This window comes from Gorilla gorilla, chromosome 1 (genome assembly GCF_029281585.2).
Source record: "Gorilla gorilla gorilla isolate KB3781 chromosome 1, NHGRI_mGorGor1-v2.1_pri, whole genome shotgun sequence".
NCBI lineage: Eukaryota > Metazoa > Chordata > Mammalia > Primates > Hominidae > Gorilla > Gorilla gorilla.
The window spans coordinates 8,315,777-8,458,773 of NC_073224.2; the positions used below are offsets into that span (position 1 = coordinate 8,315,777).

Sequence of the window (142,997 nt, forward strand, 5' to 3'; positions counted from 1 at the left end):
GGACTACAGGTGCATGCCGCCGCCACACCCAGCTCATTTTTCTTTTTTTTTTGAGACGGAGTCTCGCTCTGTCGCCCAGGCTGGAGTGCAGTGGCGCGATCTTGGCTCACTGCAAGCTCCGCCTCCTGGGTTCATACCATTCTCCTGCCTCAGCCTCCCGAGTAGCTGGGACTACAGCTGCCCGCCACCACGCCCGGCTAATTTTTTTTTTTTTTTTTAGTAGAGATGGGGTTTCACCATGTTAGCCAGGATGATCTCAATCTCCTGACCTCTTGATCCGCCCGCCTCGGCCTCCCAAAGTGCTGGGATTGTTGTATTTTTTGTAGAGATGGGGTTTCACTGCGTTTCCCAGGCTGGTCTCAAAGTCCTGGACTCAAATGATCCTCCCGCTTCGGCCTTCCAACATAATTTTGTCTTTCATAGGTTACTCCAAAAATTCTATAATGCTAGTAGATTTCAATGAAATCTACCCGTGAAGTGAAGACTTCAGTGAAGCGAGGCCTCCAGCCTGCCCATTCCCCTGTACCCAGCCAATGGTGGTGCCCACCTTGAGAACAGTGAGGTAGGGCGTGCTGTCCACCCTGTACCCAGCCAGGGTTGGTGCCCACCTTGAGAACAGTGAGGTAGGGTGTGCTGTCCAGGCCCGCCTTGCTGACATTCACCTCCGTGTGCTAAGGTGCTGTACACCTGCCATGGAGCTGCACCTCGCTGCCTAGCAGAAGGCGCTGGTGAGGAGAACACATTGAGAGGGCCCAGCTGGGCTTAGGGCTACCTCACTTCATGCTCCCTGCCTGAAGGCCACAGCCCACACAGCCTGTCCAGCATGTAAGTTTGCTGGATGCTGCTGAGCTTGTTCTTCATGACATGGGTGGAAAACAGCAGTCTGAACGCACCGCCCTCTTCATAACCAGACTCTACTGCCGGTGCCTCGGCTCCAAGTGGAAGGGCGAGAGAGGATGGCAGCCATGCCCCCACCACCCTCCAGGCCCACCTCGATGCTCGCGTGCGATGCTTTCCACAGAACTTCTTCTGGCTCTTCAGCCAGATGGAGGGAGTAGAGTTGCCCATGGTCAGGCATCAGAAGCAAATGGTGTTGGTGTCTGGCACCACAAGCTGGTTCCTGTCCACCCGCTGGAGCTGAGTCCAGTGGGGTCCCTGCTGGCAGAGTGCACGGGAAGGCCATAGCCAAGGTGGGGAGCAGAGGCCCGTCTGACCCGACGCCCTTCCAACCTTGCCCTCGCCTGCAATCTCGGTTTTTCCTCCTGTGTAGGGAGTGTTGGCCTTTCAAAGACCCCTGCTGAAGTAGACGAGGCTCCCAGGAGCCCCGACGTCATGTTCCCCCATCTCAGGCTTTCTCAGAGCTGGGCCATGTGTCCCCTCCCTGTCTGCTTCCTCCAACTGGCAGCTCCTGCTGAGAGGTCCAGCGTGCTCCACCTTGGCCTTGAGGCCTTCAGGTCATAAGGGCATCTGCCAGCGGAGTACCCACCTGCCTAAGGAAGCACACTGAGGCAGGCCCACCAGGAGAAGGCCCAGGACCCAGCTGGGTGCATGAACCGGCACAGGCCTTGGGAACAGTTTACCAGAAGGGGAAATCCGGCTGCCTGGAGAACTGGGAGCCTCAGAGATGGCTGGGCAGCGATGGCCCACTAGAATCTGCGCCCCTAGGCCTCCCTCTGTAGAGCTCCAGGGCTTGGTGGGTACCGGTTGAGGATGGCATCCAGGAGGCCCCGCCTCTGCCCCCTTCTGGTGTCCAGGGCTGCTGCAGCCTCTACCCTCAGCCCAACGGTTTTCTCCTTCCTAAGGACTGGTTTGGGGGCGGCCTTCCTGCCAAGACTCTTGGAAATGCTGAACTGTCATCCCCCAGGAGGAGGCACCAGGGGCCCAGGAGGAAGATAACCCCTCCCCATGATGACCTTGCTGTCACCCACCCACAGGCACACGCCCCCTCCCCGTGATGACCTTGCTGTCACCCACCCACAGGGACATATGCCCACCTCTCAGGGGATGACGCCAAAGCACTGGTGAGCACAGTGTGGACAGATGCTGGGAAGAGGCACCTCCCAGAGCTCTGAGCTGCCCTCCCAGGCTTCCCGGGATAGGGGGCAGAGACCCCAGGAGACAGTCAGAGCCTAGAAAACTGCACCAGGGACTCTTTCTCAGGACCGGGCACCCACAGTGACTCAACAATGCTGTCCACGGCCAGACAGTGCCTTCTGAAATGCTGCTGTCCCGGGACCCTCACAGCCCAAGCTCACATGGGATGAAAATGCCTAACCTAACTCCTACCTGGGATGGTCAGGTAGGCGGGGGCAAGCAGGGACTCAGGGCAAGAGTACCGGAGTATGTGGTCAGGAGTAGGGGCCATGGGGACAGCACAGCCAAAAGAATTCTCATCCTATCCCAGGATCCACTGCTGTCCTGGCCTCTGGCCCCCTGGGGTGCCTGCATCACAGTTGACCATCTCACTGACAGAGATCCCAGCGACAGAGATCCCTGGGCTTCCCCCGACTTCCTTCTCCCAGGCCGGCTGCTCCTCACCTCCTTGCCTGCTCCACTCCAGCGGGCATGGGGGCTCAGCCCACACACCACTGGTCCCCAGGTTGTGTGACTGCCCCCCACCGTGTCCATCCCAGGATGACACTCACTCGCATGTGCACGTCTCTTGGCTTCTCCAAACCAAGTCCCAGTTCCCCACCCAGGCCATCTACAGCTGAGCAACGTGCACCAGCCTCTGTTCCAAGCCAGAACCCCTGGGCATTGTCCACCTGATCGCTGTCTCACACCCACAGCCATCTGCTGGGAAACCCAAACCCTGCTGGCACTAATCTACAGCCCCGCATAGACACCCTCCCTGCACTGGGCTGTGGCAGTCATCTGCTGGTGCCCTTACCGCCTGGGTCCATTCACCCCATTGCAGCCGCCTGAGCTCTGCTGTACTCACATCTGCAGGGGTCCACCTCACCCAGAGTCAACACCAAAGTCCCCACAGGCCAGCCCTGGCCTCCTCCTTGCTCCTGGAGCCCTCAGAGCCCTGCGCCTCAGTCTCCCCATCTGCAGCATGGGTGTCCCCTCCCATCCCCGCCTGCTACCCAGAGCCCAGGGCCAGGCATACAGACCCATCTAGGTGGCCCAGCTCCTTCTCTACCCTGAGGTGACTCAGGGAGGTCATGCCCCAGGCCTCAGTCCCTCACCTGCCTGTTGAGGCCTGGGCTTGCTGGGTAGGAGCAGGCCTCACCCCCGGCCAGCCTGTGTCTTAGCCTCATCCTCCCATCTTCCTCACCTCCTGAGGATAGGGCAGCTGCAGTGCAGGAGAGGGTGCGAGTGGGCGGGGGCCCTGGGGCAGCCCACGCCCCAGTGCCTGCTGCTTCTCAGCCCAGAGAAGGGACTTTCACCCCAAGAGCTCAGTCTCTGACTCGCCCCAGGAGGACCCTAGGCGCCCCTCACAGATGGAAATGGGGTCCCTTAGGCAGCACCTCCTGGGAGTCCTCTCCTCTCCACCAATGACAAGCAAGACCTTCAGGGTAGGGTTGTGGCAGCCACACCTCCAGAGACCCCTTGGCTGCTCCTGGACCACACAGCTGCTCAGGGAACTTTAACCTCTGGCCCCCTCCACGCAGCCTGGTATGACCCCTGCAGGCACTCACCTGTCACTCGCACACAGAAGGGCACAGTACACACAACCTGGGTGAGCCACTGCCAGCAGCTATTGGCCTCAGCGTTCTCTCGAAGGCATTGAGCACCAGCAGCCACCGCTGCTGAACATCAGGATGCAGTTCAGGACACCAGCCCTGCCCCAACCTTGACCCAGACAGGGGGTGTCATGGGACCACTGCTGGGTGGGTGGCAGCTCAGCTCCAAGGTGTCCCCATTGGTTAAGAGTAAATATTCCTACTGGCCAGAATCAGGCACTGGGATCTCTGCCAGTGAGATGGTCAACTGTGACGCAGGGACCCCAAAACCTGGCACTCCAGGACTCAACACCCCCATAGGGAGGCCCCGTGGCACCCCCACTTTACAGGCACACCAGCAGAGGCCACTGGAGCCCTGAGTGAGGAAGGAGCCAGCCCAGAGCCTGGGGTCTCAGCAGACAGTGCTCAAAACCAGGCATGGGCTGGAAACTCCCTAAAGAGCTGAGGGTCACTATTTTCAACTTTGTCAATGCATCCGTCTCAAGGACGGGGCCCTGCAGTTGCAGCGTGACCGCAGCCTTCCACAGACAACATGTGAATGAACAGGCAAGGCTACACTCCCAGAAAACTTTACTATGGATATGGAAACTTCTAATTGGAAAGTGTCATAAAGTGTTCTTCTTCTTTTGATTTTTTTTCCCATCACACACATCAGAGAACAAAACTGCTGTGCCAGGATAGGGTGAAAATGTTCCCCTCCTGCTGTGGGTCCCACAGCACCTGCTCCTGCCAGCACCCCCACCCCCACAAGGTGCTGACCCAACCAGGGTGCCACATGCCAAGAACAGCCCAAAGGCTGTGGCAACCTGGAAGTGCTGTTCAGCGCCTGGGCATGTTTCCCGGTCACAGTCTCCCTGACTTTGCTGGTCACTGGCCCTGTGCCTCAGTTTTTCCCACTGTGGCAAAAGGTGATCTCACCCCGAAGGCAGGAGGGTCTGACAGTAGAGGGCGGAGATATTTCCTGTCCTGGGTCTCCTGCCCAGAGATCACTGTTCATCAGGCCACGGCTAGGCCAGTCTGCTGGGGGAACTGTGTTCCCTGTCCCCTGCCTTGGGAGTCTAGTGGCCAGATCCAGGTTGCTACAGTTAAGAGCCCCCAGTATACTGGGAGAAGCCCCGGGGGGAGGGGGATGGGGATGGAGGTGGAATGATGCTCCATCAAAAGGGCCCTGGGGTGGGTCCCAGAGAACAAGCATCAAATTGAGGCCCTTTTCTGAAGCTGGCTGCCCAAGGAATTTGCGTTTTGGAGTAAGATGAGAACATGGGGTCAGGGAAGAAAGCATTTTGGTTTTGGAAATGCGCAAAGTTCTCTGAGGCTCTCTGAGGTCCAGATGTTTCGCTAGGCATGTGCTTTAAAAGGGCCTAGGAGGAGTGGGGGTGCCCAGAAGGGACAATGCAGCCAGGGGCCAAGGTCTGGCCTGCCTGCCTCCCCACCGGCAGGCATTCCAGAGTTTCGTAACAAAGTCAGAAAGATGTGCAGCCAAGGAGGGCTAATGAGAGTTTATTTGGATTGTCCAGTTTAATCGTCAAAACACCCCTGACATACGGCTCCTTCCTGGCAGGTGAGGAAACTGAGGTTCGAGTAGGGCATCCAGAGCTGGGGCGGGCAGTTGGCAGCCTGCAGCCCCTGAGGTCCTGGCAGATCTTCCCTGGCCCCCAGCCAAGCACGCTGCACTCCAGCTCATTCAGCTGCCAATCACCTCTCCAGGACTCAGGCCGGTGGGGTCTCCCGTCCTCCCGCCCTCCCGCCAGCCCCCTTGCTCATCGCTGGGGCCTCCCTGCGAGGCTGTCAGCGGCCAAGGTGGGGGCCCTTGCCGGGGTGAGGAGCCGATTGTCCCCCGGATCAGGCCCCCTGCAGCAGCCCGCCTGGAACCCGAGCATGGCCGGGCGGGGAAGGGGCAGCGGCACCGGAATTGCTCCGCCCATCTAAGGCCGGGGCCGTGGCTCCTGTGCAAGATGGGCCTGTGCACCCTCCAGCCCCTGGGCCCTCCTGGAAAATCCTTCACATCCTGCGGGACCTGGACCGCCAGCGGCCTCCCAAGCCTGGGCCATTTGCCCCGTCGCCTCCGCCTGGCATTCGACTTCTTAGAACCCCGGGCACGAGGGCAGCGTGGGGGGCAGTGGTGGCTGTCAGTCCATGCGGGCCGCCGAGAGGACGCGCCCACCCCACCCTCCAAACGCCGTCCTCCTCCTTCAGCCAAAGCCGTCCCAGAGATGGGCCCAGGGACGCGGCTGCAGAGGCCACTTCCAGTCACTCCCCGCTGCGGCCTCGCGCTCCGGGGTGGCCCCGCGGCTCCAGGAGCCACACCCTCCGCCGCGCCAGCTCCGACCGCAGTCTTCGGGAGCAGAAGCAGCGCCGCGCGGGCCCTGACGCCACACCCTCGCCCCGGCGCCTCCGCCTGCAGGACCCCGGCCCTCCCCGGGCTCGCTGGGTCCTTCCTCCCCGGCCGCTCCCCGCACCACGCGCGGTGCCTGCGAGCTCCAAGGCGGCGCCAGCCAAGACGGTCCCGGCCAAGCAGCGGTGGGTGCGACCCCCACCACGGGCCCCGGCACCGGCGGGGAGGGCGCGCTCCTGGGCTGCGGGAGCGGACGGACCCCGCCGACTCCGGCCACCTGGCGCCGCCGCCTCCTCCCCGCCGAAGTCCCTCCCGGCGCAGCCGCCGCAAACTTTCCGGAGCGGGAGCGACTGTGAACCCGAGTCCTCCCGGCGCCCCGGGCCCTTCGCGCGCCTGCCCGTCCCCGTAACCCGGCCCTGCGCCCGCCCGGGACCCACTAGTGCGGCCGAGCGACCCGGCGTGACCGCGGGACCCACAGGGCGCCCCTGCCCCGCAGCTCTCTCCACCCCCGCGCGTTGGGGCTGCGGCGCCGTGTCTGGCGCGAGGCTGGGGGCCGAGGGTGTGTAGTCGGGGGAAACAGCCGGTCCTAAGTGGCCCTTTGGCCGGGCGCTGGGGCTCACGCCTGTAATCCCAACCGTTTGGGAGACTGAAGCGGGAGGAGCGCTTCAGTGCAGGAGTTCGAGACCTGGTGGGGAAACTAGCCCCACACCACCCGGCGGGTACCCCGAGTCCAGCGGAGACAAAGGATTTAGAAAGAGAATAACAGTTTAACAGGCGGGTCCAGGGGACCAGAGCGTCGGAGGCTTGCTCACGGCCCCGAGCTCTCGGCCTCCACCCAGTTTATTGGTTTACAGGCTCTTTGTTCCTAGGGCAAATGGGAGGGGTAAGAAGGGATGAGGAAAAGGATTAATCAATGAAGGAGAACTCGTGACTCATTTAATAAGATGTATAGCAGTGGCGGTTTCTGTGAATTTCCTCTAGCAAAGGCGTGTGTCTAAACTATTTAAGATCTTTAACTTATCCGGACTGAAATGGGTGGGAGCGGGTTTCAGGAGGAGCCAAGATGTTTGATTATACTCCACTGCTTCAAGGGAGTGTTATCTCCGCCAGCACCTGTGGCATGCATAAAGACATGAAGGCAAAAAGGAGACTTTTCTCCTCAGAGGCCGCCCATGGCTCCCCATGGATGTCTAACGCAGGGGGGACGAACTCATCTGGCATTCCAGAAACTCTCTTTCCCACATGTCCCCCTTTTTTTTTGTCTCTATCAATTTTTTTTTTTTTTTTTTTTTTTTTTTTTTGAGACGGAGTCTCACTCTGTCGCCCAGGCTAGAGTGCAGTGGCGCGATCTCGGCTCACTGCAAGCTCCGCCTCCCGGGTTCACCCCATTCTCCTGCCTCAGCCTCCCGAGTAGCTGGGACTACAGGCGCCTGCAACCACACCTGGCTAATTTTTTGTAATTTTAGTAGAGACAGGGTTTCACCATGTTAGCCAGGATGGTCTCGATTTCCTCAACTTGCGATCCGTCCGCCTCAGCCTCCCAAAGTGCTGGGATTACAGGCGTGAGCCACTGCGCCCGACTCTATTAATTTTTTTTATTAATAACCGCCATTGCTATTTCGTTCACTGTGTCTGGCTTCTCTACCAAGGCGCCGTCGGCATCTGTAGACTAAAAATAAACAGCATAAACAGACACAAACCAAAATAAAATTTGCAATTGTTGATCCACCTATGGTTTTAATCCACTTTAAAGGATTAGTGTTAGAAAGGCCATCAGCGGCTCCAGTAAGAATATCAGCTCCAGGCAACAGGCTGAGATGAGCCTGAGATGCCTCAAAAAGCTGTTTTTTCGGTTTAGCAATATCTAATGTTAAATTATCTTCTTTTCCTTGTAGGTGACGTCTAATCATCTCCCAATCGTGTTCAGTGGCATTGTAAGAGCTAGGAGTAATACAAAACTCAGAAGTATTCCAATCACATTGCATTTGAATTCTATGCTCCAAGCTCATAATCCGATCTCCCATCCAAATTACTGTTTGACGGAGATCATTAATTTGATTTGCCAATTTTTGATCTATTTGGCTTTGGAAATTCCAAAGCTTAGAATAATTTTTCTGCCAACTACCCACAAAGTCCGCAGTTTGAATAGAAGAGTGCAAAGCAACACCAGCAAGGCCCAGGACCACAGCTATTAAAGTAAATAGGAATCTCTTTGATCTATTAAGTATTCCTTCTAGTACTTCAGTGATAATATGTATGGAGGGACAGGCCTCCCAAGGTCTATTGAGGAAAACAGGTATCCAAACTCCTTCTTGGGCCCTAACCAGTAAAATGCTATTATCTTTATTAAAGGCAGAAATAATGCAGGTAAAAAGATGACAGTTGAGGCATGATATGGTTTGAGAGTCAGGTAAGATATTAATTTTTCCCACTGCCAACATATAAGGAGGTTTAACACAACTCTGCAATGGGACCATCTGATTAGAGGTCACGGCTACAACAAATCGAAGTTTTTTACTATGGGTCTCTGTTTTACATTCTGCTTTCCAAATCCGAATTGGGCTTTGAGCCATCATTAATTTCCACAATTCTGGATGTTCTGGGCTTATAATTGGATCAATAATTTTTGGGCTTGGAGGAGCCATACCGTTCTCCTCCCACTTAATATGGTAATTTGTTTCAATTCTTCTATGTAATTTTGGTGCATTATCTGGGTAGTCGTTTGCAAAATAGTCTCTCTGCAATCTTCACTCTGTCCAGTACAATTTACTGCAAATTGTCCCCTAGGGGCCCAATCAATGATGATTCCATAGGAATTATTTTGTAGTACAGCAGCGCTGTTTGCAATATAATCTTCCCACGTTAGCACCTCTAGCTTTTCTGACCATTTAATAACAGGAGGTTCTTATTAGGTTTAAATTTATTAATCTGGCGATGTGTCACAACATAGCCATGCTCAAGGTATTTAATAGTGTCCAAAGATTGAAATGTTCTTTCACTGATTGCATGAATAAAGGCTTTTGATCCATTATGTGCAGGAACATAAACCATCCAACTTTGTGTTTCATAATTTAAAAATCCTGCTGCTGGCCCCAGGCAGACGGCAGGAAAGCGATAACCAATAGAAACATTCATTAACATTCCTTCCTCCTCTGGATGAGCAGGACCTCAGTTATCTGTTGGTCCGGGCATCCAGACACTGTCATTAACATAAACCTCCACGGGGGCATCTAACCATGTCACGGGCCTAATCAGTGGTGGGAATGGAATGCAGGCCGAATAGGTGTAATTTTGATCTGCCTCTGCTACAGGAAGACTCACCACCAAGGAGATTACCGCCATCATAGCTACCATTAGATTACTGGTGGTCAGCGGCTTGTACTGAGACCTCAGGTTCTCTTCTGCAATGTGAGCCAGTCTCTTCATCTGCCCCCTGGTCGGTGTAGTTGCTTGGGGAGTTTTACTGGTTTCCATCTGCTCAACAGAGATGTTCATCTGAGCCGTCTGACGAACTGGGGGTGCAGAGACATTCTGAGGTCTTTTCCTCTTCCTTGGACTCTGTCTCATGGCACAGCTTAAGATGTCTTGTGGGTACCCAGACAGGAAGCTGATTCTGTCCTGGTGAGATACAAGCAAATCCTCAACCTCAACAAGACTCACTGGGGCCTTTAGTTTGGGCCAGTTTTTTGGCCATTGATAAAGAGCTATGATCGACACAGCTGCTCCTGTGTTGACCAGACCCTCAAACTGTTTTCCTTGAATGGTGACCATACAAATAGATCTATTGTCAGAGACTTGATTTACCCAATAGGCAGCCTTGCCTGCTGAATTTGTGCTTCCAAATCCTCCTATTCTTTTTTCTGAGCTTTCTCCTAGCTTAACATACGGCAAAAGCAACAGTTGAGCTATTCTGTCACGTGGATTAGCACTCCAGGGAACAGTGGAGGAGATAACAATTTGAATTTCTCCGTAGCAATCAGAGTCCACTACTCCGGTATGTATTTGAATTCCCTTTAAGTTGGACCTTCCCAGTATAAGTCCCACCGTGCCGTTTGGCAGTGGGCCATAAACTCCCGTTGGGACCTTTCTGGACTGCGGCTGGCTTCCCAAAGTGGGGAAGAGGGCTAGTTGAAACCTGCCTCAATCCATTTGGGAACACTCCATTTGGAGTCAGGGATGTCCCGTCCTGAATTGGGAATGCCCCGTTTTGAATTGGGGCCCGGTCCTGAGTTTTGCCTTTTTTGCCTCTTTGTACACTCTCTTTTTGTATGTCCTATCTGTCCACAATTATAGCAAGACCCGGGGAACACTCATGTGTTTTTTGTTACCCTTAGTCCAGCCATTGCCTGAGCAGGGAAGCTGGCCTTATATAAGTGCCCCCCAATGCCATCACAGGCTTTAATGTATTCACTTAAAGCTTTTTCCTCATTTAGATCTGCCTTTCCTTTAATAGGTCTAATTGCTGCCTGACATTCTGTATTAGCATTTTCATCAGCAAGCAGCTGAACGATCACTTTCCTGGCATGAAAATCTGAAATAGCCTTTTGAGCCGCATCTTACAAACGGGCAATAAAATCTGGATAAGGCTCCCTTGGACCCTGTCGAACTGAGTTAAAAGACGGATAAGTAGTACCAGGGTTGTGAATTTTTTCCCAGGCTCTTAGGCATATAGTTCTGACCTGATCAACAACCTCATCACCCATCACCATTCTGTTGATTTAGAGTACCCCATGTGATTCCAAGCAATTGATCAGATGTGATAATAACGGGACGTTGGGCTTGAGCATTTATGCGTGCCTGATTTGTTGCTTCATCTGTCCACCAGGTTTTAAATTGGAGAAATTCAGAGGGGGACAGAGTGGATTGGGCTAGTGCCTCCTAATCCATAGGTATTAAACGCCTGTTATAAGCCACAGATTGTAACAAGGAATGAACATAAGGAGAATTTGGCCCATATTGTCCAATTGCTTGCTTTAAGTATTTTAATATTTTAAAAGGAAGTGGCTGCCAGCATGCTTGAGCATGTTCTCTGGGCTCCTCAACTGGCGAATTAATTACCAGAAACTGCAAAGCATCCAAATCCCCCATTTCTCATGCCTGGCGAATGGATGACGGGATTGTCCGCGTGCCACAATTTGTATTTGGACCGGCTCGCAGCATTCCTCTACCACAATTAACAGGTGGTAGAGGATCATTCCCTGATCGTAATTGGCTGTTAGGCGAGCCTGAAGCTTCCCTTCGCCATAGTTATTGGCGGGGCCTGCTACAATGGGAGCGGCAAGCCGCGTCTCAGGCTCCAGTTCCAAAAATTCGTAAGGCTGAGCCGGGGGTGGCCACTCCAGACCTTCTCCTAAAGGCTAAGTAGGTGACACTGTTTCCTTTATAAGTTTTTGGACATTAGCATATATACCTTCCCGTTTCTCGCCCTTTTTAAAACTAGACTGTGATGGTTGACTTTGCTGATAATTAGACTCCTGATTATTAAAGTTTTCTATGTCATCCTGAAACTCCTCCTCCTCCTCCTCAGTGTGGAAGGGCTCCAGTGCTGTTTTAATTGCAGACCACACAGACCAAGCAAGAAGGGAATATCGTGGCCCTCTTGTTGTGCTCGTTTTAAGTCTGATCCGACCTTGTCCCAGTCTTTTACATTCATGGTTCCATATTCCGGGAACCAAAGAGAATAATACTTTTTTACCAGATAGAACAAAGATGGGAGATTTTGGGTACTCACAATTATCCCTCCGCGGCGCAGTAACTGCCGGACAAGGCTTCAGTAATTAGCAAACTTACTCTCAGCCTGACCCATATTTTCCGGAGGTTACCCTGGAATTTTCCGAGCGCCCTACTTACCTGTAGAGCTTGAAGTGAAAACGTACTCGGCCGTCCTTTGTCAGTCATCCTCCACTTTCCACTCTCTGGCATTCTTTCACTGGACTATTTGTAGAGATTATGGGGAGCCCGGCGTTGGGCACCAGAGACCAGCCTGGGCAACCGAGGGAGACCCCATTTCTACCACAAAAAAAAATAATAAATTAGGCAGGCGTGGTGTCCAGTGCCTGTAATCCCAGCTACTCCATGAGAGATCGGACAAAACCTGGGACCAGAGACTGATTTTCTTCTAAAATGCTTTCTCCAAAATATTTTTAAAAGAAAAGGGGGAAATTGGAAAGGAAAATGTTTTGGGCCCCCCAGATCACTAAGCTAAAGGGGAAAGTCAATCTGGGAACTGCTTAGGGCAAACCTGCCTCCCATTCTATTCAGGGTCATCCCCTGCTCACTGAGATGAATGCATATCTTATCCTTTGGAAAGGCTAATCAGAAACTCAAAAGAATGCAACCGTTTGTCTCTCACCTACCTGTGACCTGGAAGCCCCCTCCTGGCTTCGAGTTGACCCGCTTTTGCTTCAGGTTGTCCCGGATCAAACCAGTGTTCATCTTACATATGTTGATTGATGTCTCCTGTTTCCCTAAAATGTATAAAGCTGTCAGATACAGTCAGTTTCTCTTCCAAGGTTTGGCATGTTAACGTTCTTGTTTTTTGTTTTCGAACTCAACTTTCTTGTTCTCCATGCCTCCTTGCCCTTAGTTACTGTAAACAACCTTCCCGTCAGTTCTAATCAATAACTCACATCTGTTCCCTTGGTTACCTGCTCTGCACCCATTTCTCCCTTGGAAACCGCACGTCCCACCGTTGTAACTCACATCCCCCTTCCCCCTTCCTTATTTGGGAAAATATTCACAAATAGCCAACCGGGTCAGTTTAGATCGTGCGGTCTGACCCCAGCCCATGCCAGAGGTAGGGACTGCGTTAGGAATAAAAACCCCTGCTTTCCTCTGTTCAGTGTGCTCTTGCGATCGTGATTGATGGGAGCAGCACGCTTCTGCAGAAGTAAATTGCGTTGCTGAGAAAACTTTCGCTTGAGTGCTGGTTTCACTTTGCGGCACCGAGCATTTCTCTCCAACAAAACCAAGCTGTGCTCTGACCACCTTGGGCACATGTCATCAGGACATCCTGAGGCTGTGTCATGCACATGCATCCCCAACCTTGGCAAAATAAACTTTCTAAATACTCTTATCCCCAAATGCTCAGGGAGACTGATTTGAATAATCATAAAACTCCAAGCCTGCACTCCAGCCTGGGAGACAGAGCAAGATTCTGTTTCAAAAAAATAAAATAAAATAAAATAACTCCGGTCTCCCGCACAGCGGACACTGCGTGAATTACTCTTTCTCTATTGCTATTCCCCTGTCTTGAGAAATCGGCTCTGTCTAGGTAGCGGGCAAGGTGAACCCCCCGGGCAGTTACAGAACTGTCATTATATTGCTTCCAATTATATATATATATATATATAAGGCACAAATAGCTATAACTTGTATACAGATTAAATGTGAATGTCCTTGAACGGTCGGATCCCAGCGCAGGAAGGACGCACCGCCTACAAACCCCTAGGCCAAAAGCGGTAATTCTGATCTCATCCAGCCTCACGTGAGATCGCAATCTCCTGTCACTCAGGGCCTGAGGGGGCGGGGCCTGAAGCCCCATCCAATCAGGGGCGCTGGGGTAGGGACCGTTCAATCAGGCGCGCCGCCGGAAAGGAGAGGGCAGCTTCCGGGATCTGCCTGGCGGGTGCTTTGTCTCTCCTTCGCCGCAGCCGGCTCTTCCCGTTAGTCTCCGCTGCTAGTTCTTGGCTCTGGGAGGCCCAGGTGGCTCTGCAGCAGCCTCTGCCACCCTGTGACCTGCGAGTATTGGAACATCCCTAGCTGACGCCAGGACACCCGGGAAGCCGAGGAATGGTGAGTGGACTGCGCCTGGCTTCCCGAAGTGGAGAAGAGGGCTGGTTGAAACCTGCTGTGGTGCGACTCGGGCTTCCACGCCATCGGCTCCGGAACCTGCGGACCGAGTCGCCGCGGCGTAGCCGGGGCTCAGTCCTCTTCTGTTCAGGGCCGGGCCGGGCGGGGCGGGCAGCGGAACCCCTGCATCCTGTCTGTACCTGCGGGCGCCACTTCCGCCGGCCGGAGCCCTGTCGGGAACCCCGCGCCTCCCCCACCCAGGTAGTGTGGTGACCACGGGAGGGTGATGCGGGAGAGCCCCGACTCGGTGTCTCGGTGTGCGGGGTTCCAGCATGGGAGGAGCTGTGGTTCATGGGGCTTCCAGTCCCACCTTTCTCCCCCTAAAATTAAGCCGAGGCTTTGTTAAAACGTTAAACGGTGTGTTTGAGCAAACGGCGATTCATAAACCAGGTACCGCAGTCATGGTTTGGGGTCCACAGAAGGGGCGTAAATGAGAGGCTTTGATAAGGTTAATGAGGAAGCAAACCATATTCTTTTTTTTTTTTTTTTTTTTTGAGACGGAATCTTGCCCTGTCGCCAGGCTGGAGTGCAATGGTGCAGTCTCACTCATTGCAACCTCTGACTCCCGGGTTCAAGCGATTCTCCTGCCTCAGCCTCCCGAGTAGTTGGGATTACAGGCGCCTGCCACCACGCCCAGCTAATTTTTGTATTTTTAGTAGAGACAGGGTTTCGCCATGTTGGCTACGTTGGTCTCGAACTCCTGACCTTAAGTGATCCGCCCGTCTCGGCCTCCTAAAGCGCTGAGATTACAGGCGTGAGCCACTGCGCTCGGCCAAAATATTTTTCTGTTTACAAACATTTTACATGAGAGGAAAGCGGAGAATAAACCATCCGACACTCTACGGTAAAAAAATCTTTGTGCCTCTCTTCATCTTTCCTAAGTGTGCATATTACCAAAATGTCTTTAGGTTGATGTCCCCCTGTGAAAACTTTACAGGGTGTTGTGTCCTCAGCCCTTGGTCTGCTTGCTCATCTCTGCTAATACTGTGCTGTCCTGAATATTTTTGGTTGAAAATCTTAAAAGTATGTTAGGCAAGACATAACTGTTCTTTTAGATGACTAAAAATCATTAGACATTTGTCATTTTTACTAGGTATGAAAAAGTAGTTTTTCTTGCCTAAAAAAGCCTGATTTGGGAATTTATGTGATTTCACAGGAATAGCATCTGGAAGTGGTGACATTAATGTCATTTTAAAAAACATGTGCCATATTTCCTCTTATTCCCTTCTGCCTTGACGTTGTGCAATAGAAATTTAAAAATTGTATTAGTATTGTTAAATATCAATTATTGGTTTTATTTACTACTTAATTAAATTTAATAAGCCTATTCTCTCAGTGTAATCACATGGAATGGGCTCAACTCCACAATTAACAAGTGACAGCACATGTAAAATATTGTCTACCAGGGAAACTCATTAAACACTTAGTGTTCAGACTGTGTTTTGGTGTCTGGTTCCCTAAGCACCACTGCAGTGACACAAAATAATAGACCTTTAGCAGAAAAAGTTTTGGCAAATATATTGCGTAAGCCATTTAGATGCAGTGAGGCATTCTTATTACTTAGGTTGGTGGAATCCCTTTCAAAATGTAAGTTACTAACACAAAAAAAGATTGAACTTTGTGAGCAGGCATTTTTAAGAATAAGTAGTCTCAGGACTGATATTATTAACTCACTTATGCACATCAGGTAGGACTTTATTATGGCAGATACTAGAAATGTATGAAGTGAAATTAAGAGGTAACCTAGCAGCACATCTTACTCCCTGGATTCTCTAATGAGTTGGGTATTTCCACTTTGCTGTTGCCTTTTTGAATAGTTTAATTCTAGCATTAGTACTGCTGTGTGGGAGGGAGTATGTGTGAACAGAGTAAGAGTTGTGACAATCAAGTCATAGAATAAATGCTTGGAAATTATAGAATCATGTAAACAGCTTATGAATTGAGTATAGATTCCCAGTGCTGTCAGTCTCACCCATCCTTCTATCCATGTGTGGAATGTTCTAGGACTCGGTGGCTTTTGAGGATGTGGCTGTGAACTTTACCCAGGAGGAATGGGCTTTGCTAGATTCTTCTCAGAAGAATCTCTACAGAGAAGTGATGCAGGAAACCTGCAGCAACCTGGCTTCTGTAGGTAAGAATGACAACACATTTCACTTAATTACAGAAGTCTTTCCCTATCATCAGTGCTATATATGATTTGGAATGTGGCAAGGGAATGATTTGGTGAATAAATCAGGCATGGGCACTGTGTACAATGAACATTAAATCTAGTAATGTTTCTACAGTTTGTAATAATTCATGATAATTTTATGGGTCTGCATTTTAGGAAGCAAATGGAAAGACCAGAATATTGAAGATCACTTCGAAAAACCTGGGAAAGATATAAGGTAATTTGCACTGAGCAGAGGAAATAAAGTCCTCTGAAGGAATCTTAGCATGTCATGAACTTAAAAACAAGCAATCAAAACAAATAAGAGTCACTTGAAATTTATTTATTTTTAGAAAAATTTCACCCAAAATGTAACGTACTTCAGTGTAGCAGTCAGTGTTTGCAAAACAGTTTACTTGAAAATAGTACTACAAGACTGTGTATATGAATATTACTATTTTGGTCATAGCCATGCAGGTGGTAGCTGTGTTTTCAGTAGTAACCCATTTACTTTCAAATAATTCAGTCATGGCAAAAAAAAAAAATGCATTTTCCCTGATATTGGTAGCAGTGTAAGTCCAAGACCTATTAGTAAGTAGAAAGTTATTAATAAACCAACCAATAATAATGTGCTTGTCATTTTTTTACAGAAATCATATGGTACAGAGACTGTGTGAAAGCAAAGAAGGTGGTCAGTATGGAGAAGTTGTCAGCCAAATTCCAAATCTTGATCTGAACGAGAACATTTCTACTGGATTAAAACAATGTGAATGCAGTATTTGTGGAAAAGTCTTTGTACGTCATTCCCTCCTTAATAGGCACATCCTAGCTCACTCAGGATACAAACCATATGGAGAGAAGCAATATAAATGTGAACAGTGTGGGAAATTCTTCGTTTCTGTTCCAGGTGTTAGAAGACACATGATAATGCACAGTGGAAATCCAGCTTATAAATGTACGATATGTGGGAAAGCTTTTTATTTTCTCAATTCAGTTGAAAGACATCAGAGAACTCACACAGGAGAAAAACCCTATAAATGTAAACAATGTGGTAAAGCGTTCACTGTTTCCGGTTCTTGTCTAATACATGAACGAACTCACACTGGAGAGAAACCCTACGAATGTAGGGAATGTGGGAAAACATTCAGATTTTCTTGTTCTTTTAAAACGCATGAAAGGACTCACACTGGAGAAAGACCCTATAAATGTACCAAATGTGATAAAGCCTTCAGCTGTTCCACTTCCCTTCGTTACCATGGAAGCATTCATACTGGAGAGAGACCCTATGAGTGTAAACAATGTGGCAAAGCCTTTAGTCGTTTGAGTTCCCTTTGTAACCATAGAAGTACTCATACCGGAGAGAAACCCTATGAATGTAAACAATGTGATCAAGCCTTCAGTCGCCTCAGTTCCCTTCACCTCCACGAAAGAATTCATACTGGAGAAAAACCCTATGAATGTAAGAAATGCGGTAAAGCCTACGCTCGTTCCAGTCACCTTACTCGCCATGAAAGAAGTCATGATATAGAGGCTGGGTGTAGTGACTCAGCCTATAATCCCAGCACTTTGGGAGGCCAAGGCGTGTGGATTGCTTGAGCCCAGGAGTTCATAACCAGCCTGGATTAAAACAATGTGAAACAACCTGGGCAACATGGTGAAACCCTGTCTTTACAAAAAATAAAATAATGCCGGGCACGGTGGCTTACGCCTGTAATCCCAGCACTTTGGGAGGCCGAGGCGGGTGGATCATGAGGTCAGGAGATTGAGACCATCCTGGCCAACACAGTGAAACCCCGTCTCTACTAAAAATACAAAAAATTAGCCGGGCGTGGTGGCGGGCGCCTGTGGTTCCAGCTACTCGGGAGGCTGAGGCAGGAGAATGGCGTGAACCCGGGAGGCGGAACTTGCAGTGAGCCGAGATCGTGCCACTGCACTTCAGCCTGGGTGACAGAGTGAGACTCCATCTCAAAAAATAAGATAAAATAAAATAAAAAAATAATTAGCTGGGCATGGTGGCACATTGCAGTTGTCTTAGTTGTTTTTCAAGGACATAAAAAGCCGTGCGCAGCAGGCGGGGAAGCCCTGTGCATGTGGATCACGAGGTCGGGAGATTGAGACCATCCTGGCCAACATGGTGAAACCTCGTCTCTACTAAAAACACAAAAATTAGTTGGGTGTGGTGGCATATGCTTGTAATCCCAGCTACTCAGGAGGCTGAGGCAGGAGAATCGTTTGAACCAGGGAGTTGGAGGTTGCAGTTAGCTGAGATGGCGCCACTGCACTCCAGCCTGGTGACAGAGTGAGACTCCATCTCAAAAAAGCCCTATGCGGCTGGGCGTGGTGGCTCACGCCTGTAATCCCAGCACTTTGGGAGGCCAAGGTGGGTGGATCACAAGGTCAAGAGATCGAGACCATCCTGGCCAACATGGTGAAACCCTGTCTCTACTAAAAATACAAAAATTAGCTGGGCGTGGTGGCGGGTGTCTGTAGTCCCAGCTACTCAGGAGGCTGAGGCAGGAGAATCACTTGAACCCAGGAGGCAGAGGTTGCAGTGAGCTGAAATTGTGCCACTGCACTCCAGCCTGGCAACAGAGTGAGACTCCGTCTCAAAAAAAAGGCCTTATGTGTGTGAGAAATGTGGTAAAGCATTTACTCTTTCCCATTCCCTCATAAACATGAAAGAGCTCACACTTCAGAAAACCTTAAGAATGTAGGAAATGTGGTCAAGCCTTCAGATTTTCCTATTTTGAAGATTTGGGAGGACTCAGAGTGGAGAAGAGCCTTTTAAATTTAAATTTGTGTTAAGGCCTTCAGTTGTTTTAGTTCCGTTTGAAGACATCAACTCATTCCTGAGAAAAACCCTATGAATGTCCAGAACGTGGGAATGTTTCATTTCTCTCATATCTGCTCAAGGACATGTGAAAATGCACACTGCAGCTGAACCTTGTAAATAGAAGAATGTACACGGGATTAAAACTAATATTTAGAAACTGCAAGAATATTTTCAGTTTTAACATTTATTTGAAAAGTCGTGAAAACTCCCACTGGAAAGAAGTTCTATAAGTGAAGTTTTTCTAATTTGGAAAGCCTGATGCAAATTAATTATGGTGCGGTGCTTGAAAAAAATGTACATGTATGAAATGTTACACAAGTTACAAGTATATTGTTTTTATCAGTGGCTCATTCTTAAAGAGTCTTGAGTATGCATTTAACCTTATTTTGCAGGAAAACCTTGAGGTGAGAGTTCTGTAAATGCTTTTTAAGCAGTACTTGAATTTCATAGTAATGATACTTTTTTCAGTTTGTTGGTAGAATTTTTGTCTGTTCATTTGATAATGTGCTGGATTCATGGTTGAATTTTGATGTTTTTCTAATATGTAGGTAAATTTAATTTTTTTATTTTATTATTGTTTTTTTGAGATGGAGTCTCACTCTGTTGCCCAGGCTGGAGTGCAGTGGTGCGTCTTGGCTCACTGCAACTTCTGCCTCCTGGGTTTAAGCAATTCTCCTGCCTCAGCCTCCCGAGTAGCTGAGATTACAGGCGCCCACCACTACGTCCAGCTAATTTTTTGTATTTTAAGTAGAGACAGGGTTTCACCATGTTGGCTGGGCTTGTCTTGAACTCCTGACCTCATGATTTGCCCCCCTCAGCCTCCCAAAGTGCTGGGATTACAGGCATGAGCCACCGTGCCCAGCGGAGTAAGTTTAATTTGTATGTATTGTTCTGTGATTAATGGACCAGTGAATAATGATTGGTAATTGTTGCGATTTTCTTACTAGCCTCGTTTGGCAAATTTTGGTTATCCCTTGTCCATTATACACATTCCACCTTTTTTTATTAAAGGAAAAACTACTCTTGGTGTAAAGATGTTTATTTTTTGCTAATAATGAGTTGGTATTCCTAAGTACATAAAGTTTATCATAGAGTATCATCTCGTGAGTTCTTTGCATTTGTTGCCCTTTATTCTTTATTATTTCTGTCTGTTATTTGGATAGTTCACTTTGAATGAAGGAGAGAGAACTGTGATAGGACAATATGTTGTAACCAATCTGAGGGAGGAAGCATTCAGTCTCACAGTCACATATGATAGCGTTGGGTTTTTCATCAATGCCTTTGGTATTGTATATAGTATTACACCGTTACAATATTGTAGTTTGTGTATTTTACAGTATTACAGTCTTACCAGTCAGTGTCACATGATTCAGTTCCCTACCAGCCAACAGACAAACCAATCACATACTCCTGTAGGAACAAAGGAACATCCTCACTTTTTTAAATGCTATACCACTCTCTGCTCCCAAGTTAATCCCTGTTTGGGCCTGTGGGAGCTTACACCATCCTCCTGTATGTAATTAATAACTGATGTTTAGTTTATCTGTTTAGTAATAGATGTCATGTGTTTAACGGTACCAGTAGACATAGGGTGCTAATTCCTTCCTCACCAATGGGGTGCATGAGACGCTATTGAAACAATTGGCAACACAAATGGAATGGACCAGCCCTCATGCAGGATACCTGCTCAACTTTATCTACCTGCTGTCGGCTGACTGGTTCCGTAACACATCAGAAGTCACCTGGGTCAGAACCATGAGCTGACGATGGGCCTTCACTTTGGTCTGCACAGTGTTTTGTTGTCTTCAGGTGTTGTCATCTACTCCCACACTAAAATGCTCTCATCTCCTAGACGTGAATGTTTAATTGCACCCCAGCATGACATTTGGCCTGTGCTTAGCAGGCAGTTTAATGCCCAAAAGCACAGCACATAGACAAGCCAACACCTAAATCCTAATTAGCAAGAATCAGGCTGTATCTCTGTGTCACTGCATCTGCTCTGGTCACCATCACTGTATGCTTAGGGCAGCCACGTGAACATGAATTATTGTACACTCCCAAGAGAGTAGTTACTGTTATGCAGGCAGAAGTAGTGGCCTTGTTTGTTTCTTGTGCTGCTGCTCCCCTTGCTGCTGTCCCATACACCCTCCTGGTGAGGTGTACGTCTGTGGTGCCTCATGATTCAGGCGCTGATGAGTAAAGAGAATGGGAAGAAATAGTTTGATATTAGCCCCTGCCAAAGCATATGAAGAAGCACCTCAGCTGCTTTCATTGAAAAATTCCTAGCCAGTGTGTGGGCTTTTCTTATCACTGCTGCTTGTCAGCATGTCAGAAGTCTAATCTTCAGACTGCAAGGCTTGATGGCCTTAGACATAATGGCCTTACTGCATGTGGAGCTAACCCCAGGAAGACTGAGTGGCACTCTCTGGAGGATTAGGTGGTTTCCTCTAATGTGGGTTGATGGGCTCCTGAACTCTTTCCTTTGACCTTGCAGATAGTCTACAGTGCCAGTGATCATGTGCTGCAACTCTATATACGCAGAAACTCAAAATATTCTGAAACAGTTTCCATTGAAAGGAAAGAGAAAAGCAGTCAGGTGCCATGCTTCGGTCGAGAAAACTAGTAGATGGCTCACAAGAACACTGTATCGCTACTGTCTGTGCCTCTGTCACAACAAATATCCTGATCCTTCAGTTTTAAGGGTGCAGGGCAGTTTTCCAGGTAGTCTCAGACTGACACAGTTTTCCTCCCTTTCTTACTGGTAGTTCTCACGATAACTACAATATGCTGAGAATGCAATATCCTGATAATCCGCTGACATTGGCCAGAACAACCCAGGCTCTGTTATAGTCCCTGCTCGAAACAGAATGGTCCTCAACACTCCAGCACATCACATCCTGGGATATAAAACCCAAGGTGGGCTGCTTTCTGGGGTCACTCAGTTGTAGTGCAAGTGAAGCACCTGCAGTCAAGGCTCCATCCATCTGCTCTGGATAGCTTTCCTGATGTTGTTGTAGCAGTTCATATCGAATCCTAGACTTCTGTTGTCTTTTGTTTCCTATTTGTAAGTGGTAAATTCACTTCATGGGTTTTATGTGTGAATGTGTTTGATCTCATTGTTCTCAGAAAAGTTGGTAGTCATTGCACAGTGAACCCGCTTCATAATTGGTGAAAACACCTATGGCCCCCTTGTGCCACAGCAAAGAGGTTAATTCAGCCAGACATAAACTTAATGTTCTTAAAACTCTGTAGCACAATTATTACCATGTGGGAGGCCTTTAACAATGGTGATGCTGATTTGAAGAACTCTGAAGGAAGAAATTTACACAAATGGGTTGGGTACATGGGAGTCCCTCCTAGCTTAAAGCAACCCTTACTACCCTCCGCCTAAAAAGAGTGGATAAAAACTGAAACAGGTTTAAAATTTCACCTAATTGGAAATACAAAGTTTACTAAAATAATATTTAAAATAAAAGGTTAAATGAGTGCTCATTGAATTTTATGCCTCCACAAAATAGGTTGGGAATTAACTTCAACATTTGTTGAAAGGCACCAAAATTGAGAAGCCTCCGTGTCTGAAATTCACATGTGGCTCAAAGAATATACCTGGGGATACCCCGAAGTTTAAATGTGGTATCCCCTAGGATATTATGACAAGTTACTGTACATAAGACAGGTGGTCTTCCTTTAACTCTGAAAACCATATTATCTTGCCTAAATTCTCCATAATGCACCGCTCTGCAATATCCTATAGTGGACATGGGTTTCCTGACCAATGAGTACTAAAATTGTGTGCGACCCACCTATGTTCTTGTCAAAATGGAAACCCCTGAATCCCACCAGTTAGAATAATATGACAGAATGTCAGATTTTTGGGATATATAAGTTCTTCAGAAGGTTATTAGGTATTGATTCCATTTTATTAATAGATATAAATATATTTAGATTACCTATTTTTCCTGTGTTTTAGTATTAATAGATTGTGTCTTTTAATTCATCCAGTTGGTCTAAGTTACCAAGTTTGTGGGTTATGGAGATTGTAATATTCTTTATTCTTTTATCATCCATGGGATCTCTAATATAAAGGTCTCTTTTAATTCTTATATTGTTAGGTTGGTGCAAAAATAATTGTGGTTTTGGACCATGAATTTTAAATTTTTATAACTAGGCTGCAACACATCTTTATTAATCAAAATAGAAACCATTACAATGGGCTGGGCGCAGTGGCTCACGCCTGTAATCCCAGCACTTTGGGAGGCTGAGGTGGGCGGATCACGAGGTCAGGAGTTTGAGACCAGCCTGACCAACATGGTGAAACCCTGTCTCTACTAAAAATACAAAAATTAGCCGGGCGTGGTGGCGTGTGCCTGTAATCCCAGCTACTCAAGAGGCTGAGGCAGGAGAATCGCTTGAACCGAGGAGGCAGAGGTTGCAGTGAGCCGAGATCGCACCATTGCACTCTGGCCTGGGTGACAGAGTGAGACTCTGTCTTAAAACAAAACAAAGAAGAACCATTACAACCAACACACTTTTGCCAATGAGAAATAAGCTTGTTTATTCCATGCTTCAGGATTCAATGAACTCTTGGAAAGCATTTTCTGCATCCTGCTGGTTGTGGAAATATTTTCCCTGCAAAAAGTTGTCAAGATGCTTAAAGAAGTGGTAGTTGGTTGGCGAGAGATCAGATGAATATGGCAGATGAGGCAAAACTTTGTAGCCCAGTTTATTCAACTTTTGAAGCCTTGGTTGTATGGCATGTGGTCAGGTGGTGTGGAGAATTGGCCCTTCCTGTTGACCAATGCTGGCTACAGGTGCTGCAGTTTTCGGTGCGTCTCATCAATCGCTGGGCGTACTTCTCAGATGTAATGATTTCACCAGGATTCAGAAAGCTGCAGTGGATCAGAAGACCATCAGCTGACCACCAAACACTGACCATGACTTTTTTTGGTGCAAGTTTGACTTTGGGAAGTGGTTTGGAGCTTCTCAGTCCAGCCACTGAGCTGGCTGTTGTATAAAATCCACTTTTCGTGGCATGTCACAATCTGATCAAGAAATGGTTCATTGTCGTTTCATAGAATAAGAGAAGACGACACTTCAAAAGGATGATTTTTTAAATTTTTGGTCAGCTCATGAGGCACCCACTTATCAAGCTTTTTCACCTTTCCAATTGGCTTCAAATGCCAGATGACCATAGAATGGCCGACGTTCAGTTCTTCACCAACTTCTCGTGTAGCTGTAAAAGGATCGGCTTCAATGGTTGCTCTCAATCGGTCGTTGTCAACTTCCGGTGACTGCCCACTATGTTCCTCATCTTCAAGCCTCTCGCCTCCTTTGCAAAACTTTTTTTTTTTTTTTTTTTTTGAGACGGAGTGTCGCTCTGTCACCCAGTCTGGACTGCAGTTGCGTGATCTCGGCTCACTGCAACCTCCGCCTCCCAGGTTCAAGCGATTCTCCTGCCTCCGCCTCCCAGGTTCAAGCGATTCTCCTGCCTCAGCCTCCCGAGCAGCTGGGACTACAGGCATATACCACCACACCCGGCTAATTTTGTATTTTTAGTAGAGACGGGGTTTCACCATATTGGCCATGCTGGTCTCGAACTCCTGACCTTGTGATCCGCCCGCCTCAGCCTCCCAAAGTGCTGGGATTACAGGCGTGAGCCACCGCACCCGGCCTCTGCAAAACTTCTTGAACCACCATTGCACTGTACATTCATTAGCAGTTCCTGGCAAAATGGGTTGTTGATGTGAGTTGTCTCTGCTGCTTTACGACCCATTTTGAACTTGAATAAGAAAGTTGCTTGAATTTGCTTTTTGTCTAACATCTTTTCCATAGTCTAAAATAAACAAGTAATAAAAAAAAGCAAGAAATGCCCATTAAAATGATGTATAACATAACCACATTTACTTAAGAGGGTATTCCAGTATCAAACAGCAAACTCCAAGAATGCAAAAACTGCAATTACTTTTGTACTCACCTTATAGTAATTTGTGTGATTTCTTTTTTTCTTTTTATTAGCCTTGCTTGATAGTTATCAATTTTGTTGATCTTTATGAAGAAACAGCTATTGTTCTATTGAGTTCTTCTGTTGATTTTCTATTTTCAGTGCCATTGACTTGTCATCTTGTTGTTTTTATTTCTTTCGACTGAATTTGTTTTTTCTTTAGTGACCTAAAGTAGAAGATTACATCATTGGGTGTATAATTTTATTTGTTTGTAATGTATGCATTCAACGTTGTAAATTTCTAAGCAATACTTTCACTGCATTCCAGAAGTTTTGATATAATATATTTTTATTTTCAGACTGGACACATGGTTCATGCTTATAATCCCACCACTTTGGGAGTCCTAGGCAGAAGGATTGCTTGGTGCTTGGAGCCAAGTGTTACAGCCTAGCCCGGGGAAAATAGAGACACTGTCTCTACAAAAAATTTTAAAAATTAGCCAGACGTAGTGGTACGCACTTACACTCCTAGCTATTCATGAGGAGGCTGAGGCAGAAGGGTTGCTTGAGCCTAGGAATTTAAGGCTGCAGTGAGATATGATCATGCCACTGCACTTCAGCCTGGGTGATAGAGCAAAACCCTATCTTTTAGATGTGTATGTGTGCGTGTGTGCTTTGTGTTGTGTGTATGTGTATATTTTTTCATTTTTAATATATTTAAAGCACCATAAAAGTGGAAAGGAACAATTGTTCTCTGAATTGACAGTGTGAGTTTTAATTCACAGTTGTGATAGCAAAAGATTAGAAATAATTCAAGTACCTATTTAGAAAATATTGGATAAATGGCCTCATCATACACACTTAAAAATGAGGGGCAGCATTTATTGATATGAAAAGATTTGCAGGATTTGTCAATTGAAAATAACATATATTGCAATGTTTACACCATTTTACCTTTCTACAGCTGTTATGGTCATCTGCAGAGGCAGGTGGCCCCCAGCCACAAGTCCATAATTGAGGTCTTTGGGGAGAGCAGGGCAGGACTCTCAAACAGGTGAAAAGTGGCCTGAGAGCGTAAGAAAAGGAGAATAGCTTAGGTTTTTGTTATGGTTTGGGGCCAGGGTGAGAGTTTGTATATGCATGTACTGAAGAAGAGCCTTGTGTAATAGTTTGCTTTTTCTGCTGGCACCAAAAGAGGAGGCACCCAGGCTTGCTTATCACCTTGAGTAGAGGTGGGGCATAGTGGCCGGACAGGGTGGTTCATGCCTGTAATTCCAACACTTTGGGAGGCCGAGGAGGTCGGATCACAAGTTCAGGAGTTCAAGACCAGCCTGGCCAACATACTGAAACCCTGTCTCTACTAAAAATACAAAAATTAGCCAGGTGTGGTGGCAGGAGCCTGTAGTCCCAGCTACTCAGGAGGCTGAGGCAGGGGAATTGCTTGAACCCAGGAGGCAGAGGTTGCAGTGAGCCCAGACCACACCATTGCACTCCAGCCTGGGTGACAGCACTCTGTGAGTCTCTGTCTAAAAAAAAAAAATACAAATATTAGCTGGGCATGGTGGCGTGTGCCTGTAATCCCAGCTACTCGGGAGGCTGAGGCAGGAGAATTGCTTGAACCAGGACCCAGGAGGCAGAGGTTGCAGTGAGCCGAGATCACACCCCTGCACTCCAGCCTGGGCTACAGAGCGAGACTCTCTCTCTCTCTCTCTCCCTCTCTCTCTGTCTCTGTCTCTGTCTCTGTCTCTCTCTCTCTCTCTCTCTCTCTCTCTCTCTATATATATATATATATATATGTATATATGCCGGGCGCGGTGGCTCATGCCTATAATCCCAGCACTTTGGGAGGCCGAGGCGGGCAGATCACCTGAGGTCAGGAGTTCGAGACCAGCCTGACCAACATGGAGAAACCCCATCTCTACTAAAAATACAAAATTAGCCAGGTGTGGTGGCGCATGCCTGTAATCCCAGCTACTCGGGATGGTGAGTCAGGAGACGCTCTTGAACCCGGGAGGCGGAGGTTGCAGTGAGCCGAGATTGCACCATTGCACTCCAGCCTGGGCATACCAAGAGCGAAACTCCGTCTCAAACAAAAACAAACAACCAAAAAATATATACACACACACACACACATACACACTTGAAGTGTTATCCAATCAGAGCAGAGATTAAATGAGGACCTCATTTAAATCTGAATGGGGGTCCATGTCACACCTGCCATTTTTTCACCTTTGCAGCTGGGCTTCTCTCTTCCCTGCTGGACTCTGCTATTTCCCACAAGGTGTTCAGAGAGTCTGCCCTGAATCCTACCACAAGGAGATGAGAAGCACAGAGTGACAGCAGCAGGAGAACATAAAGACACAGGTAACAGTTGTCCTCCTCCTGCAGAGTCCGGAGCAGTGCACACCTACCGCTGGGGCCCTAGCTAAGCCTGGGGGCAACATGCCCGAGGATAGTCTGGGAGTGCTGCAGTCAGGGTCCCCACAATAGGCACCCAGCCTGTGCCCTTGCACTCTGCATGACCGTGGCCATTGTCACCTCAGAGGTCCCTGGGTACAGAGCAATGCATCCTACCAGAGCCGCGTGTGAGGAAGGACCACGTGAGTCCCGGGGAAGGGCTGAGGCCGTCCAGGAGGAGGTGGCCAGGACCGAGACCTGATGCCTGTGTGGAGAACTCTGTGGGTGTGAGTGGCACTGTGGCATCAGTGCCCGGGTGCTGCTGCTCCCCCTTCTCAAAGATCAGGGCCCAAGCAGGGGCTCGGGTGTGGCCCAAGCCACCACCCATGTGTGAGGCCATCATGGGGACCCGAACACGGTGTCTGCAGACCCCACCCATCCATCGGCCCCAATTCCTGGCCAGCTTCTGCCAAAGTGAGAGGCTGGAATTTGGAAGGTGGCTGTAAGCTGAAGCCTGTCCCCTGTCCCCCAGTGGCTGACATACAGCGGTGACACTCTGATGCCATCTTGCCCTCACCTAGCTCGCTCGTACCTGGGATTCGAAGGGGTCTGCCCCAGGTTGCATGCCCACTGCCAATCAGAGGTGAGCACATCGATGCCTCCTGGATGTGGGCTGCTGGTGCTCAAGGCCTGGCAGTACGTGGAGAGTCTTCTCGGAGGGGCCATGGGGTCAGGGAGTGGGATGGGACACTAACTCCACCCTGCACAGAAGCCGCAGCCCCCAGCCAAGCCGGCCCAAGGATTCCAGGTGCTCTCCACCCCACATGCGCACTGCCAGGCTCCAGGTGGCCTGGCGGAGAGGGATGGCCTGGTGGGCAGCTGAGAAGCCAAAATAAAGGGGGCGTGCACTGCCTGCCACCCGCAGTCTGGCAGCCACGAGCAGGGAGGCTGTTGCCTGTTGAGCCAGGGGGATTGGGGAAGGGCAGGCAGCCCAGTCGGCCTGATTTACCAGTGAACGAGCTTGGGGTGGAGCCGCTCCTGGCTGAGGGCTGGGGTTGGGGCAGTCTGTTTGGACCTCCTGGGCTCCAGGCTGCCAGCTGCCTCCCCAGGGTCTGAATGTCCTACTGTGACCTGTTTCCTCGCCTGGCCCAGAGGACAGATAGGGAAGGCCTGCTTTAAGGATTAGGCAGGGTAATCCCAGTAAGCTCTCATTAGCTTGCCCATCCTCCAGGTCTTTTTGATTACTTTTTTCTCTTCTTTATTATGAAACTTTGGAGAATTGTCCTCCAGCACGTCTTCAGCTGGGGAGGTGGAAAGGCTGGACCTTGCCCTTGGCTTCAGGGCCCCTTCTGGGTGCCCCCTCCTCTTAGGCTTTTTAAAAGCATATACTTAGCACCATACCGTGTACCTGAGAGAGCCGCAGAGAACCTCCTGCATGTCCAAACCGGAACACTTTGTTCCCTGACCCCAGGCCCTCATCACACCCCAAAGCCCAAATACTTTCAGGCGGCCAGCTTCAGACAAGAGTCTCAACTTGATGCCTGTTTTCTGGGGTCTACACAGGCCCTTATGATGGAGCTACCTCCGTTCCACCCCTGTGCCTCCCCCAGTCCATTAGGGGCCTCAACTGTAGTGATCCCTCACTGGGAGCAAGGTTCCCCAGGCAGGGAACGCAGCCCTCCCCAGGATGCTGGCCTGGCCACGTCCTGATGGACATCAGTCCTGGAGCAAGAGGTCCAAGGCAGGGAGTTTCACCCCCCATTTCACCGGGTGTAGTGACCTTTCTGGGTTCCTAGCCTTCAAGATGGGATTTTTACACTGTGCCACAGTGGGGGAAACTGAGGCACAGGGCTAGTGAGTGGTAAAGAAACAAAATCTCTGTGACTAGGAAGCAAGTCCCTCGCCCAGCGCAGCCGCTCCAGGATAGCACCCTTTGGGATGCACCGCTGAGCTGTTCTTGGCACGTGGCATGCACTGTGGTGGAGGTCAGCAGCTTGTGGAGTTGGGGGTGGGGTGTTGGCACGTGGCATGGCACTGTGGTGGAGGTCAGCAGCTTGAGTTGGGTGTGGGGTGTTGGCAGAAGCAGGTAATTTGGGACCCACCATGGGGAGGAAGGGGACATTGCCCCTTTCCCTACACCTTGGGCACAGCAGGAATTTTCTTCTCTGATGTGTGTGGGCACCAATGCCTATGTGGATGTGGATGTGTCCTCCCCTTTTGTTGACAAAGAACCTTCCTGCAGCCGTTGGGGTGGGTATGGGCACCACATGTGCCTGGCAGCAGGGTGGGGCCTGTGGAGGCTCGGCTAGTCTGTGTCCCACTGCCTCCTCCCCAGGGGAGGCAGACCCTGTGCCCTTAGTGCCCTCATACCCCATCCCTCACATTCTTCACTTGGCATCCCCCTGCCTGATTCTCCCAACTCAGCCCCTGCCAGCTTTCTCCAGGCCCTGTGGGCCCTGGGATGGGATCAAAGGAGGCAGCAACTGTGCTGCCTGCCTCTGCCTGAAGTCAGGGATCCCTGGCCGCTATGGCATCTGGTGGGCAGGGTAGGTGGGGAGGTCAGGGGTCAGCTTCTCCATTCCCCAGCCTGCATTGGCTAAGTCACCAAGTGTAACTGGCCTGGAGGCTGATCTGCGTCCTCCACAGTCCCTTGATGCATTATATTGAAGCCAATCCTTGTGTGAATGACATGACCCGTTGTTACTGCCCAGATCAAACCAGAACCAAAGGACTGTTGCACTTGGGCCCAGAGCCTTGGGCTGAGGCTGCCATGACCACCCTGTTCTCTTCCTTCTGGAGTCCCCAGGATGCTCCCAGGACTGAATGATCCCCACAAAACACAGTGGCCAGGATGGGAGGGGTGGAGGTCAACTCCCCGCCGCCCCTGCCACCACAACCAAGAGGCCATCATGGAGGTTGTCCCTGAGCTGTGGGTTCCTGTGGGATGCAGGCTCCCACGGATACTTCAGGGGATGAGCCTGGGTCCTCCTGGCTGACAGGAGCCTGGTGGGCACTGGGTATGTGGGGCCCGTGTAGGTGGGTTGGACAGCACTGGGCCTGGCCAGGGAGCCAGAGACTGGTGTGGCCAAAGTGGGCAGCAATATGTTGCCAGAACCAAAACTACAGTGCAACCAGCCCAGCTGGTAGGGAGGAGGAGGCCTGCCTAGCAGGACCATCCACCCCTGTCCTGGCCCCAAGTCCAGACTGCCTGCCTGTCCTGGGCATTGCCTTGTCTGGGAGACCCGGGCATGATGGTCAGGTGGTGTGTCCCTGGGTTCCAGGCCTCGGTGGTCCCTTGGGAGCTGAGCATCCTCTGGGCAGGGGGAGGGCCCAGGGTCCACTGTTTGTATCTGCCCCTGGGGCTGTGCCTCCACTCCAGCTTCTCAGCCCTCATGGGGATGTGGCCAGGGCTCCTCACCTGCTCTGTGTCTCCAGCTGTGATCAGCTCACTTGGCGACTCTGACAGCTTCCTCCCCAAAGCTTGGGTCCTCATCTGTGAGAATGGGGTGTTCCAGGCCCCCTGCAGGCAGGAACCCACCCCCAGCTCCTCTGGTGGGCCCTCCTGGGCTTTCTTATCTACTGGCTTGTGAGACCCAGTTGGCCAAACTTGGTGTCCTATTTTTATTTTGGCCTTTTTCTTAGTGTGTGTTTTCTGTAACTACTGCTGTGTGGAACTTCTATATGAGTTTTAGGTAGAGAATCTTGTCCACCCAGAGATCCCCCACCCCAGAGAGCCTCCACTTCGGCCCCCGCTGGGTTGGTCCTGCCTGTGCTCCGCTTGGTGTGAATGTTGAGTGTGATGGATCCACACTGCTGCTTGACCCTGCATCTCCTTCCTTCTTGTTGCTGAGGCCAGTTCTGTTCTCTCTTTCTCCACCTGAACTGCGCTTGAAGCCAAGATGAAGGATGAGAAGCGGTTGCTTAGAAGGACCCGTCCTGCAGTGAATCTGCTGTGAGGAGGCTGCGCTGGCCCAGCCTGTCGTTTCCTTCTTTTTTTTTTGAGACAGAGTTTTGCTCTCGTTGCCCAGGCTAGAGTGTAGTGGTGCAATCTCAGCTCGTTGCAACCTCCGCCTTCCAGTTTCAAGAGATTCTCCTGCCTCAGCCTCCGGCGTAGCTGGGATTACAGGCAGCCGCCACCACGCCCAGCTAATATTTTTTGTATTTTTAGTAGAGATGGGGTTTCACCATGTTGGTCAGGCTGGTCTCAAACTGCTGACCTCGTGATCCACCCGCCTCGGCCTCCCAAAGTGCTGGGATTACAGGCGTGAGCCACCATGCCTGGCATGTCATTTCCTTCTCTGAGCTCGTTCCAGAGGTCGGCAAGGGGCAGCCTGTCCCTGCCTGCTCTTGTGGTCCATGAATCAAGAATGGATTTCACATTTCCAAATGGTTGAACAAATAAAAAAATAATACTTTATGGCACTGAGAAGTTTCCATGTCCCTAAGTAGAGTGTTATGGGGCTGCCGTCATGCCCACCTCTTCACAGGCTGTCTCAGAGGGCTGCTGTCGAGCAGCCATGGCAGAGTTGCATCCTCGAGGCAAGGATCAGTTGGCAAAGCTGAAAATACTGACTCCTGGCTCTTTAGGGAAACAGTTTCCAGTGCCTGGTTAAAGGGCCGTGTGGCAGGACTCCAGGATCTTGGTCAGATTGTTCCTCACTCAGGGCCTGCTGTGGCCTTCACTGCTATGTCTGCAAAGTCTGGGTGCTATGGTGACTCTCATGGGGGCGTTGAGCTCTGTCATGCTAGATTTCAGGGTGTCTGCCTCATGGTCATCTGTCTCACCAACAGAGACCCTGTGGCCAGATTCAAACTAGTAGGAACAGTTGGTCTTTGGCAGCAGGGATACCTTAGAGCTGAGCTGCCACCCACCCAGAGGTGGTCCCATGCCACCCACTGTCTGGGTCAAGGTTGGGGCAGGGCTGGTGTCCTGAACTGCATTCTGATGGGGCCCCAGTGGCTGCTGGTGCTCAATGCCTTGCAAGAGAACGCTGAGGCCAACAGCTGCTGGCAGCGGCTCACCCAGGTTATGTGTACTGTGCTCTTCTGTGTGCGAGTGACAGGTGAGTGCCTGCAGGGGTCATGCCGGGCTGTGTGGAGGGGGCCAGAGGTTAAAGTTCCCTGAGCAGATGTGTGGTCCAGGAGCAGCCAAGGGGTCTCTGGAGGTGTGGCTGCCACAACCCTACCCTGAAGGTCTTGCTTGTCATTGGTAGAGAGGAGAGGACCCCCAGGAGGTGCTGCCTGAGGGGCTCCATTCCCGCTTGTGAGGGTCACCTAGGGTCCTCCTGGGGCGAGTCAGAGCCTGAGCCCTTGGGGTGAAAGTCCCTTCCCCCAGCTGAGAAGCAGCAGGCACTGGGGCGTGGGCTGCCTCAGGGCCCCCGCCCACTCGCACCCTCTCCTGCATTACAGATGCTCCATCCGCAGGAGGTGAGGAAGATGGGAGGATGAGGCTAAGACACAGGTGAGACCAGATTCCAGGCACATAGGCTGGCCGGGGGTGAGGCTTGCTTCCCACACAAGCCCTGCCCTCAACAGGCAGGTGAGGGACTGAGGCCTGGGGCATGACCTCCTTGGGGTCAAATCCAGGGTTGGGTCACCTCAGGATGAAAGAGGGGCTGGGCCATCAAAATGGCTCTGGGTCCCTGGCCCTGGGGTCTGTGTGCCAGGCTGGAGGTGGGAGGGAGACACTCATCCTGCAGATGAGGAGAGTGAGGCACAGGGCTCTTTGGATTCCAGGAGCTGTGAGGAGGCCAGGGCTTTGGTATTGAATGTGGGTGAGAGGGGCAATCGCAGGTGTGAGTACAACAGGGCGGGACGGGTCAGGTGGTTGCCCATCAATGATAGACTGAATAAAGAAAAATATGGTATATATACACGATGGAATACTATGCAGCTATAAAAAGGAATGAGATCATGTCCTTTGCAGGGACGTGGATAAAGCTGGAAGCCATTATCCTCAGCAAACTAACACAGGAACAGAAAACCAAACGCTGCATGATCTCACTTATAAATTGGGGCTGAATGATGAAAACACATGGATATAGGGAGGGGAACAGCACACACTGGGGGCTGTCAGGAGGTGGGATTCAGGGAAGGAGAGCATTAGGGAAAAGAGCTAATGCATACTGGGCTTAATCTAGGTGATGAGTTGACAGGTGCAGCAAATCACCATGGCACACGTTTACCCATGTAACAAACCTACACATCCTGCACATGTATCCTGGAACTTAAAAATTTTGAAAGTGTCTGTTCATGTCCTTTGCCAAATTTTTAATGGGGTTGTTTGTTTTTTTCTTGTAAATTTGCTTAAATTCCTTATTTAAATTTGCTAAAATTCTTTATTCCTTAGATCTTTGTCAGATGCATAGTTTGCAAAAATTTTCTCCCATTCCGTAGGTTGTCTGTTAATAGTTTCTTTCACTGTGCAGAAGCTCTTTAGTTTAATTAGATACCATTTGTCAATATTTGCTTCTGTTGCAATTGCTTTTGGCATCTTTATCGTGAAATCTTAGCCCATGCCTATGTCCTGAATGGTATTGCCTAGGTTGTCTTCCAGGATTTTTATAGTTTTGGTTTTTACATTTAAGTCTTTAATCTACCTTGAGTTAATTTTTGTATATGGTGTAAGGAAGGGGTCCAGTTTCAATTTTCTGCATATGGCTAGACAGTTATTCCAGGTGTTTGTTTGTCTGTTTGTTTTGAGATGAAGTCTCGCTCTGTTGCCCAGGCTGGAGTGCAGTGGCACAATCTTGGCTCACCGCAACCTCTGCCTCCCAGGTTCAAGCAATTCTCCTGCCTCAGCCTCCCAAGTAGCTGGGATTACATGTGCCTGCCACCATGCCTGGCTAATTTTTGTATTTTTAGTAGAGATGGGGGTTTCACCATGTTGGCCAGGCTGGTCTTGAGCTCCTTACCTCAAGCGATCTGCCCACCTCAGCCTCCCAAAGTGTGGGATTACAGGCGTGAGCCATCGCACCCAGCCCATTGCTGATTTTTGTCAGGTTTGTGGAAGATCAGATAGTTGTAGGCTTGCGATCTTATTTCTGGGCCTTCTATTTGTTCCATTTGTCTATGTGTCTGTTCTTGTACTAGTACCATGCTGTTTTGGTTACTGTAGCCCTGTAGTATAGTTTGAAGTCAGGTTCCACGAGGCCTCTAGCTTTGTTCTTTTTGCTTAGGATTGTCTTGGCTATTTGGGCTCTTTTTTTGGTTCCATATAAATTTTAATACCAAGTCCTGGCAGAGATACAACAACAAAAAAAGAACATTTGAGGCCAATATCCTTGATGAACATCCATGCAAAAATCTTCAACAAAATACTGGCAAACTGAATATAGCAGCACATCAAAAATCTTATTCACCATGATCAACTAGGCTTCATCCCTAGCATGCAAGGTTGTTTCAGCATGCACAAGTCAATAAATATGATTCATTGCATAAACAGAACTACAGAAAAAAACCACATCATCATCTCAATAGATGCAGAAAAGGCTTTTGATAAAATTCAACATCCCTCCATGTTACGAACTCTCAATAAATTAGGTATTGAAGGAACGTACCTCAAAATAATAAGAGCCATATATGACAAACCCACAGAAAACATCATACTGAATGAACAAAAGTTGGAAGTATTCCCCTTTAAAATTGGCACAAGACAAGGATGCTCTCTCTTACCACTCCTATTTAACATAGTTATTGGAAGTTCTGGTCAGGGCAATCAGGCAAGTGAGAGAAATAAAGGGCATTCAAATAGGAAGAGAAGAAGTCATATCTGTTTGCAGATAACATGATCCGGTATCTAGAAAACCCCATGGTCTCAGCCCAAAAGCTTCTTAAGCTGATAAGCAACTTCAGCAAAGTCTCAGGATACAAAATCAATGGCAAAAATGTCTAGCATTTACACACCAACAACAGTCAAACCAAGAGCAAAATCATAAATGAACTCCCATTCACAATTGCCACAAAAAGGATAAAACACCTAGGAATACAGCTTACTAGGGAGGTGAAAGATCTGTACAAGGAGAACTACAAACCACTGCTAAAGAAACCAGAGATGACACAAACAAATGGAAAAACATTCCATGCTCATGGATAAGAAGAATCAATATCATTAAAATGGCCACACTGCCCAAACAATTTTTGGATTCAATGCTATTCCCATTAAACTAACACTGATATTCTTCACAGAACTGTCTCTGTCGTGATTTTTTTATTTTTCTTTTTTCTTACTATAGGTTTACTTTGCCTGAAATCATACAAAAGATATTATGTCCAGCTGTCTCACTCAGCACATTCATGAGGCTCATCTAGGGCATGCTCTTCAGTTGTTTTTGTTCCTTGGTATCGCTGAGTAGTATTCTGTTGTAATGTTAGACTTGGAACCAACCCAAATGCCCATCAATGATAGAGTGGATAAAGAAAATGTAGTACATATACACCAAGGAATACTATGCAGCCATAAAAAAGGATGAGTTCATGTCCTTTGCAGGGACATGGATGAAGCTGGAAACCATCATTCTCAGCAAACTAACACAAGAACAGAAAACCAAAGACCACATGTTCTCACTCACAGGTGGGAGTTGAACAGTGAGAACACATGGATGCAGGGAGGGGAACATTACACACCAGGGCCTGTTGGGGGATGGGGGCTAGGGGAGGGATAGCATTAGGAGAAATAAATACCTAATGTAGATGACGGGTTGATGGGTGCAGCAAACCACCGTGGCACGTGTATACCTATGTAACAAAACTGCATGTTCTGCACATGTACCCCAGAACTTAAAGTATAATTAAAAAATGCAAAAAAAAAAGGAAGCAAGTGTTTCTTTTATATATTGGTGATCACACATATACCACATCCATGTGGATTGCCCATTACCATAAAGCAAATGGAGAAACACATAACCCGACAGCAGACATTTCAAAAGTGATTGCGCCCGTAAGGGAGATCCAAATTACAACTTATGTTACAGTTATAGAACTTACATTTAAAATGGTTTTCAATACAATGAGGGAAATAGAAAAAATACAATAATGTGCAAAGAACAAGAAACTCTCAGCTTGACAAGCAATATTTGGAAAAGAGCTAAATATAAAGTAAATAATTGAAAATGTAATTAATATGCTTAATATACAACATATGGGTTAAATGTTAAGTTATTCTGAGCTGATGAGGACATTACTTAACTGGTATATTGAGCAAAATAAATATAGTAGAAGGAGAAAAAATATAAAATACAAATATAATTAAACAGAAGTGAAATGAGAGAATAAAACAAATCTAATTGTTTTTCTAGACTATATTAAAATAATTCAAGTACGTACTCAAAGAGTTGGTGATTTATAAGTTTTTAAAATTGAACATCAGACATAAATCCTTGAATTCAGAAATGCAATGTGTCAAAACAAAAATAAAAAATTACTTAAATAATAGTCAAGGTGCATAACACCAAAGAGAAGGAAAACATTAAAAATCAGAGAAAAAAAAAGAGATAATTTATGAAGATGAGAGCAAAATTTCCACAGCTTGAGTAGAGCCAAAAATAATGAAATAAATATTAATGGACCTGGCAGAAATTGTCACGTAAGCAAGAAGTGAATACTTACCTACCTAACATGCCTTTAATAAAAAAGGGTGAATTAATATAGTTTCAAATAAGAAAACACTGAAAAATTTGGTTACCAACAGGAACTTCTTAAGAGTACTTCAAGAAGAAAGAATTGTGTGTGTGTGTGTGTGTGTGTGTGTGTATAAGCTGAAAAATGAAAGAGTAAGAGACATGATTTGGGAGTATCAAATCCTGGTGGGCACTGAACTCAAGAAACTATGTAGGCCAGGTGCAGTGGCTCACACCTGTAATCCCAGTACTTTGGGAGGCCAAGGCAGGCAGATCGCTTGAGTGTAGGAGTTTGAGAGCAGCCTGGACAACCTGGCAAAACCTTGTCTCTACAAAAAACACAAAAATTAGCCAGATGTGGTGGCAAGTGCCTGTTGTCCCAGCTACTTGGAAGGCTGAGATGGGAGGATCAGCTGATCCCGGGGAGGTCAAAGCTACAGTGAGCTGTGATCACACCACTGCCCTCCAGCCTGGGTGACAAAGTGAGACCTGTCTCAAAAATAAAAATAAATAAAAGATAAAGAAGGTGACATGAAGAAACGAAGAAGAATGAAGAAGACTGCATCAGTGGATTAGATGCAGAGGGTTGAATATGCTATCATAAATTTATATTAAAATCATTAAAGGATAATAGGACAACTTAATGCATATTGATTTGGAAAGCAAAATGATATGGAAATTTTCTGGAAAAAAACACATATAGTTCTTCCCAATGTAGACCCCTGTTTAGAAGTCTAAACAGAATAACATCCACAGGAGTAGAGAAGTTTATAAAAGAAGTGCTCACAAATAAAGTTCCGGGATCAAGTAGTTTAACAGGGAGATTCTACAGTCTTTTCAAATAACACATAAATCAATGCTTGTAACTCAATTTAAGAATATTACAATGGAAGTACTAGCTCCAAATAGGTTATGAAGATCAAATGGAACATTGGTACCAAAAATTTCCAAATGTTGTACAAAATAGAATATTACAGAAAAATCTCATTTCTGCCTTCACATAGAAATATGTAAGATAAAATAGTAGCAAATTCTAATTTATTACTACAGACAACATATAATGACAAAATGCAATTTATACCTGGAATTCTAGAGTGATTAAATATTTGGAAGTCAACTGATAAAGTTCATCATTTTTATAGAGATAAATAGAACAGTCCCTTGATCATGTCTGCATATGCAAAAATGTCTAGCAGAATTTAACATGTGTTACTGTTAATTTAAAACTATCTAAAATAGTAATTGATAGATTTTTTTTCAAAGATAGCAAAGTCTTTTTCATACTCGTGGAAAACATACTAGAGGCTATTTATTTTTAAGCTAACTTCAACATTGTATTGGATTCTATCATTTTTTAAAGCTAGGAACAATTTTGCAAAGTTATATGAAAGAGCAAACATATAAGAATAGCCAAAACCCCCCAAAAGAAACACATTGAAGGTTTCTGGTTCTGCAAAACATTAAAACACATTATGATCTGAATTATAGCAGTGTGATGTTAATGCAAAAATAGGTGAACAGACCAGAACAGTAGAAAAATCAGAAATACACCAAAATGCGTAAGAGACGTTACGCAATAAAAACCACAGAGCCTTTATTAATACCTGTGTTTGGGAATTGAACTTGCCCATAAAAAAAGATGAAAATGAATTCATTCTTCACAAGCTATGGTAAGATAAGGATAAATGAAGGAGAAATCTAAAGGTAAAAAAAATGGGCCGCGCGGTGGCTCACGCCTGTCATCCCAGCACTTTGGGAGGCCGAGGCGGGCGGATCACGAGGTCAGGAGATGGAGACCATCCTGGGTAACACGGTGAAACCCTGTCTCTACTAAAAATACAAAAAATTAGCCGGGCGTGGTGGCGGGCGCCTGTAGTCCCAGCTACTCTGGAGGCTGAGGCAGGAGAATGGCGTGAACCCGGGAGGCGGAGTTTGCAGTGAGGCGAGATCGTGCCCCTGCACTCCAGCCTGGGCGACAGAGCAAGACTCCATCTCAAAAAAAAAAGACAAGAAAACATAAAAATAGAAGAAAACGTTGATAAATATTTCTACAAGCTGTGAGGATAAATCGGCTTATGACTAAAACCAAGAAATATTAAATTAAAACATTGATAAAGATACAATATAAAACCAGAATATTGTGAGTGTTAGGAAACGCCATAAGCCAAGTAAAAAGGAAAATGCCAAATGGTCATCTTTTTGCAACGTATATACCAGAAAAAGGGAAGCACACAGTTTCTGTCTGCTCCAGAAAATAAGAAAGCTCTCAAAACATATGGTACAAGGACAAAGGAGGCAATGTATAGAGCCCCTCACTTAAGATGGGACAATTTGGCCGGGCGCGGTGGCTGACGCCTGTAATCCCAGCACTTTCGGAGGCCGAGGTGGGTGGATCACCTGAGGTCAGGAGTTCCAGACCAGCCTGGCCAATATGGTGAAAGCATGTCTCTAGTAAAAATACAAAAATTAATCAGGCGTTGTGGTGGGTGCCTGTAATCCCAGCTACTCAGGAGGCTGAGGCACGAGAATCGCTTGAATCCGGGGGGCAGAGGTTGCAGTGAGCCGAGATCATGCCACACTGCACTCCAGCCTGGGCAACAGAGTGAGACTCGGTCTCAAAAAAAAAAAAAAAAAAAAAAAAGGGATAATTTGAGCTCAAAAAATAGATACAGACTGCAGTGTATGGAATCTCATTAAATACACAAAAAATAAGGTTAGAAAAAAACCACTCACATTTTTTTTGTTTGCTGAGGCCACGCCGTCATTATTATGACAATTGATTAAAGGGAAAATCAAGCTTTTATTCTTCCTTTCCTAATAGGCTAGTTTTTAATGTAATGGAGAGAGTTCATGAGAAAACGCAATTTTTAATAGAAGAATGAGAACTAATACCTGTAGAGAAAATAATTAGAAAACCACTATTTGGCAACTCTCACTGAGATAAGTGAAATTAAGAAATAGTAATCAATAAATAATGAACAGTTACATGAAAGGAACAGGCAGACATTCCCGGACCCATCGAACAACCTTAAAATAAAGTGGTAAAACCAGACACGTGTATCCAAATGTGCAGTCTGAATTGAAACATGCTGGAAGCTTAATATATAGAGTGATTTTGAAGGATTTAGCACCCACCCAAATACTTCATTAATAATATTATATCGATTGTAAGGCCGTCTGAGCAGGCTGCGCCATGGTCAAGCCATTGTGATCCCTGTGACCCACACGTGTACATCCAGAAGGTCTCCTGGAGCCAGAAAGTCTGGGACAACAGGAAAACCACAAAGGAAGAAAAACGGCTAGTTTCTGTCTTAACTGATTAGCCAACCTTGCAGCATTTTACCGTTGTGACGTGCACTACCCTAACTGATCAATCAGCCTAGTGACGCTGTGACCCCTCCCTCTTGTGACAATGTACTTTGTGACATTCTTCCCCTGCCGGTAATAAACGGCCCCTGACTGTAACTTTCCACTGCTTACCCCTCACCTATAAAACTAACTCCAATCCCACGACCCTCCGCTGACCCTCTTTTCGGACTCAGCCCGCTCGCACCTGAGTGAATAAACTAGCCTTGTTGCTCACACTTAACCTGTTTGGGTAGTCTCTTCAATTAGGCGCGAGCTTAACATCGATCATATATTGAAACAATATTTTTGGCTATATTTGGTTAAATAAATCATTGTAATCAATTTCACGTGTTGTTTTCTTTTCTATTCCTACTAGAACACACGTGGCTCACATTTTATTTCTATTGGGCATTGCTACCTGAGAGGACGTTCTCTTTTCAAAATTCAAGCTGCCTCTAATCCCACTAGAAGCAAGAAAAAAAAAATTCAGGCTGCCTCCTCAAAAGACCAGAGGCCAGGAAGGTTGTGAAATCTGAAATTTTAGAGTAATTGTCATCATAGTGTTTCCAATTGTAAATATCACAAATATTACTCATAAATGGACATAATCTTGTGTATAAGCTTGAATGGGAAAGTCCCCCAGGGGGCGCCAGGTCTCAGCACAGGGCAGAATCCATGCCGTAGAAAAGGACTGCAGGGAAAGAATCTGGCCTCACTCAGCGCCGTGTCTGATTGTATCTCCCGTCACTCAGGACTGAAGGGGCGGGGCCTAAAGCCCTGTCCAATCGGGCGCTGGGAAGGGGACTGTACTCTCAAGCGCGCCGCAAAAGGAGGGAGCAGCTTCCGGGAGCTGGTGGGGCTTTTGTGTTGGGCAACGCGAATGTGGCGAGCTCGGTGCGTCTCCGCTGCTCCTTCCCCTTATCCCTGGGAGGTCCAAGTGGTCCCGCGGCAGCTTCTGTTGCTCTGGGACCTGCAGGTCCCGGAAGGTCCTTAGGGAGGACCCCAGACACCGGAGACTGGGAAATGGTGAGTGTGCCGGCCAGGTGTCTCGTGAAGGGGAAAAGGGAACCGGCAGGAAGCGGTTGTGGCGAACCCGGACCTCCCCGCGGTGCCGACCCGAGTTTCCGCCGGCGCCTCGCGGCCTTAGTGGCACAGGATGCGGGGCTGGACCCGCAGCCAGACCCCGGGCCGCCTGGCTTGTCCTTGCCCCGCCGCTTCGGCCAGGCCCGGAACCCTTTCCGGGCAGCTCTGCCCCTGCAGACCCGCATCTCCCTCGGATCGTGCGGTGCCGACGGGAGGGTCCTCAGGGGAGAGTCCCGACTTGGGGTTCGGGGTTCCTGCGTGGGAGGAGCTGTGGTCTGTGAAGTCTCCAAATCCTCCTTTCTCCTGTTAGAAAGAAAACTGAGGCGCCGTTAAAATATTAAGGAGTTTATTTGAGCAGAGAGTCGTGAGTTAGGAAGCCACCAGCGTGGTTTGTGGTTTGGGGAAGGAAAGGCTTTTTTGTAAGGAACCCGAGGAAGCAAACCCAATTAAGTAATTGATTGTGTACAGTTATGTAGTCACCCCATATAGACTGTGCAGCCAGATATCTCCTGGTTATGTAACCAGAGGTTAATTGGTGGGTTCGTGGTTGTTTAAGGCTGTTTTGTTTCCCTTTAAGTTATTAATTTACAAGACAAGCATGAGTTACGTTTTGGTTGGTTGGTTGTTCATTCATGTGTGTATGTACATGTGTATGATGGAGTCTTGGACTCGGGCTCAAGCGATCCCCCCACCTCAGTCTCCCTAGTGCCTGTGTTTAATTATTTTCACATAACACTCCACATTTCTAAGTGTATGGCAACAGGATCTCACATCAATGACCCTGTTCCCACAGCCTAACTCTTCTGGGGCTTGTAGTAAAATCCTAAATTTCCAATTCTTTTTCTACATTCAAATGCAACATGATCAAGTATTTGTCTTTTATTGTACATTTCATACAGATGCAGTGTGTTATTTTTTTTCAGAGTAGTGAGTCGTTCTGAAAATACTTAAAATATTTCTGAACGTTACACGAGTGGAAAGCAGAAAGCAGAAAGCAGAAAATAATCACCTGACAGTTAATTGTAGAAAAAAAAAGTCTTTGTGCATCTCCAAATTTTATCTTTTTTGAGTGTGCACATCTTACCAGAGTATCTTTGGGGTGAAGTTCCCTTTTGGAAACTTTAGAGGGTGATATGTCCTCAGCCACCCTTATATCTTTTCTTGGTCCTCTGTTTAGCAGCCAGATCTCTTGGAGTGTCTAATGAATACCTTCTCCTGGGTCATCTCCTCACAGAGGACAGTTTAAAATATGGGAGTAGAGCCTCTCCAGGCAGCATCTGGGTGCCCTGGAGTTGAGAGACGTCTCCTAGTATACTCTTCGTTTAAAAAACAAATCCCTGGTGCATTGGGATTTTCTTCCTCCAACCCCAGTTTTCATGATTCCTTGGAGACACGTTGGTGGCAGCCAGTCAGATGCTGATATTAAGGGAAAAATCTAGAAATGATTCCTGCGCTCTGGATTTTCTCGGACTTGGGAAAGGAGAAAAACTATCTCAAAGGACAAGGAATACCCACCCCAGTGAGGTGGTGCAAGAACCAGAAAAGCAACATCATCAGAATTATGTAAGAAGAGAGTTGGCTGGGCATGGTGGCCCACGCCTGTAATCCCAGCATTTTGGGAGGCCAAGGGAGGCAGATCGCTTGAGGTCAGGAGTTTGAGACCAGCCTTGCCAGTATGGCAAAACACTGTCTCTACTAAAAATACAAAAATTAGCCCAGTCTGGTGGTGCATGCCTGTAATCCCAGCTACTCAGGAGGCTGAGGCAGGAGAATTGCTTGAGGCCAGGAGGTGGAGGTTGCAGTGAGCTGAGATGGTGCCACTGCACTCCAGCCTGGGTGACAGAGGGAGACTCAGTTTCAAAAAGAAAAAAAAAAAAAGAGTTTATTCTAAAGTATTGCAATGGGGAAAAACACCAGGTATAAGAGCTGCAAGCATGTTAAAGTTTAGGCAGAAAAGGGCTTAGAAATTCAGGCACACAGGCCAGGTGCGGTGGCTCACGCCTGTAATCCCAACACTTTGGGAGGCTGAGGCGGGCGGATCATGAGGTCAGGAGATCGAGACCATCCTGGCTAACACGGCGAAACCCCATCTCTACTAAAAATACAAAAAATTAGCTGGGCATGGTGGTGGGCGCCTGTAGTCCCAGCTACTCAGGAGGCTGAGGCAGGAGAATGGCGTGAACCTAGGAGGCAGAGCTTGCAGTGAGCTGAGATCACGCCACTGCACTCCAGCCTGGGCGACAGAGCAAGACTCCGTCCCCCCCAAAAAAAAAAAAAAAATTCAAGCACACAGTGGGGCACAGTACAGTGTCTCCTGGGAGGGTGGTCACTGAGTATTTCTGTGAGGAGAATGGGCCTGTGAGGATCTCCAAAGTGATGCAGTGACCTGACCTGACTCTTGACCCAGAGATGTCTGTGTTCTGCCAGCATGACCCCTCCCTGAGTTTATTGCCTTGAAAAGATTTATTCACTTACTTCAGTTTCAGTTTTTCATTAACTTTAAAATATGTTTTATTCATAGAGCTTGAAAGATTAAAAAAATATTTCCAAAGAGACAAGAAAGAGGTGGATTTCAAGGGGGCAAAAATCTATTCATATTCGATTTGTTAAAAATTCTTGTTAACCTTTTTCTTCCCAAGAGTGAGTGTACTAAGTTTCTCAAGTCTGTTCTTTTTTGAGGGAGATTTCAAATGGAATTCTAGGGCTTTGCTTTGGGAATGTGTATTAGTTTGTTTTCATGCTGCTGATAAAGACATACCTGAGGCTGGGCAATTTATAAGAGAAAGAGATTTAAAGGACTTATATTTCCACATGGCTAGGGAAGCCTGACAATCATGCGGAAGGCAACGAGGAGCAAGTCACGTCTTACGTGGATGGCAGCAGGCAGAGAGAGAGAGAGCTTGTGCAGGGAAACTCCAGTTTTTAAAACCAGCAGATCTCATGAAACTTATTCGCTATCACCAGAACAGCAGGGGAAAGACCTGCCCCCATGATTCAATTACCTCCCACCAGGTTCCTCCCACGTGTGGGAATTGTGGGAGTTACAATTCAAGATGAGATTTGAGTAGGGACACAGCCAAACTATATCAAAATGTTACCAGGGAAAAATATGAAAAATCTCTTTTCCATTATGGCTGCAGAAAAATGAGTACATTTCCACAAGCAAGTGTTGTAGATAAATTGGTGAATTATAAATATTTATCAAAACATCAGTACCTCCTTTTTGCAGGGTGGAGAATTTATAACAGTGGATAACCCTGTTTTTTATCTTGTTATCTGGATATTGGAGTTTAATGCTAAGTTTTATGGGATAGGACTTGGCAACTCCTGGAGATGATTTGTTATCATGGAAATAATAAATAAATGACATATCTATTATATGATAGGGATAGATACTTTGGCTTTTCCAGTTGAGGTATTAAATGTAAGTGCGTCACTCAGTTCTTCCTTGGGAGCCTCCCTTTACAGATGTCCCAGCCTGCTCACCTCAGCCATGAAAGGAGCTCTTTATATTGAGAGAAGCTACAGAGTTCTGGAAATCTGGTGTTCACAGGTGGATGTGGTTGGGCCTGGATTGAAAGGATGGGATCCCCTTTTTAAGGGTGTAATTTTCATTGTCCTGGCATTCTTTCCAAACATTATTCAATAAAGCAGGGGTCCCCAACCCCTGGGCCACGGACCAGTACCTGTTGGTGGCCTGTTAGGATCCAGGCCATGCAGCAGGAGGTGAGCAGCAGGTGAGCGAACATTACCACCTGAGCTCCTTCTCCTGTCAGATCAGTGGTGGCATTAGAATCTCAGAGGAGCACGAACCCTATTGTGAACTGTGCATGGGAGGGATCTAGGTTGTGTGCTCCTTATGAGAATCTAATGCCTGATGATCTGAGGTAGAACAGTGTGGTCCCGAAACTATCCCCACCATCCATGGAAAATCTGTGTTCTATGAAACTGATCCTGGATGCCAAAAAGGTGGGGAACTGCTGCAATAAAGTAAATTCAGAATTATGTAAGAAGGGAGTTTATTCTGAAGTATTGCAATGAGGAAAAACACCAGGTATAACAGTGGCAAGCATGTTAAAGGTTAGGCAGAAAAGGGCTTTCTTTCATAGGAAGGAGCAAACTAGATTAGAAAAAAGAGGAGAGGAAGAGGGCCGGATGGATTCTAGATCAGAGAACATTTCACCCTGAGGTCAGCCTGTTCACAGGAGAGGCATAAAGAGGGGTTGTATGTTGGCTCAGGCTGAGGGTATATCGGAGTTCAGGGGCCTGAGGGAAGGAGGGAAACTTAAGTAAAATTTGGTTAGCAGGTATTTTGTTCTGACCACTGAAGACAAATTTGGTCAGCTAATTAGTTAAGAGGCAAAAAACAAAAAATTACACTGTCTGTTTCTGGCTTTATTATACGTAAAGGAAGCATCATCTAAGTCATAATGAGAAGGTGTTTGTTTTCACCAAGCTGTTCCTGGAGAACACAAAGAATGTTTTTTTTTGTTTGTTTGTTTGTTTTTTGTTTGTTTTGTTTTTTTATTTTATTTTATTTTTATTGATCATTCTTGGGTGTTTCTCGCAGAGGGGGATTTGGCAGGGTCATAGGACAATAGTGGCGGGAAGGTCAGCAGATAAACAAGTGAACAAAGGTCTCTGGTTTTCCTAGGCAGAGGACCCTGCGGCCTTCCGCAGTGTTTGTATCCCTGGGTACTTGCGATTAGGGAGTGGTGATGACTCTTAACGAGCATGCTGCCTTGAAGCATCTGTTTAACAAAGCACAACTTGCACCGCCCTTAATCCATTTAACCCTGAGTGGACACAGCACATGTTTCAGAGAGCACAGGGTTGGGGGCAAGGTCACAGATCAACAGGATCCCAAGGCAGAAGAATTTTTCTTAGTACAGAACAAAATGAAAAGTCTCCCATGTCTACTTCTTTCCACACAGACACAGCAACCATCCGATTTCTCAATCTTTTCCCCACCTTTCCCCCCCTCTCTATTCCACAAAACCGCCATTGTCATCCTGGCCCGTTCTCAATGAGCTGTTGGGTACACCTCCCAGAGGGGGTGGTGGCCGGGCAGAGGGGCTCCTCACCTCCCAGTAGGGGCGGCCGGGCAGAGGTGCCCCTCACCTCCCGGACGGGGCGGCTGGCCAGGCAGAGGGGCTCCTCACTTCCCAGTAGGGGTGGCCGGGCAGAGGCGCCCCTCACCTCCCGGACGGGGTGGCTGGCCGGGCGGGGGGCTGACCCCCCCACCTCCCTCCCAGACGGGGTGGCTGGCCGGGCGGGGGGCTGACCCCCCCACCTCCCTCCCGGACGGGGCGGCTGGCCTGGCGGGGGCTGACCCCCATCTCCCTCCCGGACGGGGTGGCTGCTGGGCGGAGACGCTCCTCACTTCCCAGACGGGGTGGCTGCCGGGCGGAGGGGCTCCTCGCTTCTCAGACGGGGCGGTTGCCGGGCGGAGGGTCTCCTCACTTCTCAGACGGGGCGGCTGGGCAGAGGCACTCCTCACATCCCAGACGGGGTGGCGGGGCAGAGGCGCTCCCCACATCTCAGACGATGGGTGGCCGGGCAGAGACGCCCCTCACTTCCTAGATGGGATGGTGGCCGGGCAGAGACGCTCCTGACTTTCCAGACTGGGCAGCCAGGCAGAGGGGCTCCTCATGTCCCAGACGATGGGCGGCCAGGCAGAGACGCTCCTCACTTCCCAGACGGGGTGGCGGCCGGGCAGAGGCTGCAATCTCGGGCAGGCGGCTGGGATGTGGAGGTTGTAGCGAGCCGAGATCACGCCACTGCACTCCAGCCTGGGCACCATTGAGCACTGAGTGAACCAGACTCCGTCTGCAATCCCGGCACCTCGGGAGGCCGAGGCTGGCGGATCACTCGTGGTTAGGAGCTGGAGACCAGCCCAGCCAACAGCGAAACCCCGTCTCCACCAAAAAAGTACAAAAACCAGTCAGGCGTGGCGGCGCACGCCTGCAATCGCAGGCACTCGGCGGGCTGAGGCAGGAGAATCAGGCAGGGAGGTTGCAGTGAGCCGAGATGGCAGCAGTACAGTCCAGCTTCGGCTCGGCATCAGAGGGAGACCGTGGAAAGAGAGGGAGAGGGAGACCGTGGAAAGAGAGGGAGAGGGAGACCGTGGAAAGAGAGGGAGAGGGAGACCGTGGGGAGAGGGAGAGGGAGAGGTGTTGTTTTTTAACTTGCAGATATTTAACAGGATTACCTACTCACCCCATCTTCCCCTGCTGTGTTCCCGTGTCCTCTACAACTCTTCCATTGAGTTGTTCCTGAGTCACATCTTGTATAATAAACTGGTAAACATCAGTAAATTGTTTTTGCTGAGTTCTGGGCGTAGTTGTTTTTCACATTATCAAACTTGAGGAAGGGGTGATAGGAACCTCTGACTTATAAGCAATTGGTCAGAAGGATAGATGGGCCCCTGGGGCTTGCAACTGGCATGTGCAATGTGGGCAGTGTTGTGGAACTGATCTGTGAGCTTATGGAGTATGTGTTGACTCTGAGTGGTGTCGAATTTAATTGTTGGACAATTAGTAGGTATTGGAGAATAGGTTGGTGTTCAGCAAAGTCCACACGTTTGGTATCAGAAAAAGGACTCACAGATCAGAGCCTTCACCTGACTCTGGGAGAGTGTTTGGTCGCTGGTGAGAATTGAGACCCTGGAGAAGAAAGCATTTCCTCACTGTGAGCAGGGGATAAATAGGGTGTGTGGAGCTCCCAGAATTAAATTTCCGATTGCTCAGGCTTCCTTCACTGATTCCCTACGAATGAACCACCTTGGGCTGTATCTCCACCTTGAAAGTGGCCCCCAAGCTTGCCTTCACTCATTCCCTAGGAATGAACCACCTTGGGCTGTATCTCCACCTTGAGAGTGGTCCCCAAGCTTCCTTCACTCATTCCCTAGGAATGAACCACCTTGGGCTGTATCTCCACCTTGAGAGTTGCCCCCAAGCTTCCTTCACTCATTCCCTAGGAATGAACCACCTTGGGCTGTATCTCCACCTTGAGAGTGGTCCCCAAGCTTGGGAACCTATTTAACCTACTGAGCATAGGGTTTGTCTTTATAAAATCTTGCTGGGTTATCATTCCAGTTTGGGCAAGTATTTAAGAATTTTATTCCATGATTTGAGTGTGAGATTTTGATTTTCTTGGTTGAAAAACGAGTGAATTGGGTGATATGACCTGAAAAAATCGTAGATAATTCTTGGAATAAATTGTTTTATGCTAAGTTTAAATGATAAGACTTTAAAGTCATGGGCTCACCGTCCAGGTGAATAAACAGACCTTGTGCAGTTCTGGTGTTCTGATCTTTTCTAACTTCTGCTCAGAGATGTGACTGCAGTTTTGATTATTTTTTCTTATTCTTTGTAGATTAACTATCATGAAGCAGAAATTTGCTCTTTTTTTATGGCTGCATAGTTTTACCTCTTGAGTTTTTAGTAGCTAAATGTTACTATTAGTATACCATTAATACTGTGCCGAAAAGATGTTTTTGTGTGGTGTGTGTGTGTGTGTGTGTGTGTATATACACACATATATATACACACATATATATATACACATATATATACACACACACATATATATACACATATATATATACACACATATATATACACATATATATACACACACATATATATACACATATATACACACATATATATACACACACATATATATACACATATATATATACACACACATATATATATATACTTTTTTTTTTTTTGAGACAGAGTTTCGTTCTTGTCGCCCAGGCTGGAGTGTAATGACACAATCTCGGCTCACCACAACCTCTGACTCCCAGGTTCAAGCAATTCTCCTGCCTCAGCCTCCTGACTAGCTGGGATAATAGGCATGCACCGCCATGCCCAGCTAATTTTTTTGTATTTTTAGTAGAGACGGGGTTTTGCCATGTTGGACAGGCTGGTCTCGAATTCCTGACCTCAGGTGATCCTCTGGCCTCAGCCTCCCAAAGTGCTGGGATTACAGGTGTGAGCCACCGTGCCTGGCCACATTTAAGTCTTTAATCGGTGTTTTTTTCCTTAATTTTTTTATTTTTAATTTTTGTGGGTACACACTAGGTATGTATATTTATGGGATACAGGAGATATTTTGATACAGGGATGCAATTTGTAATAATTACATCATGGAGAATGGGGTGTCCATCCCCTCAAGCATTTACCCTTTGTATTACAAATAATCCAATTATACTTAGTTATTTTAAAGTGTACAATTAAATTATTACTGACTATAATCATCCTGTTGTGCTGTCACATGCTAGGTCTTACTTATTCTGTTTTTTAAATACGCGTTAACCATCCCCACCTCTTCCTCAATCCCCCCAGCTACACTTCCCAACCTCTGGTAACCATCCTTTGACTCATGTCCATGAGTTCAGTTGTTTTGATTTTTAGATCCCACAAATTAGTAAGAAGATGTGCTGTTTGTCTTTCTGTGCCTGGTTTATTTCACTTAGCTTAATGACTTCTAGTTCCACCCATGTTATTGCAGATGACAGGCTCTCATGCTTTTTTATGGCTGAATAGTACTCCACTGTGTGTATGTACATTTTCTTTATGCATTCATCTGTTGATGGACACTTAGGTTGTTTCCAAATTTTGGCTATCGTAAACAGTGCTACAACAAACATGAGAGCGCGGATATCTCTTTGACATACTGGTTTCCTTTCTTTTGGCTATATACCTAGCAGGGGGATTGCTGGATCATGTGGCAGGTCTCTTTTTAGTTTTTTTTGAAAGACCTTCAAACTGTTCTCCATAGTAGTTGTACTAGTTGACATTCCCACCAGCTGTGTACAAGGATTCTCTTTTTTTCCATATCCTTGCCAGCATTTGTTACCTTTTTTTGTCTTTAACTTTCTTGGGCACGTACAAGGTGTATGTATCTATGGATTACATGAGATGTTTTGATACAGGTATGCAATGTGAAATGAGCATCTCATGGAGAATGGGGTATCAGGCATTTATCCTTTGAGTTACAATCAAATTACACTCTTTAAGTTACATTAAAATGTACAATTAAGTTATCATTGACTGTAGACACCTTGTTGTGCTATCAAATAGTATGTCTTATTTATTCTAAGTATTTTTTTTTTTGTCAGCCATTAACTGTCTCCACCTCTCCTCCAGCTTGCCACTACTTTTCCCCACCTCTGGTAACCATCCTTCGACTCTCTATGCCCATGAGTTCAGTTGTTTTGATTTTTATATCCCACAGATAAGTGAGAACATGCGATATTTGTTTTTCTGTGCCTGGCTTATTTTACTTAACATCATGATCTCCAGTTCCATCCGCGTTGGTGCTGCAAACGACTGGATCTCATTCTTTTTTTTTTTTTTTTTTGGCAAAATAGTACCCCAGTGTGTGTATATTAGCACGTTTTCTTTATGCATTCATTTGCTGATGGACACTTAGGTGGCTTCCACGTCTTAGTTATTGTAAGCAGCACTGCAACAAACATGGGAGTGCAGATATCTCTTTGATACACTGGTTTCCTTTCTTTTGGGTATATACCCAGCAGTGAGATTGCAGGATCATACGGCGGCTCAATTTTTAGTTCTTTGAGGAATCTCCAAAGTTTTCTCCATAGTGGTTGCGCTAATTTACATTCCCACCAACAGTGTACAAGGGTTCCTTTTTCTCCATATTCTTGCCAGAGTTTGCTATTGCCTGTCTTTTGGATTTAAGCCATTTTAACTGGGGTGAGATGATATCCTATTGTAGTTTTGATAGCATTTCTCTGATGATCAGTGATGTTAAGCACCTTTTCATATGCCTGTTTTCCATTTGTATGTCTTCTTTTGAGAACTGTCTATTCATATCTTTTGCCCATCTTTTTTTTTTTTTTTTTTTTTTTTGGAGATGGAATCTTACTCTGTCACCTAGGCTGGAGTGCAGTGGTGTGATCTTGGCTCACTGCAACCTCTGCCTCTTGGGTTCAAGCAATTCTCCTACCTCAGCCACCTGAGTCTGGGATTACAGATGTACACCACCACACCTGGCCAATTTTTGTATCTTTAGTAGAGATGGGGTTTTACCATGTTGGCCAGGCTGGTCTCAAACTCCTGAGCTCAAGTGATCTACTGCCTCGGCCTCTCAAAGTGCTGGGATTACAGGCGTGAGCCACCGCACCCAGCCTTGCCCATCTTTTGATCAGATTATTAGATTTTTTTCCTATAGAGTTGTTTTAGCTTCTTATATATTGTGGTTATTAATCCTTGTTCAGATGCATAGTTTGCAAATATTTTCTCCCATTTAAGTGGGTTGACTCTTCACTTTGTTGATTGTATCCTTTGCTGTGCTGGAGCTTTTTAACTTGATGTGATCCTTTTTGTCCATTTCTGCTTTGGTTGCCTGTGCTTGTGGGGAACTACCTGTGAACTCAATGTATCTGAGACAAGTCTTTTTTTTTGAGATGGGATCGTGCTCTCACACCCAGGCTGGAGTGCAATGGCACAATCTTGGTTTGCTGCAACCTCTGCGTCCCAGGTTCAAGCGATTCTCCTGTGTCAGCCTCTTGAGTAGGTGGGATTACAGGCACCTGCCACCATGCCCGGCTGATTTTTATATTTTTAGTAGAGACGGGGTTTCACCATGTTGGCCAGGCTGGTCTTGAACTCCTGACCTCAGGTGACCCACCCACCTCGGCCTCCCAACGTGCTAGGATTACAGGCATGAGCCACCGCGCCTGGCCAAGACAAGTCTTAATCAATTTAGGAAGTTTATTTTGCCAAGATTACAGGATGTAACCATGACATAGCCTCAGGAGGTCCTTGATGACATGTACCTGTGGTAGTTGGGGGTACAGCCTGCTTTTATACGTTTTAGGGAGACATAATAATGTCTATCAATACATGTAAGATTTAAATTGGTTTGAGCTGGAATGGTGGGACGAGTCAGAGTGGGGGCTTCCAGGTCATAGGTAGATTTAAAAATTTTCTTATTGGCAATTCGTTGAGAGAGTTATCAACAGAAAGGAATGTCTGGGTAACAAGAAGAGGTTGTGGAAACTAAGGTTTTATCACGCAGATGAAATCCCCAGATAGTAGGCTTCAGAAAGAATAGATTGTAAATGTTTATTATCAGAACTTAAAGTCTGTGTTGATGTTAATGCTGGTTGGCTTTTCCCGAATTCCAAAAGTGAGGAGGGTATAGAGAAGCTTGTCTGACTCCCTCTTCCCATCATGGCCTGAAGTAGTTTTCCAGGTTAACTTTGAAATACCCTTATCTGAAATGAGGGGTCCATTCAAATGGCTGAGGGGCCTTAGAATGTTATTTGTGGTTTATATTTTCAAGAAACTTTTGCCTTGGAGGACTATGGCAAGTTTTGGGGGATGGGCATCCATGACCATGCTCCACTGCAGCCAATACTGCACCAAACCTCTGGGCTCTGTGCAGCTAAGAATCCTGTCTTTGTCAACTTTCTGATCAGTTCTCTTTTCCAGCTGAAGTGTCCATGGGGGCTGTAATGTCTCCCACAGCTAGGATCCTGGAGGACCATGGCAACAGTGGACCTCTCCATGCCTATCTTACTCACCCCTTCCCTGGGAACCACTCAGGGCCAGAAATGAGTCCTGGTCCTCAGCAATCCTGGGTGGGGTTCCCACCTTTCTCCCCTTTCAGCCTGCATCCTTTCTCGGTCCACTGTCAGTGCCTGCTTTCCAAAGATCTGTTTATAGTGTGCTGTTCTACTTGATGGTCTGCTTTGTGGGCAAAAGATCGTCCTGACTGTGTCTGGTTGACCATCTTGACTCTCCTCTTTTTTTGTGATTTCTTGCCTCAGTTTGTTGCACACAGAGTACTGTCTAAGGCTGTGGGTGCCCCTATTCACCCATTAATCACTGCTATGGGACTTGAGCTGTTACACGTTTAGTTTTTGATGTTGACAGTGTCCTTGCTTTTGTCCCAAGTGACAATGCTTCATAAATTTATTACGCATTGAGAAAAAAAGTGCTGGGTTTTTAAGTTACAGATAAATTCACATTTGCTAGAAAATGCCAGTGGAATGTATGGATAAACTGACCCTTCATAAATATGTGTTTATTCCTTACAAATACTTAGCCTTATTTGTTTCTTTATTTCCATGTGACTGTATATACTTTTTACTGATTATCATTAGTTTTGAGCATTTTTCCTGTGTAATTTTCTATGAAATAGGTTTCAATCATTTTCTATGAAATAGTTTTCAGGTAGTTCTCATTTATTTGTATGTTTATTGCTTTTACCCGTACCCCCTTTAAACATACTCTGCACGCTATTCCACTTTATTTGTAAAGACTGCAAATATATTTTTCCCAAGGTAATTTTTTCTTTTCACTCTAGTCTACCATTTGATGGACTCTTCTTAATTTTAGTAGAGTTGAAGTTGTCAGTCTTTTTCCCAGGGCTTTATTTTTTCACATAAGAAAACTTGGAAGACAGAAGGTCATGTTGTGCTCACAGAGTTAACTCCTTAGGTTTTCTTTCCTCATCACCAGGGACTCATCACTTCTGAGGCTGCATTTCAGCAGAGTCTGGCTCTCAAACTTGGAATATGTTTAACCTTCTCAAGGAGGGTTTTCATTTTGAACTGTAGGTGAAACAGGCTCCTTATCTGAGCTATAGCAAATGTTTGCTTTTCTTCCCTTGTAACTCCTTTATGCAATATTGCTGCCATATAACTCCAGTGTTTTGTGCATTTAGTAATTTTAGTTTCTTGTTGGCATCTTTTTATTTTCTTGGTTGAACATGCATAGACTGGCCAGGCATGGTGGCTCATGCCGGTAATCTCAGCACTTTGGGAGGCTGAGGCAGGTGGATCACTTGAGGTCAGGAGTTCAAGACGAGCTGCGCAACGTGGTAAAACCCCGTCTCTACAAAAAATACAAAAATTAGCCGGGCATGGTGGTGCGCACCTGTGGTCCCAGCTACTTGAGAGGCTGAGGGAGGCAGGAGGATCATTTGAGTCCAGGAGATGGAGATTGCAGTGAGCCCAGATTGTGCTACTGCACTCCAGCATGGGTGACAGAGTGAGACCCAGTCAAAAAAAAAAAGAAAAGAGAAAAGAAAAGAAAGAAAGAAAGTGCATAGACTAGAGAATGTGAGGCAGCTTTCATCCTGGGGCCAACAGCCTCGTCCCAAGTTGCAGAGGTCTGGCTCCCACATGTTCCACTGTTGCCTGACCTGGGCCCCGTTTTTCCTTGAGGCTGAGGATGGCTCCATTAGACAATGAGTCTATAATTTCCTGTCCATGCTGTGCCCCTGAGTCCAGGAGGAAAAGGCAGAAAGGCCCTGTGGAGTGCAGGAAGACAACAGTGGAACTCTTTAAAGGCAGTACGAAGTTCTGCTTCAACGCAAATGCCGCCTGGGTGATGTCAGGTCCCAACACAGGAAGGAAGCCAAGAACCCATCATTCTGGCCTCATTGGGCCCCACATCTGATCACATTTCTTGTCACTTAGGGAAGGAGCAGAGGCATGTGAAGCCCTATCCAGTCAGAAGCTCAGTAGCAAGCCAGAGAGGAGCAGGTAGCATTCTACAATTCAGCAGAGCCTTTGTCTTAAGAGCCACTGGTAGCAGAGCTCAGGGTCTTGTCTCCACTGCTGCATGTCCTCTGATCAAGGAGGCTCCAGATGACTCTGCTGCATCTTCTCTTGCCCTGTGACCTGCTTGCGGGTACTGCGACATTCTAGAAAAGATGCAGGGATACCCGTGACATTCTGGAAAAGATGCAGGGACACTCTAGAAGTTGGGAAATGGTGAGTGTGCAGGATGCGGATCCTAACACGGGGAGGGGCTGATTGGAACTAGGCAGAATTGGCTGAGGCCAGACCCAGCCCTCCCTGTGGTCAGCTACAGAGTCTGTGACCCAGTGTCTGTGGTGCAGCTCAGACCTTAGTGCCCCTCCGGTACAGGGTGAGGCTGTGCCAGCACGTGGGATCCCAGGCATCCTGTCACTGCTCCAGCAAATTTGCTCTGGCCCAAGGCCCTCTGGGAAGCTGTGTGCCCACAGCCCCATGTCTCCCTCAGATTGTGTGGCTGTGATGGGAGAGTCATCGGAGGAGAGTTTTCACATGGTGTGCAGGGTTTGTGTGGAGGGGTAGTTGTGGTCCGTGGGGTCACCGGTTCTCCTTTCTCCCCAGGTGTCACCTGTTTTCCTCTGAATCTTCAAAATGTAAGAAAAACAGAGTCTCAAATCCACCATCTTGTCCTTCCCAGCCTAGCTCCTCCTAAGGCTGGCGATGAGTTCCCCAAATTCCAGTTTCCCTTTTTTTTTTTTTTTTTTGGAGTCCCGCTCTGTCGCCCAGGCTGCAGTGCAGTGGTGTGATCTCGGCTCACTGCAAGCTCCGCCTCGTGGGTTCACACCATTCTCCTGCCTCAGCCTCCCGAGTAGCTGGGACTACAGGCGCCCGCCACCACACCCGGCTAATTTTTTGTATTTTTAATAGAGACGGGGTTTCACCGTGTTAGCCAGGATGGTCTCAGCTAGTCTTGATCTCCTGACCTCTTGATCCGCCCGCCTCAGCCTCCCAAAGTGCTGGGATTACAGGCGTGAGCCACCGCGCCCGGCCTTCAGTTTCCTTTTCACACTCCAAAATGCCACTTTCCCTCTCTAGTTCACAACAATATTATCAACTATTTGTTTCCTATGATCCATTTTGAATGGGTACTGTTTTGTCATTTGTTTCAATGAGTAATGGATGGCAACTTTTAAAACATTCGATTTGTTTCTGAACACTTTACATAAAAGAAAAGCAGAGAATAATCACCTGACCACTGTATAAAATCTTCATGCCTCTCCTCCTTTTATTTTACCTAAGCGCAGACATTTCATCAGAATGTCTTTGGGCTGAGATTCTCGTATGGAAACTGTAAAGAGTGATGTATCCTCAGCCACCCTCTTGCCTTTTCCTGGTCCTGGGTTTCAGAACTGTCTGGCATAACCCAAGATGCCCACAGTGGCCTTATCTTGGAGTGTCTGATGAATATCTGACCTGGGTCATCTTCTTCCGGAGGACAGACTGAGGTATGGGAGTGTAGCTTCTCAGTGGAGCAGCTGGTTCTGTGCTGAGGGGAGTCTTCCGATACACCCTTCATCTAAAATGCTAACCTTTTGGGATATTAACAGAGAAGGGAAACCCACCCCAGTGACGTGGTGGAAGAACCTGCAAAGCAAAATAAGCACTTTGGACACACAGGGGGCACAGTACACGTGGGGGAGCAGTCACTGAGCATTTTAGTGAGCAGGGTGAGGGTTGGAGGACATTCCACATGTCAGGATGGCCTGACGACGTTTCAGCGTAACTGTGTTCCAGTCAATACCACCCCTCCCTGTGTTGTCACCTTAAAAAGATTTGTTTGAGCCTCAGTCCTTTATTAAATGTAAAGTGTATTTCATCAGTAGAGATAAAAAGGTAAAATATTTTCGAGGAGGCCAGAAGGAAATGGATTTCAAAAATTTAAATATTTAGTTTTATATTTTATTTGTTAAAAATTCCTGTTTACCTTTTTATTTCCCCTAAACATGTGGAATAAATTTCTGCTCTTTTGAGTAATTTCAGATGGAATTCTAGGACCTTTACTCAGTCCTACCAGGGAAAACAAATAAGGGAAATGTCTCTTCCATTGTGGGTGCAGAAAATGAATACATTTCCACCAAGGAAAAAAAAAATGTCGTAAATTGGCGAATTACAAAGATTGACCAAAACATCACTTTCTCATTTTCGCATGTTGGAGAATTTGTGACAGTGTATAAGCCTGTTCTGTTTCTGTTATCTGTACTTGGCTGATTGGTGCTGCATCCTACGGGACAACCATCGGCAACCCCTAGAATACTCAAATATGATCACAGTTTATTATTGTGGAAATAATAGTTAAATGATAGCTCTGTAGTCTGAAAGGGATAGAAAATGCCTCTTTTCCTGAAGGTACTAATTCCCATTCTTAGATCACCCTTATCATTTTGTTTAATCCTAATAATCTCTCAGAAATGCCACCTCCTAATATTGGCACATTGTGGTTAGGATTTTCACATAGGAATTCTGGGGGGATAAACATTCAGTGTATAATACTCCATGACAGTGTTCTTTATAATATTTTGCTATTATCAGACATTTGTCTGCTCTTTCACTTTTCAGAAGTAGTTTTTCTTAAGTTCACTAACAAAGCAAACCTGGTTGTGGATTTCATGGAAGTTAAAATGCTGTAACTATGTGGAAGAGCCTACATTATGGGGATGCTCAGTCTCCTTTCTAAGGACATATGCCATCTTGCCATTTCTTTTATTATACTTTGATGTATAATGTATATATATCATTGTATACTTTTTCTATTATAATTATTTTATATAATTTATTAGACTTATTTCATGACAACAAAAATTAGTTTTAATAGCTTGTGTTATTTTTTTAAAGTTCGCCTGTAATCCCAGCATTTTGGGAGGCCGAGGAGGTCAGAAGTTCAAGACCAGCCTGGCCAAGATGGTGAAACCCCGTCTCTACTAAAGATACAAAAAGATTAGCCAGGTGTGGTGGCGGGTGCCTGTAATCCCAGTTACTTGGGAGGCTGAAGCAGAGAATTGCTTGAACCCAGGAGGCGGAGGTTGCATTGAGCCAAGATCGCACCTCTGCACTCCAGCCTGGGCAACAGAGCGAGACACCATCTCAAAAAAAAAAAAAAAATTTTCTTTTAACAGCTTGACAGTCTTTTGGTTGACTGTGCCATTGTTTTATGTATTTTCTGCATATGTTAACATTTGAAGGGAGTTTCCAAAATGCAAACTCAGTGCACAGATCTCAGTGCTTTTTGAATTGTGTCTCACTGAGATTTGTGCATTGTTTGCATTTTGGAAACTTCCTACAAATGTTACATAGCAGAAAATACATAAAACAAATGCATGGTCAACGGAAATACTGTAAAGGAAATGTCCACATAATGACAACCAGATGAATACTTGGAAGAAACCTTCACACTGCACGCCTTACTTAAAATGATTTCTCAAGGCCAAATTATCCCATTTCTCTCCAGAATTATGAATTATAAGATAATTTCTTTTCCTTTCTTCATAGCTTTATAACCTGTGTTATACTTTATTTTTACATGCTTTTATGAAAATTTTATTCTGTGTGTAATTTTTTTGCATGGCTATAAATCTTCTATGGAATGGTTGTCTATTTACTTCTTATTTAATGGACTTTATTTTTCAGTGCACATTTAGGTTTGCAGAAAAATTGGGCAGATAGTACAGAGTTCCCATATTTTCCTGTTTTCTCATTCATGGATTATGTTTTCCATGTTGCAGCTGAATCCTCATTGCCAAACCAAAGATTACCTTCAGTTTCTCCTGTGTCATCTTCCAGAAGTTCTAAATTTTCTGTTTCACATTTCAGTTTATAATCTATGTTGAGTTTATTCTGTGACTGTTGCAAGGTGTCTGTCTTATTTATTTCCTTGCATATGGATGTCCAGCTGTTCAACATTTGCTTTAGAGACCAGACCTTTTCTGTTGAATTTCCTTTGGTCTTTTGTGAAAGTTCAGCTGATTATATTTGTCAGGGTTTATTTCTGGGTTTTCTGCCCTCTTTTGTTTATCTTCTTTTCTTTCCCAAATATTGCACTGTCTTGATTACTATAGCTTTACATTAAGTCTTAGTGTCAGTTGGTATCAATTCTGTGAATTGATTCTTCAATATTTTATTACCATCTGGGTCTTTTGGCTTTTCATATAGGTGTTAGAATAAATTTTCTTTTTTTAAAATAACATGACTTGTTAGGATTTTTATTGTAATTGTACTGAATTTGTTATTCAAATTGGGGAGAACTGACATCTTAGCAATATTGAGGCTGCCTATTCATGGATGTGGAATATCTCTCCATTTATTCAGATCTTTTTTCTATCATTAGAAATGTATAGTTTTGTCATATAGGTCTTTCTTTTTACTGGGTGCTATATAAGTGCTGTTGTGTTTTTACATTTAAATCAGTTGCTCATTGCTAATATACAGAAAAATAATTGGCTTTTGTATATTAACCTCACATTGTACCACTTTGCTATAATCTCATTTGTTCGGGGAGATTTTTGTTGGTTCTTTTGGATTTTGTACATAGACAGTCATGTTATCGACAAATAACAATTAATCTGCAGAAAGGCAGTTTTATTTATCCTTTCTCAATTTCAGTGGCTTCCTCTGTTCTGCCCTATTTCTTAACCTTCTGGTTTTTCAGCAACTATTGATATGATTATATACTTTTTGTTGTTTATCTTGTTGATGTGATAAAGTCAATTGGTTTTTGCTTTTTGAATCAGCCATGATTATCTGTCATAATTCCTAGTTGGGTGGATGTATATTTTTTATTTTATTTTTTATTTTTGTTTATTTATTTACTTATTTATTTCATTACTATTATTTTTTGAGACAGAGTCTCGCCCTGTCTCCCAGGCTGGAGTGCATTGGTGCGATCTCAGCTCACTGCAAGCTCAGCCTCCCAGGTTCACGCCACTCTCCTGCCAAAGCCTCCCGAGTAGCTGGGACTACAGGTGCCCTCCACCACACCCGGCTAATTTTATTTTTGTATTTTTAGTAGAGACGGGGTTTCACCATGTTAGCCAGCATGGTCTCGATCTCCTGACCTCGTGATCCGCCCGCCTCGGCCTCCCAAAGTGCTGGGATTACAGGCGTGAGCCACTGCACCCAGCCTGGGGTGTATATTTTTTAATACATTTTTAGATTGCAAATTTTTGCATCTGTGATTATGAGATTTTTTTTTTCTGTTGTTTTCTTTCGTAATGTATTCCTGTAGTTTTGGTAGTTAGGGCAGTGTTGTCCGCATAGCATGAATTAGGAAGTGTGTACTCTGCTTCTGTTTTCTGGAAGAGCATATAGAGAATCTGTGTCAGTTCTTCAAATGTTTGGTGGAATTCACTAGTGTGATCATCTGGGTCTTCAGCCTTGTCGTTCCTTTTTTGGACAGTTATTACTTTATTGATCCAATTTTAAAAATATGTATAGACCCATTCATGTTTGCTCATCTCTCCTTGTGTGAGTTTTTGGAGGTTTTTTCAAAGGATTGGTTCATTTTATCTGACTTACCAATCTAGTGGTCATGGAGTTGTTCATAATGTTCACTGTGGTTTTTTTTTTTTTTTAACTGTCTGTAGGATTAGTAGTAATGATGGAACCTCTTTTATTTCTGATGAACATTTTGGTCTTTTGTCTTTCTCCCTTTTTTGGTCTGGCTATAGGTTTATCAATTATATTGATGTTTATGAAGAACCAGATTTTGTTATTGTTGATTTTCTGTATTGACTTCTTGTTTGCAGCTTTCCTGATGTTTTCTATCAGTGTTGCTTGTCTGAGCTTGACTTAGGTTTATCTTCCTGGCTTTTTTCTAGTTTCTTAAAGTGGAAGGTTGAATTATTGGTTTTAGATCTTTCTTTTCTAGCACATGCCCTCCATGCTTTAAATTTCTTCCAAGCACCACTTGTACTGCATTTCACAAAGTATCTGAAGATGTACTTTATTTAATTTCCTTTGAAGTATTTAAATTGTCCTTGAGACTTGTCTTTGACCTGTTTGTTATTTAGAACTTTGCAGTTTAATCCTCAATTATTTGGATGTTTTTCAAGTATATTTCTGTTATCAATTTCTAGTTTAATTCCAATTATGTTCTTAGGGCATATTTTATATGTTCACTAGTTTTATTTTGTTTTAATTTTTAATTTTTGTGGGTACATACTAGGTGTATATATTTATGAGTTACATGAGATATTTTGATATGGGCATGCAATGCATAATAATTGTACCAGGGTAAATGGGGTATCTATAACTTTAAACATTTATCTTTTGTGTTATAAACTGTTTATAACCTTTTACTTATTTTAAAATGTACAATTAAGTTATATTTGAGTGTAATCATCCTGTTGTGCTAGCAAATACAAGGTCTTGTTTATTTTTTCTAACTTTTTTTTTGTACCCATTAAACATTCCCACATCCCCTCCACCTCCTCCACTATTGTTCCCACCCTTTGGTAACCATCCTTCTACTTTCTGTCTCCATAAGTTCAGTCATTTTAATTGTTAGTTCTCACAAGTAAGTGAGAACATGTGAAGTTTGTCTCTCTTTTTGGCTTATTTCATTTAACACAATGACTTCCAGTTTCATCCGTGTTGTTGCAAATTAATGGATCTCATTCTTTTTTTATGGCTAAATAGTATATCATTTTGTATATGTGCTACATTTTCTTCATCCATTCTTCTGTTGATGGACACTTTGGTTGCTTCCAAATCTTGGCTATTGTGTGCTGCAGTAAACATGGGAGTTCAGATGTGTTTTCAATATACTGATCTCCTGTTCTTTGGATATATACCTAGGAGTGGGATTGCCGTCATCATGTGGTAGCTCAATTTTTACTTTTTGAGGAACCTTGAAACTGTTCTCCAGAGTGGTTGTACTAATTTACATTTCCACCACCACTATACCTGGGTTCCCTTTTCTCTACATCCTCTCCAGCAATTGTTGCCTGGATAAAAGCCATTTTAATGGGAATGAGATATCTCATCGTGATTTTGATTTGCATTTCTCTGATGATCAGTGATACTGAGCATCTTTTCATATACCTGTTTACCATTTGTATGTCTTCTTTTGAGACATTTTTGGATTGGATTATTTGCCCATTTTTGGATGAGATTATCAGAATTTTTTCCTGTATTTGTTTGAAATCCTTATGTATTCTGTTATTAATCTCTTGTCAGATGAGTAGTTTGCAAATATTTTCTTGCATTCTGTATGTTGTCTTTTCACTTAGTTGATTGTTTCCTTTGCTGTGCAGAAGCTTTTTAACTTGATGTGGATCTCATTCGTCCATGTTTGGTTTGGTCTCCTGTGCTCATGGGGTATTACTCAAGAAATCTTTGCCCAGTGCAATGTCCTGAAGAGTTTCCCCAATGCTTTCTTGTAATAGTTTCATAGTTTGAGGACTTATATTTAAGTTTTTAATCCACTTTGATTTTGTTTTTATATGGTGAGAGATAGTGGTCTAGTTTTATTCTTCTACATGTGGATATCCAGTTTTTCCAGCACCATTTATTGAAGAGATTGTTCTTTCCCCAGTGTGTGTTCTTGGTACCTTTGTCAAAAACTGAGTTCACTGGTCTTGAACTCCTCACCTGATGATCCGCCTGCCTCAGCCTCCCAAAGTGCTGGGATTACAAGCATGAGCCACCGTGCTCAACCTCTTTTCTAGTTTTTTAAGATACATTATTAGGTGGTTTGTTTGAAATTACTCTTTTTTTGATGTAGGTATTTACAGCTATAAACTTCCCTCTTAGTATTGCTTTCACTTTATCCCACAGGTTTTGGTATGTTGTATTTCCATTATCATTTGTTTTTAGAAGTTTTTCAGTTTCCTTTTAAATTTCTTCATTCACTCATTCAGGAGCGTATTAATTTCTGTGGATCTGTAGAGTTTACAAAAGTTGTCTTGTTATTGATTCCTAGTTTTAATCCTTTGTGGTCAGGGAAGATGCTTGATACTATTTCAATTTTTTCTGGTGAATGTTTTAAGACTTTTTTGTGACCTACCATATGGTCTATCCTTGAGAATGATTCATGTTCTGATGAAAAGAATGTGTATTCTGAAGCTGTTGGACAAAATGTTCTGTAAGTATCTATTAGGGCCATTTGGTCTACAGTGCAGAGTAATTCCAGTGTTTTCATTATTGATTTTTTTTTTTTTTTTTTTTGGTCTGGAAGATTGTCTAATGCTAAAAGTAGGGTGTTGAAGTCTATAGCTGTTATTGTTTTGGGGTCTCTCTCTCTTTAGCTCTATTAATATTTGCTTTATATATCTGAGTGCTTCAGTATTGAGTGCATATATATTGAAAATGGTTATATCCTCTTGCTGAATTGACCCCTTATCATTATGTAGTGACTTCTTTGTCTCTTTTTATAGTTTTTGTTTGAAATTTATTTCATCTGATATAAGTATAGCTATTCTTTTTTTGGTTTCTATTGATATGGAATATCCTTTTTTATCCCTTTGTTTTCAGTCTGTATGTGTCTTGATAGGTGAAGTATGTTAGGCAGCCAGTCAGTGGGTCTTTTTTTATATTCATTGAAGCACTCAGCATCTTTTGATGCGAGAATTTAGTTCCGTTAAACTCAGTGTTATTCAGTGAAGGTGATTTTTCCTGGTGGTATTGTTACAGTCTCACCAATGCACCACAATGTAGCAGTCTCTAGTTGTGCAGTATCACTGGAAGTTGTCTCATGACCAAGAATATTAAGGAGCGTGTATAGAAAGGGTGAGATTGGAGTGAAAGTTTAATAAGTGGAAGAAGAAAGCTCTCCACAGCACAGAAGGGGGTCTGAATGGGTTGCCAAATATGAGGCTGGCTCCAGGATTTTTATGGACCAGGAAGGGAAGGAAGGTGCTGACTGGTCTTGAAGAAAGTGCTACTCTGCTTGGCCTGGGACCAATCAGGAGCTGAAGTGAGAGCTTGTCCTGGGACCTTGGCCTGGGGCCAATCAGAGGCTGAAGTGATGATTCATAGAGGCTTGGCTCACACAAAGCATGTCTAAAAAAGGAAAGGAAAGTGCTCACCAGAGCCCACCATGTACATGCCCACAAAGGAAGAGACTATTTCCTGGAAGCCCGCTGGTTATACAAAGGACAAAGCTGTTTCTATGTTGGGTCTTGTTCCCTTATCAGTGTAGCTGGAGGTATGTCTTAGGCACAAAGGACAAAGGTGTTGTTATGTTGGGCCTTGTTCCTTTATCTGATTGGGCTGGAGGTTTGTGCAAGTTTCCTTATCTGTGCCTGCAGCCTGATTTTTTTCAGGCAGTTTCTTTAAAGGAGTTTTACCAAAGACCAGTTTTTAGCTGTCTGCCCAACTAGTTTTCCTTTTTTCCTCCCTCAGTATGATTTACTTTCTTTCTTGTTATATTTTATGTATCCATGGTATGCTTTTAAATTTGAGGTTACAAGAAGGCTTGCAAATACTGTTTTATAACTCATTATTGTTATTATTCTTATTTGAGACAAGTATAGCTCAAAGTTTCCTTTACTTTTTACTCTGCTTTTCTCAAACAGGAGTCTGTCACTGTTGTCACCACAACTGGGAATGTGCTACGTCTCACCTGAAGCCAGCACATCTCAGAATGTCACCAAAGGCCCGTGGCTTACTGCCTGTATATCAATTGTGGTTATTCAGGGCCTACTGTATCTTAAATTAGCTAGTAATGGGTCTTCCCAGGACTAGTTTCTTTCTTTCAAGGCATTTGGTTCCCTTCTGGTCCAGCATAGGCCTAGAAATGTCCTCCAGGAACTAGGGCCTAAAATGTGGGCCTCACAACCCTGCCCAGTGCCCTATCCTACTGGAGCTGAGCTCTTATCAAAGCTGCAAGACAAAGTCCTCTTTACTCTTCCCTCGCCTCTCCTCAGGTGGAAGGGGGTTCCCTTTTGGAGCCATGAGCTGTGCTGTTTGAGGTTGAAGGAGGGATGGTACAAGCCCTTAGCCATGCCAGCTGGCATCTCAGTAGATTGTGTGCCTTTTAAGTCCTCTGCCTCTGAGCCCAGCTCAGCACCAGGAGTTGCCATTCTTGTGGCTTAGACTGCCTTTCAGGTGTATTTAGGGCCGCAGAGCACTTTAGCCCCTGGTGTTGAGGCCCGCTAGAACTCAAATTCCAACCACTGGGATAGGCAAGTCCCCTCTGGTTAGGACGGTCTAAGTGTTTCCTCTGCTGAAGTTAGCTGAGTTCTGCCTGGTGTTGGCAGCACTACATTCCAATGCAAAGTGGCACAATTGCTGTACTCTACCTTTCCCAGTCACACAGATTCTCTATGCTATGCGGCTGCTGCCAGGTAATGGAGGAAGTGTGGTGTTGGCAATTCAGGACTCTTGCCTAATCTTTTCAGTGCCTTTTTCAGTGATAAGAAGTTAAAAGCAGGTATGCTTGTCTGAGTTTTTGTTCTTATGAATGTTCTTTTTTGGTGTAGATAGTTGTTAAATTTGTTGTGCCTATGGGCATGGATGACAGATGGAGCCTTCTATTTGGCCATCTTCCTCTACTCTCCTGTTACTAGGTTTTTTGTTTGTTTGTTTTGTTTTTACATTTTTCAGTGTCTGTTTTATTTCTCAGAATGTGACCCAACTTGGTAAAGAGACCATGTGATCCTGCCATTTTTTTTTTTGGTTTGTTTTTTGTTTTTTTGAGACGGAGTCTCGCTGTGTTGCCCAGGCCGGAGTGCAGTGGCACGATCTCAGCTCACTGCAAGCTCCACCTCACGGGTTCACGCCATTCTCCTGCCTCAGCGTCCTGAGTAGCTGGGACTACAGGCGCCTGCCACCATGCCCAGCTAATTTTTTGTATTTTTTTTAGTAGAGACGGGGTTTCACTGTGTTAGCCAGGATGGTCTCTATCTCCTGACCTCGTGATCCACCTACCTCGGCCTCCCAAAGTACTGGGATTACAGGCATGAGCCACTGCGCCGGACTGAACTTTATAATAATTTCAACTGAGCATGAACTTTCCTGGGCAAAATTGGGGGTCGGTGAAAGGGAAGTGCAGATACAGGGACAGAAGTCACAGCAGATGGGATGCAGTGGGGCCTAAAAGCCCTACTTGCATTCTCAGTGAGGAGGCTTGTAGCCTGGGGCAAGATCTCAGCCCTTCTCACTGGCTTCGTGCATATAAGCTTGGGTGCTGGTGGTGAGAGTGAGACTGGCTTTTCCGGCTGCATGGGAACTGCGTGAGGCCTGTCACTGCTGGCTTTCTCCCACTTCCCTGGCAGCCTGTATGATACAGCAGAGGCAGCCATAGTGCCCCTGGAAACAACTCCATTGGCCTGAATACCACACCACCATCTCCCACAGTGGCCTCAGCAAGCTTCTCCCAAGGAGAGTCTGAGCTCAGACACACCTAACCTTGCCCCAGTCTGATGGTTCTTCTCTACCCACCTTGGTAGCCAAAGACAAAAGACATACTTTTTTGGGAACTCTATGACCCCACCCATTACCTGAGAAACCTGAATACTTATTCAGGTGACTTTAGGGCAAGCTGATATCCCCCTATATTACTGCAGCTGATGCTCTCTTGAAAGTGCCACCTCCTGGCTGGTGGCCAACCAACACAAGCCATTGTAGCAACTCATAACAGAATGACCCTGCTCCAAGAAAGCAGTAAACAACTGCTAATTCCACCACCTGTAACATCCTGGCTAACCAGAGGTTCTGAGTCCGCCCACATGACAAGTTCATTGCTAGCATAATTAGCATTCAAGAAAAACAATGCACCAAAAAAAAAAAAAACTACAAGCAAGGACCCTCAGAGTCCACCTGAGTCTCCTGCTACATCCAGTGAAGCAGGTATTGGTATCCAGGCCAAGAGACCTGAAGAGATCACATCACAGGACTCTTTGCAGACACTCCGCAGTACCAGCCCAGAGTCCAGCACCTCCAATGGGTGGCTTGACCTAGAAGAGCCATAACAGTCACTGCCTTCTGGGTCTCAGGAAGCCCATCCCTAGGGAAAGGGGGAGGGCACCACATCAAGGCATCACCCTGTGAGACAGAAGAATCTGAACCACAGTCCTTGAGCCTCAGATCTTTCCTCTGACATAGTCTACCCAAAAGAGAAGGAACCAGAAAAACAATTCTGGTAATATGACAAAATAAAGTTCTTTAACACCCTCAAAAATTACACAAGCTCCCCAGCAGTGGATGCAAACTAAGAAGAAATCTCTGAACTGCCAGGAAAAGAATTTAGAAGGTTGATTATTAAGCTACTTGTGGAGGCACCAGAGAAAGGTGGAAACCAATTTAAGGGAATTACAAAAAAAAAAAATACAGGATATGGACGAAAAAATCTCCAAACACATATCATCAATAAAAAACAATCACAACTTCTGGAAATGAATGACACACTTAGAGAACTGTGAAGTACACTGGAAAGTTTCAACAATAGAAGTGAACAAGCGTAAGAAAGAACTTCAGAGCTTGAAGACAAGGCTTTCAAATTAACCCGATGCAACAAAACAAAACAAAAAAAATGAAAAAAGAACAAAGCCTCCGAACCTAGCGATAATAGGTCTTCCTCAGGAAGAAGAGTAAACTAAAATTTTGGAATTCTTATTTGAGGAAATAATTGAGGAAAACTTCCCTGGCCTTGCTAGAGATCTAGACATCCAAATACAAGAAGCTCAAACAACACCTGGAAAATGTATCACAAAAAGATAATCACCTAGATGCATACTCATCAGGTTATCTAAAATCAAGAAGGAAAGAACCTGAAGAGCTGTGAGGCAAAAGCATCATTTAACCTAGGAAGGAAAACCTATCAGATTACAGCAGATTTTTCAGCAGAAACCCAACAAGCTAAAAGAGATTGGGGTTCTATCATTAGCCTCCTTCAACAAAATAATTGTCAGCCAAGAATTTTGTATCCAGTGAAACTAAGCTTCATAAATGAAGGAAAGATAAAATTATTTTCAGACAAGCAAATACTGAGAACTCACCACTACCAAACCAGCACTACAACAACTGCTAAAAGGAGTTCTTTTTTTTTTTTTTTTCTTGGAGACGGAGTCTCGCTCTGTTGCCCAGGCTGGAGTCTCCTGCCTCAGCCTCCCAAGTAGCTGGGACTACAGGCGCCCGCCACCACGCCCGGCTAATTTTTTGTATTTTTAATAGAGACGGGGTTTCACCGTGTTAGCCAGGATGGTCTCGATCTCCTGACCTCGTGATCCACCTGCCTTGGCCTCCCAAAGTGCTGGGATTACAGGTGTGAGCCACCGCGCCTGGCCTAAAGGAGTTCTAAATCATGAAACAGAACTTCAAAAAATACACCAAAATGGAACCTCCTTAAAGCATAAACCTCACAGGTCCTATAAAACAATAACACAATGAAAAAAAAGAAAAAAAACCAAGGTATTCAGGCAGCAACTTGCAGCATGATTAATAGAAGAGTACCTTACATCTCAATGCTAACGTTGAATGTAAATGATCTAAATGCCTCCACTTAAAAGATACAAAATGGCAGAATGGATAAGAATTCACCACTGGGCACGGTGGCTCATGCCTGTAATCCCAACACTTTGGGAGGCCGAAGCAGGCAGATCACGAGGTCAGGAGTTCAACACCAGCCTGGCCAATATGGTGAAACCTCATCTCTGCTAAAAATACAAAAATTAGTTGGGCATGGTGGTGCGCTCCTGTAGTCCCAGCTATTCGGGCGGCTGAGGCAGGAGGATCGCTTGAACCCGGGAGACGGAGGTTGCAGTGAGCTGAGATGGCACCACTGCACTCCAGCCTGGGTGACAGAGTGAGACTCTGTCTCAAAAAAAAAAAAAAAGAAGAAGAAGAAAAGAATTCACCAACCAAGTATCAGCTGTCTTTAAGAGACTCACCTGACATATAAGGACTCACATAAACCTAAGGTAAACAGGTGGAAAAAGATACTCCATGCAAATGGACACCAAAAGGGAGCAGGAGCAGGAGTAGCTATTCTTATATCAGACAAAACAAACTTTAAAGCAATAGCAGTTAACAAAGAGAAAGAGGAGCATTATGTAATGATAAAAAGACTAGTCCAACGGGAAAATATCACAGTCTTAAGTCTATATGCACTTAACACTGGAGCTTCCAAATTTATAGGATAATTACTACTAGACCTAAAAATGAGATAGATGGCAACACAATAACAGTGGGGGACTTCAGTACTCCACTGACAGCACTAGACAGGTCAAGACAGAAAGCCAACAAAAAAGTCAATGGTCTTGACTATATCATAGAACAGATGGACTTAGATATTTACAGAATATTCTACTCAACAATTGCAGTGTATACATTCTGTTCACCAGCACATGGAACATTCTTGAAGATATACCATATGATAGGCCACAAAACAAGTCTCAATAAATTTAAGAAAATCAAAATCATATCAAGTACGCTCTTAGACCACAATGGAGTATAATTGGAAATCAACTCCAAAAGGAACACTCAAAACCATGCAAATACATGGAAATTAAATAATCTGCTCCTGAATGACTGACTACTGGGTCAACAATGAAATCAAGATAGAAATTTAAACACTTTTTGAACAGAATGATAGTAGTGACACAACCTATCAAAACTTCTGAGATACAGCAAAGGTAGTGCTAAGACAAAAGTTTGTATCATTAAATGCCTACATTAAAAAGTCTGAACGAGTACAAATAGACCATCTAAGGTCACACCTGAAAGAACTAGAGGAACAATAACAAACCAAATCCAAACCCAGCAGAATAAAAGAACTAACAAAGATCAGAGCAAAACTAAATGAAATTGAAACAAACAAAAAATACAAAAGATAAGTGAAACAAAAAGCTGGTTCTTTGAAAAGATAAACAAAATTGATATACCATTAGTGAGACTAACCAAGAAAAGAAGAGAGAAAATCTAAATAAGCTCAATTAGAAATGAAACAGGAGGGCCAGGCATGGTGGCTCATGCCTGTAATCCCAGCACTTTGGGAAGCCGAGGTGGGCAGGTCGTGAGGTCAGGAGTTTGAGACCAGCTAAAAATACAAAAATTAGCTGGGCATGGTGACACATTCATGTAATTCCAGGTACTCAAGAGGCTGAGGCAGGGGAATCACTTAACCTGGCAGGTGGAGGTTGCAGTGAGCTGAGATCGTGCCATTGCACTCCAGCCTGGGTGACAGAGTGAGACTCCATCTCAAAAAAAAAAAAAAAAGGGAAATGAAACAGGAGGTATTACAAACAATACAACAGAAATACAAAAGATTACTAAGGCTACTTTCAACAACTTTGTGTGCACAAACTAGAAAACCTAGAGGAGATTTATGAATTCCTGGAATTATGAAACTCTCCTAGATTAAATAAGAAATAAATAGAAACTCTAAACAGACCAATAACAAGGAGCGGCATTGAGATGGTGATATGATTTGACTGTGTCCCCACCCAATATCTCACCTTGAATTGAGAGACCAGGTGGAAGTAATTGTTCTCACAAAATCTGATGGTTTGATGAGTGTTTGGCAAGTTTCTCCTTCAGTCATTCTTCTTCCTACCACCATGTGAAGAAGGTGCCTTGCTTCCCCTTCGCCTCCTGCCATGATTGAATTTCCTGAGGCCTCCCCAGCCATGTGGAACTGTCAGTCAATTAAACCTCTTTCCCTTACAAATTACTCAGTCTCAGGTATTTTCTTATAGCAATGTGAGAATGAACTAATACAGTAAGTTGGTACTGTAGAGAGTGGGGTGGTGCTATAAAGATACCTGAATATGTGGAAGTTACTTTGGAACTGGGTAACAGGCAGAGGTTGGAACAGTTTGGAGGGCTCAGAAGGAGACAGGAAGATGTGGGTAAGTTTGGAACTTTCTAGAGACTTGTTAAATGGCTTTTACCAAAATGCTGATAGTGATATAGACAGTTAAGTCCAGGCTGAGGTGGTTTCAGATGGAAATGAGGATCTTCTTGGGAAGTGTAGCAAAGGTGACTCTTGCTATATTTTAGCAAAGAGACGGGCAGCATTTTGCCCCTGCTGTAGAGATCTGCAGAACTTTGAAATTGAGAGAGATGATTTAGGGTATCTGGGAGAGGAAATTTCTAAGGAGCAAAGCATTCAAGAGGTGACTTGGGTGCTCTTAAAAGCATTCAGTTTTATGCATTCAAAAAAAGGTGGTTTGTAATTGAAACTTACGTTTAAAAGAGAAGCAGGGCATAAACGTTTGGAAAATTTTCAGCCTGATGATGTGATAGAAAAGAAAACCCATTTTCTGAGGAAAAATTTAAGCCAGCTGCAGAAATTTATATAAGTAATGAGGAGCCAAATGTTAATTGCCAAGACAATGGGGAAAATGTCTTTAGGACATGTCAGAGGTCTTCACGGCAGTCCCTCCCATCACAGGCTTGGAGGCATAGGAGAAAAAAATGGCTTCATGATCCGGGCCCCAGGGCCTTGCTGCTTTTTGTAGTCTTGGGACATGGTGCTGTGTCCTAGCTGTGGCTAAAAGAGACCAATGTACAGCTCAGGCCATTGCTTCAGAGGGTTCAAGCCCCAAGTCTTGGCAGCGTTCACTTGGTGTTGGGCCTGTGGGTACAGAAAACTTTAAGAATTAAGGTTTGGGAACCTTTGCCACGATTTCAGAGGATGTGTGGAAATGCCCGGACGTCTAGGCAGAAGTTTGCTGCAGTGGCCTAGCCCACATGGAGAACCTATGCTAAGGCAGTGTGGAAGGGAAATGTGGGATTGGAATCCCCACACAAAGCCAAGTTAAGAATTGAGGTTTGGGAACCTCTGCCACAATTTCAGAGGATGTATGGAAATGCACGGATGTCTAGGCAGAAGTTTGCTGCAGTGGTGTAGCCCACATAGAGAATCTATGCTAAGGCAGTGTGGAAGGGAAATGTGGGGTTGGAATTCCCACACAAAGTCCACTTCTTGCATCAGCAGGACCTGGATGTGAGACATGGAGTCAAAGGAGATCATTTTGGAGCATTAAGATTTTATTGCCCCACTGGATTTTGGACTTGCCTGGGGCCTGTAGCCCCTTTGTTTTGACCATTTCTTCCATTTGGAACAGGTGTATTTACCTGTTGCCTCGGGCAACCTCACTCCTGCGGCTTTGCTGGGTGCAGCCCATGTGACTTCTGACATACTAGAGTCAAACGCTTGCAAGGTTTCCAGGCTCACAGTGCTTGCTGCTTGTGGCTATACCATTCTGGGGTCTGGAAAGCAGCAGCCCTGTTTCCACAGCTCCGCTAGGCAGTGCCACTGTGGGGACTCTGTGTGGGGGCTTCATCCTCACATTTCTGTTGGCACTGCCCTAGTAGAGGCTGCCTGTGGGGTTCCACCCATGTCAGGCTTCTGCCTGGGCACCTACATTCCTGATACATCGGAAATTTAGATGGAAGCTACCAAGCCTCCTTAACTCTTGTATTCTATGCATCTGCAGGCTTAACACTAAGTGGAAGCCTCCAAGGCTTATGGCTTGTGCCCTCTGGAGCCGTGGCCCAAGTGGTATATGGTGCCTTTTTAGCCAAAGCTGGAACCAGAGCTACTGGAATGCAAGAAGCAGTGTCCTGAGGCTGCACAGGGCAGTGATGCTTTCGACCTGGTACCCCAAACTTTTTCCTTTTAGGCCCCTGAGCCTGTGGTGAGAGGGGCTGCCACAGTTTTCTGAAATGCATTACAGGTCTTTTTCTTAGCCTCATGGCTGTTGGCACCTGGCTCCCCTTTAGTTGTGCAACTCTCTCTTACAAGTCATTGCTCCACAGGCTGCTTGGATTCCTTCTTTACCACAGGGCCAGGTTGCACATTTTCCAAACTTTTATGCTCTGCTTCTCTTTTAATCACGTTTCAACTTTAAATCACTTCTGATTGTGGGGGCAAAGAAGCGACCATACCACCTCTTAAATCCTTTGCTGCTTAGAAATGTCTTCCTCTGGAGACTCTTAAGTTATTACTCCTAAATTAAACCTCCTACAAATCCTTAGGGCATTGGACACAATGCAGCCAAGTCTTTGCTAGGGTGTAACATGGGTGACCTTTGCTCAAGCTCACCAAAACTTTGTCATTTCCATCTAAGACCTCATTGGCCTGGCTTTCACTGTCCATATTTCTGCCAACATTTTGGTTTCAATCACTTAACCACTCTCTAAAAAGTTCTAATTTTCCTCATCTCGCTGTCTTTTTCTGAGCCCTTGAAAGTCTTCCAACTTCTGCATGTTACCCAGTTCCAAAGCTGCTTTCACATTTTCAGGTATCTTTATAGCAACACCCCACTCCTCAGTGCCAATTTTCTGTATTATTCCATTTTTCCATTGGTATAAAGTAATACCTAAGACTGGGTAGTTTATAAAGAAAGTAGGTTTATTTGACTCACAGTTCTGCAGGCTGTACAAGCATGGCACCGGCAGCTGCTTGGCTTCTGGTGATGCCTCAGACGGAAGGCGGAGGGGGAACAGGCAAGCCACATGGTGAGAGAGGGAGTCAGAGAGAGGAGGAGGAAGGTCCAGCCTCCTTTAAATACCCGGCTCTCCTGTGAACCAACAGAGAACTCATTACTTCAAGGACAGCACTGAGTCATTTATGAGATGTCTGCCTCCATGACCCAGATGCCTTCCCCTAGGCCCACCTCCAACATTGGAGGTCACATTTAAACATGAGATTTGGAGGAAACACACAGCCAAACCGTATCAACTGGTAATGTTTGTGGATGTAAAACTCATAAATTACTGGGGATCCCTAAGCCTGGGCACCCAGGAAATGTTCTCAAACTTGAGCAGCTCACCAATTTCAGTTTGGTTTTTCCTATACACGTACTGCTACTCGTAGAGGATTCTTACGGTTTTCTCATCAAGTGAGTTACGATTCTCTGGATGTGCCTCTCTGTCTCTCTAATTTGGTTTGGTAGTTTTTACTGGGAGCTCAGTTCTTTAATGGTTAATCTTAGAATTGTTTAGTTAAATTTATTTGCCTTTTATTGTGAATGTGAATGTTGCTTTCTTTTTTATAACTTTTGTGTTCTGGGGGGTACATATGCAGATTTGTTACATGAGTAAATTTCATGTTTCTGTGTTTTGCTGCATAAATGATTTTGTCACATAGATAGTGAGCATAGTGCCTGATAGGTAGTTTTTTGACTCTCACTTTCCTCCCATTCTCCCCCTCAAGTAGGCCCCAGTGTCTGTTGCTCCCATCTTTGTGTCCATGTATACTCAACAGTTAGCTTCCATTTATAAATGAGAACATGTGGTATTTGGTTTTCTGTCAATGCATTAATTTGCTTATGATAATGGCCTCCAGCTGTGGCCATGTTTATGCACAGGACATGATTTAATTTCTTATAGCTGCATAGTATTCCATGGTGTATATGTACCACTTTTTTAAAAATCCAGTCCACTATTGATGAGCATTTGGATGGATTCCGTGTCTTTGATATTGTGAATAGTGCTGTGATGAACATACATGTGCATGTGTCTTCTTGGTAGAACAACTTATATTCCTTTGGGTGTGTATCCAGTAATGGGATTGCTGGGTCAAAAGGTAGTTCTGTTTTAAGTTTTCTGAGAAATCTTCCAACTGCTTTTCACAATGGCTGAACTAATTTACATTCCCACCAGCAGTGTGTAAGTGCTCCATTTTCTGCGCTACTTTGCCACCATCTGTTAAAGACTCTTTAATAATAGCCTGAATGTTGCCTTTGGTTTTTTGGGGTTTTTTTTCCAATTATTTCTCCTTTTATTGCTCCTTCCGTGAACCTTGACAGTCTCCTTTGGTGGTCTCAGGAAATCTTTTCAACATAAATTATTTCTCAAGCAAAGGAAAATTTACTTTGAGCATTAAGACACATACATAGTTCTGCTATATTTGTTAAATGGCTCTTCGAGCATTTGATCCTTGGTTGAAGGCAGAAGATACCCACATAGGTTTGAGGAGCATTGTCTTCTGAAATCTTTTTGTAAATCACTCTTCTTAAGAAGTTCTCTTTTTTGGTGTTTACCCAGGTTTTCAAGAAGTTGTTCAAAAACTCACATAAGGTGCTAGACTGGTCTTATAATCTCTGGTTCTATGTTTAATATCAGATTCAGCTTAATTCTCCTTTTTTCCTCTTCATTAGTGGAAATGGCATCCAGTTCATGGCAGATGAGGCTTATGGTTGGAACAGTAAATGGATCAAACTGATCCAGTTTCTGCCAATCAGGCACAGAAATGCGACCTGTTTAAGGATGAATGCTAAAAGGGCTCTGCGGTAAATGATTGATTTCTTTGTTGACATTGATACCCCATCGTGGAAACAGTCCTGGAGCATAATCTCCCACTGCAGCCAGGATCCACATTTTCATTTTTGATGTTATTCTGACATCTGCTGGTGCTCCCAATGCTGAAGTGAATTGTGAGACTTTTGGAAGCTTTGTTGAAGTTCATCCTGAATTGTTTCAGGAACAAGGGCTAAAATCTTATCCCAGCTTTTGTTATTTTTGAGAATATCTTGATTAACCAAGGCGTATTCTTCAAAGTTTTTTTATTATGTTTATAGATTTTCTGACAAAAGGGTGAATTTTTTCAGTTAGGTGAACTTTCTTTTTAACATCTTGACCACGCTTTACAAGGCTCAAATACTCAACTATCCCAGAATATACCACCAAAGACAGTTTTCTAACTGATTTATCACAGAACAAACAATGTACACCCTTCCTTCCAGAATATACCCAGAGACGATGCTTAAATCCAAAGTCCTCCTTCAGTGCTGTGTCAGTGATGCGTATGGCCCGTCATGAGGGTCCAGCACTTAGAACACGTATCTGCAGAACTACAGCATCTCCTCACATTGTCACGTCTGTCATGTCAGTGTCAAACACCAGTTCTTTTTCCTGAGCCTGGAAAACTCCCAGCTTCACTGTATTGTGTTGATTGGGTCTGTGGGAATATACTGCACCTATATCAATCTTGTGTGGATTCATTTTCTGCATCTCCTTTTCCAGATCACTCTGGTTGTTGAAGGATTGGTATCGAATGTAATGTCATCTTTCAATGTGAATGAAAATTCACAGTTTTGGGAGTAATTCTTTATCACTCTGCTGTAGTTGAGCTGGTTACAGTACAGAGAATAGGGAAAGAGCCTCTGGTAATAACATTTCTTTTTTTTTTTTTTTCTTTATCATTCTTGGGTGTTTCTCGCAGAGGGGGATTCCGCAGGGTCATAGGACAATAGTGGAGGGAAGGTCAGCAGATAAACAAGTGAACAAAGGTCTCTGGTTTTCCTAGGCAGAGGACCCTGTGGCCTTCCGCAGTGTTTGTGTCCCTGGGTACTTGAGATTAGGGAGTGGTGATGATTCTTAACAAGCATGCTGCCTTCAAGCATCTGTTTAACAAAGCACATCTTGCACCGCCCTTAATCCATTTAACCCTGAGTGGACACAGCAAATGTTTCAGAGAGCACAGGGTTGGGGGTAAAAAGGTCACCAATCAACAGGATTCCAAGGCAGAAGAATTTTTCTTAGTACAGAACAAAATGAAAAGTCTCCCATGTCTACTTCTTTCTACACGGACACGGCAACCATCTGATTTCTCAATCTTTTCCCCACCTTTCCCCCCTTTCTATTCCACAAAACCGCCATTGTCATCCCGGCCCGTTCTCAATGAACTGTTGGGTACACCTCCCAGACGGGGTGGTGGCCGGGCAGAGGGGCTCCTCACATCCCAGTAGGGGCGGCCGGGCAGAGGCGCCCCTCACCTCCTGGACGGGGTGGCTGGCCGGGCAGGGGGCTGACCCCCCCACCTCCCTCCCGGACGGGGTGGCTGGCCGGGCAGAGGGGCTCCTCACTTCCCAGCAGGGGCGGCCGGGCAGAGGCACCCCTCACTTCCCGGACGGGGCGGCTGGCCGGGCAGAGGGGCCCCTCATTTCCCAGTAGGGGTGGCTGGGCAGAGGCGCCCCTCACCTCCCGGACGGGGCAGCTGGCCAGGCCGGGGGCTGACCCCCCCACCTCCCTCCCAGACGGGGCGGCTGGCCAGGCAGAGGGGCTCCTCACTTCCCAGTAGGGGCGGCTGGGCAGAGGCGCCCCTCACCTCCCGGACGGGGCGGCTGGCCGGGTGGGGAGCTGACCCCCCCCCACCTCCCTCCCGGACGGGGCGGCTGGCTGGGCGGGGGGCTGACCCCCCCCACCTCTCTCCCGGACAGGGGGCTGACCCCCTCCACCTCCCTCCCGGATGGGGCGGCTGGCCGGGCGGGGGGCTGACCCCCCCACCTCCCTCCCGGATGGGGCGGCTGGCTGGGCGGGGCGCTGACCCCACCTCCCTCCCGGACAGGGCGGCTGGCCAGGCAGAGGGGCTCCTCACTTCCCAGTAGGGGCGGCTGGGCAGAGGCGCCCCTCACCTCCCAGATGGGGCGGCTGGCCGGGCGGGGGGCTGACCCCCACACCTCCCTCCCGGATGGGGCTGCTGGCCAGGTGGGGGGCTGACCCCCCCACCTCCATCCCAGATGGGGCGGCTGGCCGGGCAGGGGGCTGACCGCCCCACCTCCCTCCCAGACGGGGTGGTGGCCGGGCGGGGGGCTGACCCCCCCACCTCCCTCCCGGACGGGGCGGCTGGCCTGGCGGGGGCTGACCCCCACCTCCCTCCTGGATGGGGTGGCTGCCGGGCGGAGACGCTCCTCACTTCCCAGATGGGGTGGCTGCCGGGCGGAGGGGCTCCTCACTTCTCAGACCGGGCGGCCAGGGAGAGACGCTCCTCACCTCCCAGACGGGGTCGCAGCCGGGCAGAGGCGCTCCTCACATCCCAGACGGGGCGGCGGGGCAGAGGTGCTCCCCACATCTCAGACGATGGGCGGCCGGGCAGAGATGCTCCTCACTTCCTAGATGGGATGGCGGCCGGGAAGAGGTGCTCCTCACTTGCTAGATGAGATGGCGGCCGGGCAGAGACGCTCCTCACTTTCCAGACTGGGCAGCCAGGCAGAGGGGCTCCTCACGTCCCAGACGATGGGCGGCCAGGCAGAGACGCTTCTCACTTCCCAGACGGGATGGTGGCTGGGCAGAGGCTGCAATCTCGGCACTTTGGGGGGCCAAGGCAGGCGGCTGGGAGCTGGAGGTTGTAGCGAGCCATGATCACGCCACTGCACTCCAGCCTGGGCACCATTGAGCACTGAGTGAACCAGACTCCGTCTGCAATCCCGGCACCTCGGGAGGCTGAGGCTGGCGGATCACTCGCGGTTAGGAGCTGGAGACCAGCCCGGCCATCACCGGTAATAACATTTCAATAACTCAGACAGCATGGTGGGGTCAAGCATTTTCATGGAACTCAGAACTCAACCTAGGAAGCTTGACCATTGCCTTTTATGCCTACTTCCTCTACTGGAAATCAGGAGTGTCTGTCTCCATTTTTTTCTTTAATTGACTGCTGTCAACTTTTAATCCTAAACTTTCTTTCTTCTACTTCTGACGTCACATCAGGATATGGTGAAAACAAGCCTGGGTGCTCTCTCTGGGTTTTGGCAGCAGATTGAAACCATGTAAATCTTTTCCCTTGAAACTGAATTTCTCATCCTAGCTTTCCACCTACCCTCAACAGAAAACACAGGCCTGGCTCCTTTTCTTCCTCATTCAAACCATATCAAACCACCTCGAAAGGCCTGACCTAATGGATCCGCAAGTGTCAATTTTCTGAGTAATAATTTCCTACCCTTTCCAAACACATCTCTGCACATGACCATCGCACTTAGTACCACTAGCAGAATGTTCAGACATTGCCCACCACCGTGTGGTTTTGTCTTCTCTTGCAATGACTTGCTAATCGGTTCTGCCGCCTGGTATCTGGTGTGTACTTTAGCTGCTTGCTGAGCAGCTAGCACTGTGAGCTGTGCTGCTCGATTTACTTATTTCTGTGAAATCTGTAAATCACGACTCAGATCACGTTATAAGGCAAAGAAACATAAAAATTGTGTTCTTTTACATTTTAATTAATTTTTAAGTTTTCTATTATGAAATACAGTAAGAATGAGTAAAACATTTGTTGTCAAGAGTTTTAGTAATAATAGTTGAAGCAACTTGGAAATTATAATTAAGATTCTTAACTGGGCCTCATACAGTCATTAAGAGTTTTCTGATGGTTCCCACCTAGATTTATCTCTTAGTTGACCACTGTTGTGATTGTTTGGCTACTTTTTTGCCTTTGTATCATCTGTAATTTTTCAGTTCCATTTTGCTTTACTTGAACTTTCTAAAATGAGTATGAATGGAATTAAAACAAAAAGGTTTATTGGTGATTTCCTTGTGTCAGTATGTTTCACACATGCTAGTGCCTGAGGCTGTGGACCATTTAATTCAGCCGTCCATTCTAATGATTCTGATGTGAGGGCTTTTTCAAGTGTATTTTTTTGCTTTTTGGAAAAATAATGCTCCTATAATTTTATGCCACATCTCCAAGTGCAAATGCACAGTAAATTCTCTGGACATTTTAGAAAAATTAATGGGCTACACATTGTGGTAAGTTCAAATTAGAGCAATGGAGGGTATCAGTTGACTCCTCCTTCCTTCGTGAGTAACCTGTTTGCCATGGCCGTCATCACATGGAGTTGATTTTTTTCTTCTAGTCAATTTCAAATATCATGTACCTGACTATTTTCTCTTCTCTCATTACCAAGGAAGTTGACTTTTTAAAAAAATAGGTGGTCTTTCATCTTTTAAGTATGCTTTGCTTATTTTCTCACTTTTAAATCGTGTTCATTTTTACACTTCATACTAATTCTTTTATATTGCATGTATTACACTTTTTTCCCACTGCTTTTTGCCTTTTAATTTCCTGAATATTAATACATGTGAATTTGTCAGTTCCTTTTTTTCTGTTTAAATGAATTCTGCCCATGTTTCTGTCCAAAAATACCCGTTTTCCTTCGAAGTCTGAACGTATTTTAGTTTTGTCTTTCACATTTGAAATAAAGAACTTGATTATTTTTCATGGAATAGAAGGGAATGCAATGTACTTTTTCAGTTAGTACCAATTTGCTCTACTGTATGTTTTAAAGTGCTTTTGATTTCTTCTGCTATTCTGGAATGCTCTGTCATTAATGAACTTTACATACAAAATTCCTGCTTACAGGCCAGGCACAGTGGCTCATGCCTGTAATCCCAGCACTTTGGGAGGCCGAGGCAGGCAGATTACCTGAGGTCAGGAGTTCAAGATCAGCCTGGGCAACATGGTGAAACCCTGTCTCTACGAAAAATACAAAATCAGCTGGGCGTGGTGACACATGCCTGTAATCTCAGCTACTCGGGAGGCTGAGACAGGAGAATCGCTTGAACCTGGGAGACAGCGGAGGATCTGGTGAGCCGAGATCATGCCATTGCACTCCAGCCCAGGCAACAAGAGTAAATCTCCATCTCACCAAAAAAATAAAATAAAAATAAATTCCTACTTATTTAAAACTTTTTTCCCTTTTGGACTATTTTTTTATCTCCACATTAATACTGTTCTGAATGTTATAGTTTGAAAATTTCTGATACATGGTAAGGAAGCCATTGCCCTATTGTTTGGAAGACTGACAATTCTTAGACATTTTTTTTTGTTAGGTTTGGAAAAGTAGTTTTCAGTTGCTAATAAAGTGTCTGTTTTGGGGATTGATGGAATTTTTTAGGGCTATTTGAAAGAGGTGATATCTTGATGACATTGAGTTTCTTCTAAGCACATGTACTATCTTTCCACTTACTCCATTGCACTTTGTTGTTATCCAATAGAAATTTTAAAATTGTTTTGTTTGTGTTATTAAAGATAAATTATCAGTCTTATTTACAACTGGATTTAATTTGGTCTGGAGTAAACTACTTGCAAGCTTCCAGATATTTTCTTATTATAATCACGTTGATGCCTCATTTCTCCAGTTAACAAGTTGTAACAGCATATGAGAAATATTGTTTACCAAGAATGCTCATTAGAGACTTAATGCTTAGAGTGTTTTTCAGAGCTGATGCCCTAGGTACCACTGCAAGAATGGAGTAAAGTAGTAGGCTTTCAGAAACAAAACAAAACTGGAGTTCAGCGAATAGTATATTGTTTGCATAAGATTGTTTACATATTGTGAACCACTCACTTAGGGTGATGAGATCCGTCAAAAAAATCTATTTTCTCACACCAAAAGGTCAGACTTTGTGAGCAGGTATTTCTAAGGATATGTAGTCTTAAGACTTAATACTAACTGTTATACACAACAGATAGCATGATTTCGTTATGAGAGGCCCTCAAGATAAAATCTACACATAGAAATTAGGGGTGACCGCATTTCTTTTTTTTTTTTTTTTGAGACGGAGTCTTGCTTTGTCGCCCAGGCTGGAGTGCAGTGGCGCGATCTCGGCTCACTGCAAGTTCCACCTCCCGGGTTCACGCCATTCTCCTGCCTCAGCCTCCCGAGTAGCTGGGACTACAGGCGCCCACTACCACGCCCGGCTAATTTTTTTTTGTATTTTTAGTAGAGACGGGGTTTCACCGTGTTAGCCAGGATGGTCTCGATCTCCTGACCTCATGATCCGCCCGCCTCGGCCTCCCAAAGTGCTGGGATTACAGGCGTGAGCCACCGCGCCCGGCCTGGGGTGACCTCATTTCTTACAGCACAGTTTATTCCCTGCACCTGCCAATGAGACAGGTGTTCCTACTCTGCTGTTGACTTTCTGAATAGTTTCATTTTAGCATGAAGAATGTTGAGTGGGCAGCAGTAAGTGCAGACAGAGAGTAAAGTTCTGATGACCAGGTCATGGAAGAAATGTTTGAAGTCTGCTGAATTATGTTACGATTTTATGAGATGAGTATAGATTCTTAGTACTGTCTGTGTAAGCCATCCTCCTCTCCGCATATGTGCAATATTCTAGGATTCAGTGTCATTTGAAGATGTGGCTGTGGCCTTTACTCAGGAGGAGTGGGCTTTGCTGGATCCTTCTCAAAAGAATCTCTACAGAGATGTGATGCAAGAAATCTTCAGGAACCTGGCTTCCGTAGGTAAGAATAACAACACTTATTCACGTAGTTGATTAGAACGCAAGTGTTTCGGCTGGACATGGTGGCTCACACCTGTAATCCCAGCACTTTGGGAGGCCGAGGTGAGTGAATCGCTTGAGATCAGGAGTTCAAGACCAGCCTGGCCAACATGGTGAAACCCCATCTCTACCAAAAAAATAAAAAAATTAGCCAGGCATGGTAGCAAGCGCCTGTAATCCCAGCTACTTGGGAGGCTGAGACAGGTTAATTGCTGGAACCTGGGAAGTGGAGGTTGCAGTGAGCCGAGATTGAGCCACTGCACTCCAGCCTGGGCAACAAAGAAACAATCTGTCTCAAAAAAAAAAAAAAGAAAAGAAAAGAAAAGAAAAAGAAAACAAGTGTTTCTTGGTTATGAATGTTTCCTGATTTGGCATGTGGAAAGGGAGTACTTTGGTGAAAAAAATTAGATATGGTCACAGTGTATAGTGAACCTTGAATCTAGCAATTTTTAAAGTTTCTAATCATTTGAATAATCTTATGGTTGTACCTTTTAGGAAACAAATCAGAAGACCAGAATATCCTAGATGACTTCAAAAATCCTGGGAGAAATCTAAGGTAATTTGCATTCGCAAGAGCAAAAAATGCCCCTTGAGGGAATCTTAGCATGTCATAAGTTTTTAAAACAGACAAAACAAATAAGAACCACTAGAAATTTTTTTTTTCCAGAAAAGTCTTAGCAAAAAATACACCTGAATGTAACATCGATGTTCAATATTTTCAGAATATTTTACTTGGAAACACCACCAAGATACTGTACATGTGACTATCACAGTTATGATAATAATGATAATAGCTATGGGGGATCCATATCTTACGGTAATTAATTTATTTACTTTAAAACAATTTAGACATGGCAGGAAACTTGCATTTTCCATGGTATTAGTAGCAATGTAAACCATGAATAAATGTACCATTAATGATGTGTTTATCATTTTTACAGCAGTCATGTGGTAGAGAGACTGTTTGAAATTAAGGAAGGCAGTCAATATGGAGAAACCTTCAGCCAGGATTCAAATTTGAATCTGAATAAGAAAGTTTCTACTGGAGTAAAGCCATGTGAATGCAGTGTGTGTGGAAAAGTCTTCATATGTCATTCAGCCCTTCATAGGCACAGCCTGTCTCACATTGGAAACAAACTATTTGAGTGTGAGGAATGTCCAGAGAAGTTATATCATTGCAAACAATGTGGGAAAGCCTTTATCTCTCTCACCAGTGTTGACAGACACATGGTAACGCACACTAGTAATGGGCCTTATAAGGGTCCAGTGTATGAGAAACCTTTTGATTTTCCTAGTGTATTTCAAATGCCTCAGAGCACTTACACTGGAGAGAAAACATATAAATGTAAACATTGTGATAAAGCCTTCAGTTATTCAAGTTATCTTCGTGAACATGAAAGAACTCATACTGGAGAGAAACCCTATGCATGTAAGAAATGTGGTAAATCATTCACTTTTTCCAGTTCTCTTCGCCAACATGAAAGATCTCATACTGGAGAGAAACCCTATGAATGTAAGGAATGTGGCAAAGCCTTCAGCCGTTCCACTTACTTGGGAATACATGAAAGAACGCATACTGGAGAAAAACCCTATGAATGTATAAAATGTGGCAAAGCCTTTAGATGTTCCAGAGTCCTCAGAGTCCATGAAAGGATTCACAGTGGAGAAAAGCCCTATGAATGTAAACAATGTGGTAAAGCCTTCAAATATTCTAGTAACCTATGTGAGCATGAAAGAACTCACACTGGAGTGAAACCTTATGGATGTGAGGAATGTGGTAAGTCGTTTACTTCTTCCAGTGCCCTTCGAAGCCATGAAAGGACTCATACTGGAGAAAAACCCTATGAATGTAAGAAATGTGGTAAAGCCTTCAGTTGTTCCAGTTCCCTTCGAAAGCATGAAAGAGCTTATATGTGGTAAAAAACAACAACAACAAAACACCTCTGTCAATGTAAGAAGTGTGTTAAAGCTTTCAGTTATTCTAGTTTCATTAGAACATGTGAAAAAATTAAAAACTCAAATTAGAAACCCAACACATGTAAGGAAGATTAGAATGTATGCAATTTTCCTAGTTCCCTTCTAAAACTTAGAAGGACCCGTCCTGGGAAAGAACGTCATAAAATACGAAAAATGTGTTAGAACACTTTATTTTCCCAGCTGCTTTCAAATATATTTTTATCAGTGGTTCATTGTTAAAGAAGGTGTCTATACTTTAGATTTTCAATTTTTTGCAAGGAATCATGGAGCTGAGAATTTCACAGATACTTTATAAGCCATAGTACATGAGCTTAATAGGCTGTGTTTTGTTTCTCATCAGTTAACATAATTTTTGTCTATTCATTTAAAAATTTGTTGGATCCCTAGACTAAGTTGAAATGTACTTCTAATAGTAGGCAATTTTCATTTTCATGTAGTTGTTTAATTGTTCTCTAATTAATGGACCAATGAAAAATGAGTTCTTGTTAATTGTTGGAAATTTCTTACTGATCTTATGTGGCAAGTTTTGGTTATTCCTCTCCCATTTTATACATATGTGTGTGTGTGTGTGTGTGTGTGTGTGTGTGTGTGTGTGTGTGTGTGTGTGTCTGTGTGTGTATATATTCTACCTTTTTATGGGAAAACTACTTTTTTGTTGTAAAGATTTTCTTCTATTTTCTTTGCTAATAAAGAATTGTTATTAATTTGCATGTATGTGAAGTTTATATAGTCTCATGTACATTGTTATTTTCATTTTCTTTCCTTTATTCTTTGTCATGAGTTTTGGCCGTTACTTGCATAGTTCACTTTTTAAAAAAATGTTATGTTTTTAGAGAGGCACTCACTTTGTCAGCTAGGCTGAAGTGTAGTGGTAATAATAGTCTTAGCTCACTGCAGCCTCAAACTCCTGGGCTCAAGTGATTCTCCCACCTTAGCCTCCTATGTAGCTGGAGCTACAGACACATGCCACCATGCTCAGCTAATTATATAATTTTAAAATTTTTTATAGAGATGAGATCTCGCTGTATTGTCTAGGCTGGTATTGAATTCCTGGCCTCAAGCTATCCTCCTGCCTCAACCTCTCTACATTTTGGGGTTACTGACATGAGCTACCACACCTGGCCCACTTTTTACTTTGAATTAAGAGAGAACTGTGATTGGACAGTATGCTTGTCTAATCTGTGTGTGAAAGCATTCACTCTCACCATCAAGTATGTTATGGATTTTTCATAAATATTCTCAAACAGGCTCAGGAAGTTTTCTTGTGTTTTTTATTGATTGTTTCATGGTAAAGGAGTGTTGAACTCTTATGACATGTTTTTTTCTGCATCTATTGAGATGATTTGTGGTTTTTGGCATTCTACTGATAGTCTTTTACATTAACTGGCTTTCAGATATAAATATATTATGGTTATCTGGGTGAATTTGTCTTCATGATGGAATATAAGTATTTTATCTACAGGTTGAACATCTGTAAACCCCAGATTCCAATACCAAATCTGAAATGCTTCTAAGTCAAAAACTGAGCACCAGTCTTATGCTCAACAGAAATGCTCATTAGAGGATTTTTGATATTTGGATTAGGGATGCTCATCCAGTAAGTTTTCTGCAAATATTCCAAAATGTTAAAAGTCTGAAATCCAAAGCACTTCCATTCCCAAGTATTTCAGATAAGAAACACTCAACCCATATTGATAACGTTCAATTTTCCAGTGTATTTTTGGGGACTTTTGCATTTATAGTCAAATTGGTGTGCCCTAGTATACCATATAGTATAGCATCATCTGTATATATAGCATGTCTACATGTATACTTATATGTGTATAAGTAGCTATATAATATGTGGTATAGTACAGTTTTGTAAGTTAGTATGAATTATGCATAACTAGTGTATATTATGTGTAATTAGCACTACAATAAATTGTATATTACAGGATTATGGCATTATAACATACTATTTTGATCTTATCAGTCTGTAGCCTAACATATTTCAGTTGCCTACCATTCCACAGATGCATTTAAACAAACCAATTGCATCCTTATGAGAACCAAGAAGCATCTCACGTTCTTGATACTACAAAGCATTCCCCTTACACCTTGTTTGTTCTATCTGCTGCCTAGTGCAAGTCTTGTGTGGACCAGCCTCGTTTACAGAACCCTCCCTTTTTTGTCTATGAATGTATGTAACTAATAACTTCTGTCAATCTTATCTGTACAGTCTTGGGTGTCACATGTTTTTCCCAGTAGTCTTAGGGTCCTAATTTTTCCTGTCACCCATGAGACTGTGAAAACAATTGGCATTACCAACAGAATGAACCAACCATGACTGATGATATCTTTTCAGCTTTAACTACCTGCTTTTGTCTAACTGGTTCCATAATATAACAGAAGTCACCTGAATTAGAAACAGCAATTGATGGTGGACTTTCACTTTGGTCTACACAGTGCTTTGTCTTATCAGCTGTTGCCACCTTTTCCCACAGTAAAACTCTCAACTCCTAGACATGATTGGTTGACCGGCCATTCCCCAGGAGGATGTATGTTCCACCTTGACCTGTGTTTGGCAGGCAGTTTCCAAGGTACCCCACATTGAGGCAGTGACCCAGCACCTTCACCACTGGGTTCTTTATTCCTGATTATCAAAAGTCAGACTACTGCTCTGTGGTAACTGCATCTCATTTGGTTGCCATCACTGGATGCTTGGAGTAGCCATGTGACTGTTATTACTGTACACACTTGGGACAGCTCCAGGGATTTTGTGTGTGTGAAGTTGCAGAAAGGAAGAATGTCCCCATGCTGGGGAGAATTAAGCGTGTCACCTAATTGTGTAACAAGATGACTTGTGGAAGACTAGTGGCCTTGAGTGTTTTCTTGTGCTCCTGCTTTTATGTGCATTCTTCTGATGAGGTGCACATCCATGGTGCCTCATGGTCCAGGCACTGATGAGTCAAGAAAAGGGGAGGAAGCATTTGGCGTTAGCCTCTTTCATTGCAGAACCTCTATCTAGTATATGGGCTTCTTTTAGCACTACTGATCAGCATTGCAAAGGCCTAACCTTGCAACCTAGATGACCTTAGTCAAAATGACCTTACTGTATGTTGCTAACACCAGCAAGATTGAATGGCACTCACTGGAGGATTAGGTGTTCTTCAATGTGGGTTGATGGACTCCTGAACTGTTTTCTTTAACCACATAGATTGCCCACACTACCGATAAATCAAATGCCGCTACTTTGCATGAGAAGAATTAAAAGATAGTCTGAAGCAGTTTTTATAGAAAGAAGACAAAAGCAGTCATGTGTCATGCTGTGGTCCAGCAACCTAATAGCAGATGGCCAACTGGGACACTGAAATTTCTGTACTGCTACTGCCTATGTTTCTATCACAACAAATATCCTGATCCCTCACTGTTAAGGATTCAGAACTGTCCTCCAAGTTTTATTGGACTGGTCCGGTTCTACCCTCTTTCTTACTTGCAGTTCTCAAAAATAAGTGTAGAATGTGCTGGGAATGGAATATCCTGATATCAGAAGAGAATGGTAGAACAGCCCAGACTTAACAGTCTTCACAAGAAATACAATGTCTCAACACTTTTGGTCAGTGAGTCAGGTGATCCTGGGCTATAAAACCTGGGCTGGGCTATTTTCTGGAGTCTCTTAACTGTGTTGCAAGTGGGGCACATGCAATCAAAATTCCATCCTTCCAGGCAACTTCTCTGAACCTCAGGGGGACCACATCACACTGAATTTTAGACTTCTCATCTTCAATCCCTTTATAAGTAATAAATCAACTTATGTAATATGTACATGAATGTGTTCTCTCTCATACTCAGACAAGCTGATAACAGTACACGGTGAGCCTGCTTTGGGGAGAAACAACCATGGCACCCATATGACACAGCAAAGGAGTTAATTCAAACATAAACCTAGAATTCTTTTTTTTTTTCTTTTTGAGACGGAGTCTCGCTCCGTCGCCCAGGCTGGAGTGCAGTGGCACGATCTCGGCTCACTGCAAGCTCCACGTCCCGGGTTCATGCCATTCTTGCCTCAGCCTCCCGAGTAGCTGGGACTACAGGCGCCTGCCACCATGCCCGGCTAATTTTGTTTTTGCATTTTTTGTAGAGACGGAGTTTCACCTTGTTAGCCAGGCTGGTCTCAATTTCCTGACCTCGTGATCGTCCACCTCGGCCTCCCAAAGTGCTGGATTTACAGGTGTGAGCCACTGTGCCCAGCCAAACCTAGAATTCTTAAACCCCACAACACAGCTATTACGTTGTAGGAGACATGCAACAATGGCAATGTTGGTTTTAGCCTTTCGGGAAGAATACATTGATATATATGAATAGGGTACACAGGCATTCACCCACTGGCCTCAAAGGAGCTCCTACCCAAGAGAAAAAGTTTTACAATTTGACCCGATTGGGAATCTGAAGTTTACTAAATAATATATAAAACTAGATAATTGGGTGCTGATTAGGTTTTCTGCTTCTGCAAAATGGCCTGTGAATTAATTTAAAAATCTTTTTAAATGCATCAATTGGGAAACCTTAATGTCCTTAATCAATACAGGTTACAAAAGAATTATACTGGTGATGCCACAACATTTAACTATAGTTCCCCTATGATCTTAGAGGGATCATATATATTATATATCATATATATTACTGTATATAAAACAGGAATGCTATCTTTTAATAAAAAAAACCAGTATCATGTAGCCTAAATTCTCCACAGTCATAGCACCCATTGTGCTATAATAGACCATAGTTGACATGCATTCCCTGATCCAATGAGTAATACAGTTGTTTGCTACTTCTACATGTTCTTGGCAAAGTGGGAGCCCCTGAACCCCACTAGTTAAAATAAGTTAACATGGTTGAACATAAGTTTTTCTGAAGGTTACTAGGTAAATACTGATTCCATTTCATTAATAGATACAGTATTGTCTCCTTTTGTGGGTTTTGGTGGATTGTGCCTGAAGGAATTGGTTCCATTGATCTGGGTTATCATATTTATGGGAATACAGCTGTCTATAGTATTCTTTTTTTTTTTTTTATTTGAGACGGAGTCTCACTCTGTCGCCCAGGCTGGAGTGCAGCGGTGTGATCTCGGCTCACTGCCAGCTCCGCCTCCCAGGTTCATGCCATTCTCCTGCCTCAGCCTCCTGAGTAGCTGGGACTACAGGTGCCCACCACCGAGCCCAGCTAATTTTTTTGTATTTTTGGTAGAGATGGGGTTTCACCGTGGTCTCGATCTCCTGACCTCATGATCAGCCCACCTCAGCCTCCCAAAGTGCTGGGATTACAGGCGTGAGCCACTACACACAGCAGTATTTTTTTGTGTGTGTAATACTTTTAATGCCCATGGTGTCAGCAATGCTGGTCTGTCATTCATTTTTTATATTTGTCTTTTTTTAAATCTTTTTTTCTTGGTTATCCTGACAATATTTATTAATTTTATTAATCTTTTCAAACAACCAGTTTTTGTTCTATTGATTTTTCTCTGTTGATTTTCTATTTTCAGTCTCATTTATTTGCGGTGCAATTGTTTTGATTTTTCTTTTGACTAATTTAGGTTTATTTTGCTCTTTCTTTAGTGTCTTAAAGTGGAATATTATTGATTTTATTTTTTAAATATTTGCATTCAGTGCTATAAATTTCAAAGCACTGCTTTCACTGCATCCCAGAAATTTTGACAAGGTGTATTTTCATTTTCAATACATTTAAAATACTTATTAAATTTTAAAAGAACATATTTTTACTATGTCCCACTGCATCTTAACATGAGTTATAATTCAGTTTTGGTAGCAAAAGAGTAGAAACCATTTTTAAGTGTCTTTCTAAATAATCAGTTGCATAGCCTGATCATTAGACACACCTATATAAAAATGAGCAGCAGTGACGAGACCAGCTCAGTCAGGGAGACCCTAACCCAGCAACGCTAAAGGAATTAAAGACACACACACACACAAATATAGAGGTGTGAAGTGGGAAATCAGGGGTCTCACAGCCTTCAAAGCTGAGAGCCCCAAACAGAGATTTACCCACGTATTTATTAACAGCAAGCCAGTCATTAGCATTGTTTCTATAGATATTAAATTAACTGAAAGTATCCCTTATGGGAAATGAAGGGATGGGCCGAATTAAAGGAATAGGTTGGGCTAGTTAACTGTAGCAGGAGCATGTCCTTAAGGCACAGATCGCTCATGCTATTGTTTGTGGCTTAAGAATAACTTTAACCAGTTTTCCGCCCTGGGTGGGCCAGGTGTTCCTTGCCCTCATTCCCATAAACCCACAACCTTCCAGCGCAGGCATTAGGGCCGTTATGAACATGTCACAGTGCTGCAGAGATTCTGTTTATGGCCAGTTTTGGGGCCAGTTTATGGCCAGATTTTGGGGGGCTTGCTCCCAACGTGTCCCCCTTCTTTGATTTGCAAATTGATAAAAGCAAAGGCAGCTTTGTCATGGTGAGCTACTTCTCGCAAGAGTCAGGATCCACATCTGCAGACTATACAAAGACAAGCAACACAGATTAAAAGCACAATCATCATTGAAATCACAGAGATTCCAAGTGTTTTTATCCATTTTAATGGGTTACTAGCTGCTAATTTGTCTGCAGCTCCTTCAAGCACTCTAGTTCCTGGCCTTAAGGTCAGGTGTGCCTGGGATGCTTTAAATATTTGTTCTTTTAATTTTGTGATATCCAAAAACAAGTTTGTAGAGTGTCCTTCTAGATGCTTTTTTATTCTTTCCCAAATTTTTGTCTTATTAAGAGCATTTAATAGTTTCCACAAATCCTTATGTTTAGTTCCTACAATGGGCCATATCATTTGAGGTTGAGATGCAATTATACCGCCATGATTCCAGATAATAGGAACTCTTGCTATACTTCTTATCATTTCTGCCATCTGACCGTTTTGTTCAGACCAGCTGAACATAATGTGGCCATGGCACGCAGACTGAGAGGTGCAATTTAAGCTAAACATCCCCTTAGGGGACAATCAATAATGATTCCGTAGGAATTGTTGTGCAGCACCTCTGCCTGTTCTGCAATGCAATCTTCCTAAACAAGTACATTCATTTTTTCTGGCCAGGTTCAATTTTGTTTACAAATAGGTTTTTGAAGGCGGTATGCCTCAATTATAGGAGCAAATTTATTATGGTAAATACTGAGATCAGAAAGCATGTGTAACTGTGTCATAGTGATTACATCCAGGCATTATTACCAGCCAAGATTGATAAATATGCCCAATAAGAATAATCGTTCTCTGTGTCAGCCCTTGTTGAAGGAATACTCACAGCAGTGGTGATAACCACTATCATAGCTACCATTAAATTACTCATTGTGACTGGTTGTCCCGCTTTCCTCAGGTTTTCTTCCGCTATCTGTGACAGCTTCTTGATCTGTCCCCAGGTGGGTGGCTGTGTTCAACAGGTGTTGCTCGTGACAGGTGGGGTCCTCCTCAGCATCAGTCTCGACATGGCTGCAACCAGGGGGGTCCTCAGGATCCTCCCGGAATCTCTTCCTCTGCATCTGGCTCATGATAAAGTTTCAGGTGTCTTCGTGGTATCCAAATAGGCTGTTGATTTTGGCCTGGAGAAACACAAGCATAACCTCTACCCCAAGTTATTATTTTACCTATTTCCCAACTTTTTGTTATTGGATCTCTCCACCAAATCAGTTGTTCTGTTTCTGTCTTTGCAGGTGGTTTCTGTAGATGCTGTTTGGCTGCTGATAACATCTGGCCTTTGGGCAGGCTCAAAAAATTTAAAGTTAATAATGCTAAGTTCAGTTGGATCTGTGGGGTTCCATATTCTCTGTCTCCCCCTTTCTGCTTTTGCAACTGCTCTTTTAGGGAGAGATTTATTCTTTCCACTATGGCTTGTCCTTGAAAATTGTATGGGATACCATTAATGTGTTTAATATTCCACATAGAGAAAAATGTAGCTAGAGCTTGGCTGGTATAGCCTGGGGCATTATCTGTTTTAATAGAAGCTGGAATGCTCATCACCGCAAAACACTGCAAAAGATGACATTTAACACAGGCAGAAAGCTCTCCTGATTGGCATGTAGCCCAAAGTGAGAAAAGGTGTCTACACATACGTGTACAATAAGCTAGTCTCCCAAACGAGGGAACATGTGTGATATCCATTTGCCAAAGAGAGTTAAGTTCCAATCCTTGAGGATTAACTCCTCCTGTAAAAGATGAGGAATATACCATTTGGCAAGTTGGGCATCTCTGGATAATAGCTTTAGCTTCTTTCCAGGTAATACTGTATCTGCGTTTGAGACCAGAGGCATTAACATGGCTTAAATTGTGAAAGTGTCTAGCATTAGATATTACAGTAGCAACTAGGCAATCAGCCATTTGATTCCCTTTGGCCAAAGGTCCTGGAAGAGGTGTATGAGCCCTAATGTGAGTGATGTAAAAAGGATGCTTTGTACTTCTAACTGCTGTTTGCAATTGGGTAAATAAAGTCATCAGTTGTTCATCTATATGAAATCGTAACTGAGCATTTTCAATTAACTGTGTGGAATGAACCACATATGAAGAATCAGAAATCACATTAATAGGCATATCAAAAGCAGTCAATACCTCAGTTACAGCTACAAGCTCCGCTTTTTGAGCTGAAGTATAGGGCATCTGAAAAACTTTACTTTTCAAGCAAGAATAAGAAGCTTTACCATTACTAGAACCCATCAGTAAAACAATGAAAACACTTAGCAGGCTGCAGTAAAATTCCTGTTTACTGCAGGAATTGTAAATGCAAACCGTTCACAGTCTTGCTCAGCTAAGGGGATAGTAAAGAAACGGTCTTTTAAATCTATGACTATTAAAGGCCAATTTTTTGGAATTACAGCAGGAGAAGGCAATCCTGGCTGTAATGCTCCCATAGGTTGTATAACTAAATTGATGGCTCTTAAGTCAGTTAACATTTTCCATTTACCTGATTTTTTCTTAATTATGAAAACTGGAGAATTCCAAGGGGAAAATGTTGGAGCTATGTGCCCATTTTTGAATTGTTCAGTAACTAATTTCTCTAAAGCCTCCAGTTTCTCTCAGCGGCCATTGTTCTGTCCAAATTAGCTTATCTGTTAACCATTTTAAAGGTATAGGTTCCGGAGGCTTAACAATGGCTGCCATCAAAAATGATATCCTAATCTTTGGCGGGAACTTTTTAAACCTTGCAAATTTTTTTCTAGTCCTGTACCAGGGACATACCCCATTTCATGCATCATGTGTTGACTTTGAGGGCTATGTAATTGTTCTAGAATTAGAATTTGTGCTCCCCATTGTTGTAATAAATCTCTTCCACATAAACTTATAGGTACAGAAGTTATAATTGGTTGAATAGTCCTAGGTTTTCCGTCGGGCCCTTCACAATGCAAAATATAGCTACTTTGATATACTTCAGGGGCTTTACCAACTGCAACTATGTTAAATTGAGCAGGTTGAATTGGCCATGTGGATTGCCAGTGCTATAGAGAAATGATTGAAGTGTCCGCTCCTGTATCTACCAAACCTTTAAATTTCTCTCCCTGAATGGTTATTTCACAGGTAGGACGTTTATCAGTAATTTGATTCACACAATAAGCTGCTTTGCTTTGTTTATTTGTGCTTCCAAATCCTCCTGTTCATTTAGTTTCACTTTTCCCCATTTCCACATATGGCATAATCAGGAGCTGTGCTATGTGCTCTCCTGGCTCTGCCTTCCAGGGAACAGAAGTAGATATAACAATTTGAATTTCCACATTGTAATCTGAATCAATGACTCCTGTATGTATTTGTACGCCTTTTAAACTTAAACTAGACCTTCCTAAAAGTAATCCTATTGTCCCGGCTGGCAAGGGTCCACAGACTCCTGTTGGGACCTTTTGCAGGGGTTCACCAGGCAGAAGGCTCACAGCTTTTGTGCAGCATAAATCTACTGTGGCACTACCGGCTGTGGCGGGGGACAGATGTACAGGGGTGAGGGAATGGCCTGAGCTGGAAATGCCCGGTTTAGAACGTGTCCCGGGACGGGCCCCTCATGGTGTTTCCCGAAATCTGGTTCCCATCTTTATCAAACTTAGAGTGACACTGACTAGCCCAGTGTTTTTCTTTTTACATTTTGGACATATTTCAGGCTCAACAGTTTTCTTCTTTCCCCGATCTGGCGGCCTGACTCGCTGATTTTTTCTACATTCTTTTTTAGTATGACCATGCTTCCCACAGTTAAAACAAGCTCCAGGAAACGGAGTATTTCCTTTATCCACTCTCAGTCTTGCCATTGCCTGTGCCAACAAAGTAGCTTTATGCAGATTACCTCTGATACCATCACAGGCCTTGATATAATCAACTAAATATGCTTTCCCCAATGTAAAAGGAAAAGGCTCAAATGTAGCTATAATATTTCCCTGTTGATCTGGGGGGTGTATTCTAACAGGGAACTGCCAAGCCTCTAAATCACCCTCTTGTCTAGCTTGCTGAATTCCTGCCTGAATAGAACTAAGAGCGGTTGCTCAAGGCACTGCTCGAACAGTCACTGGGGCAACTACTTTTTGCCCAGTGTCCTCCAGAAAAGAAAGATCTGGAGGGTCATTTTCTTCAAGATAATAAGGAGGGGGTCCAGAAGGGTAGGGATGAACCTCTCCTTCCTTTGCCGCTTTAGCTTTAGCTGGTAAATAAACATGCTCTGTACCCTCTTCTGTTACTTTGCTGTACTATCCTTCCTTCTCATCATCAGTGTGAAAAAGCTCCAAGGTGGAATGAACCAGAGCCCACAATTGTCCCATTGTTACCCTGATGCTTCCAAGCTCCCCTTCTTACTTACCACGGGGATTGCTTTAAGAGTACTCTGGTGTCCTCCAGCTAGTTCCACATTCTCTAACCATTGCTCTGGTGATCCTTCGACCTGGATTCAAGCCCCAACGATGGACGCCACTTGTGGAGACCAGCTTGGTCGGGGAGATCCTAACCCAGCAGTGCTAGAGGAATTAAAGACACACACACAGAAATACAGAGGTGTGAAGTGGGAAATCAGGGGTCTCACGGCCTTCAGAGCTGAGAGCCCCGAACAGAGATTTACCCACGTATTTATTAACAGCAAGCCAGTCATTTGCATTGTTTCTATAGATATTAAATTAACTGAAAGTATCCCTTATGGGAAACTAAGGGATGGGCCGAATTAAAGGAATACGTTGGGCTAGTTAACTGCAGCAGGAACATGTCCTTAAGGCACAGATCGCTCATGCTATTGTTTGTGGCTTAAGAATGCCTTTAAGCGGTTTTCCGCCCTGGGTGGGCCAGGTGTTCCTTGCCCTCATTCCCGTAAACCCACAACCCTCCAGCGCAGGCGTTAGGGCCATTATGAACATGTCACAGTGCTGCAGAGATTCTGTTTATGGCCAGTTTTGGGGCCAGTTTATGGCCAGATTTTGGAGGGCTTGCTCCAAACACAGCAGCATTCATTGATATGTAAATCTCTATGGGATTAATAGAACAAATTTGCCAAATGTATTTCCAATGTATGTATCATCTAATTGATGATGCTAATTATGCACCCAGAGGGTATAAAGCGTTTATTACCTTCATAAATGACGTCTTTAGAGACCAGGTCAGGCCCCTCAGGTAGGTGGAAAGTGGCTTGAGAGAGTTAAAAAAGAAAAAAGAAATTGACCTGTATTTTAATTTTTAGAGGTTTATTGTTTGGGGCCATGGTGAGAGTTTGTATTTACATGAGCCCCAGCAGGAGATCATGCAGTTCGATTTTCATGCTGGCACCAAATAAGGGAGCACCTGGGCTTTCTTACTGCCTTTTCTAGAAGTGAGTCATAAGGGCAAAAATAAGATATTAGGCACCAAACGTGTCTGCAGTGAAACCTCAGAACATAAAATCAGAGACCTTCAGTTTCTGGTCTACCATGTAAAGAATGTAGAGGCCATTATTCCCACTTCTGCATGAAAAATTCTGGGGGACCAGGCAAGATGGCTGACTAGAAGCAGGGGTGCTGGGAGGCTCTCATTGTGAAAAAACGATAAGCTGCCGGGCGTGGTGGCTCACGCCTGTAATCCCAGCATTTTGGGAGGCTGAGGCAAGTGGATCACGAGGTCAGGAGATCGAGACCATCCTAGCTAACATGGTGAAACCCCGTCTCTACTAAAAATACAAAAAAATTAGCCAGGTGTGGTGGCAGTCGCCTGTCATCCCAGCTACTTGGGAGGCTGAGGCAGGAGAATGGTGTGAACCCAGGAGGGCGAGCTTGCAGTGAGCCAAGATCGCACCACTGCACTCCAGCCTGGGCGACAGAGCAAGACTCCATCTCAAAAAAAAGAAAAAAAGAAAAAAAATGCAGAATAATCTGTAAATACAGAAAGCAGATCAGGGATAACAGGGGGTATGGGAAAGAGTTTAGGGGAGATTTCCGGGAAGAAGGGATCACAGGAAACTTTCAGGGGATGATATTTATCAACGTGACTGTGGCAATGGTTTCATGGGTGTACACATGTCAAATCTTATCAAATTGCATACTTTGTGTAATTTACTGTGTGTCAATTATACCTCAATAAAGCTGTTTTGAAAGGAAAAGGAAAGGAGCAATAACTTTTTAGAATTGGCTTAAATAGAGTTCTTCAATTGAGAAGAAAAAATGGAATGTATTAAATAAAATGTAACACTCACTGTGGAATTATTCACATCTTTGGATAAATTTCTGAACACCATTAAATTTCATGAAAAAACATTCTTAAAATTTATAAGTGTATCATATATACAATATTTCATAAGTGCGGGAATAAGTAAATCATGTCATAGTTCTTGCATGAGTAAAAAGCAGAAAAAAAAATAGTATTTGAAGGAAGAGATTCTGGACCAGGAGCCATGATATTCTGAGAAATGAATTCAGTGTGGAGAAAATAGGTTTGCTAGCCAGGCGCGGTAGCTAACACCTTTAATCCCAGAACTTTGGGAGGCCGAGGTGGCAGATCACTTGAGGTCAGCAGTTCAAGACCAACCTGGCTAACATAGGGAAACCCGTCTCTACTAAAAATACAAAAATTAGCTGGGCGTGGTGGTGGGCGCCTGTAACCGCAGCTACTTGGGAGGCTGAGGCAGGAGAATTGCTTGAACCCAGGAGGTGGAGGTTGCAGTTAGCCAAGATCGAATCACTGCACTCCAGCCTGGGCAACAGAGTGAGACACTGTTTCAAAAAAAAAAAAAAAAAAAAAAGAAAGATGTGCTTTATAGAATCTGTGAGGTTTCTAGTTTGTTAGCATACCTTCAACTGTTTTTTTCTGAAATTATCTGTTTTGTTCTAATATTTTTCTTTTCTAATAAATACAGGCATTCTATCTTTCCCTCTCTCCCACCTCTCTCTCACACACACACTCCATAGTTCTCATACTCCTAAAATTTATCTTTGGATTGATATAATTGTATATTTGTCAATGTAAATCAAAACCCAAAATATGCATGTGTTTTGTGGGCCTAGAAGTGTGGCTTGTGAAAAAAAATGATGGTAAAATTCAAGATTAGGAAAGGTACAGTTTATTATTAAACTCCTATAAAATCTTTTTTTTTTTTTTTTTGAGACAGAGTCTCACTCTGTCACCCACACTGGAGTGCAGTGGCTTGATCTCGGCTCACTGCAACCTGCTTCCCAGGTTCAAGTGATTCTCCTGCCACAGCCTCCCAAGTAGCTGGGACTACAGGTGCACACCACCGCCCCCAGCTAATTTTCATATTTTTGGAGACAGGGTTTCACCATGTTGGCCAGGCTGTTCTCGAACTCCTGATCTCATGATCCACCTGCCTTGGCTTCCCAAAGTGCTGGGATTACAGGCGTGAGTCACTGCTCTTGGCCTTAAAGTGTTTATTATAACCGTCATAATATCTCAGTAGTCACACAAGTACAGAATAAAAATATAACATACGGGATCAGTATTCTCCACACTATCTGGAGTGTAATGCCACTGGGAATAAGGATTGCTAGAGATGATTGGCATGTATTACCCAATAGTACAGTATTACCGTCTGCTACCTAGGACCTTGAGCAAGGTGGAATATGCTAACATTTTTCATAAGATAACACGTCTGTCAATATACAACAGTGTTAACATGATAAAAAACCATTTTGTTTCCTTTATTAAAACAAATTAAGTTTACAAACAGACTGAAAAAAACATTTCAAAATCCACTGTTTTCCCAATGGCCAAAATACAGATTACTCTCAAGAAGCATTCTTGTTCTTCGGATACCATGATCTATGTAAAAAATATGCCTCCGGCCGGGTGCGGTGGCTCACACCTGTAATCCCAGCACTTTGGGAGGCTGAGGCAGGTGGATCACCTGAGGTCAGGAGTTCAAGACCAGCCTGTCTCTACTAAAAATAGAAAAAAATTAGCCAGGCATGGTGGCAGGGGCCTGTAATCCCAGCTACTCTGGAGGCTGAAGTAGGAGAATCGCTTGAACCCGGGAGGTGGAGGTTGCAGTGAGCTGAGAGCGCCATTTCACTCCAGCCTGGGTAACAGGAACGAAACTCCATCTCAAACAAAACAAAACAAAAGAAAATGCTTCTTTATTTTTTAAACTGAGGCTAAGTGTTTAGAAAATTGAATTCAAAATAAATTTATTTCCCACCAGAGAGGAGTTATCTGCACTTTTTGAGAAAGGTTCTTGCCCCATCACCGAGGCTGTAGTGCAGTGGTGTGTTCATGGCTCACTGCAGCCTCTACCTCCTGGGCTCAAGAAATCTTTTCACCTCTCCTGAGTAGCAGGGACCACAGGGACATGCCACGATGCCTAGCTAATTTTTAAATTTTTTGTAGAGATGAGATCTCACTATGTTGCCCAGGCTGGTCTTGAACTCCTGGGCTCAAACAATCCTCCTGCTTAGGCCTCCCAAAGTGTTGGGATTACAGGTGTGAGGCCACCATGCCTGACCTATCTGCACTTTTATCTCTTATCTGTGAAGATTTCTTTCTTGCTACCATACCAATCAATATTCAGGAGTTCTAACTATTGCTACTATGAAGATATATCAGAATATTAATGGACTAAGCAGACTTTTCTCTCTCTCTCTCTTTTTTTTTTTTTTTTTGTCTTTTTGGGAGCGGGGACGGAGTTTCACTCTTGTTGCCCAGGCTGGAGTGCAACAAGATCTTGTCTCACTGCAAACTCCGCCTACTGGGCTCAAGTGATTCTCCTACCTCATCCTCCCGAGTAGCTGGGATTACAGGCATGCGCCACCACGCCCAGCTAATTTTGTATTTTTAGTAGAGATGGGGTTTCTCCATGTTGATCAGGCTGGTCTTGAACTCCCAACCTCAGGTGATCTGCCCGTCTCGGCCTCCCAAAGTGCTGGGATTACAGGCGTGAGCCACCACGCCCGGCCCAGACTTTTCTCTTTAATGAGTAATTGGTAAAACTATTCACTTCTGAAACTCAGAGTGTCCCTGTCTCATACTTTAATACAGAAGAATGAACACCACTAACGTGTGACTTAATACACTGTCATACAATGAGGACACGTGGACACAGGGAGGGGAGAAATGCACACTGGAGCCTGTTGGGGGGTGGAGAGAGGGAGAACATCAGGATAAATAGCTAATGCATGTGGGGCTTAATACCTGGGTGATGGGGTGATAGGTGCAGCAAACCACCATAGCACACGTTTACCTATGGAACAAACCTACACGACCTGCATATGTATCCAGAGCTTAAATTGAATTAAATTAAATATTAGTTTGAAGTCAGGTAGCATGATGCCTCCAGCTTTGTTTTTTTTTTGCTTAGGATTGTCTTGGCAATGCAGGCTCTTTTTTGGTTCCATATGAAATTTAAAGTAGTTTTTTCTAGTTCTGTGAAGAAAGTCAGTGGTAGCTTGATGGGGATAGCATTGAATCTATAAATTACATGGGGCAGCATAGCCATTTTCACGATATGGATTCTTCTTATCCATGAGCATGAAATGTTTTTCCATTTGATTTTGTCCTCTCTAATGTCCTTGAGCAGTGGTTTGTAGTTCTCCTTGAAGAGGTCCTTCATCTCCCTTGTAAATCGTATTCCTGGTTATTTCATTCTCTTTGTAGCAATTGTGAATGGGAGTTCACTCATGATTTGGCTGCTTGTCTATGATTGGTGTATAGGGATGCTTGTGATTTTTGCACATTGATTTTGTATCCTGAGACTTTGCTGAAGTTGCTTATCAGCCTAAGGAGTTTTGGAGCTGTAACGATGGGTTTTTTTTTGTTTTTTGTTTTTTGTTTTTGAGACAGAGTCTCCCTCTGTCGCCCAGGCTGGAGTGCAGTGGCACGATCTCGGCTCACTGCAAGCTCCGCCTCCTGGGTTCACACCATTCTCCTGCCTCAGCCTCCTGAGTAGCTGGGACTACAGGCACCCGCCACCATGCCTGGCTAATTTTTCGTATTTTTGGTAGACAGGGTTTCACCGTGTTAGCCAGGATGGTCTCAATCTCCTGACCTCATGATCCGCCCACCTCAGCCTCCCAAAGTGCTGAGAATACAGGCCTGAGCCATGGTGCCTGGCCTGGGGTTTTCTAAATATAGAATCATGTCATCTGCAAACAGAGACAATTCGACTTCCTCTCTTCCTATTTAAATACCTTTATTTCTTTCTCTTGCCTGATTGCCCTGGTCAGAACTTCCAACACTATGTTGAATAGGAGTGGCTAGAGAGGGCATCCTTATCTTGTACCAGTTTTCAAAGGGAATGCTTCCAGCTTTTGCCCATTCTGTATGATATTGGCTGTGGGTTTGTCATAAATAGCTCTTACTATTTTGAGATATGTTCCATCGATGCCTAGTTTATTGAGCGTTTTTAGCATGAAGGGCTGTTGAATTTTATCGAAGGCCGTTTCTGCATCTATTGAGATAATCATGTGGTTTTTGTCATTGGTTCTGTTTATGTGATGGATTACGTTTATTGATTTGCATATGTTGAACCAGCCTTGCATCGCAGGGATGAAGCCGGCTTGATCGTGGTGGATCAGCTTTTTGATGTGCTGCTGGATTCAGTTTGCCAGTATTTTATCGAGGATTTTCGCATCGATGTTTATCAGGGATATTGGCCTGAAATTTTCTTTTTCTGTTGTGTCTCTGCCAGGTTTTGGTATCAGGATGACGCTGGCCTCATAAAATGAGTTAGGGAGGAGTCCCTCTTTTTCTATTGTTTGGAATAGTTTCAGAAGGAATGGTACCAGCTCCTCTTTGTACCTCTGGTGGAATTCGGCTGTGAATTTGTCTGGTCCTGGGCTTTTTTTAGGTGGTAGGCTATTAATTACTGCCTCTATTTCAGAACTTGTTATTGGTCTGTTCAGGGATTCGACTTCTTCCTAGTTTAGTCTTGGGAGGGTGTATTTGTCCAGGAATTTATCCATTTCTTCTAGATTTTCTAGTTTATTTGCAAAGAGGTGTTTATAGTATTCTCTGATGGTACTTTGTATTTCTATGGGATCAGTGATGATATCCCCTTTTTCGTTTTTTATTGTGTCTATTGATTCTTCTCTCTTTTCTTCTTTATTAGTCTGCCTAGTTAGGTCTATTTGTTTTGTTAATCTTTTCAAAAAACCGGCTCCTGGATTCACTGATTTTTTGAAGGGTTTTTTCATGTCTCTATTTCCTTCAGTTCTGCTCTGGTCTTAGTTATTTCTTGCCTTCTGCTAGCTTTTGAATGTGTTTGCTCTTGCTTCTCTAGTTCTTTTAATTGTGATGTTAGGGTGTCGATTTTAGATATTTCCTGCTTTCTTCTGTGGGCATTTAGTGCTATAAATTTCCCTCTAAACACTACTTTAGCTGTGTCCCAGAGATTCTGGTACTTTGTATCTTTGTTCTCATTGGTTTCAAAGAACTTATTTGTTTCTGACTTAATTTCGTTATTTACCCAGTAGTGATTCAGGAGCAGGTTGTTCAATTTCCGTGTAGTTGGGCGGTTTTGAGTGAGTTTCTTAATCCTGAGTTCTAATTTGATCGCACTGCAGTCTGAGGGACTGTTTGTTATGATTTCCCTTCTTTTGCATTTGCTGAGGAGTGTTTTAAATTAAATTTTTAAAAAAACAGTTATAAGTCAAACAAAAGGAACCCCTACATCTAGATTTCCCTCATGCATGCTACGTTTCAGTGCCCTCAGTCTTCCATTTTTGTAAGTTTATGTGAATGATGCCCACATAATATATACCTCCTAGCTTGGAGGTAACAACAATTGACCACATGCTTTTTACATACAAAGTAGGAATAAAGAATAGCATTGAATAATTTGAGAGTTGAATTACATAAATAATAATTGTTCAGGCCAGATGCAGTGGCTTAACACCTATAATCTCAGCACTTTGGGAGGCCAAGGCAGGAGAATCCCTTGATTCCAAGAGTTCAAGACTAGCCTGAGCAACATAGTGAGACCCTCATCTCTAAAAAAAATATAAAAATTAACCAGACATGGTGGTGCACACCTGTAGGCTCAGCTGCTCAGGAGGCTGAGGAGGGAGAATCACTTGAACCCAAGAGGTTGTGGCTGCAGTGAGCCATGATATTGCCACTGCACTCCAACCTGGATGACAGAGTGAGATCCTGTCTCAAAAAATAAAAAATAAAATCATATTTGCTCACACAATCTTAAATACTGTCATTACCAAAAACAAGTATACAGTAAATAGAATTATACCTACTGATCCATCAATCTCTCTTCTTTGAAACATGAAATTAAATTATCTAATTGTTTTGACTGGGTTATTCCCTATAATAAACTCTGTGATTTAGAGTGATGTCAGAAGTGTTAGTACCTCAGTTCTTTCTAGGGCGAGTCCTCTGATTTTCATTTAGACTTGATTTTTCATTAAGTGCTTTCTCACACTTACTGCACCTATAATGTTTCTTTCCAGCATACACTCTCTGGTGCTTTCTAAGTTGTATATTTTGGACAAAGGTCCTTCCACATTTATTACATTTGTAGAGGTTCTCTCCTATAGAAATTCTCTGTTGAGCAAAATTTAAGCATCAGTTAAAGGTTTTGCTAACTGTTTTACATTGGTACAATTTCCCTCCAAGGTAAATACTGTGGTGTTCTCTGAAGTGTATATTTTGCACAAAAGTCTTTCCAAAATTATTACATTTGTAGGGTTTCTATCCAGTACCAATCCTTTAATTTTTAGTAAGGTGTGAACACCTATTAAAGGCTTTGCCGTATTCTTTCCATTTCAAAGGTTTCTCTACAGTATGGATTCCGTGATGTGTAAGGATTGAGTAGTAGTTAATGGGTTTACCATTCTTTACATTTTAGACTTCTTTCCAATATAAATTTCCTTATGTCTATTTAGACGTGATGATTGACTACAGACTCTTCTACCTTTATTACATGTGGGAAAAAGCAAGAGAGATCAGATTGTTACTGTGTCTGTGTAGAAAGAAGTAGACATGGGAGACTCCATTTTGTTATGTACTAAGAAAAATTCTTCTGCCTTGAGATTCTGTGACCTTATCCCCAACCCCGTGCTCTCTGAAATATGTGCTGTGTCAAACTCAGGGTTAAATGGATTAAGGGCGGTGCAAGATGTGCTTTGTTAAACAGATGCTTGAAGGCAGCATGCTCCTTAAGAGTCATCGCCACTCCCTAATCTCAAGTACCCAGGGACACAAACACTGCGGAAGGCCTCAGGGACCTCTGCCTAGGAAAGCCAGGCATTGTCCAAGGTTTCTATCTCAGTGATAGTCTGAAATATGGCCTCGTGGGAAGGGAAAGACCTGACTGTCCCCCAGCCCGACACCTGTAAAGGGTCTGTGCTGAGGCGGATTAGTATAAGAGGAAGGCATGCCTCTTGCAGTTGAGACAAGAGGAAGGCATCTGTCTCCTGACCATCCCTGGGCAATGGAATGTCTCGGTATAAAACCCGATTGTACGTTCCATCTACTGAGATAGGGAAAAACCGCCTTAGGGCTGGAGGTGGGACATGCGGGCAGCAATACTGCTTTATAAAGCATTGAGATGTTTATGTGTATGCATATCTAAAAGCACAGCACTTAATCCTTTACATTGTCTATGATGCAAAGACCTTTGTTCACGTGTTTGTCTGCTGGCCCTCTCCCCACAATTGTCTTGTGACCCTGACACATCCCCCTCTCGGAGAAACATCCACGAATGATCAATAAATACTAAGGGAACTCAGAGGCTGGCGGGATCCTCCATATGCTGAACGCTGGTTCCCCGGGTCCCATTATTTCTTTCTCTGTACTTTGTCTCCATGTCTTTTTCTTTTCCAAGTCTCTCGTTCCACCTTATGAGAAACACCCACAGGTGTGGAGGGGCAACCCACCCCTTCAATTACATCTGTGTGAATTTTTTCCAATGAGAATTCTCTGATGCTGAGTAAGCAGTGAGAACTAGTTAGAATTTTCCCACATTTCTTACATCTGTAAGGCTTCTCTTGAATATGGATACTCTGATGGATGGTAAGTTTTGGGGAGTGTTAAAATACTTTCCTTTATTTATTACATTTCTAATGATTATCTGGAAAATAAGTACTCCGATGTTTACTGGAATTTGAATGATGGTTAAAGTTTTTCTGAGTTTCATTACAAAATGTTTATTTCAAAAATCGACGTTGATATTTACTTATAGAAACATGTTTCTATATAGAAGCAGCTGATGTAAGTTGAGGTTTCTTCTGAGGTGTTCTATGTTCTTGGTCTCCGTGGCAGGTAAATTTCTGTTATGAGTAGTAGTTGCCCATTGGTGATGCACATTATAACGTTCTTTTTGGCCTTTACCTCCACCCACATCTTCACACTTTTTCCTTAAGTGTAAATTCTCAAAGTCACAGCTTTCACCACTTCCCATTATTACTTTTCAAAATAAAATATCTGTGCCCTGCTTTGGTGAAAGGCCTTGGTTGTAATGAGATGACAGAGCTGAAAGAAATGAACATAACAGATTATCTTACTGGATTTTGTGGAATATACCTTATGAATCTAATATAAAATTATACCACGCTGAAGACATGAGCATGATGGCAGAATTTTAAAAAATTCAAAGCAACTGGCTGGGTGCAGTGGCTCACACCTATAATCCCAGCACTTTGGGAGGCTGAGGCCGGCAGATCACCTGAGGTCAGGAGATCGAGACCAGCCTGGCCAATACGGCGAAACCCCATCTCTACTAAAAATACAAAAATTAGCCAGGCGTGATGGCGCATGCCTATAATCCCAGCTATTCAGGAGGCTGAGGCAGGAGAATCACTTGAACCTGGGAAGCAGTGGTTGCGGTGAGCCAAGATTGGGCCACTGCACTCCAGCCTGGGCGACAGGGTGAGACTTCGTGTCAAAAAAATAAATTAATTAATTAAAAATAAACTGTTAAGCCACAAAACAAGTTTTTACAGGTTTTAAAAAGTGGGAATCTTACAAAGTATGATTTCAGATAGAAGTTAAATAAAACTAGAAACCAAAAGCACAAGTAATTCTGAAAAATTCAAATATGTAACAATTAAACAACAGACTCTTGAACTTGCTCTCATTTAAGGGATAAAAGACTTAACACTGTGAAGATGGCCATATTCGGCCCAAAGTGATCTACAGATCCAATGCAATCTCTATCAAAGTTTCCAATGTCATGTTTTGCATAAATATAAAGAGCAATTCTAAAAACCATATGAAATTTAAGGAACCAGAAGAGCCCAAGAGTTGTCAAAAAGAGAAAAACACTGGAGACATCATGCTTTGATTTTAAAACAGATTATAAAGCTATAGTAATCAAAATAGTCTGGTACTGGAATAAAGGAAGACAAATACAACAATGAAACAGAATAGAGCACAGAAACAAACCCTTGCATATATGGTCATATTAAGTGTTATTTGCACACCCATATTCACTGCACCATTTTTCACAAAAGCTAAAAGTGGAGGGCATCCAAATTCCCTCAATGAAAGAATGGATAAGGACAATTTGAAAAACACAAATAACTGAATATTATTCAGCTTTTAAAAGCTGAAATTTTGTTATATTGACAATAGGGATAAATCGAGGACACTATGGTAAGTGAAATAACCAAGTGACAAAAAAGATACTGGGCCAGGTGCAGTGGCTCACGCCTGTAATCCCAGCATTTTGGTTGGCTGAGGTGGGTGGATCACTTGAGGTCAGAAGTTTGAGACCAGCTGGACCAATATGGTGAAACCCCGTCTCTACTAAAAATGCAAAAATTAGCTGGCCATGGTGATGGGCATCTATAATCCCAGCTACTTGGGAGGCTGAGGCAGGAGAATTGCTTGAACCCAGAGGCAGAGGTTGCAGTGAGACAAGACCATGCACTGCATTCCAGCCTGGGTAACAGAGTGAGACTGTCTCAAAAAAAAAAAAAAAAAAAAAAAGAGAAAGATACTGTATGATTCCATTTATGTGAGATATCTAAAGTAGTCAAACCCCTGGAAAAAGAAAGTAGAATACACTTTGTCAGGAGCTGGGGGTAGGAGAAAATGGATAGTTGTTTCACGGACAACCTGTTAGAAGACAAAACAACTCATCATTTTTGAGAGGATTGACTCATACACTGTATCTTTTCTGACCACGTGAAATAAAACTAGAAATCTAAAGTTGAAGCAAAACTGACAAATCTAAAAATACGTGAAAGATAACAACACACTCTTGAAAGCCTTTTTTTTTTCTTTTTTTTTTTGAGACAGAGTCTTGCTCTGTCTCCCAGGGTGGAGTGCAATGGTGCGATCTCGGCTCACTGCAAGCTCCGCCTCCCGGGTTCACGCCATTCTCCTGCCTCAGTATCCTGAGTAGCTGGGATTACAGGCGACCACCACCACTCCTGGCTAATTTTTTAAAATATTTTTAGCAGAGACGGGGTTTCGCCATATTGGCCAGGCTGGTCTCAAACTCCTGGCCTCATGTGATCCTCCCTCCTCAGCCTCCCCAAGTGCTGGGATCACAGGGCGTAAGCCACCACAACCCGCCAGATCCTAGAAAATTTTAAATGACACGCGTGGCTCACCTTTTATTTATATTGCATATTGCTGCCTGAGAGGATTGCCTCACTTTCCACAGCTCAGGCTGCCTGGTCAAAAGACCAGAGGCCAGGAAGGTTATGAAATCGGAAACTTTAAAATAATTATCATTCATTGTTTCTATTTGTGAAATATATATATGTATGTGTGTGTGTGTGTGTGTGTGTAAAACTTATGAATGGATATAATCTTATATACAAGGTTAAATGCCATTATCCCCCAGGCAGGTGGGTCCAGGTCGCAGTACCGTGAGGAATGTCGCTTCAAAAGGGCTGCACCCAAAAACCTGTCACTCTTGTTTCCTTCGGCCCAGTGTCTGATCGCACCTCCTGTCACTCAAGACCTGAGGGGGTGGGGCCTGGAGCTCCATCCAATCAGCGGCGCTAGCGTGAGACGTGTCCAATCAGGCGTGCAGCCAGAGAGGAAGGGGCGGCCTTGGGGATCTGGCGGGGCCTTTGTCTCCTTGCGGCGGGCGGGGTGCTGGGTTCCCCTCTGCTGCCTCTCGGAGAGTCCCGGGTGACTGCCGCAGGCTCCATCGCCCTGTGGCCTGCAGGTATTGCGAGATTTATAGGGAGGACGCTGGGACCCCCAAAAGCTGGGAAATGGTGAGTGTGCGGAGCAGGGTGTCCCGAGAAGGGAGAGGGGATGGTTGGAATCTGTTGGAATTGGCTGGAACCAGCGCTGGCGGCCCCGGGCCTCCCGGCGGTCGGCTCCGGAGTGTGCGGCCGAGTCCCGCTGGCGCAGCTCGGCCCTCAGTCCCGTCCCGCGCAGGTGGGGTCCGGGCCGGCAGCGGGATCCCGGCCGCTGGGTGACTGTCCCGTCTCTGCCTGGTGACTTCGGCACGGCCCAGAGCCCTCCCGGGGCAGCCCCGCACCCGCAGCGCCGCGTCTTCCCTGGATTGTGCTGTGATGACGGAGGGGTTGTCGGGAGAGTCCCGACTCCCGTGAAAGGTTCCTGGGTGGGAGGAGCTGTGGTCTGTGGGTTGCTTTCTCCTCTTTTTTTTTTTTTTTTTTTTTGAGACGGAGTCTCGCCCTGTCACCAGGCTGGAGTTCGGTGGCTCGATCTCGGCTCACCGCAACCTCTGCCTCCCAGGTTCAAGCGATTCTCCTGCCTCAGCCTCCCGAGTAGCTGGAATTACAGGCGCCCACCACCACGCCCAGCTAATTTTTGTGTTTTTATTAGAGACGGAGATTTCACCATGTTGGTCTCGATCTCTTGACCTCGTGATCCGCCCGCCTCGGCCTCCCAAAGTGCTGGGATTACAGGCGTGAGCCACCGCGCCCGGTCTTCTTTCTCCTCTTAAAAAAATAAACTGAAGCACCTTTGAAATGTTAAGGAGTTTATTCCAGCAAACAGTGATTTATGAATCTGGAAGCCCCTAGCCCTGGTTTGGGGCTAAACTTGAAGGGAAGTTCTTCATAAGGTGCACGAGGAAGCAACCACGTTTAATAATTGATCGGTTGCCATTATGCAGTCACCTTATTTGGACTGTCCAGGATGAAATTTCCTGATTATGTAATAAGAGATTTATTAGCATTTAGTGGTTGGTTAAGCCTACGTTTTGTTTTTCTCCAAGTTTGCAATTTACAAGAAATTCATCTAAGTTAGCTAGAATTCCTTAGATAGAATCCCAGGACATCAAAGCCACTCAGTCTAATTGTCTGCCATTTAATTATTCTAACACTCCACAGGGGAACTGGTTTTCCCAGCATTTTTCAAATGTATGGCAAGCAGGACCTCAAATCCAGGACTCTGTTCACCCAGCCTAACTGTTGTAGGGCCTGAAGGAAATCTTGTTTCCAGTTTCTTCTCTACATTCCCAAATGCTAACTTTGTCTCTCCAAACACAACATTATCAACTATTTGTTCTTTTTATTTATTTATTTATTTTGAGACGAAGTCTCACTCTGTTGCCCAATGCTAAGCTGAAGTGCAGTGGCACAATCTGGGCTCACTGCAACCTCCACCTCCCAGGTTCAAGCATTTCTCCTGCGTCAGCCTCCTGAGTAGCTGGGAATACAGGCAGGTGCCACCATGCCCGGCTAATTTTTGTATTTTTAGTAGAGATGGGGTTTCATTATGTTGGCCAGGCTGGTCTCGAACTCCTGACATCGTGATCCGCCCGCCTCAGCCTCCCAAAGTGCTGGGATTACACGCATGAGCCACCGCGCCTGGCCTATTTGTCCTTTATTTGCTTTTCAAACAGATGCAAGATTTTAACGGTTCTTTTTTGTTTTTTTCACAGTGCAATGAATGGGCTTTTTTTTTTTTTCTTTTTTTTTTTTGAGACAGAGTCTCGCTGTGTCGCCCAGGCTGGAGTGCAATGGTGCAATCTTGGCTCACAGCAACCTCTGCCTCCCGGGTTCAAGCAATACTCCTGTCTCAGCCTCCCGAGTAGCTGGGACCACAGGCGTGTGCCACCATGCCTGGCTAATTTTTGGCATTTTTTGTAGAGACGGGATTTCACCCTGTTAGCCAGGATGATCTCGACCTGACCTTGTGATCCTCCTGCCTTGGCCTCCCAAAGTGCTGGGATTACAGGCTTGAGCCACCGTGCCCAGCCATGAGTGGCTTTTTAAAAAATATTTTCTTTCTGTTCTGAACATTTCACATGAGAAGAAAGCAGAGAATAATCACTTGATACTCTGCTGTAAAATCTTTGCTCAGCCAGTGTCCTGGACAGTTTCCTTGATGTTTTCTGTTCATAGTTGGAGGTCTTAGATTTAAGTCTTTAATCCATTTTGATTTGATTTTTTGTATATGCCTAGAGGCGGGGGCCAAGTTTTTTTGTTGTTGTTTTTTATCGGGTTTTTTTGTTTGTTTTGTTTTGTTTTGAGACAGTCTCACTCTGTCATCCCCTGGGCTCAGGCTATTCTCGTGCCTCAGCCTCCCAAGTAAACTGGGACCACAGGTGCAGGCCACCACAGCTAGCTAACTTTTGTATTTTAATAGAGACAGGGTTTCACTATGTTGGCCAGGCTGGTCGGACTCCTTGGCCAGGCTGGTCTCAAACTCCTGGCCTCAAGTGACCCTGCTGCTTTGGCCTCCCACAGTGCTGAGATTACATGCATGAGCCACCACACCCGGCCAAGGGGTCAAGTTTTATTCTTCTGCATATGAATACCCATTTTTCCCAGCACAACTTATTGAGAGACTGTTGTTTCCCCCAAAGTATCTTCTTGGTGCCTCTGTCACAAATTAATTTGCTGTAGATGTATGGATTTTTTTCTTGGTTCTTTATTTTGTTCCATTGAGCTATGTGTCTTGTTTTATGCTAGTACCATGCTGTTTTTGTTGCTATAGCTCTGTAATGTAATCTGAAGTCAAGTAGAGTAATTCTTCCAGTTTTTTCCTTTTTGCTCAGGATGGCTTTGGCTATTCTTAGTCTTTTGTGGTTCCAAAAAAATTTTAGGCTTAGTTTTTCTGTTTCTCTGAAGAATGTCATTGGTATTTTGGTAGGTATTACACAGAGTTTATAGATTGCTTTGGGGAGTTACAGACATTTTAACAGTAACATTTTAACAGTCTTCCAATCCATGAACACAGAATATATTTCTGTTATTTTGTGTGCTCTTCAATTTCTTTCATCAATGGTTTATAGTTTCTGTTGTTGAAATCTTTCACTTCTTTGGTTAAGTTTATTCCTAGGTATTTTATTTGTTGCTATTGTAAGTGGGATTACTTTCTTCATTTCTTTTTCAGATTGTTTGCTCTTGGCATATAAAAATACTACTGATTATTGTATGTTAGTATTGTATCCTATCACTTTACCAAATCTGCTTTTCAGTTTGAATAGTTTTTTGGTAGAGTCTTTAGGTTTTTCCAAGTGGAAGATCATATCATTTGCAAACAAGGATAATTTGACTTCTTCCTTTCGAATTTGGAGAGCTTTATTTTGTTCTTTTGTCTGTTCTAGTTAGGACTTCCAGTACTAAGTTGAGTAACTGGTGAAAGTTGGCATCCTTTTCTTGTTCCACATCTTAGAGGTATAGCTGTCAGTTTTTCCTCCTTCAGTATACTAGCTGTGGGTCTGTCATGTATTATTTTACTGTGTATGCTCCTTTTTTTTTATTTTTTTATTTTTTATTTATTTTTTATTTTTTATTGATCATTCTTGGGTGTTTCTCGCAGAGGGGGACTTGGCAGGGTCACAGGACAACAGTGGAGGGAAGGTCAGCAGATAAACAAGTGAGCAAAGTTCTCTGGTTTTCCTAGGCAGAGGACCCTGCGGCCTTCCGCAGTGTTTGTGTCCCTGGGTACTTGAGATTAGGGAGTGGTGATGACTCTTAACGAGCATGCTGCCTTCAAGCATCTGTTTAACAAAGCACATCCTGCACCGCCCTCAATCCATTCAACCCCGAGTGGACACAGCACATGTTCCACAGAGCACAGGGTTGGGGGTAAGGTCACAGATCAACAGGATCCCAAGGCAGAAGAATTTTTCTTAGTACAGAACAAAATGAAAAGTCTCCCATGTCTACCTCTTTCTACACAGACACGGCAACCATCCGATTTCTCAATCTTTTCCCCACCTTTCCCCCCTTTCTATTCCACAAAACCGCCATTGTCATCCTGGCCCGTTCTCAATGAGCTGTTGGGTACACCTCCCAGACGGGGTGGTGGCCGGGCAGAGGGGCTCCTCACCTCCCAGTAGGGGCGGCCGGGCAGAGGTGCCCCTCACCTCCCGGACAGGGCGGCTGGCTGGGCGGGGGGCTGACCCCCCCACCTCCGTCCTGGATGGGGCGGCTGGCCGGGCAGAGGGACACCTCACTTCCCAGTAGGGGCGGCCGGGCAGAGGTTCCCCTCACCTCCCGGACGGGGCGGCTGGCCAGGCGGGGGGCTGAACCCCCCACCTCCCTTCTGGGCGGGGTGGCTGGCCGGGCGGGGGGCTGACCCCCCCACCTCCCTCCCGGACAGAGCGGCTGGCCGGGCAGAGGGGCTCCTCACTTCCCAGTAGGGGCGGCCAGGCAGAGGCGCCCTTCACCTCCCAGACGGGGCGGCTGGCCAGGCGGGGGGCTAACCCCCCCACCTCCCTCCCGGATGGGGCGGCTGGCCAGGCGGGGGGCTGACCCCCCCACCTCCCTTCTGGGTGGGGCGGCTGGCTGGGCGGGGGGCTGACCCCCCCACCTCCCTCCTGGACGGAGCGGCTGGCCGGGCAGAGGGGCTCCTCACTTCCCAGTAGGAGCGGCCGGGCAGAGGCGCCCCTCACCTCCCGGACAGGGCGGCTGGCCGGGCGGGGGACTGATCCCCCCACCTCCCTCCTGGACGGGGCGGCTGGCCGGGCGGGGGGCTGACCCCCCCACCTCCCTCCCGGACAGGGTGGCTGCCAGGCGGAGACGCTCCTCACTTCCCAGATGGGGTGGCTGCTGGGTGGAGGGGCTCCTCACTTCTCAGATGGGATGGCTGCCAGGCAGAGGGTCTCCTCACTTCTCAGACGGGGCGGCGGGGCAGAGACGTTCCTCACATCCCGGAGGGGGCGGCAGGGCAGAGGTGCTCCCCTCATCTCAGACGATGGGCGGCGGGGCAGAGACGTTCCTCACTTCCCAGATGTGATGGCGGCCGGGAAGAGGCGCTCCTCACTTCCTAGATGGGATGGTGGCCGGGCAGAGACGCTCCTCACTTTCCAGACTGGGCAGCCAGGCAGAGGGGCTCCTCACATCCCAGACGATGGGCGGCCAGGCGGAGACGCTCCTCACTTCCCAGACGGGGTGGCGTCCGGGCAGAGGCTGCAATCTCGGCACTTTGGGGGGCCAAGGCAGGCGGCTGGGAGGTGGTTGTAGCGAGCCGAGATCACGCCACTGCACTCCAGCATGGGCGCCATTGAGCACCAAGTTAACGAGACTCCGTCTGCAATCCCGGCAACTCGGGAGGCCAAGGCTGGCAGATCACTCGCGGTTAGGAGCTGGAGACCAGCCCGGCCGACACAGCGAAACCCCGTCTCCACCAAAAAAATACGAAAACCAGTCAGGCGTGGCGGCGCGTGCCTGCAATCGCAGGCACTCGGCAGGCTGAGGCAGGAGAATCAGGCAGGGAGGTTGCAGTGAGCTGAGATGGCAGCAGTACCGTCCAGCTTCGGCTCGGCATCAGAGGGAGACCGTGGAAAGAGAGGGAGAGGGAGACCGTGGGGAGAGGGAGAGGGAGAGGGAGAGGGAGAGGGACAGGGCCAAAGCCAAATAGCCTAATTTTTAAGTGACCTGTATGCTCCTTTTATACTCAGTTTTTTGAGGGTTTTTTTTTTAAATCATTGAAGGATGTTGAATTTTATGAAATTCTTTTTCGGCATCAGTTGAAATGATCATATGGTTTTTCTCCTTCATTCTGTTAATATGATGTGTTACACGGATTGATTTACATATGATGAACCATCCTTGCATCCCTGGGATAAATCCCACTTGGTCATCATGGGTGATCTTTTTTGTTGTTGTTCTTTTTGAGATGGAGTCTCGCTCTCTTGCCCAGGCTGGAGTGCAGTGGTGCAATCTCAGCTCACTGCAACCTCCGCCCTCTGGGTTCAATGATTTTCTTGCCTCAGCCTCCCGCATAGCTGGGATTACAGGCGCCTGCCACCACACCTGGCTAATTTTTGTATTTTAGTAGAGACAGGGTTTCACCATGTTGGCCAGGCTGGTCTCAAACTCCTAACCCCAGGTGATCCGCCCGCCTTGGCCTCCCAAAGTGCTGGGATTACAGGCGTGAGCCACATGCCCAGCCCTAAGAAAAAATTTTTACTGTCATTCAAATACTAAGAATTTATGGATACACATTTTTAGAAATATAGTTCTAATGAAACAGTGTTTCAGTGTGGAACATAACGTATTTACCAACATCTAAATATATTTTGTTTTTCTGAAATAAAAAGCCCAAAGTATGTAAGATGAACTCGTATTTAGTAACTAAATGTCTTAGCATTACATCTTATTTGGAAATGATCTGGATATTTAATGAATATCCATCACTGAATTTAGTTTACCAAAACTATAAAGATAGAGAAACTTTTTCCCCTATAATTTATTTACAATTTATTTATTTTTTCTTTTCCAATGTTTATTTTAGATTCAGGGAGTATGTGTGCAGGTTTGTTATATTGGCAAATTTTGTTTCATGGTTGTTTGGTGCACAAATTATTTATTTCATTATGCAGATAATGAGCATAATAGCCAACAGGTAGTTTCTACTCTTGCCTTCCTTCTACTCTAAAGTCGGCCCTAGTGTCTTTTGTTCCCTCTTTGTGTCCATGTTTACTCAATATTTAGCTCCCACATATAAGAGAGAACATGCGGTATTTGGTTCTCTGTTCTGTATTAATTAAATTATCCAGCAGCATTCATGTTGCTGCAAAGAACATGATTTTGTGTTTGTTATAGCTGCATATCATTCCCTGGTGTTCATGTATGTCATTTTATTTATTTAGTCCATTGTCGATGGGCAGGTAGGTTGACTCCATGTCTTTGCTATTGTGAAAAGGCTACAGTGAACATACACATGCATGTGTCTTTATTGGAGAATGATTTATACTTCTTTGGGTATATACCGTGTAATGGGATTGCTGGGTCGAATGGCAGCCCTGTTTTAAGTTCTTTCAGAAATCTCCAAAATGCTTTCCACAGTGGCTAATTTATGTTTTCACCAGCAGTGTATAGGCATTCCTTTGTTTCTGCAACCTCGTCAGCATGTGTTATTTTTTGACTTTCTAATTATAACCATTTTGAATGGTGTAATAGAGCATCATTGTAGTTTTGTGTTGCATTTCTCTGATGATTAGTGATGTCGAACATTTTTCCATATGCATATTGGCCATGTGCTTATCTTCTTTTGAGAAATGTCCCTTCAAGTCCTTTGCCGCCCCCCCCCCCCTTTTTATTTTGAGACGGAGTCTCACTCTTTCACCCAGGCTGGAGTGCAGTGACATGATCTCAGCTCACTGCAACCTCCGCCCCCTGGGTTCAAGTGATTTTCCTGCTTCAGCTTCCCAAGCTGGGATCACAGGCATGCACCACCACACCCTGCTAATTTTTGTATTTTTAGTTGAGACGGGGTTTCGCCATGTTGGCCAGGCTGGTCTCGAACTCCTGACCTCAGGTGACCTGCCTGTATCAGCTTCCCAAAGTGCTGGGATTACATGCGGGAGCCACCACGCCCGGCCTTGGTTATTTCTTTTCTTCTGCTAGCTTTGAGGTTGGTATGCTGTTGGTTTTCTAGTTCATCTAGGTCTGACCTTAGGAGGTTAATATGAGATTTTTCTAACTTTTTGAACTGGGCATTTAGCACTATAAACTTTTCTCTTAACATTGCTTTAGCTCTGTCCAAGAGATTCTGGGATGCTGTATCTTTTTTTTTATTAGTTTCAAATAATTTCTTCATTTCTGCCTTAATTTCATTATTTACCCAGTCATTCAGAAGCCGGTTGTTTAATTTTCTTGTAACTGTATGGTTTTCAGAGATATTCCTGATACTGAGTTCTGTTTTTATTTAACTGTGGTCTTGACAGTGTGGTTGATGTGATAACAGGTTTTTTTTTTAATTTGTTGGTAATCGTTTTATGGCCAAGCATGTGGTTGATTTGAAAATATATGCCATGTGCAGATGAGAAGAATGGAGTGTTCTGTAGATGTGTATTACGTCCATTTGTTGAGGTGTTGAGTTCAGGTCCCTATCTTTGTTAGTTTTCTGCCTTGATGATCTAATACTGTCAGTGGAATGTTAAAGTCTTCTACTAATATTGTATGGTTATCTGTGTCTGTTCATAGGTCTCTAAGAAATAGTTTTATGAATCTGGGTGCTTCAATGTTGGTTGCATATATATTTAGAATAGTTAAGTTTTCTGATTTTATTGAACATTTTATCACTATGCAATGCCCTTCTTTCTTTTTTTTTGTTTCTTTTCTTTTTTTTTTTTTTTTTTTTTTGAGACGAAGTCTTGCTCTGTTGCCCAGGCTGGAGTGCAGTGGCATGATCTCAGCTCACTGCAACCTCAGCCTCCTGGGTTCAAGTGATTCTCGTGCCTCAGCCTCCCGAGTAGCTGGGATTACAGGCACCCGCCACCACGCCTAGCAAATTTTTTGTAGTTTTAGTAGAGATGGGGTTTCACTGTGTTGGCCAGGCTGGTCTCAAACTCCTGACCTCAAGTGATCTGCCTGCCTTGACCTCCCAAAGTGCTGCGATTACAGCTGTGAGCCACCACGCCCGGCTCCTTTTCTTTCTTTTTAAAAACAGAGACAGGGTCTTGGTATGTTGCCCAGGCTGGTCTTGAAATCCTAGGTTCAAGTGAGTCTCCCACTTTGGCCTCCCAAAGTGCTGATTACAGGCATTAGCCTCTGCTCCTGGCCTGTCTTTTTTCATTATTGTTGGTTTAAAGTTTGTTTTGTCTGAAATAAGAATAGTTCGTTTTTCTTTTCTGATTGCTCGACAGATTTTTCTCCTTCTGGTTACTTTTAGCCTGTGGGTGTCACTGTATGTGACATGGGTTTCTGGAAGACCATAGAGTTGGGTCTTCTTTCTTTATGCAACTAGCACTCTGCTTTTTAAGTGGGGCATGTAGCCTGTTTACATTCAAAGTTAATACTGATATGTGGTGTTTTTGGTAGAAACAGGGTCTCACTATTTTGCCTAGGCTGGCCTTGAACTCCTGGGCTCAAGCAATTCTCATGCCTCATCCTCCCAAAGTGCTGGAGTTGATATGTGTGAGCCACCATACCTGGCCTTGATATGTGTGGATTTGATCTTGTCATTGCGTTGTTAGCTGGTTGTTATGTAGACTTGTTTGTGTGGTTGCTTTATAGTGTAAATGGTCTGTGTGCTAGCCACTGCACCCGGCCCGTGCCTGCATTTTAACAAGATTCCTACTTCACTGACATACTTGTTAAAATTTGAGAAGTACCTTCTAACTCACCCTGACTTCTCCATATGAGAACAATACACAATTTATCCTGTATGATGTGAATATACCAGTGCTTGAGTTGATGCCCTTAATTTTATACTATATTATGCACAAAAGTAGACTACCTACACTGGTTTCATGGATCTTAAGCCATCTTCTTTCCTCAGAATACATTAGAGTGTGTATATATATATATTTTTTAATTTATTTGTTTGTTTATTTATTTATTTTTGAGACAGAGTCTCGCTCTGTCACCCAGGCTGTAGTGCAGTGGTGTCATCTCGGCTCACTGCAACCTGGCTTCAAGCTACTCTCCTGCCTCAGCCTCCCAAGTAGCTGGGACTACAGGCATGTGCCACCACGCCCGGCTAATTTTTGTATTTTTAGCAGAGATGGGGTTTCACCGTGTTGGCCAGGCTGGTCTTGAATTCCTGACCTGGTGATCCGCCTGCCTCGGCCTCCCAAAGTGTTGGGATTACAGGTGTGAGCCACCGCGCCTGGCCTAGAGTATATTTCTGTGTTAAAAATTATCTTATTTGATAATTCTAGTCACTCATATAAGTCAGAGCCAGTTCTCTTCACTCTCTCTTCTTGCCTGTAGTCAAATTAAGAACTCTGCCATGGCCACTTGGTAAATATGTTTTCTTTTTCAGGGACTGTTGGCATTCAGGGATGTGGCTCTAGAATTCTCTCCAGAGGAGTGGGAATGCCTGGACCCAGCTCAGCAGAGTTTGTATAGGGATGTGATGTTAGAGAACTACAGAAACCTGATCTCCCTTGGTGAGGATAACTTCAATATGCAATTCCTATTTCACAGTAAGGATTTCATCTTTTCCTTTGTAGAATGTTTTCTGGGAGTTTCTGATTTGCATGAATGAGTTTCACATCACTGCTTTCAAGAAAACCTTGGGGATTTCTTGGTGTAGAAAACAAAACTTTCAAGATGTTTTGCCTTGACGTCAACCTTTATATTCAGCTGATGTATATCCTTGCTCTAGATTGGTGGTAATTCTAGAAATTCAGTAGTATAAAATATTGTTGCCTACACTTCAAAATCCAGTTTCCACCACCAATTTTTGATCCAGTTATTATAGTTCTTGGTAGCAGGGCTAAGGACTCACAAATTTAAAATACTTCCTACATATATTAAAGGTTCTGTCAGAAAACAGTATTTTGGAGTTAATTTTCTAGGATCTAATGTGACGTTTTCTCTTCTCTACTGAGCATAGTAAAAGGTGATTAAAGAATCCCTGCAAGAATCATGCACCTTTTTTCTAATAAAACAGGTCTTGCTATGTCTAAGCCAGAACTGATCATCTGTCTGGAGGCAAGGAAAGAGCCCTGGAATATGAACACAGAGAAGACAGCCAAACACTCAGGTAGGTGGGAGTGAATGAAGCAAACATAGGTAAGGGGTCCGAGGATCAAGGAAGAAGCCAGACTTTAAATTGTGGTTTGGGAAGCTCTACTCCCATGGAAATGGCTTCTGAGAAGCCTGGGTTTCTTTCTCTTGCTCCCACATAGGGGCATCTTCTATCTCATGCTGTTAAGTTGTCTAAGGACTGTATTTCCCTTCAGTCATTTTCCTTCAAGTTTACAGTGAGCGTCACAATCATCTTCATAGTTTATAGGGGACTGCATGATCTGACTGCTCTTGCATTGCTTTTGGGGACATGGGACTGTCTGCGTATTTTTGAGGAACTCTGTGCTCATATATATATATATATTTGTTTTCTTGAGACAGAGTCTCATTCTGTCGCCCAGGCTGGAGTGCAGTGGCACAATCTCGGCTCACTACAAGCCCCACCTCCTGGGTTCAAGCGATTCCCCTGCCTCAGTCTCCCCAGTAGCTGGGACTACAGGCACACGCCACCACACCCAGCCAATTTATTTTGTACTTTAGTAGAGACGGGGTTTCACCATGTTAGCCCATATGGTCTCAATCTCCTGACCTCATGATCCACCTGCCTTGGCCTCCCAAAGTGCTGGGATTACAGGTGTGAGCCACCGCACCCGGCCTAAAATATTTTTTAAGATCCTTTTTGCATTGCATGTGGAACATGTGAGAGTAGTGGTGATATTGGTATTTGGTTCAGAAATCCCAGAACACCACAAACGGATGTATGTTTTCTCCTTTATGACTTACCCTGTGGAGATTTCAAATGTGATTCTACAGAAATTGATAGTAATTTTATCAGAAGACTAAGCATCTCCCTAAATATAAGAAAATCTAATGTCATTTACTTAAAAATTTTCTTTCTTTTGTGTGAACTGAGATTTGTAATTTGAACCCTACGTGCCTAAATTTCTCGGCTGTTATATAGTTTAATATATCTACTCCCATCCTAGATTTCTTAAATATGCTGGGTCGTTGGGGAGTGTAGAACATTGTTGATTATATAGTAAACTCCCACTTGTTACCTTCCTTTAAAATAATTGTCATTTTATAATTTTCTCTTGTTTAGTATGAAACTTCATCGGTCTGTGTCATTTATATATGTGTGTGTGTATATATGTATGTGTATAATGTGGATTCTTTTACACAAATAAAAATTGGACAACTATTGTATGGTGTCATGGTTTGATATCTGTCTCTAGTGAAATGATTAATACAGTTAAGCTAATGAACACATCTGTCACTTCACATGGTTAGTTTTATGTTGAAAACACTTGTCTGCTGTGTTAACGCAAATTTTAAGCATACAAAATATTATTAACTGTACTCATGATGCTACTCATTAGATTTCCAAAGCTTATTTATTTTATAACTGAAAATTTGTGCCCTTTTAATACCATCTTCCATTTTCCTACCTCCTTGGCAATCACGTGTGTCTTCTGCTTCTAGGAGTCCAACCCTTTAAGATTGCTCATATGAGTGAGAAGAACAGGAAGTATTTGTTTTTCTGTGTTTGGCTTATTTCACTTAGCAACTTAGCATGTTGTTAGAATGGCAGGATTTCATTATGTGTATTGCTTAATAATACTCTATTGTGTATATGTAAAACATTTTCTTTATCCATTCAGCATTCACAAAGATTCACATTGTTTCTGTATCTTGGCAATTATGACTAATGCTGTAATGAACATGGGGATGCAGATATTTATTTGAGATACTGATTTTATTTCTATTGATTTTACACACACACACACACACACACACACACACACACACACACGTGAGATTGCTGTCTTGTATGGTAGTTCTTTTTTCTTTTTTTTTTTCTTGAGACAGAGTCTCGCTCTGTCGCCCAGCCTGGAGTGCAGTGGCACAATCTCAGCTCACTGCACCCTCCACCTCCCGGATTCAAGAGATTCTCCTGCCTCAGCCTCCCCGGTAGCAGGGATTACAGGTGCCCGCCACCACATCTGGCAAATTTTGGTATTTTGTATTTTTAGTAGAGATGGGGTTTCACCATGTTGGCCAGGCTGGTCTTGAACTCCTGACCTCAAGTGATCCGCCTGCCTCAGCCTCCCAAAGTGCTGGGATTATAGGCGTGAGCCACCGCACCTGGACTTTTTATTTATTTCTTTATTTTTTATAGAGATGGGTTCTCACTCCTGCCCAGGCTGGTCTCAAACTCCTGGCCTCAAGCAATCCTTCCACCTCGGCCTCTCAAAGTGGTGGGATTATAGGCATGAGCCACCACACATGAACAGTTTTTACTTATGTATTATAATTTTTATGAACATATTCATTTCTGTACACTTCAAGACATTATGGTGCAAAAGTGAATAATGCAACAATCACATTGTCAGTACATTTATCTATAAGTTTGTTTGCCTTTATAAATGTTACAGGCAAACAAACTTACAGATAAATCTACTTGCAGTAGACATGCCAGTACATTTTCTTTATGATGTGTGTGTGTATTTGCCTGGCCCTTTAGAAACACCATTCTATTTTTTAAGGATCTGTTTCAGATATCTCATATAAATGGATTTGTACAGTCTCTATCTTTTTGTGCCTGGGTTACTTCATTTAGCATGTCACCAAGATTTTCATTTTTAATTTTTAAGGGGACATAGTAGGTGTATATATTTATGGGGTACATGAGATACTTTGATACAGGCATGCAATGCATAATAATCACATCCGGACAAAGGGCTTTTCTTGAAGATTCATCTTTATTGTAGATTTTACCAGATTTCCTGCTTTTTAAAAGCTGAGTAATATTCCATTGTGGTTTTATTTATTTATTTTTTTGAGACATCTCAATTTCTTGGGCGTCTAAAGATCCATCTTTATTGTAGATTTTACCAGATTTCCTGCTTTTTAAAAGCTGAGTAATATTCCATTATTTGTGGGGTTGTTTTGTTTTGTTTTGTTTTTTGAGACATCTCGATTTCTTGGGCATCTGTGGTGCTAGTATGAGTTAATTTTGTTGCAAGGAGTCTCACTCTGTCGCCAAGGCTGGAGTGCATGGCCCGACCTCAGCTCACTGCAGCCTCCGCCTTCCAGCTTCAAGTGATCTCCCACCTCAGCCTCCTGGGTTGCTGGGACTACAGGCATGCACCACCACGCCTGGCTAATTTTCTTTTTTTTTTGTATTTTTAGTAGAGACGAGGTTTCGCCATGTTGGCCAGGCTGGTCTCAAACTCCTTACCTCAGGTGATCCACCTGCCTTGGCCTCCCAAAGTGCTGGGATTACAGGCACGGGCCACCACTGCCAGCCTATTTGTGTATTCTGAATTATATTTAACCATTCATTTGGTGAGGTAAGTTTGGGTTGTTTTCCCCTATCAGCTTTTGTGAATAATGTTGCAATAAATATGGGCATGCAAAGAACTCTTCATGTGACCATATATGTGGAGGTTTGTTTCTGTGTTTTCTATTCTGTTTCATTGACCTAACTGTCTGCCTTTATGCCAATACCAAACTGTTTTAATTACCGCAGCTTCATAATTTTTTTTTTTTTTTGAGACAGAGTCTCAGCTCTGTCACCCAGGTTGGAATGCAGTGGTGCAATCTCGGCTCACTGCAAACTGCGTCCCGGGTTCAGGTCATTCTCCTGCCTCAGCCTCCTGAGTAGCTGAGATTATAGGCATGTGCCACCATGTCTTTTTAGTAGAGACGGGGTTTCACCATGTTGGCCAAGCTCGTCTTTAACTCATAACCTCAGGTGATCCACCCACCTCAGCCTCCCAAGGTGCTGGGATTACAGGCATGAGCCACTGTGCCTGGCCATAATGTATTTTAAAATCAGAAAGTATGATACCTGCAACATTGTTCTTCTTTGTGGAGATTGTTGCGCTCTTCATGGTTCCTTCACGCGCTGTGTAATTTTATTTTATTTTATTTTATTGTATTTTATTTTTTATTTTATTTTTTATTGATCATTCTTGGGTGTTTCTCGCAGAGGGGGATTTGGCAGGGTCATAGGACAATAGTGGAAGGAAGGTCAGCAGATAAACAAGTGAACAAAGGTCTCTGGTTTTCCTAGGCAGTGTGTTTGTGTCCCTGGGTACTTGAGATTAGGGAGTGGTGATGACTCTTAACGAGCATGCTGCCTTCAAGCATCTGTTTAACAAAGCACATCTTGCACCGCCCTTAATCCATTTAACCCTGAGTGGACACAGCACATGTTTCAGAGAGCACAGGGTTGGGGGTAAGGTCATAGATCAACAGGATCCCAAGGCAGAAGAATTTTTCTTAGTACAGAACAAAATGAAAAGTCTCCCATGTCTACTTCTTTCTACACAGACACAGCAACCATCCAATTTCTCAATCTTTTCCCCACATTTCCCCCCTTTCTATTTCCACAAAACCGCCATTGTCATCCTGGCCCGTTCTCAATGAGCTGTTGGGTACACCTCCCAGACGGGGTGGTGGCCGGGCAGAGGGGCTCCTCACTTCCCAGCAGGGGCGGCTGGGCAGAGGCACCACTCACCTCCCGGATGGGGTGGCTGGCTGGGCGGGGGGCTGACCCCCCCACCTCCCTCCCGGACAGGGCGGCTGGCCGGGCAGAGGGGCTCCTCACTTCCCAGTAGGGGTGGCCGGGCAGAGGCGCCCCTCACCTCCCGGATGGGGTGGCTGGCCGGGCGGGGGGCTGACCCCCCCACCTCCCTCCCGGACGGGGTGGCTGCTGGGCGGAGACACTCCTCACTTCCCAGATGCGGTGGCAGCCTGGCAGAGGGGCTCCTCACTTCTCAGACGGGGCGGCTGCCGGGCGGAGGGGCTCCTCACTTCTCAGACAGGGCGGTTGCCAGGTGGAGGGTCTCCTCACTTCTCAGACGGGGCGGCGGGGCAGAGGAACTCCTCACATCCCAGACGGGGCGGCGGGGCAGAAGTGCTCCCCACATCTCAGACGATGGGCAGCCGGGCAGAGACGCTCCTCACTTCCTAGGTGGGATGGCGGCTGGGCAGAGATGCTCCTCACTTTCCAGACTGGGCAGCCAGGCAGAGGGGCTCCTCACGTCCCAGACGATGGGCGGCCAGGCAGAGACGCTCCTCACTTCCCAGACGGGGTGGCGTCCGGGCAGAGGCTGCAATCTCGGCACTTTGGGGGGCCAAGGCAGGCGGCTGGGAGGTGGAGGTTGTAGCGAGCCGAGATCACGCCACTGCACTCCAGCCTGGGCGCCATTGAGCACTGAGTTAACGAGACTCCGTCTGCACTCCCGGCACCTCGGGAGGCCAAGGCTGGCAGATCACTCGCGGTTAGGAGCTGGAGACCAGCCCGGCCAACACAGCGAAACCCCGTCTCCACCAAAAAAATACGAAAGCCAGTCAGGCGTGGCGGCGCGCGCCTGGAATCGCAGGCACTCGGCAGGCTGAGGCAGGAGAATCACGCAGGGAAGTTGCAGTGAGCCGAGATGGCAGCAGCACAGTCCAGCTTCGGTTCGGCATGAGAGGGAGACCATGGAAAGAGAGGGAGAGGGTTCGGCATGAGAGGGAGACTGTGGAAAGGGGAGAGGGAGAGGGAGAGGGAGAGCGCGCTGTGTAATTTTAGGGTTGCCTTTTCTATTTCTGCAAAAACGAAATTGTGAACTTGAGAGGATTGCACTGAATCTGTAGGTCACTTGGGTGATATGAACATCTTCGTAATATTAAGTCTTCTAGCCCATGAAGAACATGCTCAAGTGCGTGTTGTTGAACTTCCGTATATTTGTGAATGTTTAGTTTTCTTTCTGTTACTGATTTCTTGTTTTATTCCATTTTGGTCATAAATAATAATCTATAAGATTTTAATTTTTAAAAATCGGTTAAGACTTGTTTTGTGGCCTGACAGGTGGTCTGTCAAGGAGAATGTTTTCTGAGCTGTTGACAATATCGTGGATTCTGTTGTTTAGGGTGTTCTCTAGAGGTCTGTTGGTTGTCACTGTTTTATAGTGCTTTCAAGTCCCCCGTTCCCTGTGTACTTGTTGCTTCATTTCTGTAAATATTTGCTTTATATATTGTGAACCCTGGTGAGACACAGATGTAGACATAAATACACAGACATACATTTGTCATAGGCTTTCTGTGAACAAAACCTTTTATTATTTATTGTCTTTTTTGCCTCCTGTGAGTTGTTCGTGTTTTTTGTTTGTTTGTTTTTTGTTTTTTGTTTTTGTTTTTGTTTTTGAAACGGAGTCTTGCTCTGTCGCCCAGGCTGAAGTGCAGTGGGGCTATCTTGGCTCACTGCAAGCTCTGCCTCCCGGGTTCACGCCATTCTCCTGCCTCAGCCTCCCGAGTAGCTGGGACTACAGACGCCCTCCACCATGCCCGGCTAATTTTTTGTAATTTTAATAGAGATGGGGTTTCACCATGTTAGCCAGAATGGTCTCTATCTCCTGACCTTGTGATCCGCCTGCCTCAGCCTCCCAAAGTGCTGGGGTTACAGGCACGTGCCACCACGCCCAGCTAATTTTCGTATTTTTAGTACAGACGGGGTTTTGCCATGTTGGCCAGGCTGGTCTCGAACTCCTGACCTCAGGTGGTCTGCCCACCTCAGCCTCCCAAAGTGCTGGGATTTCAGGTGTGAGCCACTGCGTCCGGCCACAACAATATATTTTAAACTGGTAATGTCTTCAGTCACATACAAATTTTTTTTCTCAGTACATCTGCCCTGAACTTTAGGTTACTGATGTCATTGATCATATCTTTTTATATGAACAGATGTTTATAATTATGTTTACGCTTTTGTTCCTCCGCCGCCCAGGTTCAAGTGATTCTTGTGCCTCAGGCTCCCTATAGCTGGGACTACAGGTTTGTGCCATCACGCCCAGCTAATTTTTTTGTATTTTTAGTAGAGATGGGGTTTCACCATGTTGGCTAGGCTGGTCCTGAACTCCCGACCTCAAGTGATCCGCCCACTTTGGCCTCCCAAAGTGCTGGGATTACAGGCGTGAGCCACCGCGCCCAGCCCCTTTAGCATTTCTTGAGTATAGGTCTACTGATGACTTTTTCAGCATTTGCTTACCTTATATTCTTGAGCTCCATAATTTCTATTTCTTTTTATACTTTTTATCTTTTTATTGATCTTCCATTTTCCTGATTTCATTTAGTTGTCTGTGTTCTTATTTCACTTATTAATGTTATTCACATGATTATTTTGAGTTTTTAAAGATAATTTATATATCTCTATTTCTTTAGGGTTGCTATCTGGATATTTATTTTTCCTTTTTGGGGCGTTAAGTACCCTGATACTTTGTATACATTGTAATCTTTTGTTCAGATTTGAAATTAACAAAAAGCCACCTGTTTCAATCTTTATAAAGTGGCGTTGTTCTGGGAAATTCTGACACCAATTGACCAGGCTAGAGATTATGGGAGCCTCTCAAACTTGTTCTTGGGATATGTCTTCTCTGGAATGGTGTTTCTTTTTTTGTTTGTTTGTTTGTTTGTTTTTTGAGACAAAGTCTCTCACTCTGTCTCCCAGGCTGGCGTTCAGTGCTGCAATCTCGGCTCACTGTATCCTCTGCCTCCCGGGTTCAAGCAATTCTCCTGCCTTAGCCTCCCAAGTAGCTGGGATTATAGGCACGTGCCACTATGCCTGGCTAATTTTTGTATTTTTAGTAGAGATGCGGTTTCACCATGTTGGCCAGGCTGGTCTTGAACATCTGACCTCGTGATCTGCCCACCTTGGCCTCCCAAAGGGCTAGGATTACTGGCATGAGCCACCGCACCTGGCTATTTTCTTAATTACAGAGGTTTTCACATGTTTCCTCTTAAGAGGCTGTAATCACTTGTTATATCTGTTGCCCATCTCTGGTACTGCAGTTTCTCATCTGCTATAACAACCATTTATTATTGGTCTCAACAGAACCAACCTGTTGGTCAAAGTATACCATCATTCCATTCAGTACCCCGTGTCATAGGAGACAGAAACCAGTCTTTTTCAAGCCCCCAAAAGTATGGACACATGTGCCACTATTTTCTTTATTTTCTGAGGGAGAAGTCGGAAGTTTACTCCTAAGGGCACCTACCTTATTGGAAAAAAGGAGGGGCTGTGGTGGGTAAATGGAACAAACTTTCCTTCCATTCTATGGGGCTTATGGCATTGTGCTCACCTGCAAACCCTTCATTGATTTTTAGAGTTCTCAGACAGGCTTTTTAAAAAATTTTAAAAAATTTGTGGGTACATAGTGTATATATTTATGAGGTACATAAGATATTTTGATACAAGCATGCAATGCAAAACAAGCATATCAGGGAAAATGGGGTGTCCATTCCCTCAAGCATTTATTTTTTGACTTACAGACAAATTATACTCTTTATTTTAAAATGTCCAGCTGAAATTATCTTTGACTATGGTCACCCTGTTGTGCTATTCAATAGTAGGTCTTTTTCATTCTTTTTAAGTAATTTCTTGCACCCATTAACCATCCCCACCTCCCCCACCCACTCACCCACTACCCTTTCCAGCCTCTCGTAACCAGTCTTCTACTCTCTATCTCCATGAGTTAAATGTTTGGACTTTTAGATTCCACAAATAAGTGAGAGCATGTAATGTTTGTCTTTCTGTGCCTGGCTTATTTTACTTAACGTGGTGACCTTCAGTTCCATCTATGTTGTTCCAAATGACAGGATCTCATCCTTTCTTAAGGCTGAATAGTACTCCATTGTCTATAAGTAGTACATTTTCTTTTTTTTTTTTAAGACAGAGCCTCGCTCTGTCACCCAGGCTGGAGTGCAGTGGCGTGATCTCGGCTCACTGCAAGCTCCGCCTCCCAGGTTGACGCTGTTCTCCCGTCTCAGCCTCCCGAGTAGCTGCGACTGCAGGTGCCTGCCACCACGCCCGGCTACACATTGTTAGCCAGGATGGTCTCAATCTTTTGACCTCGTGATCTTCCCACCTCGGCCTCCCAAAGTGCTGGGATTACGGTTGTGAGCCACCGCGCCCGACCTATAAGTAGTACGTTATCTTTATCCATTTGCCCATTGATGGATACTTAGGTTGCTTCCAAAGTCTGGCTGTTGTGAATAGTGCTGGAACAAATAGGGGTGCAGGTATCTTTGATATACCGATTTCCTTTCTTTGGCCTATACATATGCAGTGGGATTGCTGGATCATATGGTACCTCTATTTTTAGTGTTTTGAGAAACCTCCAAACTGTTCTTCATAGCGGTGGCACTAATTTAAATCCCCACAGTGTATGGGGTTTCTTTTTCTTTCCATCCTCACCAGCATTTGTTATTGCCTGGCTTTTGGATATAAGTGATTTTAACTGGGGTGAGATGATATCTCATTGTAGTTTTGATTTGCATTTCCCTGATGATCAGTGATGTTGACAACCTTTTCATATGCCTGTTTGCTATTTGTGTCTTGTTTTGAGAAATGTTTATTCACATCTCCTGACCATTTTCTGGCTCGGATTATTAGATTTTTTTCCTATAGAGTTGTTTGAGCTCCTTATAACTTCTGGTTGTTAATCTCTTGTCAAATGAGTAGTTTTCAGGTATTTACTCCTATTCTCTGAGTTGTCTGTTCACTTTGTTGATTGCATTCTTTGCTGTGCAGAAGCTTTTTAACTTGATATGTTCCCATTTGTCCATTTTTTTTGGTTGTCTGTGTTTGTGGGGTATTGCTCCAGAAATTTTTGCTTAGACTAATGTCTTAGAGGTTTTTCTCAATTTTGTTTAAGTTTTCAAAAAACTAATTTTTTGTTTCATTGATCTTTTGAATTGTTTTAAAATCTTAATTTCATTTATTTCTGCTCTGATCTTCATTATTTTTCTTCTACTAATTTTGGGTTTTGTTTGCACTTGCTTTTCTAGTTCTGAAAGATGCATTGTTGGATTGTTTAGTTGAAGTTTTCCCTCTTTTTTGATGTAGGCACTTGTAACTATAAACTTCCCTGTTCGTACTGCTTTTGCTGTATCCCATAGGTTTTGGTATATTTTGTTTCTGTTATCATTTGTCTCAAGAAATTTTAAATTTCCTCCTGAATTTCTTTTAATTCACTGGTCATTTGGGAGCGTATTGTTTATTTCCATGTATTTGTATAGTTTTGAAAATTCCTCTTTTCATTCTAGTTTTATTCCATTGTGGTCAGAGAAAATGCTTGGTACTATTTCCATTTTTTGGATGCTTTAAGACTTGTTTTGTGACCTAACATTTGGTCTATCCTTGAGAATGATCCATGTGCTGAGGAAAATAATGTGTATTCTGCAGCTGTTGTTGTATGAAACGTTCTGCAACTATCTATTAGATCCATTTGGCATATAGTGCAGATAAGTGCAATGTTTCTTTATTGATTTTCTGTCTAGTAGATTTGTCCAGTGCTGCAAATGAGGTCCTGAAGTATATAGTGGTTACTGTATTGGGGCCTCTCTTTAAAGTTCTAATAATATTTGCCTTATATATCTGGGTACTCTGGTGTTGGATAAATATATATTTACAATTGTTATATTCTCTTTCTGATTTTACTCTTCTATCATTATTTAATGACCTTCTTTTTCTCTTCTTATACTTTTGGTCTTGAAATCTGTTTTGACTGACACCAGTATAGTGACTCCTGCTCTTTTTTGTTTGTTTGTTTCTTTTTCATGAAATATCCTTTTCCATTCTTTTATTTTCAGACTATGTGTGTTTTTATAGGTAAAGTGTCTTTCTCTCTCTCTCTCTTCTTTTTCCTTCCTTTCTTTTCTTTCCTTCCTTTTCCTCTCTTCCTCCCTCCTTCCCCTTCTCCTTTTCCTTCCTTCCTTCCTTTCTTCCTTCCTTCGTTCCTTCTTCTCTCTCTTTCTCCCTTCCCTTCCCTTTCCCCTCGTTCATCTCTCTCTTCCTTTCCTTTCCTTTCCCTTTCCCCTTTCCACTTTCCCCTTTCTCCCTTTCTCCCTTTCTCCCTTTCGAGATGGGGTCTCACTGTGTCACCCAGGCTGAAGTGCAGTGGTGCAATCTTGGCTCACTGCAACCTCTGCCTCCCAGGCTCCAGCAATCCTCCCACCTCAGCCTCTCAGGTAGCTGGGACCACAGCCCAGCTAATTTTGTATTTTTGGTAGAGATGGGTTTCACCATGTTGCCTAGGCTGGTCTTGAACTCCTAAGCCCAAACGATCTGCTCGCCTCGGCCTCCCAAAGAGCTGGGATTACAGGTGTGAGCCACTGCACCTGGCCTCAAGTGTGTTTCTTAAAGGCAACAGGTCAGTGGGTCTTGTGTTTTCATCCATTCAGCCAGTCTATTTCTTTTGAATGGATAATTTACTCCATTTACATTCAATGTTGTTATTGGTAAGTAAGGCTTAATCCTGCCGTTTTGTTACTTGTTTACTGGTTGTTTAGTGGTCTTCTTCTTTCTTTCCTCTCTATGTTCCTTTAGTGAAGGTGATTTTCTCTGGTGATATGATTTAGTTTCCTGATTTTCATTTTTTGTGTATCCATTGTATGTTTTTTGGTTTGATGTATTTTAACGTGATAAGAACCTAACACTCTTTGCATAAAAAAGCAAGTGAAAAGAAAACTAATAAAAACTACGCCTTAGCTTAGTACTCCTGATTTTTAACTTTTTGCTGTTTCTTATTGTACTATGTTTTGAAAACTTGTTGTAGTTATCATTTTTGATTTGTTCATCATTTAATTTTTGTTTGTTTGTTTGACAAAGTTTCACTCTTGTTGCCCAGGCTGGAGTGCAATGCCACAATCTTGGCTCACCACAACCTCCACCTCCCGGGTTCAAGCGATTCTCCTGCCTCAGCCTCCCGAGTAGCTAGGATTACAGGCATGCACCACCACGCCCGATTAATGTCTTTTTTTTTTTTTTTTCTGAGACGGAGTCTCGCTTTGTTGCCCAGGCTGGAGTGCAGTGGCGCGATCTTGGCTCACTACAAGCTCCGCCTCCCAGGTTCACGCTATTCTCCTGCCTCAGCCTCCTGAGTAGCTGGGACTACAGGTGCCCGCCACCACGCCTGGCTAATTTTTTTTTGTATTTTTTAGTAGAGATGGGGTTTCACCATGTTGGCCAGGACAGTCTCGATCTCCTGACCTCGTGATCCACCTGCCTCGGCCTCCCAAAGTGCTGGGATTACAGGCGTGAGCCACCGCGCCCGGCCTAATGTCATATTTTTAGTAGAGATGGGATTTCTCTATGTTGGTCAGGCTGAACTTGAACTCCCGACCTCAGGTGATCTGCCTAATTAATGTTCTTTTCTGATTGAAGTACTCCTTTTATCATTTCTCGTAGGACAGGTCTGGTATTGATGAAATACCTCAGCTTTTGTTTGGCCATCCTTATTTCTCTTTATGTTTGAAGGATATTTTTGCTGGATATAATATTCTAGGGTAAAGGTTTTTTTTCTTTCAGCACTTTAAGTATGTCATACCACTCTCTCCTGGCCTGTAAGGTTTCCAGTGAAAAGTCTGTGGTGAGGCATACTGGAGCTTCATTGTATGTCATTTCTTTTTTTTCCCCCTTTGGCTGCTTTTAGGGTTCTCATAATGGCATTTTGTTTAGTATATTTTTGTTAGGATTATGACTATGCAGGAATAAGGGCCTGTGGTATTCATTATGCTATCTTGCTAATATGCTTGTATAATTTTATGCCTTAGATTTGTAAAGGATGCTATCTAGTAAGTGGAATAATTTGTTGTTTTTATTTTTTCCAGCTTCGTCTTCTTATCTTACTGAAGACATTTTGCCAGAGCAGGGCCTGCAAGTTTCATTCCAAAAAGTGATGCTGAGAAGATATGAAAGATGTTGTCTTGAGAAATTACGCTTAAGGAATGACTGGGAAATTGTGGGTGAGTGGAAAGGGCAGAAGGCAAGTTATAATGGACTTGACCTATGCTCAGCAACTACTCATAGCAAAAACTTTCAATGCAATAAATGTGTGAAAGGTTTTAGTAAATTTGCAAATCTAAATAAACGTAAGATAAGCCATGCTGGAGAAAAACCATTCAAATGCAAAGAATGTGGCAATGTCTCTTGCATGTCTTTAATAATGACTCAACAGCAGAGAATCCATATTGGAGAGAACCCCTACCAATGTAAAAAATGTGGCAAAGCCTTTAATGAGTGCTCATGCTTTACTGACTGTAAGAGAATTCATGTTGGAGAGAAACATTGCAAATGTGAAGAATATAATAACATTTTTAAGTCTTGCTCAAGTCTTGCTATTGTTGAGAAAAATCATACTGAAAAGAAAACCTACAGATGTGAAGAATGTGGCAAAGCTTTTAACCTGTGCTCAATTCTTACTAAACATAAGAAAATTCATACTGGAGAGAAACCATACAAATGTGAAGAATGTGGCAAATCCTTTAAGTTGTTCCCATACCTTACTCAACACAAGAGAATTCATAGTAGAGAGAAACCCTACAAGTGTGAAGAATGTGGCAAAGTCTTTAAATTGTTGTCATACCTTACTCAACATAGAAGAATTCATACTGGAAAGAAAACCTTCCAATGTGAAGAATGTGGAAAAGCCTTTAACCAGAGCTCACATCTGACTGAACATAGGAGAATTCATACTGGTGAGAAACCATACAAATGTGAGGAATGTGGCAAAGCTTTTACCTGGTTCTCATACCTTATTCAGCATAAGAGAATTCATACTGGGCAGAAACCCTACAAATGTGAGGAATGTGGCAAAGCTTTTACCTGGTTTTCATACCTTACTCAACATAAGAGAATTCATACTGGAGAGAAACCCTACAAATGTGATGAATGTGGCAAAGCTTTTAACTGGTTTTCATATCTTACTAATCATAAGAGAATTCATACTGGAGAGAAACCCTACAAATGTGAAGAATGTGGCAAAGCCTTCGGCCAGAGCTCACACCTTTCTAAACATAAGATAATTCATACCAGAGAGAAACCATACAAGTGTGAGGAATGTGGCAAAGCCTTTAACCACTCTGCACAACTTGCTGTACATGAGAAAACTCATACCTGAGAAAAACCCTACAAATCTAAACAATATGGCATAGTCTTTAATACCTATTCACAACTTTACAGCAGAACATTTTTACTGAATAAGAGTGTTACAAATGTAATGACTGTCAAAAGGCCATTTACAGTCTATAAGCCTTTGAGTGCACTAAAATGTTTAGGCTACGAACAATACAAATAGACCGGTTCAACACCTCCACTTATATCACAGCTCTTACTGTACACAGAAGAATTTATACTGGAGGGAAACCCTCCAGTTGCTCCAACTGTATTCAACTTCAAAGACTTTGTATTGGAGAGAAACCCTACAAATGTAATAAATGCAGAAAAAACATTTGTTCAAAAAATATAGCTTAGAAAACACCAGAGTGTTCACACTAAAAACCGTTTTACAGATGCAGTAAATGTGAAAAAATATCTAATCAAAAATTACATCAAAACACATCCAAGAATTCATAGTAAAAAGCACTAAGTCACTGACACTTTCAGACATTACTGTAAATCTGAGTGTTGGTTATAGAGAATAATTCAAAGTTAAGTTAAAATAAGTAGGAGATTCACCTTTTGGGGAATTTATAATTACATTTCAAGTATACCTTTTGGTGCCAGGCACAGTGGCTCTTTCCTATAATTGCTGCACTTTTGGATGCCGAGGTGGGGGGATTGCTTGAGCCCAGGAGTTTGGGACCAGGCTGGGCAACATGGCAAAACCTCATCTCTACAAAAAATAAAATAAAAGCCAGGCTTGGTGGCACATGCCTGTTGTCCCAGCTACTTGGAAGGCTCAGGTGGGAGGATTGCTTGAGCCTGGAGGTTGAGGATGCAGTGAGCTGCTATCTTGCAACTTCACTCCTGCCTGGGCAACAGAGCAAGACCCTGTCTCCATAATAATAATAACAACATAATAAAAAAGTATACTCGGTGCACTGAAAGAGTTTTAGCTTTTTTGAAAATCACGTATTTATGTAATTCAAGTCTTAAATCACTTGATACCATGCCTTCATTTCTAGTGTTTATGTGAAGGCATGTGGCCTATTGTTGCTACATGAAAGCTGTGAGAGTTTCTTCTGTATTCGGGTGGGTGTCGTTCATATCCTTTTCTTTGGAAGATTATGGACATTGCATTGTAAGCTTCCTGAAGACATTTAACCGGAGAGGCTCTTTGTACTTGTCTTATAATAGGGTTGTAAGTGATTCATGAGATAGGTCTTCAGAGTACTATTCTGCATTATATTTAAGAAAGAAACATTTGAGTTTTACAAGTCAGTTTTTCCTATTGCACATTAAGGTAATAAAATTAAGTGGATTTTGAAATGCTCTTTTTAGACTGTTTGAACTTAATTTGTTTTAATAAGACAAAATTGTTTTAATGTCTTTGGACCGTTGTACATTAAGTGATGCGTATCCTGCCACCAACGTTAACCTATCTCACCTTAGTTACGGTTGTAGGTAACAAATGGTAACAATACAATAGTGGGTAACATGGTGGAATAGTATCTCTAATGATCCCTTCTCCCAATGGCATTAAACTTCAAATAATTTGAAAAATATTGTTCCCACACATTACACCTTCATTCTGTTTGCTCTTTTTGTAATGACAGTGTCATTATTATGGCTATAATAAAGCCTATATAGGATTATAATCAAAGACCATGTATTTCTGAATCTTGAAGGACTATTCACAAAATTTTATTTACATTTTCCTTTTAACATGTGGCCTTTCTGGCCTGCAAAACATATACATACTTCTAGTTTTGGTTTACATGGAGATAAATATATAAATATATTACTCTAAGGATAAATGTTAGGTGTAAGACAGTTATGAAGCAAGTAATATGTTTGAAGTAAGTGCATACCAGTTTTCAGAATAAAAGAAAAATGTTGGAACCAAACATAATTTCAAAAGTATGGATAATTTATTAGCAAACTAGAAACCTCAAAAATGTTGAAGGCAAATCTGTTTTCTCTGCTTTGTATTGAATGCATTTCTCTAAAATCTTATTTTGCAGAATTTCCCCATGAAATTCCTGTTTTTACTTTTATGTTGCTCATGCTAGAGTTAACATATAATTTTCTTGTTCCAAAATTCATGAAGAATCTCTTATGTGATCTTCTCAGGGATTATAATAATGATTTTATGAAACTTATTGGTGCTTAAAAAATAATCTGAAGATGTGAATAATTCCACAGTGAGTGTATTAGTTTTCATTGTACTTAATTAGTACATTTCCATTTTTCCATTATTAGAGAACACTATTCAAGCCAACTTTTTTTGTTATTGTTTCTTTCACTTTTCTTAATTGAGTAATTGAGTTTATTGACTCTATTGGGCAATTTGTTCAGATAAACACTTTGGAGGCTTTATAAGTCATAGGGCTATTTGGCATATAAATGAAGTGAAGAAACATAACGCAGTGCCAGATGTGTAGTAGATGTTCCATAATTAACAATAAATATTCCTGTAGAAGTGAATTTGTGGCTCCAGGTAAGAGATTGGAAATATCCAGGATGAAGACCTGGCATTGATTCTGCATGCAGAGAAAGGACTTCTCTACCCAGGCTGCACAACTGACTCTCTCTGAAGAGGAATTCTGCTTTTATTTCCAAATTATCTCTGTTTTTTTGTGGTCTCTTTTTCTTTCTTCTCAACTACTTATGCATTCCAGCTCTCCTCCTTTTTTTTTTTTTTTTTTTAAAAACCTGTGTTATGGCTACACTTTCTCACTGTTCTCCACACAATATGTCATCTTATATAGCACTTTGTACATTCTAACAGGAAGTTTGGACTTTCTCTTTTTCTTTTTTTTTTTTTTTGGAGACATGGTCTCACTGTGTCACCCAGGCTGGTGTGCAGTGGTGTAATCTCGGATTACTGCAACCTCTGCCTCCCAGACTCAAGCAATCATCCCACCTCAGCCCCCTGAGTAGCTGGGACTGGAAGTGTGCACCCCCACTCCTAGCTAATTCTTTTTTTTAGTAGAGATGAGGTTTTACCATGTTCCCAGGCTTGTCTTGAACTCCTAAGCTCTAGTGACTGACCTGCCTTGGCCTCCTGAAGTGCTGGGATTATAGGTATGAGCCACACCTGGCCTGGAAATTTGAAATTTTTTAATGTGATGATAGATTTTTGTTTGTTTGTTTGTTTGTTTTGAGACTGAGTCTCACCCTGTCACCCAGGCTGGAGTGCAGTGGTGCAATCTTGGCTCACTGCAACTTCCACCTCCTGGGTTCAATCAAGTCTCTTGCCTTGGTCTGCCAAGTAGCTGGGATTACAGGCACGCACCACCATGCCTGGCTAATTTTTGTATTTTTAGTAAAGACGGGGTTCATCATGTTGGCCAGGCTTGTCTTGAGCTCCTCACCTCAGGTGATCCACCCACCTCGGCCTCTCAAAGTGCTGGGATTACAGGCATGAGCCACTGCGCCCAGCCAATAGATTGACTTTTAACTGGAGAGTTTGAGGTCATTTATATTTTACAAAACTGACATTGTGATCATAGCTTACTGCAGTCTCAACCTCCCAGGCTCAGGTTATCCTCTCATCTTAGTTCCCTGGGTAGCTAGGAGTACAGCCACATGCCACCATGCCCAGCTAATTTTTTTTATTGTTTTGTAGAAATGAAGCCTCACTGTGCTTTCCAGGCTGATCTCAAGCTCCTGCGCTCAAGCAACCCCCCTACCTCAGCCTCCCAAAGTGCTGGCATTATAGGCATGTGCCACCATGTGGCCCAGCTACAAGCAACACATTCTTTTTTTTTTTTTTTTTTTTTGAGACAGAGTCTCGCTCTGTCTCCCAGGCTGGAGTGCAGTGGCGCGATCACGGCTCACTGCAAGCTCTGCCTCCCAGGTTCATGCCATTCTTCTGCCTCAGCCTCCCAAGTAGCTGGGACTGCAGGCGCCCGCCACCACACCCGGCTAACTTTTTTGTGTTTTTGGTAGAGACAGGGTTTCACCGTGTTCACCAGGATGGTCTCAATCTCCTGACCTCGTGATCCACCTGCCTCGGCCTCCCAAAGTGCTGGGATTACAGGCGTGAGCCACCGTGCCCGGCCAGAAAATTGTTTTTAAAATAAAAGACACCATTGATAATTGCATCAAATATATGGAATACTTAAGTCTATAGCTGACATAAAATATGTAAGAGTTGTACAGAGAAAATTTTCAAACTTATTTGAGAGATGTTTAAAAGGATATAACTAGATAGAGATCTCCTGACTTCGTAATCTGCCCGCCTCGGCCTCCCAAAGTGCTGGGATTACAGGCACGAGCCACCGCGCCCGGCCAAGCAACACTCTTAATGGAGGAGAGGGATGCACTGTCCATGGGCCAGAGAATTAAGTCGGGCAGTTAGCATTGTTTGTTTGTTAAAAGAAAATATTTTAAAATCCTGACACAAAGTGTGGTGAATGTATAATTAATTAGAATAGGTAAAGCTTTAATAATATTGGACTATGTGTTGTAAGCAGTGTGTAAATAAACATGTCAGAATTTGGAAATCTCTGAAGAGCAAATGTATCTTAGAAATTCTTAAGGAGAGTTAATGATAAGTGGATAATTTTGAATTTAATTTTCTATGAAACACTTATAGCACACCTTATGTTTCCATGCAGAACCTGTTTTTGAATATGTGTGTTGTGTTGAACAATAATAGAATGACTTCTGTGGATTTAAAATTTGAAATGATCTTTTTTTTTTTTTTTTTTTTTTTTTTGAGACTAAGTTTCACTCTTTTTGCCCAGGCTGGAATGCAATGGTGTGATCTCGGCTCACCGCAACCTCTGCCTCCCAGGTTCAAGTGATTTTTCTGCCTCAGCCTCCCAAGTAGCTGGGAGTACAGTCATGTGCCACCACGCCTGGCTAATTTTGTATTTTTAGTACAGTCCGGGTTTCTCCATGTTGGTCAGGCTGGTCCCAAACTCCCAACCTCACGTGATCCGCCCACCTCATCCTCTCAAAGTGCTGAGATTACAGGCTTTAGCAACTGCGCCCGGCCTGAAATAATCTTTCTTTTAGATTTATTTTTGCAATCTTGGGAAGTTTTAAAATTTCTTCCTATATTTCATTGGGTGCAGTTGGCAGTCCATAGTCTTCATTCTTAATCACCTAACTAACTAGCCAACCGTTTGGTCGTTCACTCTAAAGACATCTCAGAGATCATGGTAGCTTTTGGATTAAAACATTTCCTCAGTGATTTTGGGGTGCTAAATTGTTTTCTGTGTTTCTACAATAGCCAAATTGGGACCATTAGCACTGTCTGCTTCTTTACTGTTTTCTATACCATCACCATCAGGAACAGCAGCTCCAGGTACCCCAAGCTTAAAGTAAAAGTTCTAAAATACTTCGGTCCTTCCCATGTTCTGTGCTAGGCCCTGAGCACACTGGTAAATACCTGAGTTCCTGTACTGATGACGGACTAATAGAACAAAAACATCACAAAAACTTTATTTTTGAGTCTTTTCCACTGAGTTTATGAGAAAGACAGAAACATTTATTTCCCAAATATTCCCAAATATTATATATTTCAAAATTTGGGAAATATTTCTTTCAATATTTAGGAAATAAAGATGTCTTCTCAACCTACTGATTTTTGTGGATATATATCCAATAGTAAAATTGCTGTGTCATATGGTAGTTCTATTTTGAATTTTTTTGCGGAAATCATCATACTGTTTTTGGCAGTGGTTGTATTGGTTCACATTCATACCAACAGTGTGCTAGCATTTTTCTTTTCCCACACTTTCGCCAACACTTATCCTCTGTCTTTTTGATTATAGTCATTCTAACAAGAGTGAGGTGATACCTGATAGCAGTTCTGATTTGCCTTTCCTTAATGATTATTGATGAACATTTAAAAATATATGTGTTGGTCATTTCTAGGTCTTTTGAAAAATATTTAGATATTTTCCCCATTTTTAATATCTTTCTGTCATATAGTTTAAGTTCTTATGTATTTTCAATATTAACCCATCCGACATATAATTTGAATATTTTTTCATTTTGTGGTTGTCTCATCATATCATTGATTGTACCTGGTGCTGTACAGAAGCTTTTTAGTTGAAAGAAGTTTCACTTATTTTTGCTTGTGTTGCCTGGGATTTTTACATTAAATCTAAAAAATTATTGCCCAGACTAATGTCATGGTACTTTTACCTTACGTTTTCTCATAATAGTTTCAGGTTTCAGGATGGTTGTGATGAGTATCCCATCATGTGAATGCACTTAATGCCTCTAAAATGTACACTCAAAAATGGGTAAACTCGGCCAGGTGCGGTGGTTCACTCCTGTAATCCCAGCACTTTGGGAGGCTGAGGCGGGTGGATCAGTTGTGGTCAGGAGTTCAAGACCAGCCTGGCCAACATGGTGAAACCCTGTCTCTACCAAAAAATACAAAAATCAGCAGTGTATGGTGGTGCACGCCTGTAATCTCAGCTGCTTGGGAGGATGAAGCATGAGAATCACCAGAACCTGGGAGATGGAAATTGCAGTGCACTGAGATCGCGCCACTGCACAAGCCTGAGCGACAGAGTAAGAGTCTGTCTCAAAAAAAAAAAAAAAAGTGGCCGGGGGGGGAAATCTTATAGTTTGCATATTTCATTACTGCTTTAAAAAGGGAAATTAACAGCTTTAGGTATAATATAACAGCCAAATAGTACAGGTCTATAACTAGAAAGTGACTAAATGTATCATTTTATAAGAATAAAATCAGTCTTTCAAGGCTGTTTAAAAATATGTAACTGATTGACAAATTATGTATTCAAACACAGCATAAGTTTTTTTGTTTTTTTTTTGTTTGTTTGTTTTTTTGAGACGGAGTCTCGCTCTGTCGCCCAGGCTGGAGTGCAGTGGCGCGATCTCGGCTCACTGCAAGCTCCGCCTCCCAGGTTCACGCCATTCTCCTGCCTCAGCCTCCTGAGTAGCTGGGAGTGCAGGCGCCCGCCACCACGCCCAGCTAATTTGTTGTATTTTTTTTTTTTTAGTAGAGACGGGGTTTCACCGTGTTAGCCAGGATGGTCTTGATCTCCTGACCTCGTGATCTGCCGTCTCGGCCTCCCAAAGTGCTGGGATTTCAGACGTGAGCCACCGCATCCGGCCAGCATTAGATTTTTAGATGAGTAATTGGGAAGGCTTCTATAAATATAAGGTAAAACTTAACGAGTTATTTAGAATGACGTATTTTAATTTTTTTTTAGAAAGATTAAACAGTCAAATTATAATTTAGTAATGGGGATAATTCATTTTAAAAAATACTCTAACAATTATGAGCAAATTATGTGAAACGAAAAGATTGCCTAAAAATAAATTTCTCAACCATATTCATAATTTAAGAAATATGGTTAGATTTGGAATGCGAAATTCATTTAGATAATTTCACCTAGCGAATGGGTAGTAAAGATTTCAATAACATTTCTGAGGCTATCAATTAAAAGATAATCTTCAAGGCGGTGAAGGAAGAGGAGAGCTGAAGGAGGTCTCAAGGATCTGTAGTGCCCGTGGTATGATGCACATCTTTCCTTGAAATGGCAAAATCAAAAGCCCAGTCCCCTGGGTGAGATTCTTCTAACTAGGTAAATTACCCAGGATGCTCTCCTGGCTATGGCGAACGGTATCAGGAGAAACGAGGGCTGTATTCTAAGTCTGGGTGTGGTCCCGTACCCCTCAAACCTCCGTTGCCACCACCACCGTCTTCTCCACATCTTCCCTCATGTCACCCCCAAAGCAACAGGAACAGTTCCAAAAACAACCCACCAAAGGACTCTATTTTTGAGTTATCTCCCCTTGTGGATCTCAGTGTTTCCTCCAGGTGTGTTCACCCAGAGCAGCTCTCTAGGATCTGAGACAGATTCCAGCCCAGGCCATGTAAAGACTTTAGATCCTAGCCCAGGTTGCACGTGTATACCCGGAATGGATATGTACCTGACTGTTGTAGACTTTGAACAGTAGTCAGGCTTCCAAGTTGAAACCACAGAAGTCCAACACACATGACCTCATTTCTCACACTTGGATAAACAAGACCAGAGTCCACTTAAAAGCATTCACGATCACTGTATCTTACTGCATCTCATGTGGGCCACTGTCTTCACTGGAGAACATCATCATACTGGGCAGCCAGAGAAGTTCTTCAAGTCATTTCCCCGACAAGCGGGTATGGAAACACCTGAAAATTTGCAACAAAGCAGACCAGACTGTTGAGTGAGTAACGTGAAGGAGAGGCCCAGCAACCCGTTATCCTACAGCACTCCAGGTGGTTCCGGTCCATTCTACGTGCAGCAGCCTCTGCAGTACCTGAGCCGTAGTTTATCCTGAGTTAACATAGTCATACTAGGAATACGCCATACACATGTGGTAACTTTAGAGCTGGACTCAAAACTCCAAAAATGTGTGAACAAAAATAGGTCTGACCGACCCCACAGCCTTTATTGGTTTCTTGCTCTTTCCTATCTTCCTTCACTGCTTCCTTCTGTTCCTGGGATCACCTTTCAAGTAAATCACTTGCTTTTGTGTGTTGCATCATCATGATGCAAATTAAAGCACCACAATTTATTGAACATTTTATCAAAATGTAAAACCTTACAAAAGATTAACAGGTTATGTTTGATTGTGGGATTGAATATTACATTCTCACTGTTGTGTTTGATAATTTTCATTACAAAGTCATAAGTAATCAAATGATTAGACAGCTCTTTAATTACACCTCTAAAGAATAAGCATTCCATTTGCATACATAATTATTGTGACTCTGGGATGAATGTATTCTGAATTTGAGGGTTTTTTTCATAACACCCTGTTCCAGTGCACACTGTAAATAGCCTTTTTGTCAGAACTCATGATAGTACAGGTAGCAGCAGCCCCTCCCAATCATGTCTCCTGTGTTCTGCTACAGAGAGAGAGAAATGTTTCTGCTTACATTGGTGGCTGAGTGATAGTGTTCTGCTCCATGAGATTTAGAGAGAAGTGCCTGAACAGGTTGGCCTTCTCTGAATTAAAAAACACTGGTTTTTAATAAAATTCCCTATGTCCTATTAGCTTCACATTTTTCTTCTTGTTGCTGTTTGGAATGTGATTCAATTGCCTGGAGGTGGATCAGCCAACTTGGGCTCTGAAGGGGTGAGCTTGAGCACAATGACCAGGCGTAGACCATTTCAGAGACAGGAAATGGAAAGAAACTGGCACACTATAAGGTCACTGCACTATTTTATCAGTTCTGCTGCACAAGTACGTAAGAGTACACCTCGTATATTCTGATACTATACAAAAGTCTTTTCTTTGTAGCTGAACGCAAACTAATTGCTACAGAATGAGATGTATGAAAGTTTTTAGAATCAAAATGAAATCACCAATGTCATAAAAACTCTGACAAATAGAGATGCTGGAAGAGAGTGTTATTAAGCTTATACACCTGATAACAAAGCTATCCTAAAAGACTTTTTAAAACTTTATCCTTTTGCCGGGTGCGGTGGCTCATGCCTGTAATTCCAGCACTTTTGGAGGCCGAGGCAGGTGGATCACGAGGTCAGGCTTTCGAAACCTGGCCAACATGGCAAAACCCCGCCTCTACTAAAAACAACAAAAATTAGCCAGGTATGGTGGCGGGCCCCCGTAGTCTCAGCTACTCAGGAGGCTGAAGCAGGAGAATCGCTTGAACCCAGGAGGCAGAGGTTGCAGTGAGCCAAGATCATGCCACTGCACTCCAGCCTGGGCGACAGACCAAGACTCTGTCTCAAAAACAACAACAAAAAATGTATCCTTTCATAAAGGCCTTCACAACCTTGTACAAAACATTTCTATTGAGCCGTTAAAATACCAGTGGGCACTGATGAGTAGATTTATTTTGGCACATATGAAAGTTTTTGTTAGCTGGCACAACGCTCTTACATTTATATCCGGGGCTTGAGGGAACATAAAAAATGCTCATAAACTTTGCGAATGGCAGGGAACTGGGAATGATAGAAAATATGTGCGTAACTGATCTGAGGTTGACTTCGGATATGTGCGTAACTGATCTGAGGTTGACTTTGAATATGTGCGTAACTGATCTGAGGTTGACTTTGTAAGTATTGTTGTAGTTTGGATATGTGTCCCTGCCCAAATCTCATGTTGAATTGTAAATTTATAATGTGTAAAGTCTAAAAAGTAGCTGCTTCTCATTCTGGTTTTCTAAACTTTATAGAGGCAAATAAATTTTCAGTCTGATTTGGGGGTCTCTTATTTGGCTTTGCATTTTCTCTTCAGGATAAATTCAGTGTTATTTATTTATTTATTTAAGACAGAATCTCGCTCTGTCGCCCAGGCTGGAGTACAGTGGCGCAATCTCAGCTCACTGCAAGCTCTGCCTCCTGGGTTCATGCCATTCTTCTGCCTCAGCCTCCCGAGTAGCTGAGACTACAGGTGCCCGCCACCACACCTGGCTAATTTTTTGTATGTTTAGTAGAGACGGGGTTTCACTGTGTTCGCCAGGGTGGTCTCGATCTCCTGACCTTGTGATCCGCCCGCCTTGGCCTCCCAAAGTGCTGGGATTACAGGTGTGAGCCACCACGCCTGGCCAGTGTAATTTACTCCTTTTGTCATGTGTTGTTTATTTACAGCAAATGTTGCCTACTACAACATTCCCACTGAAATAGAATGTCTTATGTCTTTGAATGCCTCAAAAGGATTTAAAGAAATAATAACTGATCCTTGAGCACATATACCTACAGGGATATAGCAATCATTGAGCTAAATAATTAGCTAATTAAAAAATTGCTTTGCAAATGTAGAAATGACTATTCCATTCTTGTTGTGCTGGTTCTGTAACCTTGTATTCTGTCCCCCATGTGGACAATGTGCCACATCTAGTTTCTGCATAGATTTCAAGAGAGACATAAGGACAAGTTTTTTATGTGTGAAGATGCAGCTTAGGGCAGCAACATTGCACACCAATTATAAACCAATAAAGTTCTTCTCCCTCCCTCTCCCTCAGCCTCTCCCTCACCAGCCAGTATCAGCAAATGGTCTATCTCATTCTTCAAGAGAAAATAGAAACTGTTCAGCTTATGCTTGGGAAGCCTCTCTCCCTTAACCTTGAGATTTCCC

General features: G+C 44.1%; 4 protein-coding genes, 1 non-coding gene and 1 pseudogene across 8 annotated transcripts; 4 read left to right on the plus strand and 2 right to left on the minus strand.

Moving 5' to 3' along the window:
* The first annotated feature begins 5,624 nt into the window (after positions 1–5,624).
* On the plus strand, positions 5,625–6,380 carry LINC02897 (long intergenic non-protein coding RNA 2897). Its single transcript, XR_008677901.2, has one exon. It is a non-coding gene; the product is annotated as a long intergenic non-protein coding RNA 2897 (transcript).
* A 1,872-nt stretch (positions 6,381–8,252) lies between these two features.
* Positions 8,253–13,492, minus strand: LOC129532246 (endogenous retrovirus group K member 19 Env polyprotein-like). The gene is made up of 4 exons (XM_055380891.2): positions 13,404–13,492; positions 12,381–12,491; positions 11,875–12,033; positions 8,253–9,642 (listed from the first exon to the last, which is right to left on the minus strand). Exons 3-4 carry the CDS (start codon positions 11,944–11,946, stop codon positions 9,193–9,195), a joined length of 522 nt encoding a protein of 173 aa, XP_055236866.2. The 5' UTR covers positions 11,947–12,033; positions 12,381–12,491; positions 13,404–13,492; the 3' UTR covers positions 8,253–9,192.
* Positions 13,493–13,620: 128 nt separating this feature from the next.
* Positions 13,621–19,956, plus strand: ZNF669 (zinc finger protein 669). Of its 2 annotated transcripts, none has more exons than XM_019032621.4 (4): positions 13,621–14,076; positions 15,880–16,006; positions 16,202–16,262; positions 16,675–19,956. In XM_019032621.4, the coding sequence occupies exons 1-4, from the start codon at positions 13,816–13,818 to the stop codon at positions 17,618–17,620; spliced, it is 1,395 nt and encodes a 464-aa protein (XP_018888166.3). In that variant the 5' UTR covers positions 13,621–13,815; the 3' UTR covers positions 17,621–19,956. The 2 variants fall into 2 exon arrangements, with proteins under 2 accessions (XP_018888166.3, XP_018888177.3); XM_019032632.4 differs by having other exon boundaries at positions 13,621–13,818.
* Positions 19,957–40,945: 20,989 nt separating this feature from the next.
* On the plus strand, positions 40,946–84,465 carry ZNF670 (zinc finger protein 670). The gene is made up of 4 exons (XM_031015398.3): positions 40,946–41,186; positions 81,610–81,736; positions 82,270–82,330; positions 82,716–84,465. Exons 1-4 carry the CDS (start codon positions 41,184–41,186, stop codon positions 83,692–83,694), a joined length of 1,170 nt encoding a protein of 389 aa, XP_030871258.1. The 5' UTR covers positions 40,946–41,183; the 3' UTR covers positions 83,695–84,465.
* LOC134758558 (DNA primase small subunit-like) lies at positions 74,599–78,296 on the minus strand (annotated as a pseudogene).
* A 22,725-nt stretch (positions 84,466–107,190) lies between the features above and the next one.
* ZNF695 (zinc finger protein 695) lies at positions 107,191–132,853 on the plus strand. 3 transcript variants are annotated; one of them, XM_055380880.2, is made up of 4 exons: positions 107,191–107,350; positions 117,276–117,402; positions 117,909–118,001; positions 130,643–132,853. In XM_055380880.2, exons 1-4 carry the CDS (start codon positions 107,348–107,350, stop codon positions 131,929–131,931), a joined length of 1,512 nt encoding a protein of 503 aa, XP_055236855.2. In that variant the 5' UTR covers positions 107,191–107,347; the 3' UTR covers positions 131,932–132,853. The 3 variants fall into 3 exon arrangements, with proteins under 3 accessions (XP_055236855.2, XP_004028755.4, XP_018888152.1); XM_004028706.5 differs by having other exon boundaries at positions 107,192–107,350; positions 117,276–117,438; XM_019032607.4 differs by lacking the exon at positions 130,643–132,853 and having other exon boundaries at positions 107,198–107,350; positions 117,909–118,015.
* Positions 132,854–142,997: the final 10,144 nt, after the last annotated feature.

Excerpts from the sequence above, each read along its gene's own strand:
- ZNF695 (XM_004028706.5), top strand. Across the intron at positions 117,439-117,908 it reads TATGCAATTCCTATTTCACA|GTCTTGCTATGTCTAAGCCA; the intron begins GTAAGGATTTCA and ends CTAATAAAACAG. Across the intron at positions 118,002-130,642 it reads GAAGACAGCCAAACACTCAG|CTTCGTCTTCTTATCTTACT; the intron begins GTAGGTGGGAGT and ends TATTTTTTCCAG.
- LOC129532246 (XM_055380891.2), bottom strand. The coding sequence starts at position 11,946 with ATGCCAGAGAGTGGAAAGTGGAGGATGACTGACAAAGGACGGCCGAGT. Across the intron at positions 9,643-11,874 it reads TTTCACTTCAAGCTCTACAG|GACAGAATCAGCTTCCTGTC; the intron begins GTAAGTAGGGCG and ends GTATCTCACCAG.
- ZNF670 (XM_031015398.3), top strand. Across the intron at positions 81,737-82,269 it reads CAGGAACCTGGCTTCCGTAG|GAAACAAATCAGAAGACCAG; the intron begins GTAAGAATAACA and ends TGTACCTTTTAG. Across the intron at positions 82,331-82,715 it reads AATCCTGGGAGAAATCTAAG|CAGTCATGTGGTAGAGAGAC; the intron begins GTAATTTGCATT and ends TCATTTTTACAG.
- ZNF669 (XM_019032621.4), top strand. The coding sequence starts at position 13,816 with ATGGTGAGTGGACTGCGCCTGGCTTCCCGAAGTGGAGAAGAGGGCTGG. Across the intron at positions 14,077-15,879 it reads CCCGCGCCTCCCCCACCCAG|GACTCGGTGGCTTTTGAGGA; the intron begins GTAGTGTGGTGA and ends GGAATGTTCTAG. Across the intron at positions 16,007-16,201 it reads CAGCAACCTGGCTTCTGTAG|GAAGCAAATGGAAAGACCAG; the intron begins GTAAGAATGACA and ends TCTGCATTTTAG.